The sequence below is a fragment of the Dermacentor variabilis genome, chromosome 1 (genome assembly GCF_050947875.1).
Source record: "Dermacentor variabilis isolate Ectoservices chromosome 1, ASM5094787v1, whole genome shotgun sequence".
NCBI classification, from domain to species: Eukaryota; Metazoa; Arthropoda; class Arachnida; order Ixodida; family Ixodidae; genus Dermacentor; species Dermacentor variabilis.
The window spans coordinates 163,783,573-163,927,751 of NC_134568.1; the positions used below are offsets into that span (position 1 = coordinate 163,783,573).

The window sequence follows — 144,179 nt, forward strand, 5'->3', positions numbered from 1 at the left end:
ACCACTCTTCGGTGCCCCCGCGTACTGTTTGTTGAGGCGGGAACCCACTATGCACGTAAGAGCGTCACAATATTGTGAGAGAACCCTACTATTTCGAAGCTTGCCGAGAAGAAGACAACGCCCTGGATAGGGATAATGTCAGGGCGTTTCAACAGATGCATTGGATATCCATTATAAAGAGGGAGGAGGTAATAATTAAGCGCTTTCCGCGGTATTGGTTTTGCCACAAATCCGTACATTTTCGACTTGCGGTAGTAATTAAACAAGCAATTGTGAATATTAGACTAAATCTTTAACAGAAGGAGAGGACTGATCTTAATTCAAGATTTGAACCCTGTCATCCAAGAAGTTCATAACCGGTGCCAGGAATGCAAAAAGGTGGCGCTATTTATTTCAGCAGCGCAATAAATCCCTGTCCATTTCACCCATCGCCACAAAACGGAACTGCCGAAGAGCATAAATGGTCGGCGTTCCAACCACCGGGCACGCACTACACAGTCTGTAAACATGACTCACTTTTCCTCTCTTCAGGAACTTGTGACGCTGAAACGGTTTCAGAATGAATCTTCGGACTGTGTGTCGGAATTGACGAAGGCTGCGACGGGGTCACCATAAATGTAACCTTCACACAGCGCGTCTCCATGGCTGCCGATGTGCACAATGGCAACAGCTTCGCTAGCAGGCTTTGTAAATACCAGCAAGTCTACATATTGTATATCCATGTCAGTATAGCACCTATGATGCTAGTTGTGGTGAAACCCTGCTCAGGTATCAGATATCGGCGTTTGATGTTGCCGAACTACGTGATCTTGCGTAGAGTGCCCATTACGCTACTGTTGATAGCGTGAAATGGCAGGATGGTTTATCTGCTGCTAAGAATAAAATTTAAAATTTTAGTCATCATTATCATTGTGATGGTCATCATCAATTATTTACCCTTATGGGACCTTAGTAGAGCATTACATAAGAAGAGACGCAATCATCAGTAACAAACAATGGTAATTTTAGTTTCAGTTTATTGTTCTTTAAATAGAGTGAGTAGGTTAGAAATAATACATAGACGATGGTCCCAAAGTCGAAGACTGCAACGGGATCCTCGGCTGGTAATAACAATGTAGAGAGGTCTGAAAGATGAGCAACTTATGTAATACAAACACAATTACATAAAATGGAACATGAGAAAATAAACAAATTAAATACCATTGTCAGTATGCATTCCACTAGTACTTAAAGATACTGTCATTAGATTCAAATGGCAACGGTAGTATAAGGAACAATGTAAACTTAGTTATACATGTAAACACGCTTAAGTGTAAGTTTAAATGCATAAAAGAATGATGAAGATTTAAGCGTGTTCGGTAAACCATTCCATTGTTTTATAGCCGTGAACGACGATGTAATTTTTCCACAATTAGAATGAGCTATATGCACTAGAAAATTGGAGTTAAGTACAAACCTCGCATTGTTCTTATTAATCAAATACCTGGAATCAATGAACTCGTGTGAAAGCTGTTTAGTAAGTAATTTCTAAAACGTATTTGTGTGATGATCGGTGAACAAGCTCGTCACAAGAAGAATGTTGTTTTCACGAAGTAACAGAGTAACAGTCGCGAAAAAACCGTTGTTAGTGACCATGTGCATTGCTTGGTTTTGTAAGAGCTGAATAAAAAATTGTGTCGTTTTACGGGCCACAACCAGGATTTAATTATGAGGCACGCCGTAGTGGGGGACTCCGGATTAATTTTGACCGCCTAGGGTTCTTTAACGCGCTCATTAATCTAAGTAAATGGGTGTTTCTTGCATTTCGCCGCCGTGGCCAGGATTTGATCCCACGACCCTGTGCTTAGCTGTTCAACACCAAAACCCCTAGGTCACCACGGTGGGTCTAAGTGCTGAGTAAACGATATATGACCGTAACATGTATTTCCCCAGGAAACAATGCGTAATTGATGTGACTTTGAATGAAAGAGAGAGAGAGAGAGAGAGCAAAGAGAGGAAACGCCGGGAGGTCAACCAGACGAACGTCCGGTTTGCGACTTTATACTAGGGGAAGGGAAAGGGGAACACAAAGAGGAACGCGGGACAGAGGGAACACGGTGTGTGCACGCAGCAAAGCGCCTTGAAATTCGTGAAGTCTAAGCAAGTGCCTCGCCGAAAAATTAGGCTGCCGTCATCCTGCCATCTGAAGCTAAATTTGGTGCTTCCCCATAGCTGTTCATGCACGTTGAAGTCACCTGTGAAGACCAGGGAGCCACAGGTTGTCAGCAGTACGTTGTAGTACCTGGCAGTATGCCGTTAAATCCCAGCCTTTTTTTTTTTACTTCAGTGGGAATAGAATGCTGCAGGTGAGCCATGATGCTTACTCAAGACTTGCAAGTACTGAACTGAGAGCATCCGGCACTTGGGATTGCACTTCGCGCTGACGGAGAGTACAGATTTTTGAAGAGCATTCGAAACGTATTCATCAGAGACCGGAGCATCACAATGACTTGCCGGTCTTCTTCGGGCAACTTGTCAGGAACACGCGCTGTGCACTCTACAGCTTTATCACTTGACGTGGCTCCGGCTCCAGCAGTAGCATCGACTGTGGCTTCGGTTCTCACTTTCCTGTGGCTCTGACTTTGGCTGTGGCTGTGGCAGTAGCATCGGCTGTGGCTGACTTTGACCAAGTTGTATTGTTGTCCTCCATGACCTTGTCAGATTAAGATAGGATTCAGCCAGGTCTAGGGGGCAAAGAAGGAGGTGTTGTCGGATGGGCGTACTCTTCACAGAGGCATCAGCGTTCTTTGAACTCCGATGGCGTCGAGAACATCCCTTTCTAACGGCCGCCCAAGCTTCCCGATGAGACGAAAAGTCTCTCCCCATCTCCTTCAAGACCGCCTTTTCCTTCATTTGAGAACCATGGCTGCACAAGAGCCTGCAGCGTGGGGCTCGCTGCAGCCTGAGCATACTCTCGTGTCCTCGCACACGGCGTTCACGTATCCCAGCCTCATACAATTGTGGCATTGCAGTGGCTTTGGGATGAATGAACGCACAGGGTGTCTAAAGTGGCACACCTTGACGTGCGAAGGGAGCGCCTCGCCCTTGAAAATAATTTTCACACAGCGGGATAGGCCGAGGCGATACACATGTGTTATGGTGACGCCATGAACGGCAGGCTTCACTACAATCGACAAGTCATTGTTGGAGATGGGGATGTCCACGTCGTATATGAAACCAGTAATGGAACCACCGTCCAAGGGGATGTATGCGCGTAGCTTTATGCCACCAAGTTCTGTAAGTTTACTCAAATTTCTCAACGCAGACTCATGCGTGTGGTCAATAGCCAACCCATTTTTTGTTGACTCTAACGTCTGTGACTTGATTTGGCGCAGACACTTCACGTTGCACCAATACAGAATGTTTCTTGAGTCGCCTCTGGTTGTTGGTATCCAGTTCTGGTACAAATAGAATCGTACTGATTGCGGTATTTCGAATTAGTCCTGCCGTCGACGTGCTCGAAGTCATAGATGCGCTGGTGGTGTGTCTTCGTTTCGCGTTGCGGCTCCGCACAAGCTCGAAGGCGTCATCGGAGAAGTCCTCACTGCTGAGGGAGTAGACACTGGTGTCATCGCCGTCGGTGTCGCTCTGGAGGCCAGTCCGCTTCCAAGATGCAGCCGCCACTGAAGTCGCCATCCCCGGCAAGGGCACGGGGACGTCAACTTGCATCAACTGGCGGCTCTCCAAAGGTGTACGCGGAAATTAGGAGAAAACAGCTGTGCTAGACAAACAGTGTCCTAGCTCCAGACACCGTCTGTGAATGAAAGCAGAGTACCGTATGTTCAAAATTAAGCTTTATGGGTTTCTTAAAAATAGGCACTGGCAGGCACGCGAAGACCACCTGTGCAGAAAAGTTATGTGGCCAGGGGGACACAAAGTGAGATGATAATTATCGCTGTCAGCAGCCCAATTAACTAAATTGAATAATTAACTTTGCAATAATTGCAGTAAATGTGTATGCTTATATTCAAAAGTTGGAGGCAGTCTTGTTTCTACACAGTTGCACTTGGAAGAATTCTTCCAGCACGTCTGTATTCCAAGATATCCGACTCGAAATTTTAATTTTCGTTCGCATGATTACACATGCAAGAGACTGAGGGTCGGTGCGAAGCTCTTCCCTCCGCCTAAAGCGGAGCAGAACTCCGTGCCCTCGTTGTCACCACTACAAACATTTTCCCATTTTCTTACAGTCATTCCGGTGCAAGATCGCGAAATGGGTTGTATCTCGAAAGACTGGAAAATAATCATTGTAACATGGGAAGCCTTGCCTTTAAAATCTTGCAGAGGAAACCCAGAAAAGGTGATGATGTACCAAAGTATGTTTAAGTGATTGTTGTTGCTTTTTATTTAAATACAAACGTGTTCTACTAGAGAGGCACTTGATCTTCATCAAGAAAACCTGAAGCTGGTTTAGATATGAATACCATGAAAATATATTTCTCAGGGTTAATTATATATTGCTCTCACGGCACGTTGTTCATCGGGGTCGAGAGTCAAAACTCCAGTATTTTATAACTGCAAATGCTTTACACTGTCATATACCAGGCATTAAGCCTTTGAAAAAAAGATTAATTGAGTGACCATGATCGCATTGTTACATTAATAGATAATACATTGATAGAATGCAGGCCAATCATCGCCTTGCTAATAATTTAGCGATAAAGAGTGCATCTTGGCTTCGGTACGATAACGGAAGGGTTTAAATTTCTATTTTCAGGAAGACTTTTCACTGGTTACACAGCAAGCGCAAAAAAAAAAATATGACCAAACATCTGAGAACACAAGAAAAAGTTTTCAGTCTGTCAGCGGACCGGGTGCGCATTAGTTACAAAACGTACACCCGTGAGCAAAAGTATACGGACCACAGGGTCACCGTAAAAATTATATTTCTTTGTTATACGCGCATAAACGGAAATTGACGAGTACTCTCGAAAGCACACACTGCCAAGTTTGGACTGTAGTCCTCAATTCCAAGTTGCATTCATACGCAGAGAAAAAATCGGCTTTATCGCGCAATCCCTGGTCCGTATAGTTTTCCTCAGAGGTGCACACATACGATGTCCCTTGCGGCTCAGTTATAGAAATGAAAAAATAGCTAAAAACCAGGACGTATGCAGTGCCGCGATCACATTGTACTGTTCCATCCTATTTGCTAGCAGTCACAAAGCTAGCTTCACCCTGATATTTTCTACAGTACAATTCTTCCCCTTCATAAACAGCTATAACGTGCATCTCTATGACCGCACCGATGAAAGCAGTGTCGGTGTCCTTCTGGATAAGAAACAAACAATCACTTCGCACGTCATTGACACAATTTCTGATTGGAGATTGTCTGGTACATGTGCCTACGTTGTTCTGCGAAGGTTTCTCTTCTCCAGCTTCAAGCCATTTCTTCCCTAATAAACTACTGTCTGGCATCAATTAAACAACCCCGCTCTGTTCGACCTAATTCACTTACCTTCTCGATAGCTTCACTCTTCTTTTGATAGATTGGCCACAGTCGTCTTCATCATGCTTTTTCTTAGGAGAACTCATCTTCCTAACCATGGAATATAATTTATCACAAATTGGTAATCAACCGACTCTCTGCACATACCTTCTAGACATAATTATCATGGACGCCCCAGCGACATAATAACATTAAATGTGGTCCTGAATTGAGCTTCCAGAAATCCCAATCTTAAAAATGTTTGTATAAGACAAGATGCCAGAAACGCTTACTTTTATGTCGCCAAGGAGTATAAAATCATGGGAGCCAAGTATGAGCATCGGTAACATTTCACTTAGACCACAATTGTTATCGAGCACGTACTAAAAGAGATATGCAAGTGAGATTGCGCATATAGAGGGCCTATGTACTGTAACACGAGTTGTACAATTCCGAAGTCATGAGGTAAGCTGCATAGTCTTCATATATAATTAAAAGAGGCATACGTTGACACTTTTGGCGAACTGAACCACGGTTGTTCGCAGCGCGGCTTTCAATGCAGCACTCATTCTCTGCACTGTATTTGATATCTCTCAACGAAGTATCACTGGCATGCTATCTTCCTATATTTCGTGACACATTCATCATGCTGCCGCTCCCGCATCGTCGTTGTCCTCATCGTAGAGTCGTTATGATATTGGAGTCATGAAATGTTGATGTCTTCATTTTCTTGCCTATGAATGAAACGAATGAAAACAATTATTCTTATATAAGACAGCTTCGCATAGTAAATGACTTCAGCATACAATAAGGCGTCTGAATGCCAAATTCTAAAACACTATTTACCTTAATAAGGTAGCATCCGTAAGACTGCCTGTGTCAATTCTGAAAGTCTGTACTGAAATGCTCTTACCAAGAACGACTTTTGTGCTTCCGTTCATCCAAAAACAGCACTTCGCCTCACTACTTCAAAGCGCCCCTTGGCTTGGCTCCTTTTTCCCGAGTAGTGGCGCGAGTGGCATCACAACTAATTTCATCGCACATTGCTTATCGATAGCGTCTTGGTGAGTTATGGTGGCATGAAGAGTGAGACCTGCATAGGTTTCAGGGAAGCACACCTTCACAATGATCTGTACCTTGCTTTCTACCACACGTCTGAAGATACCTGGAGGGACCAGCGCGTGTTGGTACCGGTGGAAGTACACAGATGACTTCGTTGTACTTTGCCGGACCAACGTTACACTTGAACGGCCTTGACTAATGGAGACCGTGCTTCAAGTATTATGGAGTTAATGTCAGGAACTGGCTACCATATATGAGTAGCAAAAAAAGTGGTCCTTCGAATGCAGCACCGGACAGCGGGCTGTCATGCGAAATAATAGAAGTAATGGTCATACATGATTCAGTGCAAGCATCCCTTCTATGAATCTATCTAAAAATCAGGTAGTCCATTTATCCACGCACCACGTATGGCGGACAGAACTAAATGGTGACTAAGAATACAAGAAAGTTTCACCTGTCCTACCCTTCTCAAGCGCATTTATTTTGAATAATAAAATGCATTGCTAGGCTAGAGCATTGCCCACATCCCCTTTGTACTTTTTGTGGATTTTTCCACTCTTCTGGCTCTGTGAGGTTAGGAAGCATCAAATGATCCTCCTCTTAGATAAGAAAATGGGCTAATTAACGGAAGGAGTTTTTGGAATTTGCCCTTGTCTCTGTCTTTGTTGTTGTTGTTGTTTCTAAGCCAATAAGTGTGCGAAAGTTCCAGTGGGGTTTAATTACACCTTGAGGAGCAAGTCCGGAAAAATATGATGTGGTGGGGAATAACACTATCGAAGATTTTCGTAGCAAGAATGAATCCAAAGTTGATAAACTTTTCATTGTCAGTTTGCAACTTCATTTTATCGGTGCGATTTATTAATGGCCTATTAGTAGATAATGCCTAGAGAAAAAAGAAACCACAGTGTAGAATACTATAGTCATTTAACAAATGAGAAATTCAAATATGTTTTTATTTACAGTACTGAGCCTTTTCAGGCTGTTACATGGCGGGTAAATCAACGTAAAGTTATACACACTACATTTTCGATCTTCCTCGAAATGGGTAAACAGAGTTGAAGTTAACAAACACACGAGGATCAAGACTATTCCAGCTAATGATAGGTCGTGGCAAAAAATGCGTATTTAAGTATATAAACTCTGGTGTACAAAGCAAAAAAGCATTCACATGTTTCATTCTTTCTGAAGCTCGACCAAGGGGATGTGAGTACTCTCCGCGATCCAAGTTTTCTTTTGTAAAGCAAATAAAGGACTTCAAGCATGCTATCTTTCTTCGGCTACCCAATGACGGATGACCAGCCCTTTGAATCAGTGTTTTTACCAACAACTTTCTTTTTATTAAATGTATTTAAGGAGAGGTTGGTGCCTGTGTGTGACGCCGGCTACTCATCTTCTCTTACACGATAGTTATCGCCGGAAAGTTGTCAACAATCACCAAATTGGACAAATAAACACATGAACGAACATTCACATACAAAGTCTCAGTACTGCAATATGAATAAATGTTCGCGCAACAGAAGGGTTCACATGGCATAAATATTCACAAAACCGAAGTGTTCACACGCAACACATGAGTGCATACAGCATAAATGTTCACAAAGCCAAGATGTTAACACAGAAGATGTTGGACACTTGAATGCCGCTCTCTAAATGCAACAAATACAAATGATACACGAACATGAAGACACGATGAATATGTGATTAACGTTCCCTGTTAATAATAACAATGCGAGCAATAACTATTGTATTATTGTATAACTTAGTATCTTCGTGTTTTTTATTCCTCCAAAAATTGTACTAAGGCGCGCTCAGCGATGGTTTGAAGTTGTTCTGTTGGCCATGGAACTAAAATTTTTCCTAAGGATAGTGGCCGTCGATCCAAGCCATGTAGTTTTTTCGTGAGGTTGTTGCGGGAAGCATTGCGATTTTTACAGTGTAGAAGAAGGTGGTCTATGTCTTCTTCAGCGTCTTCACATGAGCATGAAGCACTGTTAGTTTTTCTTATCCTATACAGGAAGCTTTTATTATAGACAGTGCCTAGTCGAAGCCTATGAACTGTTGTTTCAGCCGATCGACTAACTTGAAACGGAATATTGAATTCTATTCCAGGATCTATATTATATAATGGAGAGTTCTGCTTATCATTTATGGATCAAGTTTCGTTGGACAATCTATCGCATAGGTTGTTCAATAGACAACGCGCATCACTTCCCTCTAGAGGAAGTGGTGATAATTCATTCTCTTGATGTGCTGCACGTGCCATGTGATCAGCATGGCACGTGCATTTCCTATGATTTCACAGTGACTTGGAATCCACTGGAAAGTTATGCCGTCGTGTCGTAGATCTTTCGCTACGACGTATGTCTTCTGTATTTCGTATGTCAATGTGCTGTTTGCTTTTCTTAAGCTGATTTCATTAAGCATAGCAATGAGGCTTGTGAGTCACTCAGAATTACCCAGCGAAGTAGATCTGACTGCTGACATATATAACGTAAAGCAAAAAGTATTGCGTAATGCTGTCCCGTTGTGGATGTTGTAAATTGGCAAAGCTTATAAGCTCTTTTCGCTTGGTATGCGGGTTTATAAAACACAGATGTAGAGCTTTCTTTCCAGCATGATCCATCCGTATAAACGTGAATGCGATCTACATACTTAGTCCTGTCACAACATGAAGAAATGAACTTGACGGCCACTTTCTGAATTTGTTCAAATATTTTAATGTGTTGTTGACTATGTGGGTCCCAGACTATACGAACTTACTCCAAAGCCGGTCGTACAATTGCTTTATAGGCCATTATCTGGAGATCGGGTGTGGCATCCTTTTATTTGCATTTTAACAGAGGAAGTTTCTTTCAAGCGGATCCAGTATTGTTTTCTGTGCTTAATCCAATATAGCTTGTTAAGAATTTTTATACCAAGTACTTTAATACAGTAGTACGCTTAATATTAATATGGTGTAGGGCACAAGTATAATTCCAAGGCGCTATTTAGCTTCTGATACGAACGCACATTCTTTTCTTTAGAATAATTTTCATGCCAAATCGATCAAACCACTTTTCAAGCGCTATGCGTGATTCGTTCAGTAGAACATGGTCTTCAACAGAGTTCCAGATTTTGTAATATAAAGTATTTCCTGACTATTTTCTTCAATATATATCTTGCCGGGCCTCCTATCCGTGTTTAATTTAGACGAAGTTCCTATCCAAATTGTCAGCGGAGCGTCGGCACATGTGCTTCGTCGTTCATTGCTGACGCAGCATGGTGCTCTATACGAGTAGAATACCGCACATACAAGGCGCACCAGACTGCACAGAATAAACAAGTCGCTGCAGCTTGGGCCGCCAGCCGGACTGCGCGACGCGAAGCGTCTTTTTTGAGTTGGTTATCGTTGGGAGTTGCATGCACGAAAGCTTATTCGGCACTTATTCCAATTGCTGTGGTTTCGAGGAGAGCATTGACCACCTATTGTGCCACTGTCCTCAATCCGAATCCGAATAAACAGTCGTTGCACTCTCTTCCTGATTGCCACGGGCCCTGTGGGTATAATAACGCGTCTTCAAAGGTGCTGTGCGAAAGACCATTCTCTTCCAGGTGGTCGACAATCGCTATTCTTTCTGTGTCGAACATGTGGGCATAGCCAAATGAAATATTCGATGTCGCGGATATCTCCACAGAAGGCACAGAGCGGGGGAGTTCATCGTCCAGTCTTGAATAACCAAGTCGGGGAGTACGCGGAGCCGGTTCTGATGCCGTGCAACAGCGTTGCTCCTTCGCGAGTAAGACCATAGGTCACACATGCTTGATATGGAATCTTGTGGATCGCCCTAAAGTAATTGCGGATTGCATGCTTTCAGTTCTGAAAGAAGTTTGGCGCTCTCACTTTTAGGACGCATGTCACCGCTACGCATGCGAGAGCGTCAGCTTTCTCATTTCCTTCAATTCTTAGGTGTGATGGCATCCGCTGAAATTTTACGTTAAATCCCTTGCTCATTAGATCTTTAATTAATGCCAGAGATCCGCTTGTAAACTTGTCTCGGTGTAGGCCACGCTGTAATCCTTGTAATGCTGACTTTCAGTCCATCAGCACAAGAAACACGGGGCTCTTCGACACGTCGTGACATACCCTTGATGTCAACTTACAGGAAGCTGAAGCGGAACTACTGCCGGCTATGTTTGCCAGGCCAACCCCACCTGCTGCTACATCACCAACACCACCACTACGAATTCGAATTCCAAAGGCAATTTATGTTTATTGCATTGACGGGACTAGATGATCGTCGAGTGAGTGAACAGACAGTATTGGTAAACCGTTCCCACTGATCATCGGCTCAGAAGGTAGTGAAGGCCCTTTTATGCTTTCTGATAACGAGTGGGTCTTGCGAGTGTCTTTGACTGCTTAGTGGCGTCTGTGTACGTGCTCACATTCACTGCATTTTTTGGCAGCGAAGCTGTTAAGGGCTACTTTCCCCTCTATCCTGCCCGCGTGTAGGCAAAAATCCCAAAGGTAGTGCAATACCGTCCTGATCCGCGGCGGAGGTGAAGCAGACGTTAAGCACTCCCCATACGTGGGCCGATCCCGAAGATAGTACAATACCGGGCCGACCCACGGCTAAGGTTATGCAAGCGTTAAGCGCTCCCTATACGTGGGCCGATCCCGAAGATAGTGAAATGTCGGCGACGCACGGCAGAGGTGCACTTCCCATTACGGGGACAACATACACAGCTTCGCTGGTCATGCTTCTTCACAGAATGGAAGGGCATTGAGTGTTTTCCCCCGTCTTCCCCGTCTTTCTATTCTATTTGCACTTCCTCAGCGTAGGGTAACCAGCCGGACTCATGACTACTCAACACCCCAGCCATCTTTCTTATTGCTGCTTCGCTCACTCCGGTGCCTGCACACCTTATCATTATTACATATAGCGGTTTGGCCTACGGGGCCCTGTCGCACTCGCTGGGTTTTGGTATTCTTCGTATATATATATATATATATATATATATATATATATATATATATATATATATATATATATATATATATATATAAATATATATATATATATATATATATATATATATATATATATATATATATATATATATATATATATTCTACCATTAATGATGGGAAGCGGCTACCAATTTCTAGCTTTCTGAAGTAAATATTATTCATGAACAGAATAAACAAAACGCGAAAATGTTTAGTTGTCATTTACCTCATTATATAAGTGTATTTAGTCTTGAAATACTTCTTCGCTGAATATCAGCATTTACACCGGCCGCGATAGCCCATTACCTATGGCGTTGTGCTTCTGAGCTCGAGGTCGCGGGTTGGATCCCGGCCATGGAGGCCGTATGTCAATGGGGACGAAATGCAACAACGCACGTGTTTAGGTGCACGTTGAAAAGCTACACGTGGTCAAAACTGCTACGGACTCCTTTAATACGGGGAGCCTCCCAATCAGATGGTGTTTTTTTTGCGCGTAAAACAGCCTCATGTAATTTTACTTTAATATTAGCATGTCTGGATCTGCACGTTCTTTGTAATACCGAAAACATCGACTGCGTGAGTGATTGTCCTCGACTTATGCCATGAAGAAACAACACAAAGTTATAGGAATGCAATTTTATTGCAGTAATATCTACGCCATCTGCATTCAAATGCAGACAAACGTACAATATCTCTCCGCTTTTCTTCGCCTTTGTGCTTTGATGCAATCAGCAACACGGTTAAAACCTTTATTCATAAACGCTTCATCAGTTAAAAGTGAGAGCATGGCAACTGTAGTTTCAGCACATTTTAGCACATTGTAAGGCGATGAGGCGAGCCGGACTTCATGTTGTGTTATTCGTGCGGTATGAGGACTTCACGTCTGAGTGTGGGCCAATGTAATCGCAGTTGTCAGTCATGATGGACGATGATGAAAGATGTTGATGCAAGTTGACATGGTAGGCTTTTCTTCGCAAGTGGAGAATGTGCTAGCTTTTGTACAAAAGAGGAGGGTGCGCGTAGGGCTGTTTTGTTGCATCACACCGAAGTTGCTGCTCAGGAATACTTCCAAGGTTCACTCAAATAGTCAATGGCCTCAGTTATGGCGCTAGATGACCGCTGAGTACGTCCTGCTGAAATACCTGCTGGGGCAAAAAAGAAAACAAAGAGATATATATTTAGTTTTATTCATACAAACGAAAAACACGCAAGTATGCACAGCAATAATTTATGCATCATCAATAAAGATTACACGTAGTAACAATCTAGTGGGAAATAATAGAAAAAGAAAAGCATTGTAGCTTTATTCGTCTGCCGTACACGTCCTTAGGGCACCTGCTATATTGTATATCCAGACCCTTGAGTACGCTTAATGTACTGCGAAACTCTTAGAAGGAGGAGAGAACGAAGGAAAGACAGAGTGTCAACTAGACACGCGTCCCATTTGCTACTCTACAAAAGAAATAAAAAAAGGTTAAGGCCTGAGAAAAATAAAGAATGGTGACAGAGCGAGGAGTCAGGCACACATAAAATACACTTTTGCCCACTTCACTCTACTTAAGAGTGCTTACTGCAAGTTTGGGCTATGTCTTCATCAAAGGCGTCCTATTTACGCCTTCATATGACATGGTGTTACATAAACGGCGAAGTCAGGTTGGAAAGTCTGCAAAACATCGTGCGTTATGTCCTTTTGAACGGCGGTTATAGGCGAATCATTGTTTCGTGGAAGCCGCTCTAAACAAAAACGAGGTAAAAACAGCCAAATTTCCTACAGACGCCATCGTATCAAATTCGTACCTGAATACTATAGTCAACTGCATCAGTCGTTTTATTTTTGCTTTCTTTTTCTATGTCAGCTATTCTGCTTTCCGCAGAAAACCGAAGTACAGTTAGGCTACGATACATCTTTGATACGGAATGTGGATAACGGCTTTTTAGGGCATAAACTAAAGCATCATGCTTGTTTACTAGGCTCCTTGCTATGTGTAACATCTACAAGTCTTAAAACAGAAGATAGCAGAACGCAGGTTGTGCCAGATCCTCTAGTTGCTTATGGTGAGGATTGATACCCAACGTAGCTCGAATAATGATTCGAAGTTTCATTTTATATTTATTTGTGTATTTTCTATATTTCAACAATATAATTATGTAATTTCCAACCGGGAGCAACTCAACAACAAAAACGTTTTCGCAAATTACAAAGATTTTTTTTTCCAATTTGCTAAAAAAATAAAAAAATACGCATGTGAAGAAGTGTTTGGCACAATCACATCTCTTATTTGTCATTTCAATTCACCTAAACGCTGCCCGCTCAGCTCACTACACACATCTGCCTATTAAAGGAGGTTCGTGCAGCATCCTCACCTGAGAGAGATCCGTCAAGTGCTCGCAAGTGAATCACCTGCTCACCACCAGCCACCACCTCCACCACCACTGGTTTTGCTGGTGATCACTACGTAAGTGTCAGTGACACCTCCACCGCCACCTCCTGCCTTCCATCCTCCTCCTAGCCCACCACCTGCCGGTTTCCAGCTGCCACCGAAGCCACCTCCCGTGTTCCACACGCCACCGGAGCCTCCAGTCGCCTTCCACCCGCCACCGCCAGTGGCTTTCCATCCACCACCACTGAATCCACCCATAGCTCCGGGCTTCCAACCTGCGCCGAAACCGCCGCCTCCGAAACCGCCGGCACCACCCCCGCTAATCTGCTGGATGATGTAGATCGGCCCCGAGCCAAAGCCCCCTCCTGCCGACTTGCCGAAGCCAGAACTGTGACCCTGCAAAGCCAGATTAGGAAGTGACAGTACGGCAGCCGCAGCCCATCATATAAGCCATTAGTAAGGGTATGCAAGTTTATACTTCATTTTTGTTGATTCATATTGCCGAAAACGATTCTTGCATTAGGGGGTTGGTGTAGTGGAGAGAAACAATAAAGGAAACTACGAGACGTGGATGACACCTAAGTAACAGTTATCGCAATAAGTTATTAAGGTTATAGCCTCTAGCCCAATTCTGAAGTTGTTTATGCTGTACAATGAAAATGCAATCAGAAAGCTTATTCCGTAGGCTAAATAACGCCTGTGAAATGGAGAAACTGAATAGTTTGTTCGCGGAAGATCGGCATGAAGTTTGAAGCTGTTGCCGACATTGTAGTATTGTTATTTACTGTCCAGCAGTTTAGGGGTGATCCAGTAACCTTTTTTTTCATAAAATTGTCGGCAGTAAACTATAGAAGATCATCATCATCATTTTCATCATCATCTTTACATTTACTCGAAGACAACATCATCTCCACGTTAACCTCGTCTTGCTTCAGCTCACTTTGTGATCGGATTCATAAAGCATTTGCAGGTAATCTATGAACTGGAACGTATAATTTGGAAACTTGCATTAAGTATGCATCTAGTTACATTAAGAGCATTTGATTCCTTCGTTGATTGAAGTATCGTCTACGGCTATTTCCTTCACGGCGTAAACAGATCTGGTCTAGCAGTGCCAGTAATCAAAATCAACTTTCGTGGCTTGGTATAAAAGTATATCCCGGGAGTGAAGAGTGGTTGACTAGTACAAACTTTCGACGTCGCGACACATGGTGGAGCTTTGCTGCACGTATTTATCTCTGCTAGTTTTTATAACAAAAATTACTCATCTTCACGCTTTCTTACCACGGGACGTTCTGTCCTGCAGTCAGTTCATTAATCAACATAATCTGCTGATGTCAGTTGATTTATCGATTAAGCAGCATCTCCTAGGTAGCATTTTTAGAGTTTGTTAAAGCAGTGAGTAATAAACCTCACACTCAGTAAACACTTAACGATATTGGCGCAAATAATGTTTCGTATTTAGGGCGCTTTTTATAAAGCTTCCTGCTATGCTGATATTTAAGGCCAATCTCGTCATTTGCTCTAACAAACTTACACTTCATGGACGCATCCAACGTGTTCCCAAGTAATGTATTGGGAGTTCCCTTCCCAAAATTGGCCGTTAAGCATAAAAGTCGGCTGAAGATACAATTTTCTGTAATGCGTTGCGAATTCGCGCAGCCTCAGTGTCATAGCGTTTACATCGGGAGGTGTCTAGGCAGGGTGTTTCTCAAGCTGCATTTGCAGCTTTGTTTGTCCGTCTCCTCCAACCTTTTGGAAGTAAACGTATACTTCAAACTTGAAACTTTAATCATTGTCATCTTCATTGCTTTTCTTTCCGCTGATCAAACGCGATACCTGACCTGTCGGGTTTAGCCTGACTGCGCGATATAGCTTGAATATTATTCACACCTACCTTCTGATTGCTTCGAACATATTCGACAATGTAGACTTGGTTGCGCTTTCCACCTCCGAAGTTTCCACCACCCACGCCGCTTCCACCGAAGCTGCCTGTACTGAATCCACCGCCGCCAAAGCCGCCACCGGTATGTCCGAATCCTCCGAAGCTGCTCAAACTTCCCATGCTCAAGCCGCCGCCGCCGCCGAGACGCTGACTGATACCACTGCCCAGAGAGCCCTTGAAGAGCCGGTAGCCGCGGAGACCACTGGCTCCGTGACTTGCCAATAGTAGGGAGAAAAGCAACTGGAAAGGTGACGTTTTGTATGGTAAAGAAAAGTGCTAGTCAAACAAAACAAAGTAGAACAGTATAACACTAAAATTTCCTGTAGCTAAGTACCACAAGTATCCAGAACGTACGCACCCCAGGTCCAGAAGATGAGGGCACAATACGATTACGTCTATGGCTTCATGTCTACACTGCAATTTAAAAGAATATTCATGAAGTGAGTTTACCTTTCTTATTGAAATCAGCAAGAACGAAGTAATAAAAACGCTTGCAAACGTACAGAAGCTAATGAACCGCGCATATAGGTGCTTCAATCAAACAACCGCCGTGGTTGCCTTGTGGCTATGGTGTTGGGCTGCTAAGCACGAGGTCAGGGGATCGAATCCCGGCCACGGCGGCCACATTTCGATGGAGGCGGAATGACAAAGCATCCGCGTACTTAGATATAGGCGCACGTTATAGAACCCCAGGTAGTCCAACTTTCCGCAGTGCCTCATGATCAGATCGTGCTTTTGGCATGTAAAACCCTATACTTTTTTGTTAAACCCTATATTCAAACAAGAACTACGTGTAGTCCATAGAAATCCATTAATACAGTGAATCGCAGCATTTATTATGCTCTGATGGAATGCATTTTCTATGCCGCTGCTTAAAGTTGCTACACTCGAACGTGAGTACTGGAAGAAATTTTTAATTTCTTGGGACAAAAGAGCATGGGGAACAACGCAGTAATTAAGTGGTACCTATTTTCTTCGAAGGTTTTGATAATCTTTTTGGTAAAAAAAGTACACTTCTTGTAAAAGTAGCTGCCCGCCAGCCCGATCTATGAAATATTTGTGCATGCTGCCACTTCTATGCTCTCGCTAACTGTGCAGAAAATATAGAAAAAACAAGTAAGGTACATTTATCAGGTTGGTTGAACTCTGTTTGATTTTGGCACTCTGATACAGCCTGCACTGCAAACATCTAAACCTTTGTTTTAAAGCGCAAGAGGCCAGACACATGCCTGTAATGCAGCAAAAAATATTTTTCCGCAATGCCTGCTGGTTAACTCACGTGTACTTTCTCTAAATTGAAAGCGCTTAGTCTTCTTTGTAGTTCTAAAAATTACTGTAGTGCATATAATGGTCACAGTGTTTGCCCTGTTGCTGTAGGGATGTCGATGTAACTGAGCAAATCCAGCGAGAAAACTAACATTTAGAAATTACAGCACCCTTCTAACTTCACCTGTACGTAGCTGTTCTTGCGCAACTCTCTCTCTGTTGTTAGGTACTATACGGGACCCCTCAATGTGTCGCTGGGGCAGATAAAGTATAGACTGTTAAAGGTGTACACACATCACTTCAAAGCGGTTCACTTGCGACATAAAAAAAATGTAAACAGTGTTTTTTCAGACATTACGTTTATTGGGACACACACGTAACAATAGCGTACTTCCATCACCTAAGCAGCAAAGGTAAACTGAAGCAGTGATTACACAATGATAGCATCAGCAGGTCGTGCGAGCAGTAGACCAACGAAACTGAAGCACATATATGGAATACATGGGGAAGAGTGTGAAACTTATAGTGCCTGTGAGAAGGTGTCTAAATAAAACAACTTTCTCGGCTAGTCGAATTTATTTACTAAGCTCGAATGCGCTTACTATACGACGAGTCAGCCTAAAATGCTTAACCATACATTTGAACCGCCGAGTGCGCAACATAAATGGTCAATAAACTTCAGTGTATTATTGATCGAACTAACGTCTTATCATGGCTTCCAGTGTAACAAAAAAAAGAATCAGTCCACAATAACTTCCCATCAAAAAAATCCTACACATGCAGCGTTGGAAGTGTCAGGAAAATTTTTCTCCACGCACCAAATAAAGTTGTTTCACTCATTCAACTCACTCACTCACTCACTCACTCCACGCACAAACATTTTGTTTTTCATGCCATTCACTGCGTCGATTTACTAGTGCCCGTTCTCGCAAATGGTTAGTGGGTAGGATAAGACTAAAATCGTAATCCAAAGGCCGAATTCACACAGCTGATGCTTTAGTTAATGAAATGATAAGCAAGGCCATTTGGTTGCTTACCATCTCATTGTCTGTCATAGTTAGCCGTCGAGTGCCCTTGCAAACAATCCTAGAGTGCAAATGGTTTGCTGAATGCAGGTCCAGAATACATGACGCGTAGCACGTGTTTCAAACTTTAAAGAACGCCAGAACAACGAGAAGCGGAGGCCACTGTGCCACTCTGTTGTTCAGGCGAAAATCGACATCCTAAATGAAGCAATAAGAGACGTTTTCGACTTGCCGAAAGTAACTCCATGTCGAGCGGTCGGTTACACACCGTCCAGATTTGAGCACTGCTGGCGAGCGCGCAGTTTCTGCCGTGTCGAGGTGCGCCGCAGAAGGCCGTAGTGACGCCGTTCTCAGAGACCTCAGCTTGACTGTTGTATGCCTTGCAATGAGCAAAATCGCTAGTGACGTCGTTTATATATGAAATCGGGGGAGAAAGTAGACCGCGTTGTGGGGTTGCCTCGTAGGAGGCGCGCGGCTTACGTGACCTTGGCAATGTGAGAAGGGTCAGCACAGACGAGTCCCTCCCTCGCACCGCTTACGGCAGTCGACTTAGAAGAGGTCCGACTCGAGGGATCTGACCTAGAAGGGTTCCCTGGCCCATCTTACTCGTTCGCCGCGCGCAGAGGGGACGTCCTTTGTACATGACCCCAGGGACGAGAGGGGTCACTTTTGTTTTCGTCAAACGGTCTTTACGCTTGTCCGCGAATGCTTCATGCCAAGCTGGGTGTTTCTACCTGTCTGTTCGCTCGCAGAGCCCCTTGTCGGGCACGGTCGATTGTACGAGCCTTCCCGGTACGTCGTCTGCGGTGAGCCAGCAAGCCGAGAACAAGGATGCCACACTGCGCGAGTGGGCTGTGACAGCGGCCCCCTTGTGTCTTTTTGGTCGTGCCAATCCGCGCCGCGATGGGGTCAGCTAGCAGTGCGTCCCTCCCATCTAGCGCGCCAGAGCGCGTGAGCGTTTCCTGATGGCTTTTCGATGCCATCCACGGTGCTTGGAATCCTCCCCAATGCGCACATGCATCGCTTGTTCCTACCTAAGCTCTGACCTGAAACAAAGCTGGCCGCCTAGTAATGAGACACGTCTCGGCACGCACAAAAAAAAAGGGAAACTGCGGGGAAATAGAAAGCGTGATGACCGGGAACAAAGACAACGTTCCCAAGTACATAGGCTCGCGTGTCACATCTACAATTCTCGCGAGGGATGGGCGCTCTTTAATACTGAGGCCTCCTTTCGGTAGTGGCAAGTTACCTTGCTCGAGCTAGTGGCAATTTCAGCAGTGAGTATTCATTCTTTCTGTGCACTTTGACACTTATTCCACGAGGTTATTAACTGAAGCAACAAATATGTTGCAACTGATTTGGTCATATTCAAAGTATAAGTCAACCACCGTCGAGGTTTTCGAACGTATCGTTTTCATATGTTGTCAATATATACTGTGTAAATAAATGTCACCTTATACGACGCTGTCTCCACTTTGGCGTATATATTGATTTTCTTCCCAATCTTGATATTTTAGTGTTTTCGGCAAGTAAAGGCATTACGGATTTCTACAGACCAACAGGTTAGAAATAAAGACTACCATCTCCTATCTTAAACACTATTAATAGAATCTGCAATTTTCTTTTTTCGCTTCATCTCCTGTACATTTGCCGGTGATCGCCTTTACACAGATAACAAATGGGTATTCGGCTAGTGTCCTACTTCGTTAATTCTGTACGTTACTAAATTAAAGAAAGCTTGAGAGGCCATAAAGAAAAACAGTCTGCAACTGGTGTTCCAAATCACGACTTTTCGATAGGGAGGCAAGTATTCTAACAACGGAAGTTTCGTACATTGAGGCGAAGGAATCCTATTGGTATGCTATGCAGGTCGACGTCCGTGTATCTAAGCAATGTATTTTACTGTAATAATATATATGTGCTGCCAATGCACGTACACTTGTCGACGGGGGCAGAAATAAGAGGCGATAAAGCATTTGAAAGTGACCACCACCCGAGCAGTAGGCAGCGGCAGGGAGGTGTGACATGCGTAAAATAATCAAGTCGGAATCCTATATAGTACATGATTACAGCCTGCATGATACATATTACGGACCTTCAATAAGAACAGTAATATTAGGTTTTTCTATTCACCTGCTCAGGAGGTGCCGAACCTCGCTAGTATAATATGGTGCATAATAATAGCGTCATAAGGTATCATCTCCACGTCGCCATTCCTTTCACCTGCTACAGGCTTTGTGCAGAAGAAATTCCCAACTTTCCCTGCACTTGCACGAGTGCAGGGCTCGAGCAGGAGGTGCTGGACAACATCTGCACGAGCATGCACCTGGCACTAACCCTCAATGAACTGGTTTAGGAAGTGCACGCGTTGAATAGAACGGAACTATCTACAGTTTATAGGAGGCAAAGAGATAAGTAGAAGGCAGGGAGGTTAACCAGAATAACGTCCGGTTGGCTACCCTACACCGGGGGAATGGGAAAGGGGGAAAACAAAGATAACAGGGAGAGAGAGGAGGGAAGGAAAGAAGTAAATTGCGGTGAGTTCGCTGACGTGTGTGGTCTTACAGAAATTGCAATAATATTCACAGATGGTCGCACAAGCCCGCCGTCCTTAAGAAGCACAAAAGCGCCTTCACCGCTTTATGGGCCGACAGGCGATGGGGTCAGGTCCAGCAGCACCTGCACAGAAAGCGGCCGATTGTCCAGGTTGTGGAAAGCTTTGGCAAGTTCTTGTCTCTCTGGGGTGTATCGTGGACAGTGGCACAGTAGGTGGTCGATGTTTTCTTCTGCAGTTTATATATACGGCATAAAGTGCACCGTAAAACAACGCCACAAAAGTAGAGTGCACAAACTTACCCGCATCCGCGCCGTGAAACTATCTCATGACATTATCGGTCCTCAGCTGTGCCGACGTAAGAGTACCAACATGAGCGTGTACAGCTGATGCGGCATTTTGAAATGGCAAAATGGCAAAGATACGCCACATTGGAGGGGGTTCGCGCTGCACTGTAATCTCGCGTTGGATCTACTGGAGCATTATGTGCAGCCGTGAAAAGTAGGACTAGCACGTTGCGTTGCAAGGATGAGAACTCTAAGCTCGAAACTGAAAAGACAGATATGGAAGGCGCACCAGGTTGCACAGACTTTTCAAAGGAGCAGAGGCTCGCGTGGCGTGCTCTGCAGATACTGGAACACTTTTCGCGGCAGTGAAGAGACAGATTTCTTTGTGTGCACACAACAGGATTCCTCATATGATGAGTAATAGAACTTAAGCACTCGCCAGAAGCAATTTCAGTGAATGAGTAGTCGCTAAACCTTGTAATATGCTATCAACGCATTGTAATTGACACAAATGCGTTTTGAAGGTCTTGTGTGAACAGATTTATCATAAAAAAAGCGATTTCTCTTGGATGTCGTAAATACATTTGTTCGCTTTTAAAACCGAAGGGTTTCTCGCGTTTTTAACAGGCGCCTTCCTCGAAACATATGCTGGTCTAGTAAGTCTTTGTTTATGATTATTTTGGCGTTTAATGCTAAAGCTGTCGGCCAATACTAGTACGCAAAATACATCTCATTGCTTGATCTCTTTCACGTTTCCGTCTGCGTTGGAACGGTTATCTCTTTGTGAATTTCACTCTGGATAACGAATAATCTTGATTTATTTAATAACCTTTTTGTAACAAGAAAGCAGTTTGACGTAGATAAAGTCCTAGAAGGGCTTATTTTTTCATGTGAAGGCTTTTTCCGTTAAATCGCATTTGACATCTTAGGTACGTTCGTTCTTGCCGACACACATAGTTATTTTCTAAGGCACAAAATAATAGACTCGGTGCCGTTCTATCAATAGTCAGTTCTGATACGGCGTTTCCTAATAGGTGGCAGTGTAACTATACACACAGCGTGTATTGCTCCAATAACGGATAATGCCTTTTGCTAGAGGCGTGCAACACAAAGAGTTGTTAAGTTGTACTCGCAGGAACTGCCGGTGCGTAGCCCTCGACGCCTTAATTGTGGGGTGACACTTATCGCATAGGTTTCAGGTCGAGGTACTGATGGCATTTTAAATTAATTAATGAAGTGAAAGCTGTGACTAGATTCGTACATATGGTTTATTTCTCGCGTCACTGAATTTCTTTAAAACAATGTACCCCAAATTTAGCTTATGCTTAGAGTATTAGGTCCAGCCGACTAACGAAAACCGGCACCTTCTGTTAAGGGTCTAAAAACAGTTTACAATGAAGAATTGGTTTTAAATTTGCCCGCTTTAAGGCATTTATTGGTTGGCGGAGCATAACCTTCGAAAGTAACAAAGTGGGCCATGACAACCGCCGCAGTGGTGGGCTGCAGGTTAATTTAGAGCGCCTTTGGCTCTTTAATGTGCACCCAGCGCTCGGTGCACGAGTGTTTCTTGAACGCGCCCACATTGAAACGGAGCCACATCGACCAGAACTCGAGCTCACGACCTCGCGGTCAGCGGCAGAAAGCCACAGCCATTAAGCCACAGCCACCGGTATACACCCAAGTCTTCTAGAAGTAAAATAGTGCAACAAATAAAAAGGTGCCATTTCTTCTGTAAAGTAAATTAACGAACAACCAATGCTTGTCCCTCAACCAGCGGTGATTCATATTCTATAATTGCAATTACATTAAACAATTTAATGAATATAGAAGTGGTAATTAAATTCTGTAAAGTTACAGAAACTAAAGCTTTCTTTAAGTAAATTCTTTGACCTCGTCTTTTTTTCGTTGTAAAAAACCTCCTTTCCTTATGTCATAGTAGCGCATGTTACTTAATTCGAAATACATGCGCATACTTCAGAACTCTCAGACTCCCCAGATCTAAATCGACGAGTTTTGTTTAGTTCAAATATACATACTTATATATGTATGTATGTATATATATATATATATATATATATATATATATATACACACAACCATACGCACGCAGCTATTTGGCTAAAGGCTTATATTTAAGTTGGTTTTTGTTCGAGGAGGTTACCCTTTTTATTATTTGAATATATTTCATTCAGACAATCTTTGTCTATAAGGATTATTATTGTTTCTTTTGTGTCCTCAGGCTGACTTTCATTTGTGGTCAGTGAAATAAATTGCTAGAAGGTGTGCAATACAGTCATATTGTCTGTCGCCCTAATTCAGCAGGATAACGTCATTAAAGTGTTGGTAACGGGGCACTTAAGATGACCTTGAAATATTAGTTTTGTTTCACTGTTCAAATTCACTCAGTGTTTAGCTGGGATTCATGATGAGGCAGTTCCTGGCGTTAAGGGCTTCTTGCTGTTCAGGCTCGTTGAGTCGTTTTGAAAGTCCCGTTTGGTGACTGTGTAAATTGGAGACCAAAGCTTCTTCTACATCTAGTTTCACGAGAGAAATGATGTAGCAGCTTCTACGTGAGTGGCTCTGAGGTGTGTGAATTTCTATGTAAAAAAAATTAAGAAGATATCAACGATAATTGTCGACGTAAGCGAAAAGCCCAGCGGTTCTAAAGAGCTATTCCCTTAATTAAGGAACTGCTGTGTCCTACGTAGTGCGGATATTTAAGTAGCGTTTGTTTTGTTGCGTTATTCCATAGAGAACACTGCAAAATATATAAAATTGAAAAGCGGATGTATGTTGCGCCAAGGTTTGTGAGTGGCACTGGATAACACTCCCAAGGTTAGTTTTAGTAGTAAAACATAAATAACCAAAGAAGTGGAAAGAAAAACGGCGCCGCGGCAGCTCAATTGGGTAGAGCACCGTATGCGTAATGCGAAGACGTGGCATCGTTCCCCACCTGCGGCCAGTTGTTTTTTTATCCACTTTCATTAACATTAATGTATCGTTTATTTTATTCGATTGCTAAGTACAGGTAATTTCCCCTATGCTGTGCTGGTGTCTTTGTTTATTGCCTTCTCATGATATGATTAGATGTTTGGATCCCACCGATGGCATCGGTTGTTGGGAACTCGGCGCTGACGCCCGTGGTTGTACCTGGGTCGCAAGCCCCAAGGGTAGCGTTGGCCTGGCGGCCTGGGGTACAACTGGAAGCATCCGAAGGTCCCGGCAAAGCATGAGTCGACTGGTAACAACAAAACAACTTGTTTATTTTAACATCGCAAAGAGTTGGCGGTCAGGTTGACCGAAGAAGAGAGCCGGGAGAGCACTTTACTCAACAGAAGAAATCGGAGCCCTCCTTTTGGCGTCCGGGGGCAGCTGTTTTTATACTCTCGCAGTTGAGGGCAAGAAGGAACCCCTCAATAGACGAGCACGTGAATGTACAATGGGCTAATGGTGACGCACACTGTCGTAGCGCTGCCGGTCGGGCACAATGACTGGAATGAGAGGGTGATCCCTGCTGTCGCATCGCCTGGTTCGGGCACAATGACTGGAATGAGAGGGTGATCCCTGCTGTCGCATCGCCTGGTTCAGGCACAATGGCACATACACTCACACACGCACATGAAGACACGTGGCATCGGAACATGCCTGGAAACGCCTGGCGGGGAGCGTTGCGGCGACGCCGCACGGGCCAAAATGTCTGCCGCCCCGCCGCAGTCGCGCCGGCAAACCCGCGTGTCACAGGCGAAACGCAACAGACCGCCCCGCCGGGGGAAGGAGATCCCGATGGACAGGGGACTGCATCCGCTGTCCGGAGGGATGTCGCTCGATGATGCTCATAACCGAAGTCGGGCGTCCCTCGACGTTTCTTGAGCGCAGCGCACAGAGAAGGCCTCGTTCTCTCGTTCAGGTTCGCACGGGACACTGCAAAGTGACTTCGGGAGAGTTCACATTTTTGTTCTCGTTCCCGGCAAGCGTTAGAACTACGCTGAAACTCAACCGCTCAGTCAGCAAGCACGGCACAACCCTCACTAAGCCCTGCCAGGCTCTTTCCCCTTTGTATACCACTGCCTAGTTCCTTACAGTAGTCTAGCATCACTCAGAACGCGTCCACAAATTGGAAAATTGCACTAGAAAGCATATCATCACTTTGAAACACTAAACAAAAGCAATATGTTAAAAAAAATCCTGCCTCAGGAAGAAAAACATCAGTAACCAACAATTTTGAGGCTGATTCCTACGTTAGGGGCTTCGACTTAAGCCATCGGCGTTACCGTTGAGACTCCCCTTTTTGTAACGCACCTCAAAGGAATATTGTTGTAAAGCGAGGCTCCAGCGCAGGAGGCGGCCATTTTTGGGAGAGATGGTCTGCAGCCATTGGAGAGGGCAGTGATCCGTCTCAATGATAAACCTCGAGCCGGCTAGATAGCATGACAATTTCTGAACGGCCCACACGAGACATGCACACTCTTTCTCGGTGGCGCTATACGCCTGCTCACGACTGGTCAGCTTACGACTAGCATACAGGACGGGGTGTTCTACTTCTCCCTTTTCCCGTTGGCACAGTACAACGCCCATGCCTCGCTCACTAGCATCGCACTGAACAATGAACCCTTTTGTATAGTCTGGCGATCGTAGCACAGGCTGGCTTGTTAGGGCACTCTTTAGGGCGCTAAACGCTCTTTCCTTTGTCTCGTCCCAGACGACTGTTTGAGGCTCTGACTTTCTTAGAGCATCCGTCAGGGGAGCCGCGATATCAGAGTACCTGGGGATGTACCTCTGATAGTAGCCGGCGACACCTAAGAACGACCGAATATCGGTCTTTGTGCGCGGTTGCGGAAAGTCTCGCACAGCGGCCACTTTTATTTCAGAGGGGCGGCGACGACCCTGACCAATCACGTGACCGAGGTAGACAACCTCGGCCTGTGCTAACTGGCACTTAGGAGCCTTTACTGTCAAGCCCGCTTCGCGCAGGCGGGTTAGCACTGCCCGCAAGTGTGCCATATGCTCAGACCAGGATGCGGAGAATATCGCTACGTCGTCTAGATACGGTAAAGCGAATTCTTGCTGCCCCCGCAACACTTTATCCATGAGGCTTGAAAAACAGTATGGCGCGTTCTTCAAACCAAAACTCAACACTTTAGGACGGAATGTTCCCATTGGTGAAATGAACGCCGCATACCTACTAGCCTCTTCTGTAAGTGGAACCTGCCAATAACCCCTGACAAGATCTAGGCTGGAAATAAACTGAGCGCTACTAACTTTCTCAAGGCGCTCCTCGATGTTAGGGATCGGATAAATTTGATCCTTAGTGATGGAATTAAGCCTGCGGTAGTCGACGCAAGGACGAGGTTCCTTGCCCGGTACCTCAACTAAAATCAAAGGGGAGGTATAATCACTCTCACCTGCCTCAATAACACCGAGCTGTAGCATTTTCTTTACCTCAGCCTCCATAATATCGCTCTGGCGGGGTGACACCCGGTACGCCTTGGATCGTACTGGCTCTGGGGAGGTAAGTTCTATGTCATGAGTAAGGACAGAAGTCCTACCAGGCCTCTCAGAGAACAGACCTTGAAACTCTTGTAATAGCTGGTGTAGTTCGGTTTTCTGCTCGGGCGACAGCGGTGCTTTACTGATAAGGTCACTAATGACTCGACCTGTGTCTTCCCTGTTCGTCACTGAGCCTAGTCCCGGAAGCTCGACCGGAAGCTCTTCAGGAACGTTTACCATCATGCACACCACTGCTTCCCTTTGTCTATAAGGTTTGAGCAGATTACAGTGGTAAACTTGCTGTGCTTTCCGCTTTCCTGGCAGACTTACCACGTAGTTAACGTCCGACAGTTTCTGAACAATTCGTGCTGGGCCCTCCCACTGCACGTCTAGTTTGTTGTTTAGCGATGTGCGCAATATCATGACCTCATCGCCCACCTCAAAACGACGGGCCCTGGCTGTCCGATCATAATAAACCTTGGCCCTCTGCTGGGCCTTTGTCATTGCTTCACCTGACAACTCCTGTGCCCTTCTTAAGCGTTCGAGGAGCTTAAGTACGTACTCCACCACGACTGGGTCGTCGCCCCTACCTTCCCACGATTCTCGAAGCATGCGAAGCGGAGATCGAAGCGAGCGACCGTACACCAGTTCAGCTGGCGAAAACCCCGTAGCTGCATGCGGCGCGGTTCTTAACGCAAACATCACCCCAGGCAGACACAGCTCCCAGTCAGTTCGATGTTCAAAACACAACGCTCTCAACACGCGCTTCATGACGGAGTGGAGCTTCTCAACGGAATTCGACTGTGGGTGGTACACTGGGCTGTGTAACAGCTTTACCCCACACCTTTCGAGAAAAGTTGTCGTCAAAGCGCTAGTAAACACTGTGCCCTGATCTGATTGGATTTCCGCAGGAAAACCAACTCGCGCAAATATGGACAGTAGTGCATTGACTATCTCAACTGAGCTGAGTTCTTTAAGCGGCACTGCTTCAGGGAACTTTGTCGCTGGGCAGATCACAGTCAAAATGTGTCTGTACCCCGTGGCTGTTACCGGCAGAGGTCCCCCTGTATCAATAACGAGCCGTCTAAAAGGCTCCGTTATGATAGGTACCAATTTCAACGGCGCCCTTGATTTGTCCCCTGGTTTGCCCACCCGCTGACAAGTGTCACATGTCCTCACGAAATGGTCTGCGTCCCGAAAACACCCTGGCCAATAGTACTCTTGCAAGAGACGGTCCTTAGTTTTCTTAACTCCTAGGTGTCCGGACCACGAACCCCCATGCGACAAGCGCAACAGATCCTGACGATAGCATTGAGGAACGATCAGCTGATCGAACTCCACTCCTCGGCGGTCTAGATACTTCCGGTACAGGACTCCACCTCTTTCCACAAAACGCGCAGTTTTCCTGGCGATACCTTCTTTGACATTGCAGCGTATGTTTTCTAGGCTACCATCCTTCTTTTGCTCGGCTATCAAAGCCGACCGGCTGACTTTTAGCAACCTATCAAGTCCGTCTGACGTAGGCGCGATGAGCAAATCAGTGGATAGCTCTTCTAACTTTCCCGTGTCGGGTGTTTCCTCTCCAGTATCTGGCGCCTTTAACGTTACAGACTCAAGTTTATTCAGTTCGGGCGTGCTCTGAATATCAGCTTGCTGCGCCTCTGACCCTTTTTCGTTGTTTGATAACGTCGGCCCCGCAACTACCGCCTTTGCAGCGAGCTCCCGAACCTTCGATCTGGTTAAGGCCTGAACACTAGCTTCACCAAACAAAAGCCCCTTCTCGCGCAGGAGGTGATCGGACCTGTTTGAAAATAGGTACGGGTACTGGGGTGGCAGCATAGATGACACTGCCGCCTCCGTCTCAAGCGCTCCGAAAGGTCCTTCAATAAGCACTTTTGCTACCGGCAGACACACGCTATGAGCTTCCACGGCTTGCTTGATCCATGCGCACTCGCCCGTGAACATATGGGGTTCTACGTAAGACGGGTGAACTACATCCATCGTAGCTGCGGAATCGCGAAGCACTCGGCACTCTTTCCCGTTCACGAGGAGGTCTCGCATGTAAGGCTCGAGAAGCTTCATGTTCTCGTCAGTGCTGCCTATTGAAAAAAACACAACTTTTGGTGTTGTTTCCGGACACTGCGCCGAAAAGTGACCCGGCTTCTGGCACGTATAACAAACGCGCGCTCGCCTCATCTCGAACCGCTTTCTGCGTTTGGCTGCCGCCGTCTCTTTACGTTTGGTCGGACTGCTTTCACTCGCATCCTCACTACGCGTGTCCCCCTTTAATCTCATGGGCGTGAACCTCGGCCTCTCAAACTTCGAGCCAAATTCACCCTTTTGACCGTCCTTAGCTCCGCGAGCTCGACGCGTCACAAACTCCTCGGCTAGCTCAGCGGCTCTAGCCACCGTACAAACGTCTGGCCTATCCAAGACCCAGTATCGCACGTTCTCCGGTAACCGACTATAAAACTGTTCTAGCCCAAAACACTGCAGAACTTTATCGTGGTCACCAAACGCTTTTTCTTCTTTGAGCCACTCCTGCATGTTTGACATAAGCCTATACGCAAACTCTGTATATGACTCACTTCTGCCTTTCTCATTTTCCCGAAACTTCCGACGGAACGCCTCCGCAGACAGCCGGTACTTTTTTAGCAGACTCGATTTTACTTTGTCGAAATCCTCTGCTTCCTCTCTATCCAAGCGAGCGACTACGTCGGCCGCCTCGCCGGGTAACAAAGTGAGCAAGCGCTGTGGCCACGTTTCCCGAGAGAACCCCTGCTTCTCGCACGTTCGCTCAAAGTTAACCAGGAACAAACCAATGTCCTCTCCAAGCTTAAACGGCCGCATCAGGTCAGTCATTTTGAACAATACGCGTTCTCCTGCACCGTGTGCCTGACTTCCATTACGAGCGCGTTCCATCTCTACCTCAAGACGCTTCATTTCCAAAGCGTGTTGACGGTCACGCTCTTGTTGCTCTCGCTCTTTCTGTTCTTTACGTTCACGCTCTTCTTTTTCTTTTGCAGTCTCCCTCTCTTCAATGGTCTCAAGGCATTCCGACAGCTCGTCATCCTCAGCCTCTAACTCAAGAATAGCCTTTAGCAGTTCTGGTTTTCTGAGTTTGTCTGAGACATCCAGACCCAACTCTCTTGCAAGCTCCAACAATTTCGGTTTGCGCAACGACTTCAAATCCATGGCTGCTCTGAATGCTGCTTTCTCTACTGCTTACTATTGTCTTGCCGCAAACTAACCCGGCAGCAACGACAACCACAATTACCAGCTCTGTTTCTGACACTAACAAATGCCTGGCAAAGCTCAGAAGAAGAAAGTCCCGCACTCACCAAACCTCGCAGCCAAGAGTCCAGCGCAGTCGTTCCGCTGCAGGCAACCAGTCATCACACAGGGCTCGTTGCACTGCTCCCGGATCGTCGTTGAGCTGCTCAGCATACAGTCAACTGCCTCTCTTCGCTGCTGGCCTCCGTTGTCGCGATCTCACCGCTGGCAGACAGTTGTTTGAAGTCGGAGGCGATCTCACCGCTGCCAACCAGATGTTTGGATCGCACCGCTGGTACGATCTGTTGGGAACTCGGCGCTGACGCCCGTGGTTGTACCTGGGTCGCAAGCCCCAAGGGTAGCGTTGGCCTGGCGGCCTGGGGTACAACTGGAAGCATCCGAAGGTCCCGACAAAGCATGAGTCGACTGGTAACAACAAAACAACTTGTTTATTTTAACATCGCAAAGAGTTGGCGGTCAGGTTGACCGAAGAAGAGAGACGGGAGAGCACTTTACTCAACAGAAGAAATCGGAGCCCTCCTTTTGGCGTCCGGGGGCAGCTGTTTTTATACTCTCGCAGTTGAGGGCAAGAAGGAACCCCTCAATAGACGAGCACGTGAATATACAATGGGCTAATGGTGACGCACACTGTCGTAGCGCTGCCGGTCGGGCACAATGACTGGAATGAGAGGGTGATCCCTGCTGTCGCATCGCCTGGTTCGGGCACAATGACTGGAATGAGAGGGTGATCCCTGCTGTCGCATCGCCTGGTTCAGGCACAATGGCACATACACTCACACACGCACATGAAGACACGTGGCATCGGAACATGCCTGGAAACGCCTGGCGGGGAGCGTTGCGGCGACGCCGCACGGGCCAAAATGTCTGCCGCCCCGCCACAGTCGCGCCGGCAAACCCGCGTGTCGCAGGCGAAACGCAACACCACCTGCGGCCAGTTGTTTTTTTATCCACTTTCATTAACATTAATGTATCGTTTATTTTATTCGATTGCTAAGTACAGGTAATTTCCCCTATGCTGTGCTGGTGTCTTTGTTTATTGCCTTCTCATGATATGATTAACAAAAATCAGGCCCCTCGGTTAACCCCCTTTCACCTCGTTAATTACATAACGAGGGTCTCGAATCCGGCAACATTGTTGCCTTCACGTAGTACGTGTGAGTTTATTGACCAGTTGCCTTCACCCAAAAAGATCCCGTACTCGTGACCCCTGTGGCAGAAAGGGTGTTCCACATCCGTCGCAAAGGTTTGTGAGTGGTGGCGCTGGCTAACACTCTCAAGATTAGTTCTAGTAGTAAAACGTAAATACCCAAGAAAGTGCCCAAGCACAAAGACAATCTTTGTCCATCACCTTGAGGAAACTAGATGATCGTCCTCTGAGTGAACAGACAGTACTGAAGCACCGGCCCAACAGATCATCGGCTGAGAAGGCAGTCAAGGCACTTTTGTGCTTTCTGAGAACGTCTGCTTTGTACGAGCGGCTTTGACTCAATGACTGTCTGTGAACGTCTCTATACCCTCTCTCTTCCCCTTCTCCCAGCGTAGGGTAGCCAACGAGACTCTCGACTGGTTAACATCCCTGCCTTCCTTACATCCCTCTCTCTCTCTCTCTCCCAAGAAAGTGTATTAGAAAAGTGCGCCGCGGTGACTCAATCGGTTAGGGCATCACACGCGTAACGCGAAGACGTGAGATTGTACCCAACATGCGGCTAGTTGTATTTTCATCCGCATTCATTGCCATTAATTTATCATTCCTTTAATTCAATTATTAAGCACAAGTAATTTCCCTTGTGTTGTCCTTGATGTCTTTCTTTGTTGGCTTCTCATGATAACATTAATAAAAATCGGGCTCCTCTGTTAACCCCTTTTCTTCTAGTTCAAGTAAAAAGAAATGTTACAAACTGAATGTGCCACGAAAGAAAATGCTTCGTCGGTACGGGAACTATCAAGGTAGTATCGACCGTTTGCGTACATCAACGCTATATTATAGAATTAAATCCTAAAGGCAAGCCAAATATATTATTCTAAAGTACTTAAAGAAGTACAAAAGAATTAGCTGTACAAACGCAGAGAAAATAGTCAGCGTTATCCCGGAAGAAGAAATTTACAACAATTGCCAAGAACAAAGACATATTATGGAAAACAAACGATCTAATACCTGGCAATGCGATTAGTTAATGATTTTGAAAAGAACTTAGAATTTGGCGTTAGTCCGCAGGCTTTTAAAAATCAAGCTAAGGAAGTTTTGCCGGAAAAAAAATAATGTATCAATATTAAACAATACTGCTCAGAACTTATATGACAATTTTCTTATTTTTGGCATATATGCACGTAAGCGCGAGTGCACTTTTTTCGCATCTCCTTCTATACCACTGTTTGAAATGTACCTGCCATTAAGAATTTTTGTGAGCACGAAATAGCACTCTTTTATCGCTCATGTTCTTCTGTGATGCGTCAACTACGTTTTGTGTAAGATACGCGTATCTGTTGGAACCATGATTGCACAAAGGCTTTTTCCGGCGTATAAAGCACCTTTTGCTTCTGTCTCTTTTCTTGTGTATGTATGCGAGAACTAAATTAATATACTACTACTACTACTACTTCTACTACTACTATTACTACTACTACTACTACTACTACTACTACTACTACCACCACTACTACTACTACTACTACTACTACTACTACTACTACTACTACTACTACAACTACTACTACTACTACTACAGTATTCGTCGTGGCTTACGAAATACAAGCACATACCCCATACCGCTCTCCTGGCACGTGCGCAGCGCCTTGCACTAATTGCCAAACCTTGAATGCCTTGTATCCCATGCCTCATTTGGGTCAGCTATGTCAAGATGTACTTATGCGGGACTGTAGAATGTGTCTACCATCTGTAGTGAAAGCACTTTAATTTTTCTCTTTTTTTAATTAAACGCTTCCCGTTAAAACATTGCTAAGTATCAGGTGCTCCTTTGTGCATTGGCGGTCGCACTGCCGGCTGCGTCCACGTGCCGAGACTATGGATCACGGTTGTAGACGGTACGGATGCTATATCTTTTGGGAGCTTCTCTAACCAACGCTTGAAAAGGGCATAGACCTCATGCCATACAGACGTTTCTAACGTTTAGGAATGCCCGCCGTGGTTGCTCAGTGGCTATGGTGTTAGGCTGCTGATCACGAGGTCACGGAATCTAATCCTGGCCACGGCGGCCGCATTTCGATGGGGGCGAAAACACCCGTGTACTTAGATTTAGGTGCACGTTAAAGAACCCCAGGTGGTCGATATTTCCGGAGTCCTCGACTACGGCGTGACTCATAATCAGAAAGTTGCTTTGGCACGTAAAACCCCATAATTTAACGTTGAGAAATGCTAGCGTCGCCCCTGTGCAACATGTGCGTGCTCCTGCGTCTATACAATATTTGAAGATCTTGACTATGTGACAGACGTTCAGAAATCCCGCGATATGCTACACATTTTTATCAGGGAATTGTAGCTTTTGTAAGAAGTATGGATGCTACGCAGGAATATACGCCGGACTGGATAGATTTCTTAGATACATCTGTGTGTTTACTTTTGTTTTGAGTGAGTGTGTAGCGATGTTTTCTTGTGCAGTATGATATTGTTCTTTTTTCTTGTATTGAAGAATAAAAGCGCCTCATGATAGCACAGTACAGTTAACCCGTTTGATTTTGAAGTGCATGATACTGCCGTGACTTCAATTTAAATCCCTGCGGTTGCATGGACGGAGATTTCTTTTTATTCGCCCTTCATGGCGATGGTGAAGCTCAGCTTGAAGAGGTGGCCTGACGACGACACACTAACGCGGTTGACGACAAATACCATCGTCAGCGTAACGCAATTGGTGAACGGACAAAGGAAATGCACTTCCTAGTAATTAACCGCCATAGCAGTAAAAAAATTTAGAACCTGCTTACGTGCCATGCTGTTTGCAACTGCAGGCGTTAATCTATTTCTCTTAGAATATAAGACATTTTTCTGTCTTCACAGTCAGGATGCTGACATGTCTCTGCACTATATTAAACACAGTTGAGCTGCACTTTTTGATTTCATGCTCTCTTACAAATCGAAGTAGCTCGCGACGAAACTTGAGCTCGTCATAAAGTAAAGAATGCCAAAGCTGCCTCCTGATTGTTTACTCTTGTTTCTTTTTTCTTCGCCTCCAAACTAAAAGACTACACATGTATTTTTTGTTTCTATTCTTGCTGTTATGCCCACACTCAGTGCTTCAAGCTCGAGTAACTAACAATAGCGCGTAGCGCTCAGAGTGACTCACAGTGACGCGGCTTCCGAAAGAGCGGTGAGAATCCGGTGGCAGTTTACAAACCAATTAACCAGACGACTTCCCACCTCTGCCCTGTACCACGCTAGCTCAAACAGAGGTATGCCATTTGCTTTTCTTCGCGATAGACCAGGCCAGTGTGCCGAATGTACGGGGCTAAGTGCAAGCCAGAAAAAAAGACGTCAGTACGTATGTAACAAAAGGGCAGCTAAACTGCGCCTGCCTGAACAGGTGTCCGCCGCCGGCGTAAACCCTGTTTCACGGAGCTCAGCGTGATACGACCGACCCGAAATAGCAGCGACCCGAGTGAGACGTTCTGCCGACAGGCATGCGCGCTCGCGTATGAAGCAAATTTGACTAGGCGGCGAGAGAGCAAACAGCGGCGGACAAAGTGCGCAGCAAGTGCCCAGACGCCTGTTTTCATTTTCTCTCTCTCTGCAGAAAGTCAACCGTGCCGCTGTTTGTCTCGGCGAGCACGTAGAGCGGGGCGACGAGCTTCGGAACACTCACGCCAGCTGTGGAAAGCCGCCGGATTCTTTCTGACAGCAGGAGGAAACCTTTAGTGGATCAGGCGTTGCCGTGTGTGTGTGTGCGTGTGTGTTTTTATGGCTTTCAAAGACGTTTTAATCTTTTTTTTCTTTTTAGGAGTAACACGGCACGGAGTGCTAGCGCTGCGCGACATTCACATTACAAGGAGGAATAATGCAGCAGCGATGCAACCTACTGGACCTACTTATCAGCGTCTGACGGTGGTCGCTTCACCTTGACATATATCCTCTCTTTAAGTGCAAGTGCAGTCATTGGCGTTCTTGTAAAGACATCGTCTGAAGCAGATAGCAAGGAGATAGCGGGTTTGCTCCATTTAGTTTACTAGCCGGCACCCGTTTTTTGTCCAAGATAGCGAAAGTGGTTCTTACGGATAACTGATTTCTGTAGGCGGCGACAAAATGACATGATCTCCTCGGGTCAGACTTAACATCAGAGAGTGCGTAAGCACAGGAATATATGTGCTAGGGGCGAAAGTTTACGATCACGTGCTGATAACTCCAGGACAAAAGAAAGGTACGCGCGAAACCTAAAAGAATTTATTACTATGTGATATGAAGCTACATTCCACCTCTCAGAAGAACGTTTGTTCATACTTACAAATACATTCGAATGAACAGTTCGTGGGAAATCTGGCCACTTTGTTTAGAGAGCCGAATTCACCGCCACGCGCCCTATTTTAAACCTTACGTTCATTTGGCTCGGTCATTCCATTAGTGTACGGCCAGTAACTATACTTTGTATTCCTATAATCATAAGAGACAAGAGAAAATTGTCTAATAGCTAGTATTATTGTTCAATGGAGGCCACTGAGGTACGAGCTCTAAAGAAAGGGTACCAGAGCATTTAGCATGCTGAAAATATATTTCGCTGTGGACCCTAGAAGTTTCCTCTTGTAATGAAGAATAGGTTATAACACAGTACCCAGAGCTGGGCAACATTAGAGAATTGCTCACACATAGCAGCCACCAAATTAAATGGTTATTAGTGTTCGCATTCGTCGCCATTACAGACCCATCTCTGTACTTTCTAACGAAGCTCTTCATTACATGAGTCTACCACTACGAGCAGCGAAACATAAACGTTATACCATATGGTTCCTGGTGTCGCGAAATGGAAAACTTGGACGCTTGTAGACCGATTACGAAGTGGTAGGTTCACAAGTGCAGTTTATGCTATCACTATAAGAACTACGGCACAGCATATTCACCGTTCCTTCACCAAACTGATCTTTTGTTTCTTCCACTGGGCAAAGCAGCATTGCCTCTGACAGTTATCGAACAGCATTGCGGTGCCTCTCCTTGAGCCAGCATTTTGCTCGCTTGAGTGGAAGATGCAATTAGGCGTTATCTGTACGGTTTCATTAGTGCCATATGCCATTGGTATACATGCCATACCACTTGAGGCCCCTGTAGGCACTTTGACGTATTGGAGTACATTTTACTCGCTATTATTAATATTTTGCTATTCAGATGATTCCGTTTGCTTGAGAAAAACATTCCAGAATTCTGTTTTAGCAATATATTTAAAAAAGCAATGTCAAAAACTACCGTTCAATTTCAATTTGGGTTTATCAATGGGCTGTTATACGAAATCGAGCGCCTGCTGCCGCGGCTTCATACTAGAAATTACCAGCCGTCACACACACATTCCAAATATGTTGTGCTAGATGGCGGGGATTGTTGATCTGGCGACGACGCAATGCACACCTTGGATCGTCAGCGATCCGTGCACTTGGGCATGAAATATGTGGGCGTGTGGTTCATCAAGTTCGCTTGCCACAAATGCGCCTGACGTTTGATGACCGGCCCGAACATTGAACCCTCACGACTATTCGCCGTCCGAGAACCAACAGGAAAACTGGTTGCGACTGTGACAGCATGACAGCATGGCTGACGTCACGTCTCGGAAGGACCCGAAAGAGAAACGACCCTTCGGCAGGAAAAAATGCTTAAAACCAGGAGTGAGGATGAGTGAAAAGAATTCCTGAGAGTTTTCGCGAGCAGCGCTTGTTTTGCTGCCGCAGCTCCCTCGAGAGCTAGTTAGTTATTTTACTTTCCATCACTTTTCTCTTCTTCGCCTGACGCCCTTCAAGAGCGTAAAATGAATTCTAGTTAAGTCTTCTGTCCTCGAGCGTCTGCATCCCTTCGGCACTCATCAGCATCTCTGGCCGGAGAGCGTTGGAGGTTGCGGACGCCGCCTTCGCAGAGAGAACTACTGGTCATCCAGGAAGAAACCTCCCAACCTCTCCAGGAAGCCAATAGGGCTCATGACACAAAAGACCCCAGGAAATGTTTAAAATCTTAAAGATACTGCAATTGATGAGAACTCATTTGCATGAGTGTTGTTCCTTGACGTTTCAAAGGCGTTTGATCTTGGCATGATGTGATTTTATGTCCCAAATTTTATAGCAATGGTTTTAGAGGGAAGCGTTTTGTCTTTGCCCGCCGCAGTAGCCCAGCGGCTGAGGCATTGCGCTGCTGAGCTCCAGGTCATGGGTTTGATCCACCAGGCCATCGCAGCCGCATTTCAATGGGCACTAAATAAAGAAAAAAACGCTCGTGTACCTATATTGGAGTGGACGTTAGAGAACCCCAGATTTTTATACTTAATCCAGAGTTTCACGACTTTTCCTTGTAAAGGATCCCTTAAAGGTACAGCGCGACGATATCGACACCCGGCCCGGCGACAATCTGTGGTGAAGCTGCCAGCGACACCATATATAAAGTGGCCACTTCGTCGTCGGTAAATGGCCTCGTCGCTGTGCGACTGTCGCCAAAATTGGTCCCGAGCCCATGCTATACGGCAAGCGAATGTTCGGCGTCGCACGGCGGCCAACGAGCGGCAAACGGCCCCCGGCTATAATGTGCATAGAAATATTGTACTATGTTAGCAGTCATTTTCATAATCTCATCCGATAAAGTCAAATCTGATGCATTTATATAAAGATTTCAGTCTCTACATTTACGACATGGCTAGCAACATGTAGCTTGAGATGAGTAAATATCTGTCTAGCAAAAGACACAAAATGTTAACGTGGAAGATTTTTGAAATGTCACTGAGGTGCCATTCACAGTGTATGTAAATGACAGTTGTATTTTTCGCCAAACACGCAAATACGCTCGAAGCACGCTCTCAGAAATAACTTGACGTACCTCCTACCCATTTTCGCAAACGTCATGAAAGCTGCTAAATGCTTTCTGGCGTACCAGTAAAGGCTGGAGTGCAATATAAGGATTCCTTCTACACTAATGTGTCAAAACTTGCAGGGGCCCCACGGTGCTTATAAAACCCCGTTCTTTTTCATCCTCGGACGTAGCGGGGCGTGGTGTAGTCTAGTGTAGGTGTAGTGGTTAGCGTAGTGTAGTGTAGGTGGTGGTGTAGTGGTTAGCGTATGTGGCTGTTGACTCAATCAACGCGAGTTCGAATCTTGTGTGTTTGCAGTGAATTTTCCCTGATTTTCTTCTCAATTACATACGCGTATGTCGATTGTGTATGTGCTAAGACATGTGTATAACATGCAAATGCCCTGCAGGATAACCAGAAACTTCAATAAAAAAAATGTTGTTCTTCCGCTTTAGGTGGAAACCACATAGGAAGGCCGCTCATTCCGCAAGCCGCCTATTGCCAGGACAATTCGGACTTGGAGTCACGCAGAATCCGGAGATCGCTATAGGCGGCCTTGTAACTAGCCGGGACGCCATACGAAAAGTCTACGTGATACATTGAGTCCCGCTTATGAGATGGGCCGCTGAGAAAACTTGCCACATGCGGTGTACAGGCCGCTTACACCGCAGAACGGCTATGGATGGCACCGCGTATGGGTTGGTCTTTCTAAAGAAACTGTCGATAACCGTTACATTCTTATGCGGCTTCCTGGGTATACGCTATAGCACTTTACGCAGGACGTGCTTAAGAGTATACGATGTGCGTGATAATCACATTGTGGGTTTGCCCCGTACAACCCAAGAATTTAATTTTTTGTCTCTATATACGTAATCACTTTAGCGATCGATTGCAAACAGTTAGTTATTTCTGGTAATTTTAGAAGTTAACCAGTTTGGTTTAATAATGGTGTTCCCCGGAATCTGTACTAATACCGATTTTGTTCGTTTACATGCTTAGGACGCATGGAACTATTTACAGCACAGTCTTGTATTTAAATATGTAGACGACAAATTGTCGGCATTTAGACGTAGCGACTAGTCCGGTGCCACTGGAAACGTACCCTGTGAGGGCGAGGAAGTAAGGGCCGCCTTATGCGCGCAATCTGCACAGCGTTCCACACGCCTTCCGTACGCGTGCGGACGTGCTGAAAACTGCGCATGTCGCACACAGGTGCACAAACTGTGGTTCACACTGGGACCACACGAGCAGTGTAAAGTTAGCCGATATTTGTGCACCTGTGTGCGACATGCGCAGTTTTCAGCACGTCCGTACGCGTGCAGATGGCGTACGGAAGGCTGTGCAGATTGAGTGTAAGTCAGCCTTCAACCAGTGGTTTGCTCAATATTGTTGTGGTGCCACGAAAGCGGCAAAGACGATCACCAACAAGACGAAAGGGAACACTTAGTGGGGCGAGCCTAACGTTCCGCCATACTGGTTGCACCGGACATACCTTCTGAATTGTATACACAGTCCCATTTAACCTTATACCTCCACCTGTTTCATTTTTGGTGGGGGTGCGGGGTAGAGGCGAGTGGGACCGACGATTGCGCGGCGACGGTGAACGGCTCGGGCGTCTGGTGGATCCCGAAGGGCTGTGGTCACGGCATGTCGGGCCATGTGGAGCATTAAATGGCGGGCGTTGGTTGTCATTCTGGCGTTAGTAAAACGTGGAGCGTGAAAATGATGGCTGACGATAAGGGCAATAGCGGGAAATGTGCCCCACACCCCTGCAATTGAAGCATATGAGCTTGTCCTCAGGTGCTCGCCATTGAGCCGGATCTCGATAGCGACGGAACTTCGGCGGCGGTCGATGAAGAGGGGCAGTAGGTCTAACGGATTGGCGGGTTATGGAGCACACGAGTTCAATGTCTGCGTTTGCCAATTCTTCGCGGCCTGGATGAGGGAACAGAGGAGTCCCACAAGGTTCGGTTGTGGCTCCTCTTCTCTTCAACGTTGCTCTAATAGCTCTAGCCTGGCAACTACATCGGATTCTAGATGTGAGGTTCTTAATCTATCTGGATGACGTCACTTTGTGGTCCGTGCATAAAGATATATCTAAACAAACTCAACAGCTTCAAGAAGCCCTTGATGTGCTGATCAACTACGCTCGGAAAGCAGGGTTGGACATTTCCGCCCAAAAATCAAGCTATGTTGTGGTGGCCAACAAGAAAGGACGCACAGGAATCACGAAGCACCCCTTTACATTTAGACTCGGCGCAGTGACAATCCCTGAGGCTTCTGAGGTCCGCCTACTGGGTGTTGATATTCACCACTCCGGCAGCGGTGCACACTGGCTCCGTAAAACCAGACAGAGTTCGACAAAAACACTTCACCTTATTCGTCGCATTGCAGCAAAAGCAGCTGGAGCTCGTACTGACGTAGCTCGACGGTTGGTGCCTGGAGTCTTGCAACCACGAATTTTATATCAGGCACAATTTCAACTGCTGACTTTGGCACAGCTGGCACAGTTGGAGACGATTAATCGCGATGCTATGCGCACAATCACAGCACTGCCCCGCATCACTCCGATACCAACCTTACAGGAACATGCCCAGCTCAACACAATTGCAGAGCTAATTTTGCAACGTGAAAAAGCACGTGAAATAAAAAAGCAACTTGTTCTGGCTGTCGCTGCGTTGCATGCTCATTTCCACCGCGGCTCTCGGATTGACAATCAGCCCTATTCAATGCCTCCCTGGGAATTCACCAGCATCACAACTAATAAGCCAACGAAGTTACGACGCAGCGATACAACAGGTATTATTGACGAACACAATATCGTCGATGCATCATGCGCTAACACCTGCAAAGTCTATACAGATACTGCCGTTCTCCCAGACGGCGGAAGGACATCATTCCTGAGTACGACGCATAATTTCATCAGCGGCCACCAGCGCTATTTATCTACGGAAGCCAGCGCTCTAGTAATGGAACTTCAAGCCATCCACGACGCTGCGCAAGATGCGACATCTAAGCTGCCTACCATCAAGCAACTAGATATCTTCACTGATTCTTTAGCTGCTATTCAGGAACTCAAGAAGGTTGATAATGCGATGGAAATCTGCAAGACAATACAGACTATGAATAGTAAGACAGCTACTTGCGTCAAGGTACACTGGATTCAAGGCCATTCAGCTAACCCTCACAACATTGCTGCTGACCAGCAGGCACACTGCCCTCCTAATCCTGATCTTCCGCCTATTCCCCTCCCACCTCAACCCCTTAACTCGCTCCGAGCCCGTAAAAACTTTCTCCGGCAGGACACACGTGATCTTATCCCACCGTGTGTCTGCTCCCTCCCCCTTCACCTTACTAGGGCGGAGGAAGTTGTACTTAGGAGGCTTCGGGCCGGGGTGGCCCTTACACCGGCTGTTATCTCAAGGTGGAACTGGTCGCATTTACCACTGGGTGCTACGTGTCCATACTGCTCCGTCCCTGTGATGGAAGCAGATGCATACCACCTAATATGGACATGCACTGATTTAAAATCGGAACGCTCGCGTCTCCTACTGCAAGCCGGCCTCCGCTACAGTGTGACAACCAGCTATGACCGCTGGATACATGACAACAGATTCCACAAAATACTGCATCAATTCATACACAACACAGGCCTAACAGCACACATATAATACACATATACGCATCAAGAATTATGCCTTAGGGGCAAGTCTTTATCGCAATAAAAAAAAGGATGAGGGAGGTCATCGTTTGAGTATCCTCCGAATGGCGTACGAAGGAAGACAGCGACGCAGCCTTGATTTCGCGCCGCACAATTCGTACAGCGATATCCATAGTGGATGACTGAAAGGACGAATGAGCGTCTTTGTACGACGACATAGCGGTGATGTTGGGAAGCCGCACGAGCTGCAAGGCGATGCGACGGCCCTTTGCGCCTTAGGAACACCTACACTCAGGGATAATTTCGTCAACCGTCGAGCAATTTTAAAAACGAGCAAGTTAAACGCATCATCGGCGATGCCTTTCAGAATATGTCTCACTTTGTCAGCATCGGGCGTACTGGAATCGATGGGACGGCAAAGAGCTAGGACATCAAGCATGTACGCAACGTATGGCTCTGCCGCTGTCTGAGCCCGATACGATATGTCTTTCGCAGCTGCGAACTTTCGACCAGGGAGCTTGCCAAAGAGGTCGCGTATAGTTTCTGCTTACATAAGTCCCAACTGGTCAACTCTTCTTCATTTGTGTCACACCATACAGGTGCGGGCCCTGGAGGTAAAAGACGAGATTTGCGAGCATCACCGTCGGGTCCGTCGCTCATGTGCAGCGACGCGTTCGTTTATACCAAGCCACTCTTCGACGTCGGCGCTGTCGGTGCCTTTACCGGAGAAGGGGCCACAGCCGTGCAGGTTTTGTCAAAACGACTGACGGTTGCGGCGTCGCAGATGCTGGCGACTTGGCTGCTGAAGCCATGCTTTTGCCAGCGGCGGTCGTCTGTCAGCATAATAGAATAGCCGAGGACAAGCCCGCTGCGGGGTTCCGTCTTGTGCAGTATCCATCACCTCCACCAAAAAAGAAATAAGTGGATTGCCTATGCAACGGATTATTCTACCCGCTTCGCCATCCCACGAGCCATCCAGACACAGTTGTGCTACCGACTTCGCAGACTTCATATGCTGCCAGATCTTACACCACGGAGCTCCTCGCCAGCTGCTCACTGACAGGGGCCACTACTTTTTATCTGGGGTTATCGAAGATCTACTTCGCCCTTGCGCCACAAAACACAAGTTATCCATAGCATACTACCCTCAAACGAAAGGCCTCACTGAACGCCTGAACCGAACGCTTACAGGTACGCCCTCGATGTAAGCCTGCTCAGATCATCGTGACTGGGACGCCGCTCTCCCATTTGTGACGTTCGCGTAGACAACCAGCTATGACCGCTGGATACATGACAACAGATTCCACAAAATACTGCATCAATTCATACACAACACAGGCCTAACAGCACACATATAATACACATATACGCATCAAGAATTATGCCTTAGGGGCAAGTCTTTATCCCAATAAAAAAAAGGATGAGGGAGGTCATCGTTTGAGTATCCTCCGAATGGCGTACGAAGGAAGACAGCGACGCAGCCTTGATTTCGCGCCGCACAATTCGTACAGCGATATCCATAGTGGATGACTGAAAGGACTGAAAGCAGTAGAGAGCGTCACCGCTCTCTACTGCTCCTCCTATATCCTCTTTGGGCGTCACCCGACATTGCTATTCGACCCGCCCCGCCAATTGCTCTCGAGTCCCCGTCTGAGTACGCTCGCGATGCCATAGCGGCAGCCGCCAAGACATGCCAGATTGCCCACCGTTGCCATTCTGAGTCGCAGGCAAGATAGAAGTATCTTTATGACAACCGTCATCGTGGTGTTTCTACCGCCGAGCTCGACCTACTTTGGAGTCCTTCACGGCGTGTGGGCCTATCGGAAAAACTGCTCTCCCGGTATTCTGGTCCTTACCACGCCGTTTGACAACTCAGTGATGCCACTTTTGAAACAGCTCCAGCTGATGCTTCCCCGTCGTCCACGTCATCTGATGTCGTCCAAGTGGGTCGTCTGAAGCCATGCCGCCGCCATCAAGCAGGTGCCGAGTCGGCGCTTTCGCCAAAAGGGGTTATGTCACGGTGCCACGAGAGACGCGAAGAAAGCGATCACCAACAAGACGAAATAGACGGCGCAGTGGGGCGAGCCTAACGCTCCGCCATACTTGTACCGGCCATATCTTCTGAATAGTAAACACGATCCCATTTAATCTTATATCTCCGCCCATTTCAATATTTTATTGCGGCGCACAAAAAACACAGATTCTATTTTTTCTCCATCCCACTAATGCAACTGCCACAGCCATTCGCGCTATTTTTGCACGTCCTTAATTGCCGAAGTTGGATTTCTGCTCAAAATAAATATGCGTATAGACTGTAAAACATTTACATATCTTATTCGATTATGAAGGGTCCTCTAACAGCTAGGTGGCCGTTGTAAATTCACAACTTAGAATAGTCGCTTGCATGTTTTACTCAATGCATTTGCCATTTCCAGAACTAGTACGCTAACAAATCGAGCACACATACATTGTTTCACATTATGGTTTATGTTGTTTTTATTTTGTTGTGGCTTTGAAGGAGTTAGGTCCACAGCATATTTAACTCCATCTAAAAATCACTTATTTATGATTTGTAGATCGAGGAAAACGTCAATTTACGCTCCTTTATTTTTTCATATGTTGTTCTTATAGAGGCAGTTGTGCTAAGGTACTGTCTGCTAAGCTATTAGGTCTTTTGTTCAGACCTCCCCTACTCTTTCGGTCTCAAGACCGTTGTATACTGTCTAGTGTTCGAACGATGCTTGACGACCATGTACGCATGCTTTGTGTTTCATAGATATTCAAAAGCATCTAAAATGAAATATTTTTGATGAACAACACGGCTAAGTTCAAGTTCGTTCTGTATGATGTATTCAGACGATATTAATGAACTTGATTTATTTGTATGTGCAATATCAGTAATCTATAACTATTCGTGCGCTCATCAATAAGATATCTTTTATTACTGTTATCTGCGATATTTTTATCTACGTTAACACGACCCATAATACTGCCGGACACTGCCTTTCCAACCTTCCATTGGCTGTGCTTTGCTCGCACATATGTATTTTTTTCGCAATTTAAGCTAACCCTTGTTATTTCTGGAATGATATTCTTACTGCTCTTGCTTCTCCTGTATTTAGGTCGGGATGCAAAACCAGTGTCTTAAGTTATCGCGCGATTTCTCTTCTGGGTGCTACATCTATTTTTTTTCAGATTGCTATTCAAAACATATTGTCTTTTAGTGTGAAGAGCTTCTTGATTCCGAATCAGCATGGATTTTTCTCTTGTCGCTCGACTACCACAAATTTAGCAAATTTCATGATACTGAGCTCCTTACCAGTACTACAGAGAAGGCAAGTTGACACCATTTACTGCGGCCTCAGCAATGGTTTTGACCCAGTACGCCACCAGGACTTCTGTTTAAGCTTACGCACTCTGGTGTTGGCTCTTCAGTTATTAATCTCTTACAGAGCTACTTTCTTGATACACCTTGTTAACGTCAATGACAAAACGGCTTCTTTGTACGTACAAGGCAACCAACGGTGTTCCTCAAGGGTCGCAATTAGAATAATTCATTTCTATATTTAGAATTACAATAATTTTTGCTAATGACATTTATCTCGCTATTCAGAATTCCCCTTTTTTCTATTGCAGATGAAATCAAGGTTCTTTGGGACAATTCACGTTGTTGATGACTGTCGCATCTCGCAATCCGGCCTGGTTAGAAGTTATTTAGTTTCTTAGCCCACTTAGGATGGACGTCGGCCTATCTCGCGCAGAAAAGACCGGGAGGAGAGTAGAGATCGGGGAGAGAACGCACAGGTGCGTAGGAAGTGGACATCAAGACATCTGAACATTTTGCGTGGACGCGGGGGACGTCACGTAGGTGAGGAGGAGGTGATGAGTGCGTGTCGAGACACCTCCGCGTCGAGCACGACCACAATTTGCAGCCAAAATACTAGGTGTAGAGGGTAGGGGGGGGTCGCTATGGAGTGTCAAGGGGCGTGATGCGATTGCAGCATGATATACTGTATCCTGGTATAATTTTGTGTTGTCATTGGCAGAGAGGCTGTCATTTCGTGTCTTTGCAGGGTACACAATAAAGGTGTCGCTGACTTTGAGAATAGTTTTCGGTGGTTTCTGCAACAATTTTTCTTTTTCAGAATGGTGCAATTATTGCCCTACCTTGACTGCTGCTAAGACCAAAGTTATAACGTTCTCTCGCCAAACAGCAAGCCTTTTACAAAACAGAGCCTCTTACAAAAACTTAACTGGTTGTAATGTAAGAGATAAAACCCCTACATGACTAGGCTGCAACAGAGACAAATAGGAAGGCGATAAGCACAATATAGCCGATTGTCAAGTATTGGACGAAAAGAAGGGAAACCGAGGGGCCTTGTTTTGTAAGAACGCTCGCGCGTGTTTGTTAGTCAGAACGATATGAAAACGAGAGATAATGAAGAAACGGAAAGCATAGGATAAATTATTTGTAGTTTATAATTGAAATGGAAAAATGACGCGCTAACGGGAAATGGAGGAAAACTCAATTTGGGGGGAGGGGGGGCCTGATGGTCAGAGCAGAATTCACAACCTCTGAATTACGCGCGCGTTGCACTACAAATTGTGCTACGGCGATGACGCAGTTCCCACGTCCGTGCATTCTTGGGTATTTATGTATGTGTACAAGATCTAACCTCAAGGAGTGTTAACCAACGCAAACTTTCCACCGCAACCCGCCCCCCTCCCCCCTTCAAGAACTATGGGGATTTACTTGCCAAAACCACGATCTGAATATTAGGCGCGCTGTAGTGTCTGGGGACTCAAGAAATTTGGACCACCTGTGGTTCTTTAACGTGCACCTAGATCTAAGTAGGCGGGCGTTTTCGCCCACATCGAAATGCGGCCGCCGTGGCCGGGATTCGATCCCGCGACCTCGTGCTAAGCAGCCCAGCACCATCGCCACTAAGCAACCACGGCGGGTCCCGCAAAGCCGACAACAAAGCTTGTATTACCGATCTGGTTTCTTCATTGCCTCAAAAACTTTGCCGCCGTTCTGCTTCTGATAATTATAATTTGCGCTACTTTGTTCAGCAGGTCGCGAAATGTGGCCCGATTTGAACAGTTGGTTTTTGCGAAATATTTGGTTAGCTTTGATGTTCAAAAATACCGAATAGTTCATTTTCGAATACGAATAAAATATTACACACCAACTATTCCAATTCGAAACTTCGATATTCGCCTACTCTATAGTAAATAGATTACTAAAATTAGTCCACTATACTCTGTTGGTAAATTCACTGCTTTCCTTCAGTTGCACGGACATTAGACCAATGTGACACGTGTAGGTAAACTATTTACTTCACGCTAGCTTATATTAGAATGTTTCAAAATAACCCGCCGTGGTTGCTCAGTGGCTATGGTGTTGGGCTGCTGAGCACGACGTCGCGGGATCGAATCCCGACCACGGCGGCCGTATTTCGATGGGGGCGAAAACACCCGTGTACTTAGGTTTCATCAGCCTAGTTACGCCCACTGCAGGGCAAAGGCCACTCCCATACTTCTCCAACTACCCCGGTCATGTACTAATTGTGGCCATGTTGTCCCTGCAAACGTCTTAATGTCATCCGCCCACCTAACTTTCTGCCGCCCCCTGATACGCTTTCCTTCCCTTGGAATCCAGTCCGTAACCCTTAATGACCATCGGTTACCTTCCCTCCTCATTACATGTCCGGCCCATGCCCCCGCCCCCATTTCTTTTTCTTGATTTCAACTAAGATGTCATTTACCCGCGTTTGTTCCCTAACCCAATCTGCTCTTTTCTTATCCCTTAACGTTACACACATCATTCTTCTTTCCATAGCTCGTTGCGTCGTCCTCAATTTCAGCAGAACCCTTTTCGTAAGCCTCCAGGTTTCTGCCCCATATGTGACTGGTAACACACTGTTATACACTTTCCTACGCTGTTATACACTTTCCTCTTGAGGGATAGTGGCAACCTGCTGTTCATGATTTCAGAATGCCTGCCAAGCGCACCCCAGCCCATTCTTATTCTTCTGGTTATTTCAGTCTCATGATCCGGATCCGTGGTCACTACCTGCCCTAAGTAGATGTATTCCCTTACCACTTCCTGTGCCTCGCTACCTATCGTAAACTGCTGTTCTCTTCCGAGACTATTAAACAGTACTTTAGTTTTCTGCAGATTATTTTCAGACCCACCCTTCTGCTTTGCTTCTCCAGGTCAGTGAGCATTCATTGCAATTGGTCGCCTGAGTTACTAAGCAAGGCAATATCATCAGCGAATCGCAGGTTGCTAAGGTATTCTCCATCAACTTTTATACCCAATTCTTCCCACTCCAGGTCTCTGAATACCTCCTGTAAACATGCTGTGAATAGCATTGGAGAGATCGTATCTCCCTGTCTGACGCCTTTCTTTATTGCGATTTTGTTGCTTTCTTTGTGGAGGACTACGGTGGCTGTGGAGCCGCTATAGATATCTTCCAGTATTTTTACATATGGCTCATCTACACCCTGATTCTGTAATGCCTCGATGACTGCTGAGGTTTCGACTGAAACAAACGCTTTTTCGTAATCAATGAAAGCTATATATAAGGGTTGGTTATATTCTGCACATTTCTCTATCACTTGATTGATAGTGTGAATATGGTCTATTGTTGAGTAGCCTTTACGGAATCCTGCCTGGTCCTTTGGTTGACAGAAGTCTAAGGTGTTCCTGATTCTATTTGCGATTACCTTAGTAAATACTTTGTAGGCAACGGACAGTAAGCTGATCGGTCTATAATTTTTGAAGTCTTTGGCGTCCCCTTTCCTATGGATTAGGATTATGTTAGCGTTCTTCCAAGATTTCGGTACGTTCGAGGTCATGAGGCATTGTGTATATAGGGCGGCCAATCTTTCTAGGACAGTGTTCCCACCATCCTTCAACAAATCTGCTGTTACCTGATCCTCCCCAGCTGCCTTCCCCCTTTGCATAGCTCCTAAGGCTTTCTTTACTTCTTCTGGCGTTACCTGTGGGATTTCGAATTCCTCTAGGCTATTCTCTCTTCCACTATCATCGTGGGTGCCACTGGTACTGTATAAGTCTCTATAGAACTCCTCTGCCACTTGAACTATCTCATCCATATTAGTTACGATATTGCCGGCTTTGTCTCTTAAGGCACACATAGGTTTAGGTGCACGTTAAAGAAACCCAGGTGGTCGAAATTTCCGGAGTCCTCCACTACGGCGTGCCTGATAATCAGAAAGTGGTTTTGGCACGCAAAACACCATAATTGATTCATTAATTGAGTGTTTCAAAATAGCTACAATCTTAAAATCCACTTCACAGTTATACCGAGAGTTTTAGTAACTTTTTTCTCTCACTTCAGTGACACACTTCTTAAAATGTTGGCAACACTATAAACTATAATGGCTCATAATGTGTGGTTGAAAGCTAGATCTGTCAATGACAAAGACAATTTTCACTAAAGTATTTTTCAGTCTTTTTATTGCAATGACGATGGAGTGATCCGCAAGGGAGGCGAACTTTACAGTATACGTGCCACACGGGCGTGCTCTGAATTTGCATTCTCCGCCCAGTCGTGCACGTGAACTTCTTATAATGTCCAATAAATATTTTCCAACAAATCAACATGACATTAGCACATCATAAAAAAAAAGAATGTGTCATCGTCTCTTGCTCTGTGGCCGCTAAAGCGGCATCTGCCTAACATCCCTCCTACTCGGCTCCTTCCGTGCGGGAGGGAGGTAAGGTAGATGCCAATAACCTAACCTGCGCTTCCCTTGGAAAGAGCCATCTGTGTCGGGCTTTGTGGTAAAGCATGCCAAAAACGAACACGTACTGCAGAAGTCAAAGGGGAAACTATATGCAGAATAGTGCAGCTGTCATTGTTGGCGAGGGGCGCCGATGCGGACAGAGTAGCGGCAGCAGAGCGATCCTAGGTGTCACGTACTGCGACGATCACTTTCCAACACACACACACACACACACACACACACACACACACACACACACACACACACACACACACACATATATATATATATATATATATATATATATATATATATATATATATATATATATATATATATATATATACATATATATATATATATATATATATATATATATATATAGGGAGAGAGAGAGAGGTGACTTGCTCCCCCCTCTTGAAAAATAGTTGGTACGCCACTGTCAATGGTCTTGGTGTACTCCCTTTTTTTACGCAACCTTACACTTTTCTACTTGCACTAAATGCGTTACAATGCAGAATCTGCGCATTCTCGGCTCTGTTTGCAGACTCTCAAGGGAATCCAATTCTCCAACTTCCCATAAGTGGTCCATAGCGTCTACTTTCCTGAGCTTGAATACGCGTCGGTTGTCTGGAATGGTCTTGTTAACCTAACAGTTTCATCATAGAACCCGCCCAGCAAGAGTTTCTAAGCATGTACCATCCCCACGTTCCTAACACCGCCACTGGACCTTGTTCTAGCACTGCTGCAGTATCGTCACTGCCATATCACTTCGCTGCCGACGTAATCATGCTAACCTTTTCTTTCTTTCTTTTCAAACTCCTTTACAGTATGCTTACCTGCCTCGAGCTGATCAGTTCTATCGTGCTTAGAATTTCGTGCAAGATTTCCCATAAGAGCATGGCCATTTCCATGCTCCTGCCTGCCATAGCAACACTCAACGATCCACAGAGTACAAAGTATTTGTAACACTTACTTCGTTGATCTTGAGATTTTTCTCAAGTCACTGTAGTTGCCTTTTTTCCGAGGTTCACAATGTTTAATGATAGTTTCACAAATCGGTCAAGTATTTCTCTCCTTCTTTTTATTTTGAACCTACCTTGCGTCTTGTTGTTTGTGAACTTTATTTTTCATAATTGTCCGTTTGCATTAATTATTTTTGTTCAGTCATATCAGGGTCCTTCAATAATCACCCTGGTCATATTATGCCTCCTGTTCCAACTTTAGTTGTATCTTCTTTATGTTTTTACTTTCGGTCACTTGTTTTTTTTTACTGTATGAATGCGCCAGCAATCACACCTTAGAGTTTTTCCTGCACACGTTAATTAATAATAATAATAATAATAATAATAATAATAATAGAATTGAATTCAGTGGTGATATAACGGTAAATGCCAGAGATAAAAATGACCCTAGTTCTACGAATGGAACCCGTATTTCGCGCAAGCTTACTTTCTCTAATTTCTGACGTCATTGTTTATCTAATTATAATCTTATTAATTATCTCATCCAATTGTTTATATTATTGTTCATCTGCAAGATCCCGAGAAAGACCCGCTTTTTCTATACTATTTCACAGGGATCAAGCAGTGACTGTTTTTTCCAACCGCTGTTACAGATACAGAGCTGAATTACGCCCCTCTCCGAGCGCCAAGTTATATCGGGCGCTGAAACCATCCGCTCTGCGCCGCGCTACCTGTTCAAGTTGGCACAACGCTCCTAGACAGCACAGGGCCTGTGTACTTCTATCCATGACGTCATGCTACCTTGCCCGACTGCCATAGAATCTGATGGGGATGCTCCCGAGTGAGCCGCAGCGATTTTGACGTCACTGCTTTCATCACGTCGGGCTCGACAGTGGTAATTTCGGTCCAAGTAGCATAACGTCATAAAGCAGAGGGCACAGGCCTGCTATGTAGGAGGCGTTGATTGGCACCGCGCCAGCTGTGCGGATGACGTTATCGGCAGCGCTGCTCGGCTATACTTATCTAGATCACCCATCATCCGCCGTGACAGTTGCGCCGCTGACTTCATTCTTGGCGTTGTGCCAGCTTTTATCGCCTAGCTTCATATACCCGCATCGCGAATCCTGAAAGTGTGTACATATACGCCCACGCGTGTACAAGCCCTTCACAAACGTACACTTTTGCACTTTGACACTCCTAATGCTAACGCATTAATAATAATAATAATAATTTGACATAGTAGTTCTGCGGAAACCCGCAAGGTGGAGAGAAGCAAGGAATAAAGGGAAAATGAGACATCCACCCGTTCGTAGCAATTGCTACAAAGGAAACCCATACGGGTTCCTAGAAAGAAAAGCCTCATAGTTGAAGAAAAATTCGTCCCGGACCAAGACGAATTTTTCTTCAACTATGAGGCTTTTCTTTCGAGGTACCCGTATGGGTTTCCTTTGTAGCAATTGCTACGAACGGGTGGATGTCTCATTTTCCCTTTATTCCATAATAATAATAATGATGTTATAATTATTATACAAATACCTCCGTTCTTTTTGTTCTTCTTCATGTTATTATTATTATTATTATTATTATTATTATTATTATTATTATTATTATTATTATTATTATTCATTGGCTCATACCTTAAGCGAACGGGGAGAAAGGATGAAGTTTGGCTTCTAGAATTAGACGAATTCATTGCTTCACAGTTAAATGGACACTAAAGGTTAATATTAAGTCAACGTGAACTGTTGAAATACCATCCCAGAAACCTCTAAACGCTTGTTTCATGCGAAGAAGAGACTTATTTTAAGAGTAAATGCGTTCTGAAGCGTCCCCGTACCTCTAGCGCAGTTCAAATCGCCCGCCCTCCGATCGAGGAGTGGTGACGTCATGGTCTCATAGTGACGTTGCGCCGTCGGTGAGTAAAACGGCGCCCGCAGACAGCTCTACCCTTGCAAAAATGACTATACACTGTCTATAGAAAGTCTATAGAATTTTATAGACGACCTTGCCTTTCTATAGATTTGGACTTTTGTTGATACAAAGTCTATAGACGGTCTATAGACAGAAGTCGACAAAGTTTCTATTTATTTTTGTCTATTCGGAGTCTATAGACAGTCTATAGAAAAAAGTCGATATGGTGTTCGTTTCTTTTTGTCTACTTTCTCACAACAGACACCTATAGACAAAACTCGATACTGCATCTATTTATTTTTCTCTATCTTTTGTCTATAGACTTCCCGTAGACAAAGGTCGATAAGATTTCTATTTCTTTTTGTCTATTCGCAGTCTGTAGACAGTCTATAGAAAAAAAGTTGATACGGTGTTTGTTTCTTTTTTGTCTACCTCCTCTCTATACACTACATATAGACGAAAGTCCATACAGCCTCTATTTTTCTCTGTTATTTGTCTATAGACTTTCTATAGACGAAATTCGATAAGATTTCTATTTCTTTTTGTCTGTAAGCAGTTTATAGGTGGTCTATAAAAAAAAGTCGATAAGGTGTTTGTTTCTTTTTTGTCTACTGCCTCCCTACAGACTACCTATAGACAAAAATCGATACAGTCTCTCTTTATTGTTGTTCATTCTTCGTCTTTAGACTGTCTATAGGCGAGAGTCGATAAGGTGTATATTTCTTCTTGTCTATTCCCACTCTAAGTAGTTCTTCAAACACGCACATGCATCCATTCACGTCACACACACACACACACACGCACGCACGCACGCACACACACTCATATATATATATATATATATATATATATTGCTGCGCAACCGGCCGCTAGAGTCACATTGCGTGTAATCGCGGACTTCGCGCTCGGAAAAACACTTCTATGGAGCACGCGTTGAACAGAAAACTGTATCGGGAGTTTCTCATGCTGCTTTACAATTTTACCATAGAGAATTTTCATCTAATTGAAATAATTGAGAGATTAATTAAGACTGATTACCTAATCAGGGGAATGCAAAAAATTAATCTGAGTGCCTCCAAGCAATTGTAAACAACATTACCTTGGTTCTCTCCAGCTACGTAGCATTTGCATATCTTAAAACCTGGCTCAAATTAAGTGAAACACCCCGTATACTTCTTTCCAATTCGATTTTCCACGGTTTCCTATATCATCCCCGGTGAAGGCCATAGGGTGGGACGTCACCAATGGTCATGTTAACTTGCGCGAGCAGCCCGTGTACCGTTTGTGGTAAGGTGTAAGATGAAGCATAAAACAGCCGATGCTGTAAAGTTTTTATTGCTACAGGTTTACAAGGCGTCTATAGATTGACAATAGACGAACATGGTTAATCTGGGCCCAACCCGTGTACGCTGTAACGAAGAGCCTGCAGGTACCTGTGGATAATACGGAGCTGCGTTTGATATAAGCCACTGAAGTTGTATACAACTGAGATTGCTGTAGAGCCTATTTGTAGACTTTAGTATACATATAGTGTATACTTCCGCATTTTTTGACCACATGATATGATCTGCGTAGTAGCTCTCGGCAATCCTAAGACAGTCTTCACAGTTGTCATAGCATCACTTTTGCGGCAGTAGAATAAAGAAAGCAAAACGCCGATCCAATTATGATAATAGATGTTATGAACTCCATCTTCAGCTACGAGTGGATTCCACACAGGCATCAAGCTAACAGGGCAGATACTCGTAATGTTTGTAACTGACAACGCGGACTTTGGCAGTGTGCGATGAACCGATGTCGCGCATGTGGTGTGCGCGTTGTGTGTCGTCCGATTCTCAGATACTTTTCACGTTGTCTTCATATCTCGGCTGCAACACTAACATCTGGCGGTTTTTTGTTGACTGATATCCTGCACTATGAACTCATTAAAGTTTCTCATTCACTTAAAATATGTGCCAAATTCTCTGAGCCCACCCAGTATTTCGCCGGCGGTATTCCTGCGCAGCCACGCATATGAGTACCTCATTGCCGTACTGATTGCTTTGACCTATCATCGGAGCTGAAAATTAGCGTTAACGTACGTGCGGGCATCACATTTGGCGGTACGCTGGAAGATATGCTACACATGCGCTGTATAACTCATCGTCGCTGGCGATAATGCGTCTGAAGCGTCTGAAGGGCCCTGTAACAATTTTTACAAACAGCGCATTCATACATCCACACGATCGCCCACAGCGTTTGTAATACAACCTGCCAGCGCATTTCCTTCGTCCATGAAAAAAGATGAAAGATGGAAAAGAAGAGCAACCCGTTCCGACGAGCATGGCGCGCAGAGAGAGAAATAGAAAAAAAAAAGAAGGAAAAGGCGCTCACACTCCTAGGCGCGCGCACACCCCACGTGCGGTGCTCCTGCGCACGCGCGCAGCTCTTGCGCATGCGCGGCGGTGCGCCGTCTGTCCGCGTCAATTTGAATTATCAACGAGTGCGCTAGGCACGTAAACGCTTGTTGCGGTGTGCGGTGTCTGCCTGCACGTTGGTGTCTGTGTATACGTGTCTTCTTTGTGGCATCGCACGTCAACTACACTGAACAGTAAGCTCCAGCAAAGATGTTTTATGTCAATAGCTCATGATTATGTGAGCGCATTTCGTAGTGCGAAACAGCTGCATGTAACGCAGGCGACTCTGGTATAGTGTCGGTTTGTCGTTGACATGATTTGATAACGCGCTCTTGTTCTCGCTTCTATTATACGTAATGTTTTACGACGAGCGATCGCTCGGTCTTGTTGATTATAGCGTTATACTTTAGGTGCGTAAAAAAAGGAAGTACACCATGTTTTAACTTGATAGTGAGCTGCCACTAAGCAGAATGTGTGTGTTGGGCAGCCAGTGTGGTAGATCTCATTTCGTGGCGCTCGATCCGGCCGCGATGAATGCTGCGCCGCATGTGTAGTGAAATTCTCGCGACACGCTTTACGTATATATCTAGAAATTATGTTACCATGAAGAATTTTCAAACAGACACGTTAGTTGAATAAATGCTAGCATACTCGGATGAAAGGCGATGTTGACGGGGCATGCATCAGCAGTGTGTGCGCTGCCGTTTTCGTATAGTTTAAAAGTAGCAGTATTTTTAAGGTTCCTGGCAACTAATCTAAATAATTTTGGGAAGTTACCGCAAGCAAAACACGAGACTTGAAGAAATATCTAGATTCACCCAATCTATTTATATGCAACCACAAACGCTTTTGGAGCATGAAACATGCGATAAGCTCAGTCACTCAGCTTCGCAACTTAGCCGAAAAAATTAGAGAACAATAAATAAGTCTCTCCGGGAAGCACCTTTACAGGTTTCAAACTGAAGGCATTGCGTTTGACGGTAGTTGGAAGATTTGTTTTTTGTCTCTTTTATAAACAGTATAGCAGCAGAAGTTATCTTTCGGGCTATATGAAAACATTAAGCGCTTTTCGATGCTTCGGCGTTATGCAGTTTACGTGCTGTTAATCACCAGGCAGCTGCTGGCGCAGATTCGCATTGTGCCAGTCGGGCTTCGTATGAAGCCCTTGTCGTGCGTAATAAGTGTTCCGGTTTTCATTACTGTTGCATGTAGTGCCGTCGTCTTGGACAGACTGTGAATTATATGCGCTGTGCAAAAGAAAAAAGAGCCAGATTATCCATTTGGTGGTCTTTACTCAGTAGATAACGCACAAATTATTCAAATAATTTAGTGGACATTGCATTTGTTCTACCCTTATCACCACACCTAATAGATCGTAACATGTTTTAGTTGATAAGTAACGTTATCAATACGCCTCCATTCACATACATTCTACTGAAAGTGTGGCAAATGTATTCATCTCGAAGTATGATAAAAGAGACATTGCAGACTGTTCGAAGCGGAAATAAATTGCAATTCTTAACGTGATTGTTCAAAACTGCAGTCACTATGCTGAGCATGTTCGTTCGGCATGGGAATATTGCATTTAACACCTGAAAAAATGTGCACAGTTGATCCAGCCGGGTATCTTCGTTTCAACAATTACTATTATAGGAATAGTTTGGGATTCTCGCATTTCTTTTATTTTTATAAGTACACTGTGTGTCACATGAACCTGTCTTGAAACGAAACGTACCGTTGCTGGCACCGGCGACCATTACGGTTGTCTAACTACTTATCATACTCTCACACCAAGGACAACATAGGGGAAATTACTTGTGCTTAACCAATGAAATAAAGAAACGATAAATTAATGGAAATTAAAGTGGATGAAACGAAGGTTGTGGGTTCGGTTCCCATCAGCGGCATGTTGTTTTTTCATCCACTTTAATTTCCATTAATTTATTGTTTCTTCAATTCAGTTAACCGAACCTACAACCTTCGCATGCGAAGGTTGTGGGTTCGGTTCCCACCTGCGGCAAGTTGTTTTTTCATCCACTTTAATTTCCATTAATTTATCCTTTCTTTATTTCATTTATTATGCACAAGTAAGTTCCCCTATGTTGTCCTTGGTGTCAGTGTTTGTTGGATTCTTATGATATGACTAATAAAAATCGGTCCCCTCGGTTAACCCCCTTTCTTCTCGTTGCTTATCATACTGTAATATAACGAAACATCATAATGAGACTGATTCATATTGCCATGTAGTCTTTAGTCACAGGTAAACAAAGTTAACTAGAGGCATAAGTGATGAGAGCAAATTATATAGAAGACTACGATTGAACCGTAAAGATAACTCATTGAATAGTTTTCCGTCCCATTGTTGCATTTGCTCTACGTGTGTTTCTCTGTGTCCTTGTCTTCCGAGCTGTACTCGTGTGGCCATCAATTATGAACTTGCCCAAGCCGTTCTCAGCTTTATTAAACAAGGGATTCAAGTGAGTTGAATCTAATACTGCATGTGAAGTGACTGACGTGTTATTCGTTTTATCTAAATATTATGGACTGGCAGTGCTTGGCAAGCATTAAACCACAATATTTTTTATTGCACTTAAGCTGCGGGCGTCATAGATTGCCAGGAAAATTTTCATGAAAACAGCCAGGGAAGGCTGGGAAAAAGATCGGGAAATTTTAAAATGGCCACATAGGTATGCTGTCTTGTTATATGTCATGCAAAGTGTCCAGAGAATCTCTCTGTTAAATATATTTTTAAAACGTGTCAGCCAATAAGAAGTTGAGGGAAATCGGTTCCATTTATTGAAAAAGAAAGAAATTCAAGCATACTGACAAAGCATTTCTTACTCGATTTGTTGTGTTTTTTTGTGTTAACTAAGAGCCCTGAACCTCGAAACCCTAGAAAAAAATTTCATCTTTGAAAGCACCTTAAATAATTTACTGCGATAGAATTCATTCGAACTATACTATCAGTTCTGTTTCCTAGGGCGTGAATATCTGTCGCGCCATGACACAAAGTGCTCGTGGTATTTCGGGTGCTCATGTGGTATACCTAACTTGGAAACCTGTTATCATGCCCAAGAGGCCTCATTACCTGTAAGGAACTAAGTGACCATATCAATACAATCAATCCATCTGCCTTCTGTTGAATTTATGGTCAATGACCTATTCATTTAAGAGTATGAGAAAGACATTTAAATGTGCATTAAGGAATATAAATTACAATCTTTGGCATGATACTGTGAATACTCCAGTCACGTCTTCTGAGCATATCCCTCTGCGCGGGCATACTTAACTACCAGCCAAAAAAATGTACAGACAGTCCAACTGGGTAACGTTTCAGCAATAAATATAGAGATCGTTTGGGATAAGTACGTTAATGCATCATATAAGAACTTGTCATAAAAGGGAACATACTGTTGCTGGCACGAGCAGCAGTTGTAACTGTTTAATTGTTCACCATATCATAAAATAAAACATTGTATAAAGGTACTGATTTGTATTGACAAGCATCCCTTAGCCATAGTTAAACCGCATGAAGTATTGACTTAGATGGTTTGATCAAACATATTAAGCTGCTTAATGAACATACAAAGAATACACACTACTTATTTTTGCCTGATATTGCTGCATATACTTATTTGCAGCATGCACCAGCAGCACCTTTGGGACTAATGACACAACGGTCAAGGCCAGCCTGTCCACCATGCTTGCCAAGGGGAAGTAGTGTAAATATTTAGTCTGTTTCCATAATACCATAAGACATGCATTTTAAGGAATTCATCTGTTATATCGTGCAATAAAAACAGTTAATCCATTGCCGGTGCAGTTGTTTTATTTTTTGCACTGCATGATTCAGCACTAAATTCTTTCTGTTTATGCGACATATATGAAAGTACAGCTGGTTCAGGAACATTATTAATCTACTAACGTTAATGCATAAGTGCAGATGAAAAGCAACAAATGCACATGCATAAATACATTCAAAATTTTTTGCTACCACATGTAAACAAAAATGTAAACTAACTTGTAGATAGCCGATAGCTATGGAGTTATGGCCTTATACACTCTTTGTAGACTTGTCTATAAAATGTCTGTGTCTATAGACTGTCTATAGATTAATAGAAAGTCCTGTTATTTTGGAAAATACCTGCAGAATGTCATAGAAAAAAGTGTATCGGATTATAAAGTTCAGTTTTTGTAGACTAAAGCCTATAGAATGCTTATAGACATTCTATAGACTTCAGTCTACAAAAGTAGAATTGTAAGCCTATACACTTGTCCATAGACATTCTGCAGACAACTGTCTACAAACATGAATTTTAATTAATCCATAGACACACTATAGACTCGTCTATAGACACAGACTTTTTATAGACTAGTCTATAAAATGTGTATGGCCATAGGTCTATAGACAGTCTATAGACATGTAGTCCATAAACTCAGACTTTTTATAGACTAGTCTATAAAAAGTGTATGGCCATAAGCCTATAGAGAGTCTATAGACGCAGACTTTTTATAGACTAGTCTATAGAAAGTATGGCCATGAATTTAGACTGTCTATAGACAGTGTATAGACAGTCTATAGACTCAGAATTTTTATAGACTAGTCCATAAAAAGTGTATGGCCATAAGTCTATAGAATGTCTATAGACTAGTCTAAAGAAATGTCTATGGACTTTCTATAAAAATTTTGTAAGGGTACGGCTTTTCTGCCCGAAACGCGAACGCGCGGCCAGAAACAGAGTCGAGACAGAGCCGACAGTAGCACGAAAGTGGAACTATGGTGGCTAGCGGAAGGGAAAGCGCGCGACGATAAGTTGGTTCTTTATCACCCCAACTTTGACGCTCGTTGCAATGGACGACCCTGACAACGACACATTGGCTCGAGATGCTGGGCTCGACCTCCGCGATTTAAGCACTGATGAACGAGACCTGCTGCTGAGGGCTCGCGCTGCCGGCGTCGTTGCGTGCTACTACGACGGCAACTGTATGTCATGGCTTTACATAATCGCACATTTTAGCTTTTCCTTCGCGAAAACTAAATGCCGCACTGACCGCCCCGTCTTCAACCTGCAGTTGTTCTTGCGCTTCGGAGAATGCAGGCAAGACCGACGGAACAGCGCTACGGGAAAGCATTGCTTTGAAAGGTACTCGAGACAACTTCAGTAAGTGGGCGTTGAACTCGTCATCCTCTGGACGAAAGAGCAGTGAGCGCACTATGCGATTTTTCGGCTCTTTGCCAACGCGCTGTGGCAGGGGTACGGCACTTAACCACTTCGAACGGAGAGGTTCACTCGTTGGCACACAGTAAAAAGTAACGTTCGATTCGCCGCTGCAACTGCCCTTAGCCAAGTTCCGCGGACCGATCGCGCATCCCACGACATCACATAGACGTGGCATTCTCACTGCTTGTTGCAAATGCAAGTTTCGCGAGCCAGCAGAACCAGCGCAGCACGACGCGATGACGAAACAACTGAAACTCCGAAGCGCGTGCGGCGCTGAGTCGAGCGAAAACAAAACCCTTCGACCACCCATGGCGTACTACTGAAGAGTAACGTTAAAATGTTATTTTTTCTTAGAATCAAACAGAAGTAGACAAGTAGCATTTTCATCCGTCTTATAACCTGATGAAACGATCTTTTTAATGCGAGTAGTTGAGTACTAGTGACATAAATTATGATGAGGAGTGCCTTCGTCATTGGGCTTGTATCGTAATGTCGCTGGGGGGTCTCAAATCGTGTCATGCATTTACCTCAATTTCTCGCTTACTAAAGCTCTGTTCGCGATTATATTGACACTTTCGACGTTCTAGAGCATTGCTTTATCGCTGTAACTTGACTTCATAGTAACCTTTAGTGTCCATTTAAGACATCAGGCTATGAAGGCGTAGGCTTTGGTTTTCCAACACACAGCACATCACGTACCGCCTTCGCAATAGCGAAATCGGTGGCGAGACAGGCAAAGGGGTTGAGCGACGCACGAACATTAGTGGCTAACGAGGCCATCTTCGGGCCGATGCGGACGGCGTCGCGCGGCCATTCAGCAGCCGGGGATTGCCCCTATGACGCGTCGCGTGTTCGACGAGTCTGCGTGCCGCTGGAGGAGGAGGCCACGACACGCGCAGATGCGCGCTGCGCGCGAGAAGCCGCGCGGCGCTTATTAGATACGCGCGCGCGGGAAATTACGAAATGGGAGGTCCGGCCGAAGCAGGTGCGTGTGCACAGGCGGAGGTGACTCCCGCGGTGCACTGAAAGCAGCGACTTGTTTTCTCGCTGTTGTTTATGTATAACGGGAGGCTCGCGGCGTGACCCAAAACGCAACCGCGTCCGTGCCATGGAGGCGCTCAACCATGACAGTAATCTTCCACGTCCGGGCGGCTTCTGAATGCATCATGGGCCATCGCTTTCGGTTACGTTCGAGCTCCGGAGGTATCTTCTTTTCCCGGACTTCCGCGTTGTCGCTGCAACCTTTTCCACTGAAATCGTTCTTTCACTCCTTCCAACGGCGTTTTCTTTTCCTTGAAAGAAAGAGAAAAACAAACGTGGCGAGTGGAAAGGAGGAAGAACATGATGTGGCAGACGTGGCTGTCCGAAGGATGGGCGCCTTCGGTTCCAGTGCTTAAGGCAAGCGCTTTATGTGTAACATGTTTCGTCGCGAAAGTTGCAATAATACTTTGGCGCTTAAGAATGCGATGCACGTTGTGGAAGTGAAATGACAGCACTTATGCCAGCCGCCACGCTCCAGTTGCGTTTTCTTTCACTGAGCGCCTTTGAAGCAGTTATTGCCCAGGGACTAACCAACGGAGTATTTTTGAACACGCGCAGAGACGTTGAGAGTGTGCGTGCCTGTCGTGTTGGGGGCTGCACGTTTCACTCTTGCAAGGTAATTTAAAGAAACGAGATGGCGAGCAGATGGGGTAGCTCCTTCCGGGCTTCTGTGCCGTACCCTGCAAGCGATCCGCAGAAAAATCAAATACCTGAAGCTATAAACAGCAGGGTGCTATACATGCATCCTCTAATGGTTTCACATCTCTGATTATAGCACATTTGACACTTCGGCCACCGGTCACTATACTTTTAGACGCTGTTAACTTTTGTCTCCGAGTGTTTATTTATTCTCGAAGTTAAATTTGGTGACTTATAAAGCAGCCGGGCCAGCCTCATGTAGATGCCCCGTAATGTACGAGGTGTAATTTGAATGATACAAGCGAATGCATGGGTATGTAACTTGTGCCGGTGAGCGCGACATGATACATCTGACTGATTGAACTGTGCAGCGGTCGTCACTCACGTTTTTGTTTTCTCCGCGGCTCGTCGGTGAATGCGGTAAAGTTCTGCGCGCGCGGCTGCTCCTTGCTTAAAAAGCTAGGAGCGGAATGAATATATATAATGTAACGCCGATCGCACTAACTTAGAATGTTATGAAATTAATAGAAAGGATTCTGCACATTTGCATCATGAATTTTTTAACGAATTATTCATTCTTGAGCCCAATCCAGATTGGACTTAGACCAGGATGTTAGATATGGCGAGAACATGTCGATTTAGAGAGACGCATTAAGCTTGCTCGTCACAGGCGGCAGCATGCAGCTTTAGTGACCCTTGAGTTAGCTCAAGCGTACGACCGTGTAGAGCATGTAATACTCCTTAACATTTTAAATAACATGAGTTTTCTTCAGTATATTATAAATTGGATATGAATTTTTAAAGGATAGGAAATTTGTTGTTCCGAACGTGGCTTGTTGACGCAAAAATATAATCAAGAGGAGTATTACAAAGAACACTGCAGTCATGCTTAAGAACGCTTGAAGTTTGATTTGCAGATGGCCGCCATGGTTGCTTAGTGGCTACAGTGTTGAGCTGCTAAGCGCGAGGTCGCGGGATCGAATCCCGGCCGCGGCGGCCACATTTCGATGGGGGCGAAAACACCCGTGTACTTAAATTTAGGTACACGTTAAAGAATCCCACATGGTCAATATTTCCGGAGTTCCCTCACTACGGCGTGCCTCATAATAAGAAAATGGTCTTGGCACGTAAAACCCCACAGTTTAATTTAATTTTCCTGGTTCCCAGATATTCGAATGCCGCATTAAGTTAATAAAAGTTCCTTGATTGTGTTTCCATAAAATGTACCGGTGAACACCTCTCTGCAATACCGTTAGGAAGTAGTTTCGCAAGTTGACTTTATCAAATATCTAGGTGTAGTATACGGCGCAAAACTGAGCTGGCGAAAACACATTGATCATGCACACCCTGTTGGACTGAAAAGCAAACTTGGCGGACGTTCCTATGGTCTACGCAGGAATACTCTAATAATGATTTATCGCCTGCACGTACGACCGATACTGGAATTTGGGTGCGGGTTATTCTCTGGTGGGCCGGCATACAAGGTTAACGCCCGGGTTCTTTTAGAGCGGGAGGCTCTTCGGAATTGTCTTTGTTTATCAAAATTTGTTGTTCACAATGTTTTATATCAAGAAGCACGACTGCCTGCTCTTCCCTGCCGATTCGCCATTCTAACAGTAAAAACGCATTTCAACTTCTATGAATCTTCCTTGAGGCGATGACAATATGTATTTATTAGTGAAATTAGGGCCTTTTTCGACGAGCATTGGTTCCGCTTACATAGACCTGAGGTTTTCTTCGTGCAAGCTGAGCTAGATCCACTAAACGTTAATGTACGCGAGAGCATTTGCCCAAACAAGTCCTTGTCTAATATAAAGATTTCATTTGATATTATAGTTCCATTAAATGCCTAATTCCTGCCCACTACATAATGAAATTATATGCTACAAGATAATTTAACGCAATTGGGAATAGATCATGTGATCGCGACTGATGCGTCAACGAGTGAAGAGAAAGCGGGTGTGAGTATTTTATCCGAGTTAATATCCATATGATATGCATTACGCCTCCCGAATTTTACAACAATATTTCTGACTGAACTATCAGCCGTTATCTTAGCTTTTCGAAAACTTCCTTCAAATTTTTCAACAGTGGTTATAGTGACTGATTCACTGTCATAATGCACCTCACTCACTTCATCTGGAGACACCACTGTAGCAATACATTTAGATCATTAACCCCTCCAAGCTTAAGCCCGGTGCGATTGGTATGGATTCCTGGCCATAGTGGTATATCCTTAAGTGAAATGGCAGACACACTTACGCGGACATCTCTTGATGGACCACATATGTCCGTTAGGCCTACTTCGGCTTATGTCACGGCGGTTATATAGGTCTAGAAAAGTTTCCCCTGTCCAACATTCTACAAAACTGAAAATCCAAGCATCGGAATTTAATCATTTCAGCTTTTCATGGTACAATAAATGATGTCCCACACGTAAATTAGACACTTCAAGAACAAAATTACGATGCCACATCCCACCATTAAATTTTTGCCTATACAGGTCTGGTCTGGCACCATCCCCTTTTTGTCCTACCTGCCACCTACTTTCTACTAGGATGCCGTCGAATAAGGAATTAGAAGAATAAATTCGAATTTTCATTCCGAAAATTGGGCATTTCTTTAATTACCCAAAATTTTCTATCCTTCGGGGCTTCTTCATCGGGCTTTAGCCACAGGAACATCTGCTTGGCCATTTGCGACTATCTCTGTTACATACACAAGAAGGCTAGCATGTTAATTGTCGAAATCAATAATTTGATAGCTCATTAGGCCTCTGATTGTGTGTTAGAAATTATTCAAATGCCACAAAAACCACACGCACACAAAAGAATTCCTGTTTATATATAATTACAAATATTTTTATTTCTGTATCTGCCAGGTAAATCTATTTTCTAATTATCAAAAACGTTATACTTCACCCTGATTTACTTTTCTGCTTAGATTTTTTTCTCCCTTTCCCTTTAACCTTTAAACCCTGGCTTCTTGGCCAATACACCGTAGAGGGTAAGCGCCACAAGTGAGGAGCAAGCAAGCAAGAGAGAGAGAGAGAGAGAGTGAGAGACTCTTTATTAGAGAAACAGAGAATTTTGCCGGCTCGTGTACAGCCGCTGGCATGCTACTCTGTATAAGGATGGGGAAGGGGATTAAAAGATTTCAGAAAAGAGTGGAAGAAAAGGAGAATAAAAATACATATGAAATGTGCAAGTGGACTTGATACTGATAGTTACAGGTGACATGGCGGGTAAATTTAGGCTTTTGTATATGAAATTTAGAATCTTTAAAGCTTTCCTATTAGACCAATTTCTGATATGTATTTGAACAGTAAATCCAAAACCCGCCGCTGTTTTGAAGGGCCGGGCTTTGGACCTAGGATGCTGGTAATGTTAAGGGATCGTGGCAAATCATGCCCATTCGTTGCTCCAAAAATTGTCTCTCGTCGCGCTACGCGGGGAATTCTAGTAATATGTACTCCATTGTCTCTAAGTTGGCACAGTTATCACAGTAGGGGTTAGTGGTAAGCCCTATGCGGTAGAGATAATTGTTAGTGTATACCACGTTCAGTCGAAGAAGATGGTACAATGTCTCTAAGTGTCGAGGAAGTGGTCGTGGAATTTTCGTACTCATTTCTGGGTCAATGTACCACAGGAAGTTATCTTAGTGAAGCGGCAGATTCCAGATGCGGTCGTTTTCTTGATAGGCATTTTTTTCGCCATGTTTGAAGCGTCGGCTTTCGTAAAAAATATTCTTTTGAAATTGCGGTATTGGAGTCCATTTCGGGCAGCTTCACCCGCTTTTTCATTTCTCGAAATACCGGCATGGCCATTGGACTGGATTGGATTGGAGAAACTTTATTTATGCCTGCAGTTGGGCGCTCGCGCGCCCCGACGAGGGCCTACGTCATCCTCGATGTTGCCGTTACTCGGCGCGGGTCTCCGCTCGCCGTTGCCGGCTCGCTGGGTCCGTGCCTTTCGAGAGCCTCGAGGACCTGCTGGACGGCCCAGAGCTGATCGTCTCGGTCGTAGCTCTTCGCGGCTGCCTCGCGCCGCGGTGGGAGTGTTCTTGAATTAGCGTCTTCTGGATATTTAATGCAGTCCCACAAGATGTGCGTGTAGTCTGCGGTCTCCCTCCGGCAGACTCTGCACATATCTGTCGGATATGTCTCGGGGTACATGCGATTCATCAATTTCGGGCTCGGTAGCGATCCGGTCTGGAGCTGTCTCAGTACTACCGCCTCCGCTCGACTCAGTCTCGGGTGCGGGGGTGGGAGAGTCCTGCGAGCCAGGCGGTAGGCCTTCGTGATTTCATTGTAATCCGTCATGCGGTCCTTCGTTCCGAACCACGTCGGACGGCATGGCCAGGTATCCACTGGAACTTGATGCAATGCCCAGCAATCTTAGCCTTGTGGTGAAGATCAGCATTGTCAAATGCTGCAGGTTGACTATTACAACGCTTGTGCCTGTTCCCCATACTTTGTAGGGCTGCTTTTGAATCCGTGAAAATCACCCGTCTTTGGCGGCTGCTGTCGAAGTACATACACAAGGGCCTCCTTATTGCCATATAGCTCTGCTGAAGTAGATGATGTCGCTCGCTGAAGACGAAACGAGAATCGTTGCCCTGTAGAGGGAACAAAAAGTCCGCACGATGAGCGATGTGGAGTTGTAGAGCCATCTGTGAAAATGTGTGTTGCGGCTGCGTATTGTTTGTGCATATATTCCAAAGCTATCTGATAAGTCGCCGCATGAGGCATTTTGTTTTTCGCACTGATTCCAGGTATATACGGCACGATTTCCAGTGGGGACAGTGTCCATGGTGAAATGTATCGTGGCATAATTGCGACGCCTGAGCAGGAATCAAAATAGACATGCTTCCGACGGCCTGTCCAAAGCTAGATGTAGCACGAGTTCTAGAAAAATCCTTTAAAGAGTGGGTCTTCGTATGAATGACATGTCGGAGGGGAATTCGAAGCGTCTCCTGTGAAGATACTGTGGTATAAAGTTCGTAAACAGGGATAAGGTGCCTCAGAAAGGCTGGCCAACGTTTCGATAGGAGGACCTATCTTCGTCATGGGCGGCCTCGTCATCCTCGGCGTGTTAGTTTTAAAGGGTTAGTGCAGTGACGTCACGTGCGGGTGTTGCCGCTGGCGACTGGTTTTAAAGAGAGAGACTACCAGAGGAAACAAGCACTGTCGTCCGACGTCTGTGAGCTTTGTTCCCAAGACGAGGGGACAAGAGCGTGAAAGTAAAAAAGTTAAAAGCAGCAACTTAAATCTGAAATTCTCATATGATCAACCAAGACACATTATGCCACCAGCTAACTTTAATTCTTAACCTCACCTACTCTTCCATTTCGAAGAATTTTTTCCTGCCTACTACTCAATTTAATGTGCTCTTTCTGGTTTTTACGTCTATACCAACTGTGAGATTGTTGTGTTCATTATAGGATGTTGTGGCCAAGTACTGCACCAGGGTGGCCAATCCAGCTCTGGTGAGGGAGTGCATTACCGGTTCTGGTCACCGGGATCAGGCCACACTCCAGGCAATTTTATGAACACGCGGATTTTTTTTTAATCCGGTGGAAAATTGCCGGCACCGGGATTCGAACCACGGACGTCTTGCACGCGAGGCGGGTGTTCTACCTCTACACCACCGCTACATACCGTACGCTCACCTTCTGCCATGTACACTTGCCCCCACCCGCTTCCACGCGCGTCACTCTCCTGTTTGTTATTCCGGCTTCGGTCCCCCCTCCCCTTCTCTTTTCCCTTCCTTTTTTTCAATCTATTTTTTGAAACCCCCTCATCAACACATTCCGAAGTCAATACGCCCTTTTCGGCGCCTCAACCTAGAGTATCGCCATCTCTGGATGCCGCCGTAACGACACCTACGTTGAGCGACTGGGGCAATGCCCCTTGAAAGACCATGCCGCTGCCTTTCAGTCACCCCATACATTGCACCGCAGACTCCTCGTCGCCATCTTAACTATTTCAAAATTACTCGACGTATTGCTGCTACGCTACTCAAGTCACTCTTTCAATTCATGTTTTTTTTCTGTGTGTGTGCGTGTGGTTTTTTTTTTGTCTTTTGTGTTACTCGCGCACTGACCGCCTGACCGGCCCCTCTAATGCCACAAAAACAGGCCGCCAACGACTCCCCCTGAATGCTTCCTAACCTCTCGCATCCTCAACACGGTCCCTAGCCCCAGACTTCTTAAAATTTTGTTTCTCTCTTTCTTGTTCTTTTTCTCTCCCCCCTTTTTTTCTGTCTTGGTGCCGCCCTGGCTTCTCCCCCTTTTTTTTCCTTTTTTCCTTTTTTTCTGCTTTTGTTTCTTTTCTCTTCTTCCCGCGTGCCCACTTTCACGCTCTTGTCCCCTCGTCTTGGAAACGAAGCTCACAGACGTCGGACGACAGCGCTTGTTTCCTCTGGTAGTCTCTCTCTTTAAAACCAGTCGCCAGCGACAACACCCGCGCGTGACGTCACTGCACTAACCCTTTAAAACTAACACGCCGAGGATGACGAGGCCGCCCTTGACGAAGACAGGTCCTCCTATCGAAACGTTGGCCAGCCTTTCTGGGGCACCTTATCCCTGTTTACGAACTTTATACCACAGTGCGCTATTCCATCTGTCAGCCCCTTTCTTGTTTTTGGACTCCTGTGAAGATAGTACTTCAAGAGGCAGGCATCCAGTTTCTGCTACAGTTGCAGAGCGGGACGACCCCTTCGGAAGGCATACGCGAGGACAGCTGTTCCGTGCTGCCTCGTCTTCTCTTGCTTGTGGGAGATATTTTGTGCAGGATCAGGAAGTAATACCGCAGTGTTCCGTCGACGTGGGTCTTATCGAGGAGGACCATTGATTGACAGTTGCTGCCCCACTGTGATCCGGCTAAAAATCGGAATACGTGCGATGCCGAGGAAATCTTCTAACTCAGTTTTTTAACTTGAGGCGGCCATGTGAGGTTCCTATCGATCCTCATTCTAAGAAACGTTTGCGCTTTGACTTATGGAAGGGTACGACCTCCCAACACTAGTGGGTATTTTTCCATACACCTCCGCGTGAAAACCATAGCAACGCTTTTGTCGGGGAACAATTTGAGACCCTTAGATTTAGGTAGGCCAATATATTTGCCAGCGCTCTCTGGAAACGTTGTTGGGTGGTACTGCGGGAACGCGCCGCGCTCCAAATGAAGATGTCGTCCGCATACATTGTGATTTTGACGCCACGGGACAGGTTTCTTCTCAGATGAATGAGGACTAAATTAAATAATACCGGGCTTAACACAGCTCCTTGTGGCACTCCCTTCTTGACGGCATAAAGCGTCGTCGGGCCATCCGGGGTACACATGAAAAGTTGGCGTCCTTGAATCCATAGTCTTCAATCCATGCGTAAAGCCGTCCTCCAAGACCAAGGGTTTCCAAAGCGTCAACTATTGCTTTAGGATAGACCGACTCATATGCTGCCTTAATGTCCAAAAATAATGCAGTAGGTGTGTTTTCATAGACCAATTCCTCTTCAATTGATGAGACCAAGGCAATTGCATTATCAACTGCGGACCTATTTTGCCGGAAGCCATTCATTTCCTTCGAGTAAACTCCGACTAAACCAATTTAGTCGTATGTGAATAATCTTTTCGAATAGCTTCCCTATGCAGCTAAGCACAGATATGGGTCTGAAGGAGGCGTAACTTGTCGGCTACTTCCCTGGCTTCAGTATAGGAATGACTTTGGCAATCTTACATTCTGTGGGAACCTTCCCAGTTATCCATGAGGCGTTGTAGTATTCCAGAAGGCGTAGGCGATATGAGTGGCATAGATTTACGAGCTCTTCAATACTCACACCGTCATGGCCAGCTGATGATCGCTTGTTTGCGTCGCCGATTGCTGCCGTGAGCTCTTCAATTGTAAATGGTAATTCTAAGTCAGGAAGGGTCGATCGAGGTGGCCTAGGCTGATGGCTTGCAATTTGCCGAGAAGGTCGTGCCCCGCTGGAAAGGAGCCTACAGTACTGCTCTGCCACCTCTTTCAGGGATGCACGCTCATGAAATGAGAGGGCGATAAAAGGATAAAGCTGTTGCAGCTCTTTGTGAATGCCTCAGACGACTCGCCAGATTTTGCTCAGCGGTTGTCGTATGTTCAGTGTCCCATAAAAGTTCCTCCACCTTTTTCGGTTCAGTTTGGTGAGGTAACACCGTATATGTCTTTGTGCCCGTCGACAAGCTCTGAGGTTTTTGATATTCTTAGTACGTAGGGCCTTCCTTTCGGCACGCCTTCGAATGGGGCATAACCTTTCGAATTCCTCGTCGTTAATAGGCGCATTACAATGCTTAGTGGCAGAGCGGGTACTTTGTTTGAGGCAATGAGCTATCGTCAGTATTAATTCTGCATTCGTGGTCGAGGCTGTGATCCGTTTGTCTACGGCTGCTGTGTAATCTTCCCAGTCTACGGACTTCAGTTTCACTTTTCTGGGCGACGTCCGAAAATGAAGGGCAGAGATTAGGATCGGGTAGTGACCACTACCTCGAGTCTCGAAATATGTACACCATCCGAACATAGGGGCAACTTGACTTGATGTGAATGTGACGTCAATGCAGCTAACAGTCTTCGAATTTTTCAAGTATGTTGACCATAAATGGGAATCCATAAAGGGAATCCATGACCATAAAAGGGAATCGGTACACTCGCGCAAGATACTTGAAGTCTGCTAACTTCAAGCGCCGGCCGCGATCGTTCCACTGGAATATAGTACATATGCGGAAGTGTTTGTTGGTGGACACCTCTTGTGAGGCGATTGTTGGCGAAGTCATCGTTGTTACTGCGAAGAATCACGGCGTTGCGCCGTGAAAGAAGACGACACCAGCGACTCCAAAGCCAGGATGGCCTCTACCTCAGGGATGCTTTTAAATAATGGTCTGGCACGGAGAGTAGCCTTGATTGCTGCGAACATCATGGGAATCAGCATACTTGATATCTCATTTACAGCGCTATCATCTAACAGCTTTTCTCGGTTCTTCATGTTCTTCTGCTGCGACCTTGGGGATACCTGTTGTTGTTGTGGGCTTGCAGCTATATCACTTGAGGACTTTGATTGACTCTTTGCAAATGAAGGACTTTGCTTGTTTTCTCTCACGACTGAGGCGAAAGACTTTTTCGAAGTCATGTCGCTACGCTGCACCGTGTCGTGTTGCTTTTAGTTCGTAGATGTATATATCACAACCGGATTCGGTAGTGGTTCTCGTTGTTTCCGCACTTTTCCCTGGATTTGCTCCATTGTCCGTGCAAGAGTGGCTGATTTCTTTTTGGGACAGCCTCCATATGATGCAGCACGCTCAGCTCCATAGTTTGCACATCGAGGCTGGGAACGTGACGTACACTCCTTATGCGTATGTGCACTAACGCATATCTTGCAGCGAATGGGGCCTTTACAGTATTTCGCTATATGCCCATGTCTTTAACATCTGAAGCATTGAGTAGCGGACCCCATGTATTCCGTGACGGGATAACTGCAGAATCCAAGTGACACTCGGTTTGGTAAAGGGGCGTCCTTAGAGAATTTCAGGATGACCGAGCGTCTTCGGGTTTCCGTTACCACACCATCTTCGTTAGGGACGTACAAAATTTGCCTTTTAGAAGATATGACTCCTTGTTCACTCAAATACTCCTTGAGAACGTCATCCGAGTACTCAACAGGTACGTCCTGTATCCTCCCGTACGTGGAATCTCGAGTAGAAGCTCGAGTATGGAACTCGAGCTTCTACAGGAATATCCGATAGATCTGTCACTGTGAGGAGGCGATTAGCTGCAAGAAGTGTAGACTGTCACCATGAGGCTGCCATCCTTGTTGAGATGATGGCTGAGTATCTTTTCTTGAGCTATCGAAACGGCCGCAGAAGCCAGAATATTCGGTTTTACTTTCCATAAAATGCTGTCAGGCTTAGTTGGCTTGAATATAACAGCAAGACCTGCGGCTCTTTCCTTTTTGTAAGAGACAACGGTGAAGGCTGTCTGGTCCATCTCTTCCTTGTCTCCTGTAGATTCCCTTGTCTCGATCTCATCTTCACGTAGTCTTTTCCTTGCTTGCTCATATTCTCTGAGGTCTACAGAAAGAACATGCTGACCTGATTGCTGATTGCTTGCGATGGATGCCATCAGAGCATCACGAAGGGTGGCCGACGGCGGCGGCTCGCCGCGCTGCTTCGGTCCGGTGCGCTTCGGGAGCCGCTTTCTGTTCTTCTCTCGCACGACGGTGACCCCCAGACCGGCGTTCGGTGAGAGAAAGGCGCAAAGAGTAAGAATGAACTCTACACTTCTTAAAAAAGAATTATAATTACAGACGAGCGTTTGGAAGCGAGCCTATCCCTCGTCTTCTTCTTCCCCCCAAGCAAGCAAGCAAGCAAATGCTGACGGAACAGCCTGCGGGGTGTAATCGCACAGGCACTTGTATACGTGGAGTGAGAGAAAATGACGCCTTCATTGTCAATATTCTTACAGAAATAAGTGCCGAATTACAGAAAAAAACGCATTTTAATGTATTTCACATTTCCTGCAGAAGATGAGCGTTAAGCAATAAGAGGGAGTGACAAGAGATAGGGACAAGGGAAGGGGTTCATAAACCGAGAGCCCTCGCCGGGTAATGGGAAGCCTAGTGACGCCACTGCCTACAACCTTCAACATTTTCCTTCCTCAGGCAGCCTTGAGTCCTAGTGTACGAAATAAAAACTCAAAAGTAACTTAAATTAAATTATGGGGTTTTACGTGCCAAAACCAGTTTCTGATTATGAGGCACGCCGTAGTGAAGGACTCCGGAAATTTCGACCACCTGGGGTTCTTTAACGTGCACCTAAACCTAAGTACACGGGTGTTTTCGTATTTCGCCCCTATCGAAATGCGGCCGCCGTGGCCGGAATTCGATCCCGCGACCTCGTGCTCAGCAGCCCAACACCATAGCCACTGAGCAACCACGGCGGGTAAAAGTAACTTAATCTCCCCAGTATAAACGTGCAAATGTAACCGAAATTGTCGCAACAATCTTCGAAGGGGCGTCCCATGCTGCAGGATTTAGAGCTCCCAATTCGCAACGTTGCTTCTTCAACTACATCTGCTTTAGTTTCACGCGCTTAAGATTACCATATTATATGACAAGAGAACTGAACTTTTTGACTGTGATAGGGCATATTAAATCGATAATGTCTATTTTATCAGTCCTATTTACGCCAAACACCGGGAGTCTTTCGGTTTATTTATAATTAGGGACGGTGGAGTTATATTACCCAAGATTTATTTCGCGTTCTGACCTGCAAAGATTGAAGCTCATTAGGCATGATCCCCGCGTCTGCATCCAAGTGCTTCCCGATCTGCTTTACGAGTGCATGAATTAATTGCAAGGCAGCGAGAAATTCGAGACTCTATATGACGTAAGAAGTACGCAAGTGAGCCTCCTGTCGACGTATGCTGGGTGACAGCCCCTGCTGTATCAGAAGTGGGCATGGTGCCCTAAGAAAAAGAAAATCAAAGTGCTCAGTCTCCTCCCAGTTGTGTCGAAAGAGGAGCAGCATTGTTTTCCTACGAACTGTAATTATGTAATTGTTACTTTTCACAAGTAATATGCCTATAATATGTAGCACAGGGATCGGACACTAAGTCGACTCAATTGATAAATTCGGTGTGCATGGTAATAATTGTGGATTTAAGTTTCCTCCATGATCACAATACCTGTCAGTGCTCCTGTTGTTCCTGTAGCCTAATATACTGTTCTTGTCCTTTCTTTTTTCTCTCTCTAGCTTTCTGTGTATTATACGGACTTGCTCTGTCAGTGTTTTACTTATTGGTTAACCAATAGGTAAAAAAATATGACACATGATGCCATTAAAATGGAATAATTATACTCTTTGGATGGCATCATGTGTCAGTTTTTTCTTTCATCTTAATTTTTTTTAATATTTTCTCTACATATGATTTTAGGATAGCTGGCCCTGTCGGTGGCTAACGTCGCAACTATGAGATTTGATAATAATAGGAAGGAATTAGAGGAAAATTAAGTGCATGAAAATTGAGATGTAAACTACTGTGTACATGAAAAAAACTGACAGAGCCACCTGAAGAACTAAATCAAGCCATAAGGTTTTACATCTTAAATCAACAAAGCGGCTATAAGAGACACCGCAGAGGTGGCACTGTGTTTTTGTAACATCCTCCTACATCTAACTACTCAAGCAATTTTGCATTGTAACCCCACTGGAATGTGGCGACTGTGGTCGGGATAGAAACCGCGACCTCGTACAAACCATTAAAACATAGCCACTAAGCTTTCGCGGCGGGTGAATTTCTTTATAGTGCGGTTAAACCACTCAGCATGTCAGGCAACAATAACGAGCGACGAGGTGAAATCGCGCCCCCAGCGGCGGCTCCATCGGAGTAATGGAAGGCCGTCTCAAAGGTCACGCTTTTGTGTACTGCAAGCGCTGAAAGCGATTGTTCGAGTCAGAAAAACGTCACGGTCGCCATGCGTGGTTGTGTTTTCGCATGTGCGCGCCTTGGCCGTCAGCCCATGATACGAGTAGTTGCTTCTGGCGTTCTCTATTTAGCGCTGCTTTTATCGCGCGAGTGAAAGAACGCTGGGTGCAGTTCAACAACGACGCCCCTGCTGCGCCATTGGGTGCCAGAGCGTGTGGAGCAGGACGTCCGATGTGCGTTTACGACTGTCTAGAAGCAGACGACATAACGCTGGCCCCGCATTTCATGGCACTACCCACAATCCATGCCGAAATGGCGGTTGCCGTCGGGGAAGGGGCCTTAAGCGATTCCAAATTGAAATGTTATTAGAAAGTGTGGGCTGAGAATCCATATATTCTTCGAAGCGCTCCTCACGCCCAGACGGGAATTAAATGTGTCACCCTTGGTCTGATTTTTATCTAAGCAAAAAACCGCACATACTCAACGTCTGTGCACTTTATCAGAAGTCAAAGCCAAAGATTTCACATGAGGTGAAATCTTCGGCATTGACTTCTGTTGAGATCGATCACATGTCAGCCTAAGTGCTCACTGTATTTGTTAGTATACTCATTGAGCTTATTCATCATTGCTTACTCATTCAGACTTGCAAGGTAAATTTTTTTTCCTTTCAGTGGGAAAACCAAAGGGAGTGAATAAATTCGAATACCGCTGCTGTGCACAGGCGCTGAAGTGATTGTATCGCGAATAAAGGCGTTGCGACCATCATTTCTCTGTCTTTGGAGATTGTTACTACGATTTTATTCTGTATTTTATGCTTGTTTATAAAATACAAAATAGACGGTGTCATTTCAAGGCGCAATGGAGTAATTTAAAGTGGTAAAAACAGCGCAATACGGTTCGAATATAAGCCTATCTACGAAAATATAACGCATTAATTCTTGCCGCCTTTCTTGCTCTTTACCTTAAGCACATACAGAAGCAGCACTTTTATTGTATAGGGCTTTCGTAAAACTCTCTCTCTCTCTCTTTCACTCCCCATTCCCCTCCCCACGTGTAGGGTAGCAAACTGGACTCAGTCTGGTTAACCTCCCGGCCTTTCCTTCTTCCCTTCTCTCTCTCTCTCTCTCTGCTGAGTGAATTGCATCGTTATATACAAGTGATTCTTCGTGAACAAGTCATTAACCACCAGTGGGTTTTTTTTTAGAAGTCATCCAATGAACCTCCGAACAGATTTTTATAAAGTGGTTGTAAAATGTTTAGATTTTTTCTCGTCACGAGGAAGGCAAATGAAACTTCGAAGCATTATTATACACTTATAATAAATGTTCTCATTCTGAACTCCTGAGATGTGTAGGCAAAAAATCCAGATTTTTTGTTCTTAACACACAGAACTCGTTTAATGGGGCACTGGATTGCAGAAATTTCTACTCATGCGCCAGAACTTGTATGAATGCACACCCTGGGAACCACCACGCACTCCGTTCTACAAGCATCAGTCCTACGAGCGCGATACCCGGGTCTCAAGGCTTAGCCTAACTGAAAAAAGAAGGGTACTTTATTCCCTTGTGTTTGCGCATGTTCTGTTCTGTACTGTTTTCTATCTCTCAAATATAATATACAACAAAGACACCCGAGAATCATTTGCTGGCATTTATTGCAAGAGCCGCAGTCGCTATAGCACCTCGCCATCCATACTGGCCCGTGTGTTGCAGCAGAAACAACGCGGGCCACAAACCTGACACCAATCTTCTCGCCTGCCCTCCGCTGCACGGCGTTGCTTCACGTTCGCTACCAGAAACGTTAAGGCACGACATTAGCGGCCGGAGCTGCACGCATCACCTCGTAGGAGTTGGTGTATAAGCTCGCTGTTGTTTTTCTTTGTGACTTCTTGACTGCTGCATTTATTTTCTTCGAGTTCGCGGTGTTGCTATGTCATAATGTTCGCATGAATATTTCATATCCATGTCTTGTTAACCTTTCATTCTTATTTATTTCCTATACGGCACCACAGCGCTTTCTTGTAGTGATTTCCTGCAGATATGGGCAACGCTGAAGGAAGTTAGCGGGAGAAATATGCTGTGCGCGTTGGCACCCCAGCGTCATTTCTGCTTCCATTCACACGCAATCATTGCTGCAGAACTTACCAAAAACGCCTTTATATTTGTTGCTTTGCCCAATTAACTATCCCCTACAGGAGCTCCAGCATTATCGTGTGTTAGTGCTACAGTCATTCTGTGTAGAGAGAGTCAGAGAGAGAGAGAGGAAGAAAGGATTTAACCGAAACACGAACGTCGCGGTTTGCTACCCTACACTGTGCAAGAAGTAATGGAAGAATTTCGAATAAAAGCTATGTCGGTGCTCTCTTTAACAAGCGCATACGAAAGCATGGTATTTTCAAGTACTTCTCCTACAAAAAGCCAAGCATTTTATGTTTCTGGCAAGTCAAGGCAGAGAGACGAAACTCGAATATTAGGAACCTTAAAGAAACGTTAATCAAATGGTCTCAGAAAGGTTATGTTAGAATCTCACTCCCTCGTTGTAAAATTATGCGGATCCTACGCACTCTGGAAATTGCAGCGAAGCATTTCGCAAGTAGCTGGCTATCCAATGTCGATAGGGGTTCTGCAAAGCGTTAGCAGGTGGACCGTCGTGTTTGTATAAGGCGTATAACTGTTTCTATGATGCGAGCGTGTGTGATGGCAGCAGCAAGAAGATTGTCACGACGATAGAACGACAGTGACGGCAATTATATAACGACTGATTTCTTGTACTCCAACGAAAAAGAGTCAAACCAATCCAACTAATCGTCAAAACAATTGCAGTGCCCTCATCTGGTGGGCCTTGCGCCCAAGGTACGGAGCTTTGGATTAGTGGTTCCGCACATTTCATTACAGCTGCAACTACACAGGAAGACCCCGAGTAGTGCGTACTTCTGAGAAAGCAGCTGTCTACCACAAAAGCAAAAATGAGGTGAAAGAATGGTGAAACATATGGTTTACAATATAGAGTGCTTGCGAAGTTGGACTTGCATGATGTAACACTCGGTGTAAATAACACAGCTTCGCTGTTCGACCATCTTCATGGACTGGAAGGGGCGGTGATTTTTTTTTTTCGATGGTGTGAGAGGAGCTGAGGGGGCCACGCCACTCCCACCAAAACAGACCTCAAACAGCAGCTGGAAAACGCTATCGCGTTAAAAGGGGTTTATGTTTGAGTTTCCGCGTAACAAAATTGTGTTTTCTCGTACATGCGAATTACAATCCGATGCTATCCTGTTTGTAGGCTGTGTGTAAGTCGACCTTTACGATTTGTCTGGAGCATTTTGCTTTGAGAAATTCAATTAGTTCAGTAACTTCCTTGGGCTACATGGAGGGCCTGCGTGGTTGTGTATGCGTGGTTCGGAATGATTTTTGCCAAAACGACCCTCAACATCAGACGCCGATGCCGTATTTTCTGCGACCTGGGGCTCTTTACGCCATCGCGCTAAAAGGCGGTGCAATTTATTAAAGCGTCTCAAAGCACTAGCAGTGATGAGGGAAGACTGGCAGAAAAAAGTATGTTCATGCTTTTACAAGCAACTTGTTGCTAGGCGATTTAAAGCACGCGAAAGACAGTGGTGAGTTTGACCCACGACTAGGTCAGCTGGTGTACCCCCCAGGTAAACAAGAATTCCGTCACGAGCGCCAATTTCTCGTCTAGTGCTTGGTAGGCCAAACTCCGATAGGAAAAAAAATCAAAGATAAAGTCAAGCCTACTTGAAACGGTTTTTAAATGGTTTTGTTGATGCGCAAGTGGGAAACGCCATCTCCCTTGTCGTCTGCTATGCGCTCGACGAGCACATGACTTTCTCTCCAGGTGCCAACGGACACGTACACCTGGCTTGCATTTTTTTATCAGATCGTTTTCATCATTCATATTGTGTTTTCAAAACGCTTCGGCTCCCAATTTTCTTTTCTTACAACATATGTGCAACGCATCTCTGTGAAAACTTGTATTTTTCTGTTCAAAATGCGGGAGCCAGCAAGTCATGCCCCGCGGCTGTTTTGTTTCGGCAAAACATAAGTAGGCAGAAAAATGTGGATTATGGTCTGTTTTTATTTGCAACCTATGGCACAGCACGGTATTCAATACACAATACAATAATGTAGAGATGTGTACCTCATTAGTCAGTTCAAATTGAGGCATTCTGTACTATGATCCTACATACGTAAGACAGGTTCCTACAATTTCTCAGACAGAAAATTGCTATAGAGGCCATGTTTGTGTGCTGTGCAGAACAGGACTTTACCAAAGCAATTTTTGTCGCAACATTTATTTAGGAATAATAAAAAGATTATCAGCAGGTCCAAATTTTTTGCATTCAAGTATCAAAAACATCCTATTTTATTCCATGCAAAGGGTATACTTGCTAGTCCAACCAACATGCTGTAGGTACTGAATTTTTTGCATAGTTCTTGTGCTAATGTGTCCTAAATATCCAGGAAATTATGTGGAAAATGTCCACAGCCTTTCTTTTCATATGTGGTTTTTTCACAATACAACACGTAAGACCACTAGATCTTCATTCAAAGCTGTAACATTGCGAAAAAGGTATCAATACTACATTCCTCGCCAGCATACTGCAAATGTTTCCTAAAATTTGTAATCCACTTTGTTTGTCGAATCGTCATCTTTCAGTTCCAAAACAATAACAACAAATAGCACTAAGTTTTTTTGTTGTTGTTGTTGAGAGACAGTAAATGCAGAAGAAGCATGCGTCAATCGACAGCTGATCGTCAGTAGAGGTTGGGCAAGGACAGAATGATGCACAAAGGTGTTATTGAACGCGTAGCTTCGGGACATGGAGAAATTTTTCTAAATGCAACGCAAGTCGGTTGCATTCAATGCATCAAGGCAACCTGCTCAGAACGATTCGCTTTTGAATCAGTTTCGAGACCTTCCTCCAATACGCTGAATGTACATTACGCACTTTCTTTAACAGAGCCTATACGCTCCGTTTCGTGCGACTTGCTTGAAACATAGGACAGGTGTTAGAGCAACGTTACGAGTTTCATCAGTGGCTGGAGGTCATCGATAATGATGATTTTGGTGCCGACACAATAGGGAGGCGAAAGCGCATTACAACTTTACAACATCATTAAATTACAGCATTACAACAACACTCGTTTCTGGCACAACATGCTTTCTTTGCACCTTAAGATTATTCGTGACTTTGCCGAGAGGAGCCCCCCCCCTCCCACTTTTGCCATAATAATGAAACCACTAAAGTACAGACGACATTACTACTTGCGCAACTTTACTGCAGTAAGCTCAAGAAGATTCAAGCATTCCAAAATCCATGTATGCTAGCTATGTAATAATCTTTGAAGAGGAGGCTGCAAGTGTGGGAGCAATGAGTCTGCACAAAGAATACGTTGCACGATAGACAGACAGACAGACAGACAGACAGACAGACAGACAGACAGACAGACAGACAGACAGACAGACAGACAGACAGACGGACGGACGGACGGACGGACGGACGGACGGACGGACGGACGGACGGACGGACGGACGGACGGACGGACGGACGGACGGACGGACGGACGGATATTTTATTTTGAGTGTGCCTCAAGAGCCATTGGCCTAAACGAGCGCACACTAGGTCAGATACAAGCACCATGACATGAATGAGACACATTACAGAAAAAGGAAAATCACAAAGACAATACAGACAACAAAACAATAATCTAAAAACATCGATGAAAAACAGAAGTTCGGGCAAATAGGTCCGTGCTATGAAAGGATGAACTAAGTTTATGCAAATATTGAAATATGCCGAAACATATTCTAAAGATAGGCCAATCAGCATATTGCCCTAAGAACTATCGCAATTACAAAAAGAATAAGACATTAATAAGAACCTTTTTCCTATTTTCAAGCTTTTGGAGCTTTCTTTTTGCGGCGGGTTTTCTCTCACGCTATTTTTTGAGATCCAGATTGATGCCATATATGCGAAGCATAATCCTCGTATAGCAGCACTACTGCAGCAGGTCTATGCGACAGTTATTAAAGCAAAATATTTTATAGTGGACTGCTGGTAAGCTTATTTTTCAGTACTCTGGACACACCGCACAACTGCGAGACCGCACGAACGTGCTCCGGAAAATATTTTTCCATGTCCTTCCCTTCCTCTTGCGATAATGGAGCGTCACCTGGCATTGCAAGAGTTGATAGAACTCTGGGCTAACACGATACATCGAGCACGTGCTGGTGGGCGAGCTGGTTATGCATGATTACAGTGAAGGCGCCAAATAAAACAACGGACGAAGGAAGGAGACACGAGACAACTACGAGATAACCACGTCTACGTGGTTGTCTCGTGTCTTCTTCCTTCGTCCGTTGTTTTATTTGAATAAAGCGCTGAATTGTTAGTGCGCCTACGTGGTTGTCCTGTGTTTCCTTCCTTCGTCCGTTTTTTTATTTGGCGCCTTCGTTGTAATCATGACATCTACTTCTCTAGTGCTTCCCTCGTGGTAATCTTTCGGCAGCTCTTTAACTTCGCTGACCTGTGATACATTTGTTTATAATTTCTCAGTCGATTCAAGGGGTCTGCAGTCTCTTGTGAGTATATTATGCGCTTTTGGTCTCGCGGCGGAGTAGAACCTGTAAAGACACAGACATCATCAGAACATCTTGTCCGGCTAGTTGGCAAATTTTTGCCGAAGTTCACGTTGTGTCAAGGGACACTACACACAGGCCCACAGGACAAGTGCAGCGCCCTGTCTAAGGTTGAGTCTCATGTTCCACTGTAAAGCGAATGTTATTCGCAACACGTGTGTGCCATGTGACATCGCTTCACGTTTATGAAAACACGGCATGAAAAGCTTGTTCATTATGAAATTTCTAGTGCACGTGACAAAACGGAGCTGTTTTCGTAAAATAGTACTTTTAATCTATGCAGGTCAGTTCTAACTATACATAGCTGCAGAGAGAGAGAAATAGAAGAGATGAAAGGTAGGGAGGATAACAAGACTACCCTGCACTGGGGAAGTGGTATAGGGGCGAAAAGAGAGAGAGGAGATATAGAGAGCACAGTTTCGCACACATTTGAAGGTTCGCACCGTGTCTACACACGGTTGCCGAGACCTGTCGACTTGAGATACTTCAACAACGCTTTCGTGGCTTTCGGTGCCATTGACGCGTACGGCCATGGTCCAAGGATCTTCATTTTCAAAAATGGTCTAGAGTCCAGCTGGTTCAATGCTGTCGGGAGAGCTTCACGCTCGACGTAGTACTGGGGATAGAGACATAGTATGTGTTCAATCGTTTCTATAGTTCCACAAGTGTCGCACATGGGCGTATTCGCCATTTCAATGTGGAACGAGCAGTCCTTCGTAAATGCCAGCCCGAGCCACAAGCGGCAGAATACTGTTGCCTTACAGCGGGAAACCTTTAATGGCACTTGTAGCTTTAAGAATGGATCAAGCCTATGAAGATTACACTTCGGGAGGTTGGGAGAAAGCCAGTATTTGTGTAATAGCTTTAGCCACGATATGAAGTTTTCTTGCAGCGTCGGTTCGTAATAAGGCTATTGGAACTGGTCGGGCTTCCAGAGGGGCATGCCGGGCAGCTTCGTTGGCGAGGTCATTACCAGCAATGCCGGTATGTCCAGGTAGCCACTGGAATATAATTTCATGCCCTTTAGCGATAGCTTGACGGTGGTCTTGTCTTATTTCATATGTCAGCTGCTCATAAGTCCTATGTTATAGGGCAAAACGTAGACGTTGAAGTGGTGCCTTAGAGTCGCAAAACATTACCTATTTCTGAGTTGTCTCTTGCAGGAGATACTTGACAGCAGCACGCAGGGCAGCAAGCTCTGCCGCCGTTGATGTTGTCATGTGTGGCAGCTTGAATTTCATTGTGGTTTTCGTAGCCGGAATGACAACGGCAACCTGAACAGCTGGTAGATGAGACCATGGTTGCAGGATTTCAAGTAGAAATGTGCCCCCAAAATTTAATAGCCAAATTTCCAAGTTTTAGTGCTGCTACATATTCACGTAACATGTTAAGGATAGCTGGTTTCTCAATAGCTGGCTGAGAATACAAGGCGTCAGTTTTTAGAGCTAGCCTTCTTGATCGATGAAAGCTTTGATTCATCTGATTAAGGATTAGGTAATTGAGTGTTTTACTTACCTTGGCTTGATCTTTCTACGAAATACCCATAAGAAAAAATTTAACTTCTAATAGTTTAAAGCTTCTGGGCAACTAAGCATTGGAATTTTTCTCGGAAAGAATTTCTCTTATAAAGCTGCAAACCTTGCTTAGGGAGAAGACGGCAGTGCGCGGCATGAACTGGCTTCGGCGTGTCGTATGCTGTAGGGCCAAGCGAGGCGCGATATTTTACGAACGTGAATTCGCTGTTACTTTGCGAAAATTATTCGGCTTTTTAGTTTAGCCTAAAATTGCGAACATCACGCACCGCAGACGAGCAAGCGATAACCAGAAACTGACAAGTACACGGTTTCTTGGTGCACCCTGAGCAAATTTTGCTGCCTAACGTGACAGGGCACCCGGCGCCGTAGCCAACGACCAGGAATGGACAGCGCTTGCCGTGCTCATGACATTTGCGCCGTGCCCTGTCAAGTGGTTTTTGTACTCGAATAATGAACTACAGAAGCACAGGCTCGCAACCACTAATAGCTTGCTTTCCTTACCTTCATCCATCCAGGGACCGCTCTTCCACTACAACAGTCGGTACAGCCGACCTCGAGGGTCGTCGTATATAGCCCCTTCCTCTGAAGTGGTCCGAGCAGAGGCCGTAGCCGTTATACAGCTGCTACCATGTCAGCCCTGCCAGGACTTGCCATTTAGCGTAATGTCGCCACATGTCACATCTAAAAAAGTGGCCGAAATACGGCGTGGTCATGATTAAAGAACACCTAAATGCGAAACCAAAGTTCAGAGTACGAAGAAGCGACTAAAAAAAAAATCTGTCCTTCTAGGCACAGATTGAAAAGGGAAGCGAATCCATCTCGTCACATAGATAACTCAAACTTCCGGTAATTCAAAACGCAAACGGTGACCTCCACGTAAATGTTTTTTTTTACTTCTGACGTGTTCATGACCATTCAAATGTGGTAATGTATTAACAAAAAAAAACTGATTACCAGCTCTCCAGCATAACCAGTTTCTGCAGCAAGCATTCATATACATGTGGCAGGTATAAACTGAAAGTTTTCTACTCGTGAAAAAAGTGAAGAGTAACCGCTAACGTTTACCGCAGCGAAATTTCCGTCTGCACGTCAGCTATAGCATCAATCGGCGAAGTAGCTTCAATTTCTTACAACACCGCAGAAAAATGCGCCGCGCTCAACCAAAAAAAATATTAACTTGAAAACAAGCGCGGAAGATCTTTCGTTTCGTCTCACAGCTGTTTTGATAAGGACAGCGTTTTTCTCATACCGACTGCAGAGAAACTGTGCTTACCTTTCGCCCACTGGGAAACGGAAAAATTTCACGATCTGTTGCTCCTCGAGTTGACACATCACACAGGCGCGCGGAATGCCTTGTATCCTTTTCTCACTTTTTCAGACATTGTCGGAACATTCGCAGGCACAGAAGGAAAGTTTTAACCTGCAGAGCATACGAAAAAACACGCAGGAGCATAGAAAGCGCGGGAGCGGACGAGTAGAATGGCAGCCGAAGCGATAAGAGCGAAAGCACAGTCTGTTGGCGAACCATAGAGTTTCATGCAATAATTACTAGAGGGAACTCTCGCGCTGCAGCCGTTGTACCACCATGCGAATGGTGTGAAGTACATGGATTTGTCTGATCTTCGCGTTTGTGGATTCAGACGTTCTTGTGGATTTTTTGATTGCGCTATATAAATCTTATTGCCGTCAATTTCAACGCAATGTATACTCTTCGAAGTGCAGAAGACGCCGCGTACACGCACAATTGCTATTAATTGCAAGGATTGAGCTTGTCCAGGTGGCCAAATCGAAGCGCGCCAAGCGTCTCAAGGCACTGGCATGCCCGCGATAAATTCATAAGGGCGTTTCATTCGCTTGTCGATGCATGCTTCTGTGGCTTAATGGTTTCAGTATCAGGCTTCTGTGTTAGAGTTCCTTTGTTCGAGTCTGACATCGGACACTTTTAATAATGGTTATTTAATTATTTATTACGTAGTACATTGTTGAAAATGACGTGTTTACAAAGCCGTTTGAAGCCAAAAGCACGAAGTTTAGACAAACACATGTACTTCCCATAATTCCCATGCTGGTACAACCGCCCCATTGATACTCCCATAGGCACTGGCGCAAGAGTTCCCTCTAGTAATTATTGTATGAAACTCTCTGGGTGCAACAAATGAAGCGGCCAAATAAAGATGTGCGATACCGAAAAAGGAAATAGGCAAAAGCACATTCCATTTCTACACATAACTCCATCACTTCACTTTATTGTTATGTACATTGAAAAGGTAGAGCCGCAAAAGTTATTGCATTTTCATTTGGCTTTATTGCCAATATCGAAACTAGCCGCATTGTCCAGCCACTGGTTGACCCACCATTCGAGCTTTTCATTCTTGCGTCTGCGGCCTTAATGGAAACCGGCCTGCGCGCATGTGCATTCTCACGGGCTATACGACGTAACGCACGCGACAATCGTCTCAAAGAGTTCGCGTTAGCAACATTGCGGCCTAATTAAACCTTCTGGGGCTTTTGTATACGTCGGAGTGTGTTTGGACGTGGAGTTGTAAGAGCCTCATTAGCTCGTTTATTTCTTTATGTTACTCACAATAGTCATTTAAGCCTTGACGTAATTGCCATTAAAGACAGGAAAAGCGTCCTATTTCAAGCGATGATTATACAGAAACTTCTTATTCATTTTTTCCCGCCTTTCTTTTACTGCTCAGTGCTCTTTGCCCAGCCCAGTCACGATGTTCTGAAGCGGCTTCGCAAAACATAAGTTTCTCCTTGATGCAAAACGCTCTTTCATGAACCTTGTAGTGAAATATTACCTTTAAAAGCAAGATTGCAAAGAAAGCTATTTTGTGCCTTCTGTTAACTTAGGTGTTTTTGATGCGCCACAGACAATTTAACACCCTTTTATTGGCTATAAAGACATCATCCTGTATTGGGATTCTCTCCAACGAATTCTAAAGGAAGCCCTCGGTATGAATACTCATACTGTGCGACGCGTAGTTAGCCTCTCATAATTTACCTATCTACAAATTTTTTCTCATGGAATTCCAAGTTTGGTAAACGCGCGAGTGATGGTCCACGACGTCAAACCAATTGTTCCTTCAAGTTTGCATTTACTCAAATAGCTGTACACCTAAAAGATATTTATGTTGATGCAGACCTTCGACCGGGACTGATATCCGAGCCAGATAGGACATCTTGCTCATGTGCTGGCGATCACATCTTGATGAGTCATCCTTCTAGGGCTGGATGTGCATTTTAATCAAATCATTTTCGCTAGAAGTACAAGCACCGTACCTGATGGCTCCACTTCGACCACAGTGGAAAGCACTGCGAACACAGCGCCTAAACTGGTTTCAGCCAACGACGACGTGGAACTTGTCAATCTTCTGAAGATGCTTGTCAACGTCATCAGATCTCTAATCTCCGGTCGCCAGACACCAGCAGCGTCAGCAGCAGAGCAACTTTTGGAGGCCCTCGTTCCAGTGCTCGACAGCCTTCACTAGCCGTTTTACGGGAAACAATTTTAACAGTTGTCAGCAGTCTCGCCCCTTTGTGCTGCAATGGAATGTCAGGTCGATGCGACCGAGGCACGCTGATCTAGTTCTTCGGCTCATCGCTTTGAAGACTCCACTAGACGTTATAGCGGTTCAGGAAACTAACGTAAGGAAAGACGAATATCGATTGCCAGGCTTCGTGGGTGTCCACAGTAACACTCGATGCGCGGAACTAGCTTGTGGCTTTTTCCAGTGTGTGGACGCGGCGCATACGCTTAATGCTTCAAAAGCATCAGTGTACGTGCGTGCAGACTTGGATTTCACGGCTTTTGACACAGACGGTTTCCGTGACGATGAGTTTGAGAGTGCAGCTGTTACTGTTAGCCTCAGAGGTGTGTGTACGACGGTGGCAAGCATATACAACAGGCCTACACGTTCTTCCGATACCTCACTACTTGAGTGCTTAGTGTCTCAGTGTGGTGCATCGTTTGTGTTATGCGGAGATTTTGATGCCCATCATCCTCGATGGCATAGCCGTCCCCAAAACAATCGTGGGGCAGAGATTAACGAGATCATTATCAAGAACGATCTCCAAATACTGAATGACGGTTCACCTACATTTATAGGTAGAGGAAAGGAGCATTCCACTATAGACCTTGCGATATCAACGAGAGATGTGTGCTTAGCCTGGTCATGTGAACCTGACCCGTGAGGCTCAGATCACCTACCAATTTGGTTAACACCAACACATACTGCGGGTCGCCAGGCTGTCGCGTATACAGTGACTAACTGTCAGCTGATCTCAGAGGAACCATCTCAAGACAGCCTGTTTAAACTGGTGAGTGAGTGGTTACGAGAAGCTACAGTACAACGACGACGGAGTATCGGCAAACCAAACCCAGATCTAAAGCTTTTGCGGCTCCGCTCATGTCGACGGCGCGCTTATAGGCGGGCACAGCGCTCTAAACGACGCACCGACTGGACTATGTACAATCACATTGATGCAGGCATACGGCGGCATACAAAACAGCTTCGTCGCAAGAGCTGGGAAGCTTTGTGTAGTTCGTTGCATACTGGAAATGTATTGCGCATACTGAAGGCTCTCCGCACTCCTGAAATCTGCAAGAATCTTACGGCTGCATTGAGCACTGCGACTGGCCAGTCACCAAAAGATATAGCGGAGGCATTTGCGGACATTTTTGTCTCTCCTGCATCCAGTGACAGCACGAATGGCGACCTTCCTTCTTTAACAAGTCACAGCACCATAACCCCTTCCTACGGTGCCGCCTGCCAGATGGATGAGGCAGATTTCACTCTTGAGGAGCTGCGACACGCGCTGAGCCTCTCCAAACGCCGCACTGCTCCAGGTGAAGATGGCGTGACGTATCAAGCATTGCGGAACTTTGATAAGAGTTTCCATGACCGTATATTGCACGAGTATAATGAAGTATGGAGAACCGGTGTAATCCCTGCTGAATGGAAATCGTTCGTGGTAATACCAATACTAAACCCCGGGCGCCCTGCAAGACACCTGAAGTCCTACCGGCCAATATCCCTAACTTCAAATGTTGTAAAGTTAATGGAGCGAATGCTTTTGTTTCGCTTAGATGTCAGGCTACAGGAGCTGAATTTTTTCCCTGATGTCGTGAGTGGCTTTCGTCGCCGCCATTCAGCTATAGACAGCATATCAGACCTTGTCTCAGCGCCCGAACTTGCTAAAGCAAACAAGCATTCCGCCTACATGCTCTTCTTAGACATACAGCAAGCTTTTCATTCAGTTCCTCATAAGGCGGTTATTTTTGCTCTTGCAACCGTGGGAATTTCGAGTCGTCTGCTCCGCTCTGTGCATAATTTTCTATCTGAGCGCCGGGTGAAATTTCGTGTCGGAGGAGTAACTGGTGAATACCGAAATGGGAAGTGCGGTGTCCCATAGGGCGGCGTATTGTCGCCGCTTTTGTTTAACACCGTACTCGCCGCACTTCCAAGTCGTTTACCCCGAAACAGTGACTTCCCTGTGAGCATGGCTGTCTACGCAGATGACATTGCTCTGTGGATAAGCGGCTCTTCGTACCTTGGTCCACGGCTTCGTGCAAGCCTGCAAAGAGCTCTAAAGGCTACTTCGGAGTACTTGGGTGAGGTTGGCCTGCTCATATCACCTGCTAAGTCGGGTGCAATAGCATATCATCCTAAACAACGCGCTCGTCGAACAATGAGCCGACTGTACCTTGACGAAACGCCTATAAACTGGGTGCGACAACACCATTATTTGGAGTTATAGATGATCGCATATCTTGGCGTCCTGCCGTTAAATCTGTACGACGCAAATCGCACTCCCTCCTTAAGTATGTGGCCACCTTGCCTGCTAGAGGTACTGGCTGTGACCAAACAACGGCTCTCCAGGTGTACCAGTCATCTGTACTCTCAGGCATGCTGTACGCGTTACCCGTCCTGAACATACCATGGCACCTAGTTTGATGGCTCAACTGGAACGAGATCATCGCGTTGCCCTTCTACTAATGCTTGGATTACCTCGTGAGGCGCAATTTCTTGCATTACTCACTGAAGCACATCAGTTATCCCTGAGGCTACAAGCAGATCAAAGAGCTGTATATCATATTGAGCATCTGCACCGCGCATCGAATGGTCAGTCGCTCCATGATCGTCTCATTCACCGCCCGTTATCTCGCATGGGAAAAATTGCGACATTATTTATGAATATCACTGACATTTCCAAACATGCTGCTTCAGTTACGCCTCCGCCTCCAAAAGATGTCACGAAACACGTATTCTTTATTTACCTCACAATCCCTGACATGCACAAAAAGTCAGATACGCCTGTTTCGGCAATATTCCAATTCGCTCAGTCTCACATGTTCAAAAAGTTTCCAGATTATCTTCAAGTATTCACAGATGCATCTGTACACAGCGACGGTCAATGCGTCTCTGCAGGTTTTTTCTGCCCTTCGACTCAAGTACGGCGCGTCTTTTACATCCCTCATCACTACTTCGTCAACAACTGCTGAGCTATCAGCGATTAATGTTGCACTGAAATACGTGCAAGAGGAGTTAACTACTTCGAAGATTGCCATATTTACGGACTCCCGCGCTGTCCTTAGCTGGCTACAACGTAGTGAGACTGATTGTCCATTTGTGCGCAGCATTAATGACTCTGCGAGCAAAATTTCATCACGTGGGGTATCTCTCGTTGCTCAATAGATACCTTCCCACGTTGGAATCTCTGGAAATGAAGAAGCTGACCGGCTCGCTTTAACTGGCACTCATAACAACTGTGACAGCCCAGAAATTTTGTGCAAGCTTGATGACGCTCGCCTGCTGATTCGTCGCCACTTACTCAAGCAGCATCCAGACCAGCGCGTCGCAAATGGAGTGTTCCCGCCCCGTGTTCGCGGTCGAGGCTTGCCTCGTCGCGCTAGAGCGCAACTATTCAAGCTGCGGGTTGGCTGCGTGAACGTGCACGAACGTTTACACAGACAAGGGCGTGTGGCAAGTCCATCGTGTACGTCTTGTGGCTGCTGCGAGACACTTCCGCCCCTTCTATTTGAGTGTCCCGCTTTCAGTGCACAGCGCATGTCGCCAGGCAGAGACTATCATCTCCTTGGCCTGCGGTGTACGACACTCGACGAATGTTTGTACCCATGTGGTTGTGCGTCTAAACGTGATCAGGCTCCTCTCGCTCTACTTACTTTTCTAGAGTTAACTAACTTAGCTTCACGTTTGTAGCGTAAAAACTATTGTATTCAAGATTCTGTAGTAGCGTGACCTTCAGTGACCGGCCCTACTGTGTGTGATTTGTGGTGTGTTCTACTTCATCCTATAGATTTGTTCTGTTGCTCTTCATTTCCTATTTCCTCCCCTTCTTCCTATCTTCCATTTCTGTGTTGCTGTCACCTCCCGTCTGAAGAGTAGGCAGGCGTTGTGCATCTTCCGGTGGCAGTTGCCAGTCTGCTCCTCGCTACTCCCTTTGCTGTTAATTGTGTGTTCAAACCAAATAATAATAATAATAATAATAATAATAATAATAATAATAATAATAATAATAATAATAATAATAATAATAATAATAATAATAATAATAATAATAATAATAATAATAATAATAATAATTCTGATTTGTGCACATCTGGTTATTGTTTCATTGCGCTGCCCGTCATTGATGTCACTACTTTGTTAATCGCTTGCTGTTACGTGCAGATGCTGATTTATTTACTTTAATTCATACAATGAAAGAAAAAAACAATAAGAAGTGGCCGATTGGTAAGCGTGTAGCGCTGTTCCGAAAGCTGTGATTTGATAACGCCTTCGGACAGTTATTTTAATGCGAAAGCATAAAATGACTCATGAGGCGGAAATCCGGCGTTGTCTGCGCAACCACAAATGGTACAAGAAGGCCACGAACCCTTCACCTTTGGTGGGAGTTGAACCCGCTATCTTTGGTGTTAATTAAGGCACAGTTAATGAAGAAAGAGTTTTGGATCAGAGAGCAAGCGCGTATATCCTACATTCTAATTGACATTAAGAGAAAAAAAAAATGGAGCAGGAGCAGATCATATAATGCGCAGGTTACATAACCGGTGGACCGTTAGGGTTACAGAATAAGTGCCAAGAGAAGGGAAGCGCAGTCAAGGATGGCAGAAGGCTAGGTGGAGCGATGAAAGGAAATTCACAGGCGCTAGTTTGAATCGGTTGGCGCAGGACATGGGTTATCGGAGATCGCAGGGACAGGCCTTCGTCCGGCAGTGGACATAAAATAAGCTGATGATGATGATGATGGGTCTCAAACCCCCGCCTTTTGTGCGAGTTGAAACCACGACCTTTTGTATTAATTAAGGCATAGGTAATTAAGCCAAAGTTAATTAAAAGAGTTAGCTTAGGCACTCGAACCCTAGGCCTTTGGTGGAAGTCGGACCCACTACCTTTGGTATTAATTACGGCAAACTTAATTAAGGTAACCAAAATAAGGCTACAATTAAATAAGGGGGCTCGAACCCACCAACTTTGATGTGAGTCAAAGCCTCGACTTTTGGTGGGAGACGAACCCACGACTTTGCGTTGTGCGCACCTTGTGACGAACATCGTTGGTCCCGTGACACCGCGGCGTTTCTGCTGAAGTGGCTGCATTCCTTTCTGATCCATCCACGTAATGATAACGAAGTGCGTCTTGAATTTTTTTATGAGAGGCTGGAAATGAGACAAATCAGCAACCTACCCATACTGCAAAGTGCTTGGCATAAGTGAAAGAATACTTCACTTTAATAAACAGTTGTTATTCCCGGACAGGCCGCCATTGGAATCTGAACCTGGCAACGTTTAACGTTAGAACGCTATCTAGTGAGGCGAGTCTAGCAGTGTTATTGGAGGAATTAGAGGGTAGTAAATGGGATATAATAGGGCTCAGTGAGGTTAGGAGGACAAAAGAAGCATATACAGTGCTAAAAAGCGGGCATGTACTGTGTTACCGGGGCTTAGCGGAGAGACGAGAACTAGGAGTCGGATTCCTGATTAATAAGGAAATAGCTGGTAACATACAGGAATTGCTCTAGCATTAACGAGAGGGTGGCAGGTCTTGTTGTGAAACTTAATAAGAGGTACAAATTGAAGGTGGTACAAGTCTATGCCCCTACATGCAGTCATGATGACCAGGAAGTCGAAAGCTTTTATGAAGACGTGGAATCGGCGATGGGTAAAGTCAAAACAAAATACACTATACGGATGGGCGACTTCAATGCCAGGGTAGGCAAGAAGCAGGCTGGAGACAAGTCAGTGGGGGAATATGGCATAGGCTCTAGGAATAGCAGAGGAGAATTATTAGTAGAGTTTGCAGAATAGAATAATATGCGGATAATGAACACCTTTTTCCGCAAGCGGGTTAGTCGAAAGTGGACGTGGAGGAGCCCGAATGGTGAGACTAGAAATGAAATCGACTTCATACTCTGCGCGAACCCTGGCATCATACAAGATGTAAACGTGCTCGGCAAGGTACGCTGCAGTGACCATAGGATGGTAAGAACTCGAATTAGCCTAGACTTGAGGAGGGAACGGAAGAAACTGGTACACAAGAAGCCAATCAATGAGTTAGCGGTAAGAGGGAAACTAGAGGAATTCCGGATCAAGCTACAGAACAGGTATTCGGCTTTAACTCAGGAAGAGGACCTTAGTGTTGAAGCAATGAACGACTATCTCATGGGCACCATTAAGGAGTGCGCAATAGAAGTCGGTGGTAACGCCGTTAGACAGGAAACCAGTAAGCTATCGCAGGAGACGAAAGATCTGATCAAGAAACGCCAATGTATGAAAGCCTCTAACCCTACAGCTAGAATAGAACTGGCAGAACTTTCTAAGTTAATCAACAAGCGTAAGACAGCGGACATCAGGAACTATAATATGGATAGAATTGAACAGGCTCTCAGGAACGGAGGAAGCCTAAAAACAGTGAAGAAGAAACTAGGAATAGGCAAGAATCAGATGTGTGCGTTAAGAGACAAAGCCGGCATTATCCTTACTAATATGGATGAGATAGTTCAAGTGGCTGAGGAGTTCTATAGAGATTTATACAGTACCAGTGGCAACCACGACGATAGTGGAAGAGAGAATAGCCTAGAGGAATTCGAAATCCCACAGGTAACGCCAGAAGAAGTAAAGAAAACCTTAGGAGCTATGCAAAGGGGGAAGGCAGCTGGGGAGGATCAGGTAACAGCAGATTTGTTGAAGGATGGTGGGCAGATTGTTCTAGAGAAACTGGCCACCCTGTATACGCAATGCCTCATAACCTCGAGCGTACCGGAATCTTGGAAGAACGCTAACATAATCCTAATCCATAAGAAAGGGGACGCCAAAGACTTGAAAAATTATAGACCGATCAGCTTACTGTCCGTTGCCTACAAAGTATTTACTAAGGAAATCGCAAATAGAATCAGGAACACCTTAGACTTCTGTCAACCAAAGGACCAGGCAGGATTCCGTAAAGGCTACTCAACAATAGACCATATTCACACTATCAATCAAGTGATAGAGAAATGTGCAGAATATAACCAACCCTTATATATAGCTTTCATTGATTACGAGAAAGCGTTTGATTCAGTCGAAACCTCAGCAGTCATGGAGGCATTACGGAATCAGGGTGTAGATGAGCCATATGTAAATATACTGGAAGATATCTATAGCGGCTCCACAGCCACCGTAGTCCTCCACAAAGAAAGCAACAAAATCCCTATAAAGAAAGGCGTCAGACAGGGAGATACGATATCTCCAATGCTATTCACAGCATGTTTACAGGAGGTATTCAGAGGCCTGGAGTGGGAAGAATTGGGGATGAAAGTTGATGGAGAATACCTTAGCAACTTGCGATTCGCTGATGATATTGCCTTGCTTAGTAACTCAGGAGACCAATTGCAATGCATGCTCACTGACCTGGAGAGGCAAAGCAGAAGGGTGGGTCTGAAAATTAATCTGCAGAAAACTAAAGTATTGTTTAACAGGCTCGGAAGAGAACAGCAGTTTACGATAGGTAGTGAAGCACTGGAAGGGGTAAGGGAATACATCTACTTAGGGCAGGTAGTGACCACGGATCCGGATCATGAGACTGAAATAACCAGAAGAATAAGAATGGGCTGGGGTGCGTTTGGCAGGCATTCTCAAATCATGAACAGCAGGTTGCCACTATCCCTCAAAAGGAAAGTGTATAACAGCTGTGTGTTACCAGTACTCACATATGGGGCAGAAACCTGGAGGCTTACGAAAAGGGTTCTGCTGAAATTGAGGACGACGCAACTGCTGTCAGAACTGCTGCTGCTGCTGCTGCTGATGATGATGATGATGATGATAATGATGATGAGGCCACGTACCACGTTTCGTGGGTATTATCCGGCCGGTTGTACTTCTAGAAATAACTGTTAAGATCGCGTCACAAGAAGCGAGCCTATTAGTTTACATTGGCTAGAAGTTTGTATGGAAAGGATAAATGACATATGTGTAAGTTTCCCGCCCTGATTTACACACATAATTAAGGCAGTTTTATATTTCTTTCTCGGAAGTGCAACAGCATTATTCACCTGTGGTTTCTTGAAAAGCCAGAGAACGAGCATTGTTCGGAGGGTCCAGGGCGTTACAAAGGGAGCCCTTCGTGTTCTTTGCAATCTAGATGATAGCGGGCAGTACCTTGCTTATATGCTTTCCCGTTAGGCGGATAAAGTAATATACGAAGGAAAACGGAACAACAGACCCAACTTCTAAAGAGTCCCTGAATCGCTGTTTTGGTACAGAAAGAATGGCGACCATTTTCGAACAAAAACGAAGATTGCTCTTTATTCAAAAGGTGGGTAATCGACGCCAGCAGCACAAACAAGAGGACAAGAGCGCGTGTAGTATGCAAAACTAGACGAGGTGCCTTTCAGTATCTCTCGCCTGGACGGCAAAAAAGTAAGTTGCTTGTTACGTCTCGGTTAGCCTGAAACCAGAAGCTACGCATGGTCTTTGCTAACTTTATTGTTATTTTTCTTCTCATTGATTTTTTCTTCTCTACCTCCCATTGCTGTCAGAGCCTCGAAAAGGGACTGTTGAACTCAAAAGTTCCAACAACAACAACAAAAAAGAATGGCAGAGATAACGTGACAGCATTGTAATGGTTCGCATTGTTTCACGCCGCTCAACTTCTTTGTGTCGTCGACGTGCAGACGCTGGTGCCTTGCTCGGTCCCTGTAAGGCATGTGGTGCAGCGCCTGCGCTCCGATGGCAGTGGTGAACGCGAGTTTAGCAGCCTCTTCACAAAGGTCGACTCGGTTCCGGGACGGAGACACTGCGGCAAAACGTGCGATGTATCAGAAATGAGAAAGAGACCAATTCTTTTGAAAGCGGCCACCAGTGTGTAGCGAGCGACAGCCTAGGCGACGGTGAGAAGATAAAAGCCAACAAGAAATGCCGAAAGGAAAGAGGCACCGCCATAGCCCGGTCCCTGAACTGCACGCATCGCGAACTGTGCGAGAAGTAGGGCGAACGTATGAGTTCTGTCGACCGGCTACCTGTGGCACAGGCGGCGAGTGTCCCCACACAAGGCAGATATGCTTTCGCAAGGGTGTCTAAACGCCATTCCCTCTGCCCTCCCGGGTTAAGAACATGTAAATACACCGATGCCCCAACAAAGACGACTTGGAAGTTCCTCACGCATACACTTTTCTTAAAAGACGCATTCGAATTCCAACTGTTGGTCCTTACGCCTCCTCGCTGTCTGAACGGCATGCCGCGGCGAGCGGTTAGCGGCAGCGTACTCGGCGCGTCAGTCTCTTGTGACGTCTGGCGTGTTATCGGACACATTGCAGCACTCAAGCAGCGTCGTACTCCCTACCGACGAAAAAGCCAGCCGGAAACTGCACAGCTTCGTGCGTGCGATCTGCCATTCTAACACTTCTTTTTCTTTGGTTCTTTAACCTTAAGACAAACAGTAAGCAAAAAGTATCTGCTGCAGTCTTTCGTATAGGCCTTCACGGGAAGAAAAGCTGGCTGCAAACGACGCAGCGCACATAGATGTTTCTTCAGTTTTGTCAAAACATTGTCGGGAGGCGCAGAAGTGAGTGGGCCGTTTCGCTGAGCTTTAAGCTATATGCAGGCTCACGTCTTTCCATTCCCGCAGTTTTGTGGCTTTGCTGGCTTCAATGGTAATCGCTTCCGCAAAAGTAGCGAGTCGGCGATTCTTTGGAAGCACATCCCATTCTTCTCTTCACGTGAGGTATTTTCTGTGCATGTCTGTGCAGGTATTTGCTGAATTGTGCTTGCGTTCGTGCGTGCGTGTGTGTGCGGTTTTTGTGTGCGTGCGTGATTGCGCCTATGCCTGCGTCTTCCTCGCTGTCGTATCTACTGACCGCCTAGTACCTGCCACCACACGGCAGATTACCCGTTTCGATCCGGGTTGGATGCGTACGACGATCATAACACGCCGAACACAGTGCGTGGTCCGACCATTTGCGAGTGATTACCTTGTCTTCCCGGTGTGTTATGTCAGCCAGCCAGCCGGCCCGCTCACTTCATTTCTCTCCGCCTTCGTGCTTCATTCCCGAGTTCTTTGTTTCTGTGCTTTTAGGTCATTTTTTATGCGAGGCCGGAAGCGCTATCGTAGTCATATCGTAATTGTTCAGCTGAAAGTTTTCCGGCTCTCACCGTGGAAAAAAATTGTAAGCGTATTCGTGCTGCGAGATAGATACATTAAAGCCTCTGTATACAACCACATCATTGAACCCCAGCTGCAATAGCGATGCATCGATTGTTACTATCGAAATGATGAACAACACATACGAGCAATTAAGTAGGCACCATATTCCTGCTATTTTCACTGCAACCATTGCTAATGCAACGTTTTAAGACGGTGAGGTGACAAAAAAATGGCATTTAAAATGGTTTCATATTTACAGCTAAACAATGACGTCAATAAGAAACCATGATGACCTTTTCACCTGCCAGAATATGTATATCATGGGAGTGTGATGTTTTTAGCTCACTTAATACGTTGTCGCCTTCATTTGCAGTGGAATACTGCGCAAGTCGTCAGGCGAACCTCTCCAGGTTTCATTAAAATGCCACTCTCCATCTCTCTGACTTCTATCGTTGACAAATTCCTATAACTTTCAGTATTTTGGTATAAAAATTTCGCTTACATGAATAATATATTTGCCTTTGAGGAGGTCAGTGAGCAGCAGAGCAATTGTATTCTAATCATTGCTGTTGCGTGGCATTATTGCTCCAATGAACAGCACGTTGTTCCAGAAATTCAAAGCTTTTTGCGCATCGCAGGAGCTACCCCATAGCACGCTGTGCGCATTGTTGCGTGAAGGCCTTTGTTTCCTTGGCGGTTCGTCCTTTGTCCCGGTCGCATCATTGTTCTCTCGCGCTTGACCTCATCCCTTAACCTTTCTGGTACAATTACGACAAATTCAGGCCTCGTCACTATAGAGAGAGAGAGAGACATGGCATGTAGGAAGTGAATGCGTAACAGCGCCCGGCCGACCTATGACACAACAATTTTGTGCCGCCTTCGGTGTTGCTTGCAACGCGTCGACTGACGCGGCGCGTTGCAAGGAGGATAACAGCTCCATGCCTATCACGGGGAGGTGGTGCTGCCGCAGGCCCGATTTGGCGCAACCCCCGGCGTGATTTACACACGTCTTGAGCCATCGGCAGTTTGTCTCACCCTGGAGCAACTTCAAAACGTTCGTCACGTGGTGCCTGTATATGGCAGCGTACCGACCTAGTTTCTTCGTCGAAGTGGGGAACACAATCGAAGAGGTCTCCACTGCTGGCGAGTGGGCGTTGAGAGATGATTTGAAAGAAACGCATGCCGACGCTGCTATTAAAGCGGATGTTGTTGCGCCTTTGAGGAAGAGCGATTGCAGTTGAGTTTTGCAAAGCGTTGCCAGTATTCGCAATCTTCTTCCGCAGTTTGTGTCAGTAAAAAAGCAAGCAGAAGTGTCCTGTCCGCCTCGCGATGGGCTTGACAGCTTAGTTTGACCAGCCGTTTCTTTTCCAACGAAAGATCAGTGTCGCTTTGTGATGTAAAGCGACAGTGCCGTCTTCATCCGCGTTTCTTGTGATGACGAATATTCTTCGTGTATGCATAGCAATGTCTCCCTCTTTAGAACGTTTTCCGGCCTTAAGCTGCCTTACTAACGCCTGGTTCCCGTTTGGAATAAAATGAGCTGTCGGAAGTTGATCTTGAGTCTCTTGCGCGCAGCACTCAAAAACTCTATTAGGTAAATTTATCCGTATAAAAATGCTCAGCTAATCGCAACTTTCCGGTATCGCTAAAAATGTTGTTTACTCTACTCACCTGCTTAACACCTTTACCACCATCCGCGGCCGCCTCCACCGAAGCCGCCGCCGCCAACTCTCCATCCGCCTCCTCCGAAACCGCCGCCGCCGCCTCCCCTCCAGGGGCCACCGCCACCACCGAAGCCTCCAAAACCGCCACCGCTCCTCCACGGACCGCCGCCTCCAAAGCCGCCTCCTCCGAAGCCGCCCTTAAGGCCTCCACCGAAACCTCCGAGGCCACCGCCGCCCCTCCAGGGCCCACCGCCACCACCGAAGCCTCCGAAACTACCGCCGCTCCTCCATGGTCCACCGCCACCACCGAAACCACCGCCGCCGCCGCCCCTCCAGGGCCCACCGCCACCACCGAAGCCTCCGAAACTACCGCCGCTCCTCCATGGGCCGCCGCCGCCGCCGCCGAAGCCCCCGCCGCCGCCGCCGAGAAACCCGGCGGTCACGAGGCTCACGGCGAGCCCGCACACGGTCAGCGCCAACTAGAGAAGGAAGCCATGATTTGAGAAAAAGCATTCCGTGATGGGTGGCGAGAATTGACAGTTCTGTAGGCCCGTGACCGCGTGAGGTATGAAGACCCTGGCACCACAAGAAGAGAGCATGGCTTTTTTGTGTGAATGATGAAATGGTTCACTTTGGTTGGTCAATTACAACTGCTCTTTCCAGCTGCCATTGGACAGCTTTTCCATTTCACTCCCGTTCACCTTCCGCAAATGTTGAGTAGCAGGTCGAAACTTCGATTCAGGCTGGCCTGTACACTCTTACAACAATTATACACGTATCTATCCTCTCCCTGTTATTCAGGCTCAATGGTACAAATAAATTTGCAGTGTATTTTTAGACTAGAGCAGTGAATTAAGCAGGTAGGAAAGGACAAGCCTCGCTCAATGAAAATATTTATTCAAAAGACAAAATTAAGTTGCATTGGTTCAACCATTTTTATCCAGCTAGTTCATAGCCTCCATCGAGCAAGAAGAGTGAACTTTGCAGCTTTTCACTAATGTTTTACGGCGCAGCACATTGCAAATGATTGGGTCTCACCGAAAAGGTTGTACTTTAGTTTAGGGATTCAGCTACAGCCTTTGCGAAGGTAATACCTATTAACTTCAATTGTCGGAAAAATAATAAAACAAATTGCGTATTTATAAGTATTATTTCATTGTTGCTATCTTCTCCTTCCTAAACTCTCCACATTCGACTGATAGATACTTCAAAAGTCCAATAATGGCGCTTTTTATTCAAGAGACGACCACGAGTGTGTCAACGGCTCATGTTAACGCCCCTCTATAATGTAGCGCCAAACAAACTGGCAGAGTCTCAAGGGTGTTTTCTAATTTAGCTCGCTAACATTATGCACACTGATTATGTATTATTGCGCAACGGTGCAGCTTCGTTCTTTTCTGCTCCTCGATATCTTCCTAGATTTCTGGCTCTTGCTCTAGAGAGCTGTAAGCATATAGCTTTTACTCGCGACTGTTTATCTGTCCTTACATTTCAAGTGTTTTATCTCTTCGCGTGATGCTTACAAAAACGTGCGGAATTACTTCAGGAATTACCCGCTTAGCACGTACGACGTCATACTGAAGCGTCCTCTGCTGGTGGGTATATCAACCTTCATCTAAGTCGCATTTTTTCCCCTGGAGGTGGCGCAGTGCCTAATAGATCGCAGGGTTAGCGTTTGTAATTTACTTGGTTGTCTGCCTTCCCCCCTCCTCCCACTCCAGCCTCACGTTCCACTCACGTTAACAATCTAATGCGGCTCAGTGACCCCACTTTCTCGTGCAGCATTTCCAGCCGTGACGCCAGCTCCGCCATCTACCCATCTCTGCGTGCAACCCTGGCCACACTGCACTTGCACGACGATCAAAGAGAGGGCGCTACATCCGCTGGCCACTTTCTCTGTGATTTCACAGGTTTCTTCTTGATCGCTCCCAAGCATGCTTCCCAAGATTTTATTCAATAATTCTCGGCTGCTTCTCACAGGACTTGTGTCGCTGCAACTCCTGCAACTTAATATTAAACGCAGGTTATGGGTTCGACTTCTAGTGTTTGCAAGTTGTCTTTTTTTCCACTTTCATTATCCATTTGATTATCAGTCTTGCATTTCTATTTTTAGAACACAGTTAACCCTTGGCTTTGAATATACTGCAGACTTCATTTGGTTTAACTTGGTTTGAGCTAGTTGGTGCTAATTTGAGCTAGTTTGAACTAGTGACCCTATAACGGTGGCGGCTGCTGCTTTTCGCATTTGATTAGTATGCGCAGTGGGTCAGTGAACGTTCGTTATCTGTATTGGTTATTCAGTTGCAGCTTGTTCACTGCGATCATGTGACTTGGCTGTACTCATAAAGCGATGCCTCGTTCTGAATAAGATCAGGCGGAAGTTGGCGTCCGTCAAGCTCGTTGTGTTCTTTGTCCTCGTCTAAACTAAGCATTTACTTCCTTTGAACATAAGTTTAATAGTCGGTTTCCAGCTTTTAAGCTCACATAAAACGTGATATTCTGCGCTTTGCAACATGTTCCGCATCAGCCGCGATTGTGGTGAGTGGCGCTGGCCTGACACTCCGACGGCTGAATGCAACACAAATACTGCAGAAAGTTGACAAGGGGGACAGCTGCTTCCGCAGCTCAGTTGACAGACTGTCGCACTAGGAGTCTGTAGACTCGACTTCCACCGGTATTAGGTCGTCTTTTTCTTAATTTGCCTTTTCGTTATTATTTCTGCATGCAAATTGTAGATATGAAAAATGCAAGTAATTCGTTCCAAGCTTACTTTGGCTTCCTTATCGGCTTTGTTTATATGTACTCCTGACACTAAATTCTGCCCCTCGGTTCTTCTATTCTTCTTATTCCCTTGAGCATTTTTTTATATCTTTTATTTCAAGTGACCTTACAGGCGCAAGTTGCATTGTGTAAGGGGGGAGAGTACACTCAAAGATTATATAATAATTAGAATATATATGTGAATACACATACAAAATATACAGTGTAAGAAATGCGCTAACATACAGTAACGTGGTGTTAAAATTGTACAATGTACAAACCGAATGTCTTCGAACGCGAGAGGTCACTGAACAACAAACTTTCGCAAAGTAAAATATAATCAACAGATTTACAGAGCGAGCGACACATATTTGGCTATAACAAAACAGTATTTAAGGGATAGTAGCACAATAATAGCGGCAAAAGCAAGAAAAATAACACGTTAGGTTATGTGGAGTTTGAAAAATGCGTTCTACCGATTCACAGTTCCTGGCTGGACATATCAATATATATTTTCTCTTTTTCCACCGTGCTTTCTAACTCCGTTTAGAATAACACGGTCTCATTGTTGCTCTGTGTTTTAGTTCTCTAAAAATCTGGCAAAAAGCATAAATGAATGGTATAATAGAACATCTCATCCATCTATTTCCACCTGAAGGTAACATTCACCTCGCTGACTACTCAATTTTCCTAATAGCAGCGATGTAACTCACGCCAAACCAATTGAAATGGACGCAACGAACTACAAAAATATTAAATGCAGAATATTATAATCTTATCTCGCCATAGACAAGCCAAAATTCATCTACAAGATTAAAATACATGCTTAGGTAAAATTACGGTGAAACAACGCCGAAAAATTGACTAAGGTTTAACTCCCACTTTCAGTATTTATGCTCAGTTTGCACCTTGTATCGACAGAAAAAAAAATCACTGAACCAAAAATGTGTTTTGTGCGCCAGATGAAATACATTTTTTAACAGTATTTACAACTACCATGCTTTATTGGTGCGAAGCTCGTTGTCTGGCTTTTCTTCATTTAGCTAGAATGCTTCTCTTCTCAGGAGATTGCATTCCGGAGTAGGAGCTACCTTCTGAATGACTCCCACTTCTAGAATGAGGGTGGTATAGGGCTAGTGTGGCATCTTATGTATTTGCATTTTGCTTAAAATGTATGTACATTACCGGTAAAAAAATTTTGTAAGGTGGACTTAAGCTTTGAATATATAACATAAAGTCAAGCTAACACTTCATTAGTTTTTTTTTGCACGTTGCTTTCAATTTAATCGCAGCCTAGGTTTATGCCATTTTGCCAGATGGTGCGATGACATGGATTGTCAGGTTAACTATCATGATCACTTCTTGATTATGCGACATTACACCTGGCCACCTTCTCTTTAATTTATACAAAAAGCAAGTATGAAATGTTATTATCTAGAAGAACATGGAACGGGCGGTCAGAACGCCATCCCCATGTCCTGCTAGACAACTGATGTGCTGAGCCTAAAAAATGAATGTTTCTTCAAGGATTTCTTCAATTTCAATTAGCCATTGGAAATTCATAACCTTTATATGATCTCTGCACAGCTGGGATATCACCTTGTTATCTGGCAGCGCAGTCGGAGCGCCGCAGCAGAACACCAGTTCCTTCGCGCTGTATTATACACGTTGATAAACAGGTCACGCGGGTCGAAATAGTTGACGATTTTTCAAATTAACGGTGGCATCTGTGTTAGGCTTTGTTCGCTCAATCTTACATGTTATTTCCTATTTCGCTGCTGACCAACATACATGGGAGCCGGAAGCGCTCACAAAAGATGCAGCAGACTCACCAAAAGCTTCATCCTTGTCGAAGTTTCTGGTCCGCTGTTGTGAACTGAACGAATACGACGAGTACTGTACCTGTCTCAGTTCGAGCTCCACGCTTTTATATTAGTCGGTGCCCGTACACCCGGCTCTTGTTGCTGCTTTTTTTTTCCCTCCTCGCCAGTGCCTTGCCGTAGTATGCACCGTGAAAGTGAAAAGAGATTTCACCATGGTCATAAGGTGGCGTTGTGCATTCGCACCACCCGGCGGTCAACGCGCTCTTCCTTCTTTCGGGCCTTTCCCCTTTCTGGTCGCGCATCCCACGGCAACCGCATCACGTGTGGATGCCGGGGAGAAGGTAACGGACCGCCGGTCACACCTTGCTGACCTTAACGTCAAGGTCTTCCGAGAGCGACTCCTGCGCCTCTCACAGCCATCGTTGACCCATACCGACGGCGGGTCTCGTCCGTGCTGATCCTTGCGCGTTGCTTCCTTAATGAACTGTTGCCGCGCTTAGGCAGCTGCCTCGGTGTTGTGATGCACGCTCCAGGAGCGCGTTGGCGGGCTTTGCGCATTTTGGGCGTGGTCCCGCTGCTGTTTACGTGCCGACACTCGGTTCCGGTCTTGTGCGCATGCAAGTATTCTGCCGTTGGACGTACTTTTATCTGGTGATCGGCGATCGTATACGCTGCGCTCCTTCATTAGGGAGCCGCAACTATGCAAATTTTTCAGCGGTGGCTTAAGCTCTATTGTAACATGAGGAGCGTGGAAGCGGTATACTAGAAAGGCTTTTATGGCGTTCTTTTAAGCTTTTGATGTTGTATGGCGATATTATGCAAAATTTTAGCATTTCGTGAGATGTTGATACTGGCTATTATTATTATTATTATTATTATTATTATTATTATTATTATTATTATTATTATTACTATTATTATTATTATTATTGCTACTTCGTTGGCTGCCTGACGTGCAGACAAGTCTGGAAGCTCTGTGATTCAATATTGTATTACAGGTATTTCAAGCCTGGTTCAGAGCAGATTGCAGCAACATGACAGCGAACATGTCATGGGGATGTTAAGAACTTGGACACCAGTGCAAGTATACTACCTCTGGTCCATGTGTGTCTAAAGACAATTAACTGTCGAGGTATTACTTATCACTCATTTCTCACTTGTAGCAATCTAGGTAAAAAGCGCTATTCGGTCATCCGTGGCATATTTAAGCGCACTGCGAAGTCTGCGCGTAAGTGGATTGGTGGTTTAGTGGTTTTTTGTATATATTTAGCAGGCTTTCCGGATGACCTAGAAAAAAAGATTATGGTGCGTTATGTTCGAAGGGGAACTACTGGTGTAGATGATTCCTACGCTCTACAGGTTTCTCACTGGAAGTTTCCTGTAACTTTAAGGCGAGAAATTGATTATTAACTAACTACGCAGTGGAGACGGAAAATAAAAATAGTGCTGCTTGCTCCATGAAGTTTCAAACGGCACGCGTTTATTGGCGCCCTACTATAGCACACAGGGACATATTTAAAGAACCATCTAAAGTTATTTGCGACACCCTATATTGCACGTAAAGTTGCCGAACGAACTTTCAGTACTGACATAATTATTGTTCACACGCCAAGTAGTTTCTGAATGTCAATCTACAATGGGAAAATGTTTGCCCGCCGGTGCCCCAGAATGTTTAACATAAGTAATTTTATTTATTCTTATACTGGCCAGTCACACTGGCGACTCGCAGAGGTCACATGATCAAGTTTGGTCGCAACGCAACCGGTCATATATGGGCGCTAATGGTCGCTTTGTCGAAAAGTGATTGCTTTGGGTAATTCGCGTGTTGCTCAATCACCGGTGTGAATGAACCCCAGTGCAGTTAGCATGACCCAAGTCGTCTATAATAAAGACTGATCAAACTCCCAGTGTCGTTAAATTTATGTATCCTAAAAACTTTCATAGATGCTCTCTCCAAAAAAAAAAACTTCTTTTTTCTCTTTCTTTGTCTCCTTCTTTGTCCGAGATGTTGCCTTTGCTTTGTACAGCTTCGGAGACTTGCCGAAGTACTGTACTTGCCGGTGCGCTGGGCTTCAGAAAAATAAATTCGGGTAGAACTCATCTACAATGACTATACAAAGAAAGAGGAATTTATTATCATGATACAAAAGCTGGAAGGTTGACATGAATCAGAGAAACTACTGAGAATTGGGGAAGCGACACGTATGTATACCTCACACACGTATATATATATCCACGTATACATATACACTTATGCATATACGTATGTATACATTTATTATACGTATGTATGTATACGTATGTACGTATACATACATACGTATGTATACGTATGTACGTAGTTCGAGAGGCCTCGGCACTCCGCCACTCAACCGTTTTCAAGGCACAGCGCTGATTGATGGTCGACGACTTACTGCTTCTTCAAACTGGCAAATCTTTCCGCATGCGCTTCGGCAGCTAGACGTTGACGCTGAGCCTAACGCATTTCCTGTAGGTGCGCAGAGCTAGCCTCCGTCGTCTTATCCACATAGCAGGGGCGAGCGGTTTCGGTGCGCTGACGCTTACGCTCCTTTCAGGCGGTGTGCAGCTTCTTCGGACGAGGCTTTTTTCATGACAGAGTTACATGGACACAGCGCAGCACCAAGACCCATCTATGCGGGTTCAATTCCGTGCAGCACAGAACAAATTTTAATGTTTTTATTATTTTTTATGAGAGCGCCGTGAAAGAAGTACCTTAGGCTTACACGTTTAGACTGCACTGTACCTTCGGCATCGGACCATATTTTCGCTTAGGTTAGGCTAGGTTAGGTTAGGTTAGGTTAGATAGCCGGAAGAAAACTGGTCTGAAAATGCCAAGAAGGCCATTCGCAAAAAAAATTAATTCTAAAGTTTTACAAGGTTCTAAGGTTCTAATTCTAAAGGTTTACGAGGAATTTACACCACTTGGGGTACCTTAACGTGCACCTAAAGTTAAGCGGACGAGCGTCGTTGTAATGTGGCCGCCGCGGCCAAACCCGCCATCGCGAGCTCAGCAGCGCAGCGCCATAGCCAGTAAACTAATGCTTCGCGTCGCGCTCTGTTTCGATATTGTCTGGAATGGTGATTGAAATACGATTATAAATAAAGATGCGGTACTCAAGTTTTTTTTAATGGCCGTGCGAAAGATATGACTGCCTGTATATATGTCATATACAGGTAAATAACTACCCCCATAGTGCTATAAAAAAATTGGTTTAACAATTTTTAAAAATTAGTATTCCGAAGCTTCTAAATGTTGCTCACGGCAAGGTATGTACGCCTTGCCCAGCAACGCCTCTGCAAGAACTCCACGTTCGCTACGTTCCATTTTATAAAAAATCTGAATAGTCTCAAAAACACCCCGTGCAAGATTGCATGGGAATTTTTTTCTTTAGCCGGAGCCAGCTGTTGATGCTTTCTGAGGATGCCCGGAACACTGATATACTACTCATTCGTATAGTGGCTCCAACAATTTTTGACGAAACGCTTGGAGAGTTGTAGTAGCTAGAGAAGTCACTTCTTCGATAGTATTTATTATACGCAGCTACGCATGTACTGCCGCTAACAGAAAATTTGTCTTGATTCACGCATGCTTTTATGTCTGTGTCGTTTGGCGGGCGTGAGTGTTGATAGGCTCTGTCAAGACTTACCGTGCTCGTCGTACTTGCAATACCAACTCAAGTTTCGCGGACTGTTTGTATTATGGTATCATAGCATATTACAGACCGTCGGGCTAGGAGGCTAGAAGCTGATGATTATACATGCTGCTGAAAAAATTCTGGGGAATTTTAAGATTTATTCGTATTACTATCTGATTAGAAGCGGTGGGTGAATTTCCTGAAGTCTGCAGGTTCGTTGTGCTTGCCAACTTTTGAGGTTGGGAGAGAAAAAGATAAGAACGCCTAAGTTTCCTTTTTTCTCTCTGTCTTCACACACAATGCAAAGAGTGTACGTACTGCAGCTTACAGTCGTTTTGCGCTTTAATATTGTTTTTTTCGGTCAGTACTTCCTGACCAACTTTGGTCAGCGATCAATAAAGGAATAAAAACGGACAAGTTTCCAGCACAATGTCCTCATCTGGTTCACTGCAAGCACATGGTGGTGACTCAGTGCGCCGTATCTTGTGTGGGAAGTAGTTGGTGAGCGCCACACTTAGCCGAAGCCAATGAAATAAAGTTTCCAAGTCTCTCGAGTTCATGACTTAGCTCACAATCCCCTAACGCCAAGTAACCCCATAAAGTTGCCAGAGCCGTATTGCCCTAGAGGTGCTAGGACTGAAAATTAAAAATCACAGCATAACCTGCTCAAGCAATCCAGAAACAACACTCCTCTTACTATCCCCATCACAAGCAAAAACTAGAGAGGACCTTTTAATGATCCTCTAGGCACGCGCGCTTATACTATCAAACGATGATATCGAACATCACATTGAGAACAAACCAAACAATGCGACATGTCGAGTATAAATTAGTACTTTATATTTTTTAACTCGCTCTAAGATCCCACGTTCCTATCCCAGGAAAACTGGACCGCTCCAGCACAATAGCTACATCCTTCGTCACTGCTAGTGGGGCCACATAAAAGATGTAAATTGGTCCAGGCAAATGGACTCACCATCAATACTGGGGACTGAGCTCGGACTCCATCAACAACTCGGCTTAAGAGTGATTCTGAAATAAAGTTTCTGCGCCGGCAGGTTAACCGAAAACCTCGTGGCGGAATGTTTAAGACACTTGGCCCACACTGGCACATCCGTGGTTTCTAACGGCGGGTGGAAATTGTGGAATCACGACCCAGGTTGACCTATGGAATCAGATCAGGGCCGGAACCCGGCTCGGGACCTCTGAGAGTTGGGCCGAATTCAGAAATTTCTTTCGTTCACAACTGCTCTTTGACGTTGGCTGACCGCCTTCGGTAATAATATGTCCAGCGCCAGTATTGACTCTAGTTTGCTGTTGCGCTTGAATTGTTCATAAGAGAAAGTTTCAGCTTATGCAGATGTTGGACACCGTATTATTGGCGAAGGTGGCCGGCCATTGGCAAATAGCATTTACGAACAGCAAGCTTGTTAATTCGGCCACAGAGCTTTTAGCTGCATTATCGTACCATGTTGCCAAATACCATTACGCGGAAGGATGTGTGTCAAGCCATAATTCACGATGCCATGACTGCAGAATGCGTGGGCAACGTGTGTGGTGTTGGGGGATTCGAGAGGGCGATTGCTATTGTACTAAATAGATTCAAAGCCGCAAATATTGGAGGCTGCTCCTACCTTCCATTAAATACTTTTCCTTTAAACCTATGGGCGGAGTCTTCGTTACTTTCCCAGTCTTCGTCGAAAGCAGAAAATTACATACGACTACGTCCAACACGTCGTTTCCGTCCTGACAGTCTTGAAACTAATCTGAAATGGAACGTAGAGTTATTTCTACAGTAAGGATTTATAACTCTTGAAGTTGACATGGTGGCCATGTACCCAGTAGCTGATTGACAGCGGTGTTAATTGTGTGAAATTCCTCCTTAGTCTATTGAAAGTAAGCCGGTGCGTTTCATTCTAAAACAAATGTATTTGTGAAATAGTCCTGGCTTGGCAAAAAAAATGTTCGTGCGATCGCGGAAGCTGAGAGCAAGGCCTTGTGCCGAAAACAATCACCAAGGCAGAGGTCAGACTTCAGTTTTCTTTATGTAGCTTCTATTAAAACGTGCAAAACGGTGCTTTCGACAGCTATACAAAGTGCAAGCAAGTTACATTGATCTTGTGGGAAATTAACACCTTTCTACCAAAGCCATTACCCAGTTTCTCCGGGTTCACTAGCGTTCATCTCAATTGCGGGTAGGTGAGCCTTGTGCTGTAATGTACACATGTCGGTAGACCTTGGTGCATCCAGGACATGCGACGACAATAAAACAAAATGGACTACGCGGAAATGGCGCGAGGTTCCTTGCTTTCATAAGCAGCTGCCCAGTGCCATTTCGCGGCTGGCCACCTTGGTCCCCTTCGCGGCGGTTGGCACATTCTTCATTGTTTTAAGACGCTCGCCTCACGCGGCGAGATTTTCGCGGGCCGTTTATTGTCCCACTTCGTTCTCTGCGGTGTGGACGCGCGCTAACGGCAAAGAAGCAGTTGCCGCGTCCTATGTTAATGGGGCTCTACACGGAGGGCGCCCGCGGATTTGCGAGGCTCGCCATGCGAGCCAGGCGTTCGTGGCAGCCTTGGCTAGCGAGTTGACACAGAGGCTTCCATCGTGGTGTGTACACACGGGCACGAAGCGGGCGCGCAGTGTACGCGGCTTTCCGACACCCACTGCGTTCCTTCCCACTGATCCAGCTGCCGCTTTATTTGCATAGTGGCGGCAAGCGTGACATGTTTTCACGCCGCTCTTCTGCGGGGCGTTTTGAACTGGGTAATAGCTCTTCCGTCGTGTATTAACACGCGGAGTACGGTGTTCAAGGTGATATTTCCGCTACGCAACTTATTAGCGCTCGGTGAACGCTTTCTCCAAATGGTAGGCGCGAAGGTCATTTCGTTCTTTTATCGACAAATGGCGTGACACGTTGCACTTCTTTAAGTGCACATAACTTTATTGGCAGTCCTTGCATCCATGCAGAGGTTCTCGATTCAAAATTTGTGGGTAAATGAAGACCCTGGCTTCAGGGCCGAGTCCTCGAAGTGGGCCGCAAGTTCTGCTTTATGAGTATTTTTTTAGATGTAGACGAAGCTACGAAGAAGCACCGAACTTTTTACGATAATATGCAGCATCATACTCAATATTTGAAGTCATGTCTTGCTCTCTTATCTCATCGTTCTGTTGTCGCATTGCTGCTAGACCCATGAGGTGCTTTCTGCCGCATAGTCACTTTTTTCGTAATAATGCTAGCAGACAATTTAAGTTCAGTGTTCACGTGGCATGGGTAAACCTATATTTACTTACTTATGAACTATAATGGAAATCGCGAAATTGCTCTGACTGCCACTCACATTGAAATCATCACAGTACTGTGGAGTTTTGTAGCGCGATATTACGGCATCTTCTTGTTGAGTAGGTATATATAAATATGTCACATCGAACACCCAGCCACACACGTGACCTATACTTTAGTTTTGTACACTTGCTGCAAAGTATGTGTCATGGTAGATACAGTGCTCGTATATTTTCCAAAAACAATTTTAGTAAAAAAAGAGGGTTGAACAGCTGAACTGAAAAACCAAGGGCTAAGGAAGACAAGGATGTCGCTGTGCTGAAAACTGAATTTATTTTCGCGCGGCTACACAAAAACTTTTCACCTGTTGGGGCTTATCTTATTCGACAATGATCCTCATCTATCTTGCCCGCATTTCTTTCGTTAACGCGGCGCACCGGGTATTTCCATGGCAGATGACCAAGGCAGATGACGATTAATGTTGTGGGACAAGATACGCCCCAAAGTGTGTAAATTGTTTAAAAGTTAATATAGGAGTTCACCAGCAAAAAAGAAAAAAAAACGATACACTGTCCGCGCCTCGTATCAGCCACGTGAGGGAAACGTTCAGTTGTTAAATTCATTTGTTAGTACAGCGATGTCGTTGTCAATCTTTCTTACACTCACAGAAGAAAAAAAAAGACGGAAAGGAGTCGAATGGTTGGGGTTCGTCAGTTACTCCTTCTATGGAGCAACTGACGAACCCCAACCATTCGTCCTTTTCGGGTGTAACTGCAAGGGGTGAACTGTTACTCACCATGCTGTTACTCCTTCAAGGACAAACAGTTGCTCGTTTTTGATGCTCCTCAAGGAAATAACAGTAATTCTTTGGAATGCTCTTCAGATAAGCAATTAACAACATTAGTCAAAATTCGTCTTAGCTATGAACCAGTTAACTCAGTTAAATACTATTCTCGTGTTTAGTAACTTCTAAGAAACTAGAAGTTTTAAGAAACATATTTATAGTGACAGCTACAACAGTTAATTAGACAAAGATTAGCTCTTCAGATATGCTTGCATGGCTTGCCAATAGCATCGTTTTCTTAAACACCTAGTAAAGATTACTTTCGATAATTTGCCTAACCTTATAAGCATTTGCAAATGCGCGTTTTTGTTAAGTGGAAATCACAGCGAGTTGCTTTTTCTAAGTGGCAACTATTCCGGAAGTAAAAGAGCGTCCGCTGATGTAGTGACAACAGTTTAGGCTTTCATTTTCGCGCTGCGGAAGTCGCACTATAATTCGGTTAAACTAATACCTCTCCATTAATATATTCAGTTAAAGTAGTCTATGAAATACTATAAGGTGGAGGATAGATAGTCGTTAAAGAAGATCGGCGCACACATCTTAATGGCGCACACATGAAGTACGCACAGAAAGTTCTGTAGATAATTTAAGAAAGTCGTTACGATAAGACGGAGAAAATCCTCTTCCGAACTGCCGACCCCGAGGTCCCTGGGTAATGTCTGTTGTAAATTGTTAAACTTCTGCGTTCGACACCAAACAAGGAGAAGCCCTACATCATTCCATTCTTCAACGCGTCGGCGTTCAGGGAGCGTTCATCGGTCAAGACGGAGCAGGAATGACATGGATCTCCAAGATAGTCCAAGAATGCAATCGCGCGTTTCACCTAATAAGACGTATTACAACATTTACATTGTGCACTGCAAAACGAGAAACCAGCCAAACCGTTGAAGCGCTCATTTCTTCACGTATAATGTACAGGTACAACTACCACAAACGGACATCAAGACAAACAGAAAAAATAGAAGAATTACATCACAAAGGCATACGGTTCATTGCAGGTGTGGCCATGCACAAAAAACTTAACCATCTCTACACATCATCATCATCATGCTGGCTACGCCCACTGCAGGGCAAAGGCCTCTCCCATACTTCTCCAACTACCCCGGCCATATGCTAATTGTGGCCATGTTGTCTCTGCGAACTTCTTAATCTCATCCGCCCACCTAACTTTCTGCCGCCCCTTGCTACGCTTTGCTTCTCTTGGAAACCAGTCCGTAACCCTTAAAGACCATCGGTTATCTTCCCTTCTCATTACATGCCCTGCCCATGACCCCACTTATTTTTCTTGATTTCAACTAAGATGTCATTAACTCGCATTTGTTCCCTCACCCAATCTGCTCTCTTCTCACCCCCCCCCCCCCGTTAACGTTACACCCATCATTCCTCTTTCCACAGCTCGTTTCGTCGTCCTCAATTTAAGTAGAACCCTTTTCGCAAGCCTCCAGGTTCCTGCCCCGTAGGTAAGTACTGGTAGAACACAGCTGTTATACACTTTTCTTTTGAGGGATAATGGCAACCTGCTGTTCATGATCTGAGAATGCCTGCCAAACGCACACCAGCCCATTCTTATTCTTCTGATTATTTCAGTCTCACGATCCGGATCCGCGGTACGTCACTACCTGCCCTAAGTAAAGGTATTCCGTTACCGCTTACAGTGTACACATATTCATCAATCGAATCACGCTATGAAGCCGATGAATCAAGCCGATGAAGCAAAAGAGTGGCACAAATTAATTGTTTGCGAATGACCTCATCACGACGATACATTCTTGCCGAGCTTGGCTAACCGGCAACAATACGCGGTTGCACATCAACGGTGGGCGCTCTTCGTTGGAAGACTGAAAGAGCCGTCGTTGATGTAAACCTGCACTAGAAAATGTTGGAGAGGAAAACACAGAAAGAAGACGCAGACTGGCGATAGCATACGAGCTTGTGCTCAGCTACAAAAGTCGCGAAAATTAGCTGTTATTTATATAGACGGGGCTAAAAATTCCTCTTAACCATGAGAAGGTGTTGCTGCGGTAGCATGGGTGGCACTTCATGATGTCCAAGCCGGTTTGGCAAGAATGTAGGGAGATTTAGCAGCGCACGCTAATACTGCGGAGTTAGCAGCTGTGCTATTTGCAGCTCGATGGACATTAGCGCATGATAACACCTACAATTCAAAGAACATTCTGATATATACCGACTAGCAAGCAGCATATAATGCCTACTCTACACTGTCAAAATAAAGTTAGTAAATAGCTAGTAAACGGACGTGTTTTCTAACTTACTGCGTATTTTACTACCTTCTTAATAACTCTGTACTAACAAGGAGCTAGTAAAGATAGCAATAGAATTCGGGTGGTTTACGTGCCAAAACCACGATTTGATTATGCAAGAGGCACGCCGTAAGGTGGGACTCCGGATTAATTTCAACCATCAATAGATATTTAACGTACCCCCAATGCACGGGACGGGGGTGTTTTTTGTAATTCGCCCTGATCTAAATGCGGCCGCCGTGGCTGGGATTTGATCTCGCTACCTCGTGCTTAGCAGCGCAACCCCATCGCCGCTAAACCACCACCGCGGGTAGTAAAGATAGGAGGTGCTACCGTTACTAGCAAAAAAAAAAAAACCTTTCTTGGTGATTTTTACTGGGTTGCTACTAAGCCACTCTTGTGCTCCGAGGTGCTTCTCCGTTCCTAATTAATAACAATAGGAGATTGGAGTGAGAACGATAAATTTTTGGGTAACAGACTCTTAGCAATGGTGGATGCACGAATTCACGCATGTATGAACAAAAATATAGTTAATGAACGAATTTTTATGAATTGCCTTGTAATGAACATGTGTAAGAACATTTTATTTTTGAATACTTGAAGTCATCTGTTACACGAAGCGCATTGTTTTAATGTAATGGTAGCGCTTATCATGCCAGTTACCACTTATCAGCACTGCATTCTTTAGTGTTATTGAGGGTCACTCGTTTCAAAACCGAGCAAGAAAGTGATCTTATATGGAAGGTACCCTTCGGTATACAAAAACTATCAAAGCAAGGGATAAAAATGGTTAGTTGGGGCAGAATGATTTGGAAGATGTTACGCGTTAGCAAAGGCGCGGTGTCATACGTGTCCCTGTATCATTCTACGTTTTGATGTCTCGCTGAGTTTCCTCGCGCATTTTTATCTTGTTTATCGCATCACGCGTCTAGTAGGAATAGATATGCATCATTTCACATTACAAAGTGATATTGTATTGTGTGCACTTCAAATTTGATTTTCAAACATAATTATAATAGCCTTGGTTGCCACTTAGCGCCTGAAAATTATTTTGTATATTGCAGATACTTTAGCAATGACCGTTCATGATTGGTACAAGAACAGAGATGAAAAGGTGGTATTTCAACAGCTATACACATTAATGGGCACCAAGATCGATATAACAGATAATCAGAAATTCAATAAGTAGAGAACAAATTCTGATTACATTATTGACACCAATACTAGCAACGTTGTAATCACAAATTTTAATTTTCCTCAGTTTTGGAAGCGTGATAATATTTCAAATATTTAGACAAACAGTAGTTGAAGAAATATGTGAACAAAATTTCCAGCTAATTGCATTGGCGTTATAGTTTCAGATTTCCTCTCTTGGAAAAGAAAGTAAAATTAGTAATCGGCATCCGTTAGTTTGACTGACCGTTATACACTTTTTGCAATGCATTTCCGTGACTAAGATTTTTGGGCCTTGGCTCCATGCGTAGCAGGCTTACAAAACAGCGCGGACATTACCACAGCTTATCAAATCTTACTGGTCTCATCAGCTACCATTGTAGGCGTGGGTGGTAGCGCCATGTGTTCGCACTGCTAATGCTCCCTTCGTCACCGTTCTCTCCATCCGTTAACCCCATTCTCTCTATGTAAGGTAGCAATCCGGACGCGCGCCTTGTTGACTCCCCTACCTCCCCTACACTCCTTGCCCTCTTCCTCCTTTTTCGCCTGCTGGTGCTAGTTGTGGCATCTATTCCCTGATCAGTAGTCCCATGTTGGAAGTGCAGCATGCAGGTAGCGTTCTGTATGGTATGCCGAATACGTCATTACCCGCCGTGTTAGCTTAGTGGCTATGGTGTTTCGCTGTTATGCACGAGGTCCCGTGATCAAATCCCGGCCGCGGTGGCCGCACTTCGATGGGGGCGAAAACGACCGTGTCCCGTGCATTGTGTGCACGTTAAAGATCCACTGGTGCTCAAAATTAATCCAGAGCACTCCACCAAGGCGGGCCTCATAATAAAATAGTGGTTTTGGCACGTAAAACTCCAGAATTGAATTTTTTAATACGTCATTCAGCTATGCCTCGCTGCATTTGTGGCCATTCATGAGTGAAAGTAGAGATGTTCTCATGACACTGTCCAGAAGTTTCAGTAGCAGAGGTGTGCATAGAGCTCAGCAATGATTTTCGTTGGTGAGCATTATTTGACTCAATAAAAGGTGCTTGGTCGGTGGAATAAGGTGTCAGTACAGTATAAACTCTAAAAGCCTAAATAATAATAAAAGTGGGATTCTACTTGTGTGTTGAAACGCAGCATCATTTTGTATGCTCTGTGTTTTATTGCTCGATGATATTTCTTTGTCTACCGCTAACCTATTTGCTTAATCTGGGTCGATAGTCTTTATACGACGTTAGGGGGGATGGTGCCGCAATGCTGCCTGATTTGCACAAATTGCGCGCGTCGGTGCAACATCATCGCAACATCATCATCGCACATTGACTTCAGATTGGCGCCGTGATGACGACAACGGCATGCCGACTAGAATAGTATGCGATAATGTATGGCGACTACGATGGCTCGACGGCCACGACGGAATGACGACGACGATAGCATAATGAGAACGGTATGATGACGTGACAACCACAGAGACAAACGACAAGACGGCATACGGCCCAGTGCAGTTGCAAAAGAGTGTTGCATGAGGGTACACTTCTTTTGCCATCGAAACAAATAAGAGACGTTAACAAGATGCTGGCTGAAGAACGTGCCGCGACTTTAGGTGTTGTCAAGTGCTTTGAGAAGAACATCGTACGGGATAAGCTTCAAGCAGAAATTAGTGTATAGAGGGGGGGGGGGGGCGTGCGTCCCTATTGTGAGCTAAGCTATCGCATAATATACATTCTCACGTGATCTGAGGAAATTTTGTGATTTGATACTCTAAGTTCTTGACGTTCTTTTTGTGTTAAAACACGGCATTGCTCTCCATGGTGTTTATGATGTGTGGTAGACTATACAGGGTGATCATTTCTTAGTTTCATGGATATAAAAAAATTGCTTGTTGCAGATAACATAATTGTAGTCATTGAGTTGGATTATTCTGAGAGGTAGAGATTACTTGCACAAGATGTCAAAACACATATTCAACAAATTAACAAAAATGCACTAATGAACTTTCGAACTAATTACTTTAGGGCACACATTGCAATTTACGAATCGTAGACGGTGAGTTTGAAGTTTATTTCTTTCTTTGTTACAGAAAGAGGAAACAAGCGCTAAAGGCCATATGGCCTGACAGGGGCTCTTGCTCCTAAGCGCGTTCGGCTTGCATGATAATTCAATGTACAAAAAAGCGAATATAACACAAGAAAGAGCAAGTACGATGTAGAAAATACAAATAAACAAGATAGTTTTTACATTATACAATGACTATGTGAAAAGACGTCTTATGCTTCAATTTTTGTTTTCTTGTTTGTTTGTACTTTCACATTACAGCGCAGATTAAAGCATACATATATTGTGCAAAAAAATTTAGTGCGATAGCATTTTATGCATAAGTATTTTGATAATGTATGAGAAGGATTTTTATAGATTGCTTAAGATGGCGTGCATAAAAATCAATTTTTTGCTCAACGATGTTTAGGAGCCTTGGTATTTCATAGTTTATAACCTGACGTCCGTAGTTACTACGCGTAAATGGTATTTTTATGATTTGATTGCGTAATGGGTATCGAGGAGAAGTCGGTATATTGATAACATGGAGTCTGTGTTTTTTTTTATGTACGAGTAATCTATAATAAAAACTTGATTTGCTCAAAACAGTAAATGTTTGCCAAAGAGATTGTGTGTGGGTAAGTCAAGTGGCCTACAATGGTAGTTTTGAAAAATTCGGACTACTCGTTTTTGCAAGCTTAATAACTTCTCATAGTTTTTTGCTATCGTTGTTCCCCAAATCAAGATACAACAAGTTAGCTTCGAGTAAAAAAGGGCATAGTGTATTGCTTTCTTTAGACATAATGGTATTAGATCACAAATTTTATACATACAGCCTACTACTTTGCTAAGATCATTGCTGAGCTTATTGACATGGTTGTCCCAGGATAGGTTCTCTTGAAACCATACCCCCAAAAACTTTTGCGTTGTTACTTGTTCTAGACTCTTTGCTTGAAATAGAACAGTTATATTACCAGGCAATGGTTTATTTATCGGTTTAAATATTATATATTCGGTTTTGTTGACATTCAATTGCAGTTTGTTTATGTACAACCATTCAGATAATAAATGCAAGTAATCATTTATTTCTTTTTCTAAGCATCGCAGGGAAAAATTTGCAAAGAAACGAATAGTATTATCCGCGTACATGATGATATTAGGTGAGGAAGGAATGTTACGTAGGTCATTCATATAAAGATTAAATAATACAGGACCAAGTATGGATCCCTGTGGCACGCCAGTCTGTATATTGAGAAATGAGGAAGTCGCCTGATTATATGAAACAAACTCGTAACGATCTGTTAAGTAACTTCTCATTAAATATAATGCTGTACCACGTATACCGTAGTCATAAAGCTGTCACAGAAGTATAACATGATTTACACTGTCAAACGCCTTACACAGGTCCAGAAGTAAGCCTACTGTGTAAAACGGTGTTTCATATTTTGTAGTATTTTATGTTTTATATTTAGGAGCGCATCCTCACATGACTTATTGTTTTTTTGAAATCCATACTGTGCCGTACTAATAATAGCATATTTCCTTAAGAAACCCTCTAGTCGAGCGCTTAGAACAGGTTCAAAAAGTTTTGAAAAAGGAGGTAGTATTGATATAGGTCGGAAGTTGTTTACACTATGGTTAGCGCCACCTTTATGAACCGGGCAAACTCTGGCTATTTTAAGTTTGCTAGGAAAAATTCCGTACTCAAACATTTTATTAATATGAGCCAACACATCATAGGTGATATCAGACACATATTTTATAGGAAATGCCATGACGCTATCGAAACCTGCAGCACTGTTAGAATTAAAGTTATTTATGACGCTCTCTACTTCACTTGGTGTCGCCGCAAATAACATTAAAGAATTTTGCACACTCGGTTTCAGAAGTGTATGCCCTATCTCAACTGGATCTGCTGCATAAATGTTGCTGCAGCTTTTAACAAAGTAAGTGTTTAGGATAATGGCGGCTTCTTCACCTGCAACAGTACCGTTAGCCGAATGTATTCGTAGGTCTTGAGGGCTAGCCTTTCCTTCACATATATTCTTAATTGCCAGCCAAACTTTTCTTGGATTCGTTTATATGCGCGAGAATACGTTCTCATAATATCTTTCTTTCGCCTTTTTAAATTCTGAGTTTACTTGTTTACGGTACTCCTTGAATTTCGCTAATTGATTCATGTCTCGTGTTTTAAGAAATTTATGAAACAATTTATTTTGATTTTTGATTTTTGTAAAAAGCACAACATCTCTCCATGGCCTTCTAATTTTTGGGCGGTCGTTTTGTAGCACAGTGTTGTGGGAAGGCTATGTCGTAGCAAGCGATTACTTTATCGAAAAATGAATTGTATGCCTTATTTGGGTCACTTTCAGTTAGTTCAGATTCCCAGTTTTTTTCACGAATAAGAGAGCGAAAATAGGCTAGCGTCGTTGTATCGATGAAGCGGTAGGAATATACAGGCGTATTTTGCTTGTATTTCTGCGAACAAGGCAGAAAACAGAAGACTGGAAGATGATCGCGTATATCAGAGGGCACGACACCAGCAGTCACCGAGGAAACATGTTCATTAGTGATACAGACATCTAATAAGGTTTCGCTGTGTGCTGTTACTCGTGTTGGCAAGGTTATAATATTCGAGCATGCGTAAAAATCCACTTGAAATGAACTGCCAGAATGATGCCAATTTGGAGATATGCGCTATCAAAGTTGCCGTAAAAATGCAGTGTTGTTCCACTTACCTTTTTACCACAACGCAAAAATTTAACAGCACAAAGTTAACTGGAACGCCCATGTATTTCGTTCCACACTTTGGGAAATGATATCGGGAAACTGGTGTCATCCTGGAAATTGATTTCAAGTGGATAGGTGTTGCAAGCTCACCGGTTACAATTAGTAAATTGCAATATGTGCCGCAATGTAATTAATAAGAATGTCATTAGTAAATGTTTGTTAATTAGATGAACCTACGTTTTGAATTCTCTTGCTAGCAACGTCCGCCTCTTCGAATAATCTATCTCAAGGACAAGAAATATACTACGTCCTAGAGTCAATTTTAAAATTCCATAAAACTTAAAAATTTCCACCCTTTATGCTGGATTGTTGTGGGAGCGTGTGGGCGTGCGTGCGTGTAAGCGCATCTACGTGTGCATTGCTCATGTAGTTATTTCCTGGGACTTATGAAACGTATTTGTTACTGACTCGTGACGTTTTATTGAGTTGGTTTATTGGTTTGGGGGGAGCGCAATCATAGAAACGGCAGAAGATTTCTTTTGCAGCTTTTTTTCAGTGTTATTTTATGCATTCTACTGAGGGTTCATGTATGCTTGCGAATACCGCATTGTAGCAGAATGCTCTCACTTTCATATCAAGTTACCGTCCTTTAATATTTGTGCCTACTATTGTTTGTGGAGAAGCTGGTGCCAGAATAGGTACGAAAAAATTATCAAATATTTTCAAGTAAATTAATCACGCAATGTCGTACGAGGATGCGCATGTTTTCTGAGCTATAGTTCATTGAGAATCAATCTAGCCTTATTTCAACGCAACACATACATCACATTGCCATGCCTTTCAGGTGAGATGAGCGTAATGGCGCACGCAAATTGGTCATCACGCTGCTATGCGTGAAGCAGTCACGCTTGGGTTGGCAATCTCTAGGAAGCGCACTGTAATTCGGTAGAATAGCCCAATTACGAAATTGCGGCTGCAAAGGGTTCAAGGAGCCTCTTAATCGAGGAAGTGCGTACATGTTACGTCACTTTCTGTGATTAAGGAAGATTCTGCCGCCTTGACTGCGGTGAGTGTTAAGATGGCGAGGAGCACAAGTTGTCCGCAACGTACCCACTCAGTTTTACTCCCTTGAAGACTATGCACAAAATATATAAAGAAAAGAGCGGATCGTGGTACAAGGAGATGGAGGACGCATTTGACCTAATGGCAAAACAAAATGTGCAGCATATTATTGAGGAGGGCTTTGCGTTGTCACTCACGGCCTTGCTGGACGCATTAGCCACGAAGCTTCTCGCCACCACGCATTGCGGGGTCGCCAACCTCCTTTTGCCTGGCGCTTGACGCGCCCGTCCATTTTCACGGTGTATGCACGTCATTACTTCTGCAATCTTTCGCTGCATAATGTTGAACGCAACTACTTTGCTTTCTTTTAAAGCGAAATTGTTGGTACACCTTGAAGCGGTCAAAAAACGTTGTACGCGTGCTTTGCCGGTGTCACTGAAGAACTGAATTATGCTTGGAGTTTAAACTTGGTGAGAATGTAGGGTATGTTAGGGATAATATGCGAGTAAAGATCGAAGTGTATTGATTAAGGTAATTCGTAGGCGAAATGATAATGACCAGACAGTGATTTTCTACCTCTTTCCGAGGCGTTATATGCAACCCCTAGAATGTTCGCCCTGGGGCGCCTCCAGTGGAACAAATGTGGCAGCGACTTTATATTTGGAGATGACAAGGGGCATGTTGTGGGTGATGCAAACCGAAGGTTCATTAAAGAGCGGTAAAGATATGTGCAGTTCCAACAGGCGCCCATGTTGGAATACATGTATAAACTAAGCCTTGGTTAAAGGGTAGAAGATGAAATAATCGACCTCGTGCTCAGCAGCCTAACACCATAGCCACTGAGCAACCACGGCGAGTTTGTTTGCAGCAAGTTACTTATGTGAGCACTCCATACCGTTAAAAATGTTTTTTTTATAACCCATATTGAGTATTTTTCCGCATTTCCGAGAGAACTATAGCTGGCACCCAGTTCAAACTTGGTGAAGTGTTGGCTGCTGAGCACGAGGTCGCGGCATGGAATCCCGGCAACAGCGGCCGCATTTCGATGGGGGCGAAATGCGAAAACACCCGTGTACTTAGATTTAAGTGCACGTTAAAGAACTCCTGGTGGTCGAAATTTCCGGAGTCCTCCACTACGGCGTGCCTCATAATCAGAAAGTGGTTCTGGCACGTAAAACCCCGAAATTGAAATTTGGTGAAAACCAGGTGAGGGGAGGAGGTGGCATATGCCGTGACCGTAGATAACTGTGTTACATTATGCTGTGAATTATTCCACGACATGGAGCAAGAAAGCCAATTCTTGGATTGATACCAAATCAGCGAATCAGCGACGAGCCCTGCCTCACGTGCCAGCTCATCTGTGTTTCAAAAGTACATTGAGCCCGAGGAACATGCAGACACCATGCAGAGGCACATCAAGCGGCGGCCGTTGGCGTCGCTATTTTCCTCTTGTGTAGCTGGCGTGTTTACGGAAATATCCTCGGAACGTTATTTATGCACCCTCCAAGGAAAGCTGCGAAGTAAATTTGCGTGAACTCTTCATTGCACAAACATGCATTCGTATGTGCACTTGTTTTTAAGGGCATTTGACTGCTTGGGACATGAAAAGGAAGCTAAAGACAGGAGCAAAGCAAACATCCAAGGTGCACAGACGGGGCGCCTAACTGTATACTTGGGTGACAGGCGGCGTTTGAGATGCACCACACGACTCAAAAGGAAACTGAGTAAAACAAGCGAACTAAAAGAAAGGTTCCCTTTTATACGCTGGATGCTAGTAGGCATGTATAAACACTCTGCGTGAAAGAAGGTCAGTAGAAGAACCGGTCCGGTGTCAATCCCCCGGAACGAACACGGGACATAGCATGCCAGCGAGCAGGCGTGCGAAACGCGGGCAAACAAAGAGATGGGCGGGGAAGGCGCGACGCGACGGCCACTGCCAAAATGGCACACCACATGTCTGCGCTTCCATTTATGACACTCATTTTTTTTCACATAAATAGACTTTTTGTTCACTCCATGTTGTGCTCTACAAATGTTACACATGCAAGATATTGTGCCATTGTATGGTGATGAGCACACTATGGCACAATTACATCGTGCTCTCATGATGGAACTCAGTGCCTGAAGTCATTCCTATGTTGATTGGCGTTAACAGCAAACTGACTTAATATAAGCAGTCCTAAGAAAATCGCGTTGGACTTGCTTCCCTTTCTTCTCAATAAAGCCTGTGTCCCACACCATGATATGCGTAGAAGGACTGCAAATTGCACTGGTTAGATTGGATGCATGGTAGCAAACAAAATTCAGCCCTAAGACAAGAGACAAAGAAGTGCACGACAGGAGGGCTGCCTGTCGTGCACGTCTTTATTTGTTTCGTGTCCTAGCATTGAGGTTTCTTTGTAACATTAGAACTTATAGGTTTGAAGCATGAATATGTGAACAAAATGTGGTGGCGTTTGACCCCGGGGGCACCTTAAAACACCCCATGTGCTGCAAGTCAGTCATGAGTTTGTCTCCACGGCGACTGTCATTCGTCATAACTCCAAGACCAGCTTTACGAAGCAGAACAGGCCAATGATGATACAAAGTGTACATTTCCTGTCGCTACAATTACGGAATGCCATACAGTATGTGTGTGTGTGTGTGTGTTGCGCATTTCATTTCTTCGTTTTGTCTTATGAAGAGATATAGGGGAGTTCATGGTCATCCTTTCATCACAGTCTTCCCAGTCTGGTGTGCAAGCAGCAAGGCGCACAATATGCTCATTTACTGGCGTTTTAAACAAACTCTACTAGTCTAGCTGGGTTATTTGAAGTAAAAGTGGTCACCTTCATGTTAGGGAATTTTCCCCCTCAATAACCGCGCGGAGCACCTTGAACCCTGGTCTTCGAAATCTCTGCCATGATGCAACAAGTAACTCTGATCACCGTATTAGTCTAATCGTCAAATTGGAAAGAGTTGTGGCAGCTAAAAAAGAAACATGCGTGCCGAAGTCGAGCCAGTAAACTTGCAGTCACCTCGTGTGAACTTTTCCGGTAGTCGAAACCGATCTACCAAGCCCTAGGGAGCGTCTGGGCTTGATTTCATTTAAAATAGCAATTCCTTTCTCAATTTTCGGCAGTTCCTTGATAAAGCCTCATGAGATGCGTGTCAGTTTGGACATTTCATCACAGTGGCCACACATTCATCCGCGGCCTGTGGCTCAGCGCAGCGGGGGCACACTGTTTCGTTCCCAAAGACGCTGCTCACGTGTCGTAGTTTCATGCAGTTGCGGCACAGCAGAGGCTTCGGAATGAAAAGCCGGACAGGTTGACGAAAGTGGCCTAGCTTAACGTGCGACGGCAGGCAGTTGCTCTTGAACACAATCTTCCCGCAACATGAGTTCCGCAGGCACAAGACATCAACAATGACGTCATGATCACTCGCTGCCTTAACCAGAATCGGCAAGTCATTGCTGAGGATGGCCAAGTATATATGGCCAAGTATCGTATATGACACAGGGGATGACATCACAGCCCAGCAGGATGTGATGCCATCACCTGTATGCCATCAAGATCTGTTACCTTGCGTAGGGCGCTAAGAGCACCCCGCATGCAGAACATCAACCGCCAGTACATTTTTGCGGGTGTTCACTCTAATGTCCGTGATTTCGTTACGCACCACGGTGTCCAGCTGAATCGAGAGAGATTGCCTATTAAGCCGCTTCATGTTACCGTTGGGTATCACAGGCATAAACAAGATGGTGTTGGTGTTGGGGCTCCGCGTGGGCCCAGCCGTTTGTGTAGTGGAGGACGAAAAGGTCCTGGTGTTCCTTCTCTTCGCCTTGCGGCTCCGCGCAAGTTTGAAGTCGTCGTCATATGAAGGGTACTCGCAGCTGGGCGAGTGGACAAGGGTGCCCTCGCTGTCGCTGTCAATCTGTAGCCCGATCCGTTTGATGGAGGCGGCCGTAGATGACGCCACTGAAGCAACACTCCGCCAAGAGTCACTTCGTCGTCGTCGTGCCCCCCCCCCCTCCCCCATAAAAAAATCACTGCGCAGTAAAATTTGCGGTACATGCTAGGCAAAAGGTTGCAAACATGAGCTGGATGTCCAACGTACTAATAACATAGGAGTTGTGAGAACGTGAGCCTGATGATTTCCTGTTGTTCCTTGTAATAGTGTTATCGTCAGTGTTACAAAGCTATAATCGATGCTGAGGGTTGCGCGTTTTCTTTTCTTGTGCTATTATTTTTGTCATCAATGTTATAAAATTAACTAGTGGTATACTACTATTGAATAGCTCACTTCGGTAAGTACTGTGCCCACCTCCCTCCCCCTCTTCACACAATGCTCCGCTGGAAATCCTGAGACGTGTGCGTAAATAATGAATGAATGAATGAATGAATGAATGAATGAGAGCGTGCTGAGAGAAATCATACTCAAGACATGCTACAGTAGGACTGCATCACACTTTTTAATATTTTGCTGCGGAATGAACAGCTTTAGGGTGTTAAATGTAAGGAAACGAATTGCAATCAAGTGGCAAGCAGTATTTCGAGCCACAACGGTGAGGGAACGTGTCGAAAGGCACGCGTAGAAAAATCCACTCGTGGGACAGGGATCGTGACCATCCGAGCGGATACCTTCCGCCTCAGAACCGGCCTGTGTATACGCATTGTTACATAAGGCACGCTGAAGACCCTTCACCTGTGCCATTCATAATTGCTGATACCCTCTCCTCGACCCTACGAGAAGTACATTTCTTTTGTCTTCTATGAATGAGGTCGCAGAGGGCCACTTAGGCCAACAAGCGCGCGTTCTCTAAGGGGCAGTGCACCTGCGTGTAAATATCCCAGCAGTGCGTCTACCTTCGGAAGTGGCGGTTGCACCACAATACACTATAAAATGTGCTCACAGAATCGCGTACAGCGTGGTGAGCGCGAAAGGCGAGTTGATACCGAACAGCCCTGTGATTTCTCACTAATAGTTTTTTAGAGGAGCTCTTAATCGCCCGTCCCTGCAGCGAGCGTCGGTGGCGGCTGCGGTAGCAGAGATACCGAACGATTAATTAAAACAATTATGGGGTTTTACGAGCCAAAAAAAAACGATCTGATGAAGAGGCACGCCGTAGTAAGAGACTCCAGAAATTTAGGCCACCTGCGGGTCTTAAACGTGCACCTAAATCTAAGTACACGGGTGTTTTCGCATTTGGCCCCGATCGAAATGCGGCCAACGTGGCCGGCATTCGATCCCGCGACCTCCTGCTAAACAGCCCAACACTATATCCATTAAACAACCCCGGCGTGTGTAACTGAACAAACGAGCACAAAAGCCAAATATGAAAGAGCGAATGCGAAGCGGCTGGTGACAGACGCGAGCAGCGAATGGCGGAAACCAACCAATGAGAGCGGCCCCTTCAGTGACGTGCGCGCAGAAAACTGGTTCATGCGAAGCCAGCTGACCGCTGGATGCGGTCCTATCTGGTCTCAGCTGGACTGCTTGTTTTGTACTATCGTCTTCTCGCCTCAGCTCGCGCTCGCGCTTGTTTGGTTTTCTTGGTTTGGTCTCGTTGACACTTCTTTGGATTGTCATGGTTTGCGATTATTTTGTAATATAATTGTATGCGCAACATGAATTGTGTAGTAATTTCTGGAAGCCAAGAGGCACCAGCGCTTACACTGGAATCTTCGGCCAGTCATGTGGAAAAGCCGATGTTATTGACCCGTGGATCAGATTTTAGACGATTTCCGACTCTGCCAAATGTTTCTCTTAAATTCTTTGGCTCAAGATATTGCGAAATAGAAAGACGTATAGGGCTGTGCTCAAGAGAGAGAGAGAGACAAAAGGGAAGGAAAGACAGGGAGGTTTGCCATTGTAAATACCGGCTGGCTACACTGTGCTGGGGAAAGGGGTAAAGGGAATAAAAGGAGAAGGAAGAGAGAAAAAAAAGAAGAAAAATGTTCACTGTTACGCAATGTTACGCGCAACAATAGTCAAAGGCGGTGCTCAAATTTTGCATTAGGGAGTATCATTAGGGAGGTCAAAGGGCTGTGCTCAAATTTTGCATTAGGGAGTATCGTAATCGTCGGTGAATTTTTATCTGACCGAAATTTACCATTTGCTTAATTGGTTGCCGTGATCGCAAAAGATGAAAGAAATGTTGGTTTAGGAAGTCCTCAAATGGGTTGTAATTCGTTTCTCTTCTTCACTCCCAACAACCAGCGACAATGTCACTTCTTCAAGAGCTATATAACATATGAACACGTCCAGAGAAAACAGGGGAAAGGCGGGAGATTGAAATTCAAGACGATGAGCAAAACGAGAACAAAGTGAAAGCAGGAGCCAACGTTTCAGCAAGTGGACTTGTCTTCTTCAAGGCCTTGAAGAAGAAAAGTCTAGTTGTTGAAACGTTGGCTCCTGCTTTCACCTTGCTCTCGTACGGCTGACCATATGAAAATGTTCTCTTTCTACATTTCTGGCAAAGTTTCACAGATAGCACATAAAAAACACAAATTTTTGTCTGACGCATAGTTTTGGTGTTCATCTTAAAATTTAACTGGTGTTCACGGATCATGAACAATAATTTGATAGAAAATAATGTTTGATAAATTTCATGTCAAAGTTTTTCTTATTCAGCAGGATCGAGAATGGTCGACAGATCGTCTCGCAAATTTTAGATGGAATGACTCGGGTAAAAGAGAAGGCAACCAATCGATATCAGAGGGTTTTATGCCTTGAAAAATTATTAAATGAAATCAGTAACTGGAGGTGGTCATACCCTGACTAATGAAGAGCAACTACTAATCAAAATAAATGAGTCAGTGGAGACGAGGAAGAATGTGAATTGCCTATCGTTTATATTTCGGACTGCGTTTTCGCTTAAAATGTCGCACTACCTATTCGTGCTGGTGTTAAGTCCGCAATGGCACGTTAAGGATCTATGATACTGCGAGGATAGTAGTCTCTTAAGCGGGTGTGATTGTAGCCGGTACTCATGAATCATATGTTTCTTTGCACCGACTATGCCCCAATGCACTGAATGATGAAACAAACGAAGCTGTGTTTTTTTAAGCGGGACTTGTCAGTTTATTTTGAAACACTTGGGTGCCCCGAGCTCTGTTGAATAGATTCTTGGAGTCGACTATTCGGCGCCTTTAGTGCAGTGTTGAGCATAATGCCCGTGTCCACGAAAGCTCAAACGGTCTGCAGTGGTCATAGATGAAACGTAGTACAAATGCACATTGCAGATCATGTAGAATGCTTGCGTACGCATGTACCTTCCTCTGAGTTTCTTCATCAGACTCTTACGATTGAACTGAATAACTGACTGGAATGTGCGAACGTTTCTGCGAGGCGCCAATCGCACACGTCCACACATTCACCTCCCGTCTTCTCTCTCGCCTTTCCATTCCCCCATTCCTTTCCCTAGCGTAGGGTAGCCAACCGGACGCTTTTCTGGTGTACATTCCTGCTATCTGCCTGTCTTTTCTCTCTATTATTCTCAGGCATACATTTACGAGGCTACTTAGGGACAACAGAAGAGAGATACAGCATTAAAAGTGGTCCATTTAAAGGCACCCTGGCTTTGTTATCCACCTATGTGCTCGAACTACTGATATGAGAGATCCGCTTTCGGTGATTCAAATTAGGTCTACTATTTCCTTGCTGAAACGCCATCAATTTTTTGTGTTTGCGTGCCACGACCGACATCAAATGAAGTTATAGCATAAGGGTTATTGGCATGCATTGTGATAATTTGTCAGAAATGCTTGACTTGATGAAGATTTGATTGAAAGGCACAAGAACGCAGCGGGAAACCCCCAAAAATGTGTTTTAACCAGCTGCGAAAGCGAAACCAGTTGAATAGCTCATCATGATCTTCTTTACGTGACGTGAAATTCTGAGGAACCTTGTGTTTAACGGTAACAGCTTCGAACGCATCTCAGCCTTCAAATCGCGGGAGCTTATGGGACGTGTTAATTTCTGAAGATTATCCCTTGAAAATGGATTTTTCGTGAAATGTGTTCCGTTCCTTAATATGGCATAGACATTGTGTTCTGGGTAATATAAAACACGTGGAGTCAGGCCACGTTACGTCGCAGTCACAGCCTGTGTTACGTAACTCGGGTCTAAGAAACATGTGGCAGTAACTTTCAGTTTTCAGTTTCAGTTTCAGTTTATTATTCGTGCATAACAATTTGTTACAAAAATATGGTATACAGACAAGGGTCCCAAAGTCAGAGACTGCACCGGGACCCTTGGATTAGAAGTTAAACAAAAAAAAATAAAGCGGAATACAGAGCAGAGAAACAAATCATGAAATAAGCAAAATATAACCAAGAAACTGAGGGACGACACACATAAAGAACAAAAGGAAGAGGAAAGATGCACAATCAATGGTAATTCAACAGCTTCCAAATAGCAAAATAACATTGTAGGAAATTAATCCGACAGCAAATAATTCTTGAGTTCATATTTGAAAGAGTACAAGGTAGTTGACAACTTAATGGAATATGGAAGACTGTTCCAAAGTTTAAGCGCGCAAAAAGAGGAAGCCATCTTTCCGTAATTAGTATGACATAAAGGCAACAAGAAATTTCCTTGTGCGGCAAACCTTCTGTTATTGGGATGAAAAAGGAGATCAGAACTAACAAAGTTGTAAGAAACTTGTTGAGTTAGTAATTTGAAAAATAATATCGCTAAATGATAGTTAAACAAATCAGTAACTTGAAGAATGCGGTTTGTACGCAGTTGTGAAGAGGCGTTAGAGAAAAAGTGGCTTCGCATTATAATGCGGATAGCCTGATTTTGAATGTGCTGAATAGAGGAAAGATGACAATGATAAGTATTACCCCAAGAAGCGATACCGTAAATGATATGACTATGAATGAAAGCGAAGTATAACGACAATAATGCTTCTTTGGAAAAAAATGCACGTGATTTGAGTAGTGCTCTAATGCCAAATGCTGTTTTTTGTTTGATGTGTGCAATGTGGTTAGTAAACTTAAGGGGGGAATCTAATTTGATGCCGAGGAAAGAAACACAAGTGGAGGCAGGAATGTCATGCCCATTCAGAGTTATGGTCGGAGAGCAAGGTAAATGTCTCTGTGATGACTTAAATAACATGAATTGCGTTTTCGTAGGGTTTATAACTAGAAAATTGGTGATACACCATTCAGTAATTTTTGACAGATCACTGTTTAGTTTCAATGTTAGCGAAAGTAATGATTTATCCGAGAGGGCAACAGTCGTATCGTCGGCGTATAATATAGGTAGGGTATATTTAATTTAATTTTTTTATTTGCTGGATCAAATGCATCCTTAGGACGAGAGCACCGGTGTAACGTGATGGAGGCGTGGGCTCATGGTAGGCGTCCACCTTGCGAGTGAGAATTCGTAGGTCCGAATTCTGTATACACCGGGGACCCAGCGTCTTTATCAACTGGCTGCAAACGCGCATTGTCCGACGATTGGCTTGCTAAGCAGGAATGAAACACTTGAAAAGAAGCCCGCGTGCGCGATATACTTTGAGCACTCACACGTGACTTGAGAGAGACAAGTGTTAACGGTGTACGCCGCAGGGAAATTCTTTGCAAGGTACAAAATTGAAAAAGAAACGCACAAACAATTTTCGTAATGAGCCAAGAAACCGAATGCAAAAGATGGTCCACCTGTTGGCCTTGGAAAACTCTTCAGGTGAGTTTTATGAATAAAATTGATTCCGGAATGCTAGTCGTGCATTTGTTGCCGCCTTTTTTGCGAGCTTGATAGATTGCCTCATTACCGCAGTACAAAGAAGCGAAACCATTTCATGTTTTTAGCTGCTCCTATTGCATTCTTGCAACTCGGTGCATCTGTCGCCTTCGGCAAAATGATAACGATTTCGATCATTCATGCCAACTAGGCTACGGGGTCGGGATGGTTGACAATGGATGATCTCCCATCTCTACATGTTGGTGCTCTGTGCGGAGGTGGCGTAATCTAAGGCATACGTTCTGCATAAACCGTCGTAAATATTGCTGAAGTAATTTCGTAAGAAGTTCAAAAAATATTCATTGCTTCTTTGATTTTTCATCGAATGAGTTAGTACAATTATATACGACATAATACATCCGCTACAAACATCTCTTTCTAATTTTGATATAAAGTTATTCTAAGATAAGCGTTCAACCTAGCACAATAAAATTTGTAGGAGACGTTGGACATGGTCTAAGCGTGGTACATTGGGGAAAGACTATTATTATTAATACAGTTTTATGGCCCAAGGGCTACAATGGCCAAAATTCGCCAGTTTGGGAAAGAGATAAATGTATGTCGGATATTTGCTGGTGTTGTGAGAATTTCATAAACTTATGTTGGTTGCGTTTTGTACATGTATTTAGGAGTAGATTGTTTAAGAGTGCATTTAAGAGTGCATCTTTTTAAGAGTGCATCAAGTCAAGTGTTTAAGATACTTCTGAAATATTTTGTCCCGGAAAGTTCCAAATCATTCATTCCATTTGTTCAGTGTGAAAATTTAGGTACAAATGATAACACTAAACGTGATTACGCGCCTGGCTGTAGTAACATGATTGTTTCGGCGATAAGATGGGGGAAACTGAGGGGAAATTATTATTATTATTATTATTATTATTATTATTATTATTATTATTATTATTATTATTATTATTATTATTATTATTATTATTATTATTATTATTATTATTATTATTTGTTTTTATTTGGTTGTTAAGAATAGAAAGGACAAGGCAAAGGGAAATAAATGTGGACTAAAATACTTGGGGGAGCCGAACCCACATCCTCCGCAGGTGGAACACGTCACTTCGGCTGCCACCGACGGTATGTTGCTTTTCCGTCCATTTTTATTTCCCTTTACCTTGCCAGTTCTACATTTCAATTAGAATAACAAGTAAGCTCCCCTACGTTTTCCTTGGCTTCATCCTTGGCTGACTTCATAAGGTTGTGATTAACAGAATAGTCTGGGCTTTCTCTTGGGACGTTGGCCACACAAAACGCACTGTCTGGGTTGCTGACGGATATCTTTAGAGACAGTGGATTGCGCAGCAAGTGGACAACATTCAAGGTTGTCTGTCTATACTGCCGGAAACGCGCAAATTGATTGCACACAACGGTCCTATGTAGACGATGTGCGAGTGCGTGAGTGACGGGCTAATATCCCCCTTCAAGAAGCTCCCTAGCATTTGCCAGAGAGGGATTTCCTCGTACTTCAAAAGCTTCAGGAAACGCAACGAATGGTCGCGCTAGGAACAAATGAAAAACGACGCTGCTTGCTTGGAGGCTCTTGCCAAGACATCTCGTGCAAAGACAGCCGACGGGTCCATATTGCTGGGCCATTCACCAGGGCACTGTTTTCGCTCGCAGTCTTTGGAAGCTCCGACAAGTGACAACTTTGGAAAAGGTGCCAAGTCAAAGAAACCGTTATTATTTTAATACGAGGAGATGAGTCGGAAAGACTGTCACACGGATGTCAAAAGGATGGAGAATTTGGTACAAAGCCAGACCTGTCAGTGATGTTCCGGAAGCTACAGACACATACATTGCGGACCCAGGCCGTGAACTACGATGTCTATAAGCTTCCTTGTTAATTATGTGTAAGGGGACAATCAGCACCGACGTATTGCAGCAGTAAGCATATCAAGGTTGTCTCGAACATTGGCTGGGACTGCGCTTCTGAAATGCTTCCAACGTACAGAGGATCCAAGCTAACGTTAGTCAACCTCTTAAAAATACGATAGAGAAGATAAGTATTCCAACACTGCGGAACTGGGATTTGTTGGTAATTGTTAACTTTAGGTACAGTGCAAAGTAGACAGAACGCACAGAAGACACACGCGACGCATACTCTCAAGAAATTTTATTGTAAAAAGTGACGCGCAGCATATATATATATATATATATATATATATATATATATATATATATATATCATGATCACGCAAGATACCACAGCACCACAGCACGAAGTGTTTCAGACTGAAACCATTGAAAGACCACCAGCAGTACGCCATATATGGTAAGTCGCAGCTGCGGAAAATTTATATGCAAGAAGTTTAGCTCTTTACTTGACAACACCATCGGCGTGGTGTTCATACACGCGACGCCAACTGCAGAATTTTCTCAGCTTCAGTAATTTCAAGTGTTAGGCACTACCTGTGTTTGTTCACAACGCTGCACAAATTAAACACGGGGGAACACTTACGTTACATTATCGCCCAATAACGCTAACATCTGTGTCATGCAAACTATTTGAACGCATAATCACCTCGCACAATTACACGCACCTGAAAACAAATAACTTTTTCTTTAAGAAACAGCATGGCTTCAGGAAAGGTCTATCGTGTGAAACACAGTTACTGGAGTTTACCACCGATCTACTCAGCAGTATGAAATGCAGTTAACAAATAGACGCCATTTTCGTGGTCTTGCCCATTGCCGGCTCATTTCTAACATATCTCATCTAAGTATCGACTCACTAACCCTGTGTTGGCTTAGAAACATTTTATCGCTTCGTCGCCAATTTACCGTTGTTAACGATTGTGCTTCTCCTATCACTGAGGTCACGTCTGTTGTATCACAGGGGAGTGTGTTGGGGCCTCTGCTTTTCCTAATATTTATTAACGTCTTACCTTCGAACATTTCATCTTGCATACGACTGTTTGCCGACGATTGCATTGTTTACCGACCGATTAATTCCATTAACGATCATACCGCCTTGCAGCATGACCTTTACATTATTACCGACTGGTGTAAGATATGGAAAATGTCTCTTAACCCTTCCAAATGTAATAATATATTGTTCTCACGCAAGCGCACTAGCTCCATACTCACATACACCATAAATAACACGAATCCGTCACGTACTACTACTTACAAATACCTTGGTGTAAACGTTACTTGTAACCTTTCTTCGCATATCACTACAATTTGTGCAACTGCATCTAAAACGCTTGGCTTTCTGAGGCGCAACTTGCAAAATTCATCTGCTGACGTGCGTAAATTAGCATACCTGACGTTCGTACGCCCGCAATTAGAATTTGCATCCGCTGTATGGTAACCACACCACGAATATTTAATAACCATGCTGGAACGCATCCAGAACAGAGCTGCCCGATATATAACTCGGAATTTTGATCGAAAGTCAAGTATAACGCAGATCAAGCTCGACATTTCTTTACAGCCCCTACACATCCGCCGCAAGGTTGCTTTACTCTACCTCTTTCATAAATATATTCATTCCGATGAGCCATGCATATTACCCCTCGAAACCCCCACCCGTACGTCCTCAAGATTACATAATCATTTTAGCTTCAAGCGCACTTTCGGTAAAACCACTGCTTTCAATTTATCTGCTGTACCTCGTGTCATATCCCACTGGATTGGTCTTCCCGATGATATCGTCTCGATAACTGATCGTAAAATATTTCGTGAACGCCTGTGCGTGCTTTTTACATAATCTCCTTCCTCTCATATATCTGCTATGCTTCAGCATACTGTGCTTTGTTTTATTTTTTAGTTCAGCCACTGTATAGTTGTCTTACGTTTATTTTTGAGTTGTTTCCATTGTACTTCACAGTTCTTTGTTACATTGCCCCGCTTACTCAATGCCCGACAGGGCCTGTAAGGTGTTTTCTAAATAAATAAAATATACAGTGGATGGCTAACCATCCCCCAAGTGCGCTTTTGATATTGTTATCATGTTCCTTCTATCTATTGTTAGCACAACGGCCCTTCTGCTCGGCATAAGCTTCCCACACGTGAGAATTATATACACAACATTTTACATGCCAGCAATATATCTCGATTTATGATTCTTTTGGTCTTCATTTTCTGGGTTCATTGCATTCGATGGCCTCGTCCAACGGCAAATACTACTCAGTTTTACAGGAGCAGAAGAAAGCACAACGCTTACGTTCGACCGTTGCGCGATTCTCTTCAAATTGTGCGACACTCTATGCGTATGAGGAAGGACCGCAACCTTTGAAAGCGAAAGCCTTAAGTGGCTCGTTGAAATGGCTCATACCTAAAGAAATTCGGCGTCTAGTTGAGTGGTACAAAATTATAATCATCAGCAATAGCTCATACCTCCGTTTCATTAATACCACCCATACAACACAGACACGTTTCAAGAACAAGCTGAAAACAAGCATCCGAACTATCAATAAACTATTACCTACCACCCTCGGAAGTACGTTACGACCGAGGATGTTCGCCAAGCGAGAAACGAGGCGCGACGTGTGAAGCGGCGGGAGCAAGACGTTTGACCGCGAGTGCGGCTTTCCCCCGCTGAGAGGATGCAACGTGAAGTCGAAGAGAAACGCCGTTGGCGCGAGTCTGACCCCGCCGTACGAGCGCGCGAAGCCGCAGCTAAGCGTCGGAAACGAGCCGAAGAAGCCGAACAGCGAAATCAGCCAAGGCGGCGATGCAAGGCGGCAATGTAGAGAGGAGGTCGAAGCACGGCGACAACGGCCTGCCCACGTGTACTTCACGCTGCGGCTCGTTTTGTCTTGCAAGAAGTCTGGCCCCTACGAGCACGTAACTTTATGCATTATGAAGTGTGCAGCAGTTTTTCGCCTGCACGTGTTACAAGAGCGTAACATGCTGCCGAAATTTTTGTTTTTGCCATTTGCAGCTTCTCGATTTTCCACAATACATGCTCGAAGCTTCTTGAGCATACATTTGGCGGGAGACACGACGATGAGTTCAGGGTAGCTTTTCTGACATTTTGTGTACACATGACCTGTCGGGTGCGTTGCCTAAACAAAGGTTTACTCTGCCGTGTTTGACCAGTTTACAGCGAGAGGAGCTAAGTGGGAGGATGGGTTTGTTACCTGGCGGATGGTACATCCAAGAGATATGATCCGCTCTCAATAAAAACAGGATATCAAGCAAACGATATATCTACTGAAAATTACAGTCGCAATCGTTCCGAATTAACTAGGTGCGACTTTCTTTTTCTAAACGATATGTATTGAACACCGAAAAGCGGTAAAAAATGCGCAAATTTTATCAGAAGAAGCGACCAATAATTCACTCTAAGAACAAAAATATTAAGGGAAATAGCTGCAGTAACTCATTAGCAATAACTGCTGCTAATGAGTATCCCGTGTTTTCATTCAAAAGTGGGGAGGATCGAATCTTTCTCTCGACTTTGCTTCGGGTCTCTCGAGAGTTGATTGTTGCCTGTCGTCTACTCCCTCTTCCTTGTGACCTCAAACTATTTGCGTGCCACTTGTTATTTTTTGTCTTTTTTCGGAAGAGGTGCTCGATTATAACAATCGTTTGACTTAGCGGTTCTATTTCATTACACAGCATAGAATTGCGAAGTATTCTTGTCGCAGGTTACATCAGTTCGTAGCGCAATCGGCTTACTTTGCATTGGGACGTGGGTCGAGTGATAAAAGTGGTTTATCGTTTCTTTCTTTTGATTCTGTGTGGCTAATAGCGGTTGCGTTTCACGTAGCTCATCATCTTGAGCCAAGGAAGAGCCCAAAATAATGAGGACAACTCAATTGAAGCTTTCGTCGGGGCTTCTTGGAATTGGATTGGTATGAAACAGCGCTGCATAGTATTTGGAGACAGTACGACGGAAAACAAATGTGAACCAAAATATCGCTTCTAATAACAGCTTCATTTACGAATAAACGCAAAGAAAGTATGTGCACGTACAAAAGAAAAAGCACTCAGGATTGACTTCTCTATCGGTAAGCGCTATTGCAGGGGAGCTTATTCAGCAATATACTTTCCTGGAAGCACTTAGCGTATAGTTGTTTCCGCAAGTGGAAGTCAAAGAGAAGTGTTCGGCGATAAGGTATCACGTGCGATTTTATATTTCATGTTTACTAATCCGTCGTTCATTTTTAGGCTGAGTGAGTGAGTGAGTGAGTGAAGTAACTTTATTTCGGTCCAGAGAAGACGCAGGGGAGACCCCGCGCCACCCGGCTAGTCCCACGTAGGGACCGCCAACCCAAGTTTGTCGGCCCGATCGCGGGCACTCTGGACGGCCAGTGTTTGGTCGTTGAGTTCGGGGCTGCCCAAGAGCGCAGCCCACCTATCCTCGCTTAAGGAAGAGCCGATGGCTTCACACTTCCACAACACATGGTCCAATGTTGCCCTTAGTCCACATGCAGGGCAGTCCGCAGTGGAATACCTTTCAGGGTATATGGCATGAAAAACCGCGAGGTTAGGGTACGCACGGGCTTGTAAAACTCCAAGGGTAACCGGCCGCGCCCTGCATAAGGCGGGGTGAGGGAGGGGGAATACCCGTCTTGACAGATAGTAGTGCGTGGTGATTTCATTAAACGTAAGCAAGGGTTCCCCGCGGGGCTGGGGGACTGCTGAAGCGGCGCGGTCAGTGAGTCCTCGCGCGGCCTCGTGTGCGCCCTCGTTAGAGTTAGAGGGAGAACCCTCAATCGACCCCAAGTGAGCGGGAAACCAAATGAGAGAATGCGGAGAGATACTTTTGGCACTTTGGAGAATGCGGGGGGCCTGGGGGGAGACCATACCGGTTTGGTAGGCCTTAATGGCTGCCTTGGAATCACTAGATATTGCCTCTCTGCGATCATCGAGCACAGCCAGCGCGATTGCAACCTGTTCGGCTACCACGAGCCTCGAAGTGCGTACCGTAGCGCAGCAAGTGAGCCTTGAATTGGAGTCTACGATGGAGGCGGTGAACGCCTCTTGTTGGACGTATGCGGCGGCATCCACGAAGCTTGTCTCAATGTGGTTATTGCGGACATGCTCGAGTAGAGCTGCGCCCCTGGCCCGACGTCTGCCGACATTGTTTGCGGGGTGCATATTGCGGGGAAGGGGCGCGAAGTGCAGTTGAGACCTGATGTCGCTGGGAATCCGCATGGCGTCAGGGCACTCGTCGAAAGGACTGAGGCCCATCTCGTCAAGTATCTTGCGGTCCGTCGGGTTGCCGGATAACCTGAGCAGCTGGGAGTGCTCTTGTGCCTCGATAATCTCTTCGAACGTGTTGTGGACTCCGAGCTTCAACAGGTTTTCGGTGTGGGTGCTTGCAGGCAAGCCGAGGGCAAGCTTAAAAAACTTTCTGATGAGTGAATTTAGCTTGTTCCTCTCTGCCACATGCCAATTATGCATGGCCGCCGAGTATGAAAGGTGGCAGAGAAGAAAAGCATGTATAATGCGGATGAGATTGTCTTCCTTGATTCCCCGGTGCCTGCTGGGGATGCTCCGAATGAGGCTGAGAGCACCCTCCGTCTTGGCGGTGAATCTTTCTGAGTGCGGTTCCGCTGGAACCGTTAGACTCGATATACATCCCCAATATTCGGAGCGAGACCACTCTAGGCACCGGAGACCGGTCACCAGTGAAAAGACGTATTTCGCTTTCGGACGCCGCTTTCCAATCACGATGGCCGCCACCTCTGGGTCTTTTCTTGTAGAGAAAAAGCTCAGATTTTGATAGAGAACATCTGAGCCCAGTGGGGCGGAAGAAGCGCTCGGTCGCACCGATGGCGCTCTGCATGGCGGCTTCAACTTGGCCGTCGCTGCCGCCGACGCACGAGATGGTGATGTGATCTGCGTAGATGGTATGGTTGATTTCTTGAATCTTCGCGAGCTCCTTAGAAAGCCCGATCATTGCGCTGTTAAATAATGTTGGCGAGATGACTAAGCCCTGAGACGTGATGCGTGAACCGAGGGTGATATCTTGCGAAAGGTATCCTTCGATCTTGAGCTTGGCAGTTCTCTGGCTAAGGAAGGATCGGACGAAGTCGTAGGCCCTTTTCCCGAGCCCGAGGCCGGCAATAGACTGGAGAATGAACTCGTGTGAGATATTGTCGAACGCCTTCTGCAGCTCTAATCTAAGGATGGCTCTGGTATCTCCCGTGCTCCGGTCGATTATCTTATGCTTTATCAGCTTCATGGCGTCCTGTGTCGAGAGGCCGGCTCTGAAGCCAACCATATTGTGGGTGTACATGTCATTGGCCTCGATGTGCACCTTGAGCCGGTTGAGCAGGGCATGCTCTGCATCCTTATCAACACAGGACGTCAGGGAAATTGGTCTTGGGTTGTCTATTCCTGGTGCTTTACCGGGTTTGGGGATGAGTACCGTGCAGGCCGCCTTCCACTGTGTGGGGACCTGTCCACTGCGCCAGACTTCATTAAACCTTTCAGTGAGGAAGTCGATCGACTCATCATCGAGATTCCTCAGCATCCTGTTAGTGACGCCACCTGGAGCAGGGGCAGATCTGACGTTGAGTGAGAAGAAGCGGCCTGTCCGGACGGGCCTCCGGACCGTACAGGCCGCCATTGGAATATGAACCTGGCAACGTTTAACGCTTGAACGTTATCTAGTGAGGGGAGTCTAGCAGTGCTATTGGAGGAATTAGAGGGCAGTAAATGGGATATAATAGGGCTCAGTGAAGTTAGGAGGCCAAAAGAAGCATATACAGTGCTAAAAACTGGGCACGTCCTGTGCTACCGGGGGGCTTAGCGGAGAGACGAGAACTAGGAGTCGGATTCCTGATTAATAAGAATATAGCTGATAACATACAGGAATTCTATAGCATTAACGAGAGGGTGGCAGGCCTTGTTGTGAAACTCAATAAGAGGTACAAAATGAAGGTTGTACAGGTCTACGCCCCTACATCCAGTCATGATGACCAGGAAGTCGAAAGCTTCTATGAAGACGTGGAATCGGCTATGGGTAAAGTCAAAACAAAATACACTATACTGATGGGCGACTTTAATGCCAAGGTAGGCAAGAAGCAGGCTGGAGATAAGACAGTAGGGGAATATGGCATAGGCACTAGGAATAGCAGGGGAGAGTTATTAGTAGAGTTTGCAGAACAGAATAATATGCGGATTATGATTACCTTCTTCCGCAAACGGGATAGCCGAAAGTGGACGTGGAGGAGCTCGAACGGCGAGACTAGAAATGAAATAGACTTCATACTCGGCGCTAACCCTGGCATCAGACAAGATGTGGACGTGCTCGGCAAGGTGCGCTGCAGTGACCATAGGATGGTAGGAACTCCAATTAGCCTAGACCTGAGGAGAGAACGGAAGAAACTGGTACATAAGAAACCGATAAATGAGTTAGCGGTAAGAGGGAAAATAGAGGAATTCCAGATCAAGCTACAGAACAGGTATGCAGCTTTAACTCAGGACGAAGACCTTAGTGTTGAAGCAATGAACGACAATCTTGTGGGCATCACTAAGGAGTGTGCAATAGAAGTCGGTGGTAACTCCGTTAGACAGGATACCAGTAAGCTATCGGAGGAGACGAAAGATCTGATGAAGAAACGCCAATGTATGAAAGCCTCTAACCCTACAGCTAGAATAGAACTGGCAGAACTTTCGAAGTTAATCGACAAGCGTAAGACAGCTGACATAAGGAAGTATAATATGGATAGAATTGAACATGCTCTCAGGAACGGAGGAATCCTAAAAGCAGTGAAGAAGAAACTAGGAATTGGCAAAAAAAAAATGAGGACGACGCAACGAGCTATGGAAAGAAGAATGATAGGTGTAACGTTAAGGGATAAGAAAAGGGCAGATTGAGTGAGGGAACAACGCGAGTTAATGATATTTTAGTTGAAATCAAGAATAAGAAATGGGGGGGGGCATGGGCAGGACACGTAATGAGGAGGGAAGATAACCGATGGTCATTAAGAGTTACGGAATGGATTCCAAGGGAAGGGAAGCGTAGTATAGGGCGGCAGAAAGTTAGGTGGGCGGATGAGATTAAGAAGTTTGCAGGGACAACATGGCCACAATTAGTACATGCCCGGGGTAGTTGAAGAAGTATGGGAGAGGCCTTTGCCCTGCAGTGGGCGTAACCAGGCTGATAATGATTATGATGATGAGAAGAGGACATCTCGGATCTCGGTCGCGGTAAAGTCCTGTTCCAACTCCGGCACCGCACACCCCGCGTAGTCCGGGAACTGGGTAGGGGCAGAGATATCCGCGACGGGCAGGTACTTGTCTATGAGCCTGTCGACAATCAATTCGTGCGGGGTAGAGTCCGTAGCGAGGTGGATGGTTCGCGCGAGGGATCGCCTCTGGCTGGATCTGGTGCTGCCCTCATCGAGAAGGTGTTTGAGCAGACCCCAGCTCTTGCCTGATATGAGATGACCCCCGACGGATTCGCGGAGCTCATCCCATTGTTGCTTACACAGGTTCTTGCAGTGCTGTTCGATCTCCCTGTTAGCCTCCTAAACCTTCTTGCGGAGCCTCCTATTATGCTTCTGCCCCTTCCATCTCGTGAGGAGGGCTTGCTTGGCTTCCAGCAGGTGCGCCAACCTGCTATCCATCTTGTCAACGTCGAGCTCACTGACGATCTCCTTGGTTGCCGCCACGGCGTCATCCCTTATCTCTTTGCACCAACCTTCAAAATGTGTCTCGGCCATCGGTGCGCCCTCGGCTCTGATCTTGCGGAAAACGTCCCAGTCGATCAGCTTGAATTTCCTCGTCTTATAGCGGGCAATCGGGAGGGAGACTTCGATGACGTAGTGATCACTCCCGAGATCTAGAGCCGTGTTGACCCACTTGACCTCGCCTACGTTCTTGAAAAAAGAGAGGTCTGGGGTAGTGTCCCGGCATGTGGAGTTGCCTCTCCTTGTGGGGAAGTCCTTATCGGTGATAAGAGTCAAGTCCAGTTCCATCGCAGTCTGCCAAAGTTCGCGTCCCTTGGGCGTGTCATGGGGTACCCCCACACCCTATGTGCGGTGTTGAAATCCCCGACGACAAGGGAGTGCCCACCGGCCAGGCTGACGGCCCTCTTGAGGAGAGAGTTTGCCCTCGCCCTGCAGAAGCTGGGGCTGCAGTATACGTTGAGGATAAAGAAGCTGTTTCTTCTGAGGCGCTTTCTGGGTGGGTTCATGAGGATTTCAGTCATGACGTACTCGATACCATCACCAACTGCGCCGAGGTCGCTGGAGAGGCAATTGTACCTTTTGTTGACAAAGGTAGCAACTCCCCTACCTCCTGAATGTGAGGATACTACCAGACAACCTGCGAGTTTGATAGGAGTACAAGTTGCAACTTCCTGAATAGTGATCATTTGGGGCTTAACCGTGAGAGTTCTTAAATATTGCTGCAAAAGCGGCTTCTTGTTGGGAAACCCTCCGGAGTTCCATTGCCAAATACTAAGGTTCTCGTCCGCACTATCCATGGCTAGGCTGAGAGGAGGCTTGAACGGCCCTGAGAATCCCGCCATCCGTCGGTGGTGCTAGTACATGACGTCGTGCTGCGACCTGCGAAGGAGCGGGGCTGGGTTCTCTCCTGGCATCGACCCATCGAGCTCCTCTAATTTGCTTATCCGTTCACTGAGTACACCTAAGCCCATTTAGGGGGCGATATAGCTTCCTGGACCTTTGCTAAGCTAGCCTGCATGCTGGCGAAGGCATTCTTGGGTTCTGAGAGCAATTTTATAATCTCGTCTTCCTCTCTGTTCTCTACCGCTCGACGCTTGGGCGCGCCCGCCGTGTGGGATGTCCCGGACGTATCCATGGCGACCGGGGCCAAAGCGGGTTGCGGCGAGGAGGGTGAAAGCGCGAGCTTCCTAATCTCGGCCATCTCCGCAACTAGCCTGCGCATTTCTTGTTTAACCTGCGCGTTTTCTTTCCTCAACTGCTCGTTAACTCTTCGCAACTCCTCGAGCTCGTGTGCGTGGTACGAATCGCGAGGCGAGTCGTCACCTCTTGGACCCTCACGTCCCCCTCGAACCTTGTCGGCCCACGAGAGCGTGAACTTGCTTCTAACGGCGGTGGGCATGCGGGAGCGGGACCTGGTCCGCCTCGACGTGTCGCGCCCCGGCCTGGAGCTGGAGCGAGGCCGAGAACCGGAGCGTCCCCGGGAACAGGCCCCTCCTCTGGACCCACGGCGGGAGCCGGAACGTGCCCTGGAGGCGGAGTGGCCCCTGGATACGGAACGGACTCTCGAGCGGCCCCTGGAACGGGAGCGTCCTCTGCGCTGAACACCCGGAGTGGACGAAGCCTGGACGTGTTCCGCAGTGTCCGAGCGACGCTGAGGGGATGGTGACGCGGCACCGGCCATCTTGGCGCGCTCACTGCGACGACGACGCACGATGTATGGGATCTTGAATCTTTAAGCACAGTCCTTATTAGCCGTGAGATGCTGACCACCACAGCGTTTACACTTGGGGGTACACTGATGTTGCTCATCGGGACTAGGGGCACCCCAGCCACGGCAAATAGCGTCACCTGGATTGGGACACACGTCGGCGCGATGACCGAGGCGGCCGCACATATAGCACACGTCGATTTGCTTGCGGTAGAGTGAGGACTGCTTGAGTAACGGTCCATACCTGACAAAGTTCGGTTCACGATGCCCGTCGAATGCGACGATGACCGTGCCGGTTTGAGCTATTCTATTCGCTACTAAGGCGAGTGGATTATTGGCGTTGACAATCTTGGCATTAATGACGTCAGGGCCGTCTTGAAGAGGGATGTTGCGGATCACTCCCTTGCAGGTGGAGTGCGGGGCCGTCTCGTAGGCACTGAGCTCATATACCTTGCCCGAGATGAGCATCTACCTCATCCGGACGTAGCGGTTCGCATTCGCGCGCTTGGGAGTAGTGGCAACCATACTATTTTGCTGTAGATTCGGGCATAGAGTATCTTGGCATAGATCTTCCTTACTGATGCCAGCGGCGGCGAGTATTGCGTCAGCCACCGTAACAACGCCAATCTTGGTGATATTGAGTCCACTTCGCGGCCTGATCACAGTCTTGATAGCATCTCGAGGAAGTGAGGGCATTCGTCCCGCTCGTATCACTTTGGATTTTAGCGCAGCACCGCCTGATTTGCCGCGGCGCGCCCCCGGCTGGGGCGATAGCGCATTAGTGTCAGCCGTGCCCGTTTTGGCGCTAACTCTTCTGGCCCCCGCATACTGCCAGCCTTGATATTGGGTAACGTCTTCCGAGGAGATATCTGCCATAATATATGGTACGCGGGAGAGCGAAGGCTAAACATATGAAGATAGTGCGCCGTGCGGTGGCGAAGAGGACCGTCATCATCATCGACACCAATTTGGGAGCGCCGGCAGTGGCGCCTCAAAAAGCGTGGCGCGAGAGTGTGGCCCGTGGCCCCGTGGCGTGAACTGTGCGGGAGGTTCGGGGTTCGACGGAAAACAGCTTCCTCACTGGGCGTCTGGCCCATAGGAGCTATCGCCGTCCGTGCCACTACGCCACACCCGAGTCAACGCTGTCGCCCGCTGAGAGGTTACCGCGCCCCGCTCTTCCGCTGGGCAACTGGCCGAGGAGGGCTGGCGGTCCTGAACCGGGGTGACCGAGCGGTCGGGTGAGCGGCCACAGGGCTACCCCGCCGGCTGTGGACGCGACCCGGTGACGGCGGCCGGCCACCTGAGCCCCGCGAGGCTGTCCGACCCGGCTGTCCGACACGGCCGCCCGACCCGGCCGTCCGACGCGGCTGTCCAACCCGCCCGGCCGACACTGCTGTCCTACCCCGCTGGCGAACATCGGTTCCACGAGGTCTCAGACACGGCGATGCACGCTTCCGCCGGAACTCCGGCACTGTAGGCCAATCATAATCCACCGATCCATAGATATAGTGCATGTCGTCTATGAGGCATTTTGGGAAATTGTCACGTGTGTGTGCCGTTATCTGTGTTGTGTACGTCCATACAAGTCTGATGTGTGCTTGTTCTTCTGCGCGCTGCGTCTGCCTCTTTCTGGAGTGATCCTGCACCCAATAACATCACAAACTGGCGAGCCTGCCAGGATTCACTCGTAAATACAGTGAAAGAGGGCAGTTTCGCTTGAGCGCAGACACACATTGATTGACGTCACCATGAATTTAGAGAAAATCACGGCTATAGGACTCCGAATAGGATTGTCAGGCGCAGAACTTCGCAGATGGATTGAAGCCGAACAGACAAAAAAAAAGGACGAGAGAGCTGCAGAGCGAGAGGCAACCAAGGAAGCTGCCGAATTAGCGCGCTTAGCTGACGAGAGGCAGCGTGAGATCCTCCAGCTAAAGCTGCAGCTCCAGGAAGGAGCCCGGAATGTGCCGGCAGCGGCTTCTGAAATTTTGACCGCACCCAGCACCTCCTCGTCATCCCTCAATCCACAAAAATTACTTCCTTTGTTCGACGAGAAACGCGATGACTTACACGCGTATTTACAGCGATTTGAGCGCGTAGCAACAGGGCACGACTGGCCACAAGAAAAATGGGCTCTTGCTGTGAGCATGTGTCTAACTGGTGAAGCGTTAACTGTGATCGGTCGGATGACTGCCGCCGATTCATTAGATTACCCGAAGGTAAAAAAAAGCTTTGCTACAGAGGTTTCAATTCACGGCTCAAGGCTACCAAGAAAAGTTTCGTAAAGCACGAGCAGTAGAGGGCGAAACTGGAAGACAGCAGCAAGAATTTCAGCTTATTTTGATCACTGGATTGAGATGGCTAACGTGCCTAAAACATATGAAGGTCTACGAGATCACATTATCTCTGAACAGTTTCTGCGCTGTTGGGAGCCAAAGCTAGTCATTTTCTTGAAGGAGTGAGAGTGCAAATTCCTTGACGAACTTGCTAGCTTGACGGATCGCTTTCTTCAAGCGCAGAACTGGACAAACCTAGGAAAGGGTCCGATAACACAAAGGATTCTGGTGGGAAAAACATTGAAGCTCCCAGGAAACCGCAACTTATGTGCATCCTCTGTCACTGGTTTGGACATTTGGCTCCTGACTGCCGTGCCCCCCCCCCCCCCCTGAGTATATATGCTGAAGTGTGAGTTGTGCGACAGAACAGGCCATACAGCTGAAAATTGCCAAACTCGGTACGGGGACAACAAACCAAGTTGTGTGCGTGCACTCACCGAATCTCAACCAGTCCGGACTCGTCCAGTGAAAGAATCAAAGCGTCCAGGAAAGAAGACTCGCCTATCAAGTGACAGCGACGACAAGAACCCTGGGACTGCTGTAACTTTCCTCATCGACGGGATGCCAGTGGCTGAAGGCCGGCTGCAGGGAAGAAGTGTTCGTGTACTACGAGACACCGGTTGTAATACCGCAATTGTCAGACGAGAACTCGTTCCAGAGATGTATATGACGGGAAGAACGAGCAACGTTGTTCTTCTGGACGGATCAACAAGCTACCTACCTGAAGATGTCGTACAAATGAACACGCCTTACTTTACAGGCAAATTAACAGTGGCATGTATGCACGAGCCCCTCTACGACGTAATTCTGGGAAATCTCCCAGGCGTCAGAGGACCATAGGATCCGGACTCTGACTGGAAGCACCCCGCTGCTCCCACCGTGGAGTCGTCGTCGATAGAAATGA

The 144,179-nt window shown here is 45.3% G+C and overlaps 2 protein-coding genes across 2 annotated transcripts; both read right to left on the bottom strand.

The window, feature by feature from the left end:
* Positions 1 to 12,208: 12,208 nt before the first annotated feature.
* LOC142572357 (uncharacterized) lies at positions 12,209 to 82,529 on the bottom strand. Its single transcript, XM_075681421.1, has 5 exons — positions 82,464 to 82,529; positions 20,699 to 20,812; positions 15,795 to 16,082; positions 13,881 to 14,293; positions 12,209 to 12,658 (listed from the first exon to the last, which is right to left on the bottom strand). The coding sequence occupies exons 3-4, from the start codon at positions 15,960 to 15,962 to the stop codon at positions 13,922 to 13,924; spliced, it is 540 nt and encodes a 179-aa protein (XP_075537536.1). The 5' UTR covers positions 15,963 to 16,082; positions 20,699 to 20,812; positions 82,464 to 82,529; the 3' UTR covers positions 12,209 to 12,658; positions 13,881 to 13,921.
* Positions 82,530 to 93,744: 11,215 nt separating this feature from the next.
* Positions 93,745 to 102,220, bottom strand: LOC142572362 (uncharacterized). Its single transcript, XM_075681433.1, has 3 exons — positions 101,866 to 102,220; positions 97,281 to 97,752; positions 93,745 to 94,262 (listed from the first exon to the last, which is right to left on the bottom strand). Exons 1-2 carry the CDS (start codon positions 101,875 to 101,877, stop codon positions 97,294 to 97,296), a joined length of 471 nt encoding a protein of 156 aa, XP_075537548.1. The 5' UTR covers positions 101,878 to 102,220; the 3' UTR covers positions 93,745 to 94,262; positions 97,281 to 97,293.
* Between the last annotated feature and the right edge of the window lie 41,959 nt (positions 102,221 to 144,179).

Bases quoted from the DNA above. Each gene is read 5' to 3' on its own strand.
- LOC142572357 (XM_075681421.1), bottom strand. From the start codon at position 15,962: ATGGGAAGTTTGAGCAGCTTCGGAGGATTCGGACATACCGGTGGCGGC. The intron at 14,294-15,794 runs GTAGGTGTGAAT...CTGGCTTTGCAG, and splicing joins ATGTTCGAAGCAATCAGAAG to GGTCACAGTTCTGGCTTCGG.